This window comes from Passer montanus, unplaced genomic scaffold (assembly GCF_014805655.1).
Source record: "Passer montanus isolate IOZ18808 unplaced genomic scaffold, ASM1480565v1 scaffold32, whole genome shotgun sequence".
Taxonomy (NCBI): domain Eukaryota; kingdom Metazoa; phylum Chordata; class Aves; order Passeriformes; family Passeridae; genus Passer; species Passer montanus.
The window spans coordinates 5411904-5551942 of NW_024367930.1; the positions used below are offsets into that span (position 1 = coordinate 5411904).

The 140039-nt window shown below is 40.8% G+C and overlaps 3 protein-coding genes across 3 annotated transcripts; 1 reads left to right on the top strand and 2 right to left on the bottom strand.

Annotated features, from left to right (window-relative positions):
* Window positions 1-5438: 5438 nt before the first annotated feature.
* Window positions 5439-23934, bottom strand: PDIA4 (protein disulfide isomerase family A member 4). The gene is made up of 10 exons (XM_039715028.1): window positions 23761-23934; window positions 18382-18550; window positions 16304-16509; window positions 15473-15611; window positions 14761-14966; window positions 13419-13577; window positions 12364-12515; window positions 11826-11982; window positions 11498-11731; window positions 5439-11079 (listed from the first exon to the last, which is right to left on the bottom strand). The coding sequence occupies exons 1-10, from the start codon at window positions 23861-23863 to the stop codon at window positions 10664-10666; spliced, it is 1941 nt and encodes a 646-aa protein (XP_039570962.1). The 5' UTR covers window positions 23864-23934; the 3' UTR covers window positions 5439-10663.
* Window positions 23935-46792: 22858 nt separating this feature from the next.
* On the top strand, window positions 46793-67631 carry LOC120505049 (cartilage associated protein). Its single transcript, XM_039715214.1, has 7 exons — window positions 46793-47173; window positions 50650-50799; window positions 51397-51568; window positions 54074-54202; window positions 55114-55259; window positions 57266-57349; window positions 66926-67631. The coding sequence occupies exons 1-7, from the start codon at window positions 46793-46795 to the stop codon at window positions 66983-66985; spliced, it is 1122 nt and encodes a 373-aa protein (XP_039571148.1). The 3' UTR covers window positions 66986-67631.
* Window positions 67632-75744: 8113 nt separating this feature from the next.
* SUSD5 (sushi domain containing 5) lies at window positions 75745-113973 on the bottom strand. The gene is made up of 5 exons (XM_039715140.1): window positions 113880-113973; window positions 105694-105871; window positions 93704-93822; window positions 85320-85508; window positions 75745-77133 (listed from the first exon to the last, which is right to left on the bottom strand). Exons 1-5 carry the CDS (start codon window positions 113971-113973, stop codon window positions 75854-75856), a joined length of 1860 nt encoding a protein of 619 aa, XP_039571074.1. The 3' UTR covers window positions 75745-75853.
* Between the last annotated feature and the right edge of the window lie 26066 nt (window positions 113974-140039).

Genomic DNA, 140039 nt, shown 5'->3' on the forward strand with positions numbered 1-140039 from the left:
GGCACTGTGGCCTCCAAATACATTTCAATACTTCCTGCTGTTCTAGAATTCTCACCCTAAGCAGGAGGACTAGGCCACAAGTCTGATTGTATTTATGCTTCTGTAATTGATTCCAAAAGAGAAAGCTGGTCACGTAAAAATCTGAGTCCATGATCATCTAATGGAAAAATAGAAATAATAAAGAATAGAAAGAAGAAAGAATAAATTCACGTGCAGGAACTCAACATCTCAGTGATCATGTGTGACCATACATAATTGTTACCCATGCTCTGAAAATACAAGGTAAAGATCAGATAAGAAGGTTTTAAGTTTTGGATAACTAATTATGCTGCTGTTCCTGTGTCAAAAAAAAAATAAATTAAAAAAAAAGGTCAAAACCTTGCTACCAGCCATCCACTCAAATATTTAAACACCTATCCTTTGTTAATCCCCACCCTATCACTACTTCTCTTTACAGATGGGTATCTTCAGAGTTAAAAAAATGAACATTCAGGAGAAGATGCAGGGAACATCATATGATTCCATGCAAAATACAGCAAGTCCAGCCCTTGGAGGATTTCTCTCTGCTTTTACATATTCTGTATTTCAGGCTTTACTGCTGCTGAGATAGTTCATCCAGCTGATAACTCTTTATGTGACACAGAGCCGTCCTGAAAGATGTCTGTGTGACAGAGTAATGAATTTTCTTCCTGTTATAGCCAGTTTTACCTGCCTCAGGTTTCATAATCACATCACTCCAGATCCAAGGGAGCCACCAGTTTTGTTCACAACCTATTTCACCGCTGTCACTGGGGCTCCTCCCCATGGGTCACACTGTAGCAATTTCAGTGGCAGTTTGCAAGGCCACAGAAGGAAAAGAGCACTAGATGCCATATCTCTGGGAAGAGTTAAGGAGGAGACAAGATGGAAACACAGCAGTGGGTGAGAGACAGATAGTCTCCTGCACATGTATTGGAAACTAAAGAAGCAAATACTCCTGTCTTTTCTGTGGTGAGCATGAAAATCCCACACAGCTTGGGCATGTTACATTTCACTATACACTCACCAGAGCAGGACTGTGGGGATACAACTCTGTGTTCTTCTGCTAATTATTTGACCAGGACAGATTTTGCCCAGCATGTATGTTGCCACCAAGGAAATTTTCAAGAGTTTGAAGAGAGACTGAGCTGCAAAACATTCCTTGAAGTCAATTACATTGGAAACATTTCCAGTGAAGAATTACACCAACAGCCATGGAGACAAGTAGTCACAGGCCTTGAGAGAAAAACCAGGAATTCCTCCAAGTCCAGGAAAATCTAGCTTCCTTCAGTAATGACAAGACTTTGGGGAAGGAAAAAAGTAGCAATCAGAGAGATTAACTACCAGTTCCTTCTGCTAATTACCTAAGGAAAGAATGGCACTGTGCCTGGGTCAGGGTTCCACTAGGCAGAAGAGACTATGAATTCCATAACAGAAGCAACCCTCTTGAGGAAGGAGAGAGAATCCCAAAGGAAAATAAATCAGATTAATCAGTGCTTATTGATGTCTGCATTCATTACATGCAGAAGAAGCTGAAAAATAGGCTGAAGGGAAACTCTCAGACATGAAGTTCCTTTCCACAGCTGAGCTTGCTTCTGGCAGGTGAGGATGCTCTCATTTCCCAACTTATCCTAAACGTGCTGCCACTGCTCCCCTTGGGCCGCCTCTAGTGCTCATCAAGTTTCTTAGCGAGCTGATACAAACTTTCAGCATTGGCCCAAAGCACAAACACACTAAGCCACTGTGGCTTGTCCACAGGCCACCTCGGTGGGAAACTGCAGAGCTCCTCTCCATCGGAGTGCCTAGGAGCCCGTTCTCCCTTAATTGCTGGAAATGGTTAGTTTTGCCATTCCACCGATTAAAGCCATTAAAACAATCCGAGGGAGGGAGATGCAAACGAGCAGTAATTGTTTGTACCCAGTGGAAGCTCAGCTATCTTCGGAAAATACAGCAGAGAGATACAGGGGGAAAAAGCCAGCTCTTCGGAGGCTGACGGAGAAACTCTCCGGAGCGGCGCCGCTCGCAGGGAAGGGCGGTGGGAGGCGGCGCTGGGAGCAGGGGCGGGACTCGTGATTTCCATAGCGCGCTCCCAGAATGCGGCGGGGTCTCCCAGCGGCAAGAAAAGGAGATTTCCTGTTCCTAAAAGCGTGTCTTTGCAGCCGTGGCTTTCACCGCGCTGTCGGGAACAGAGACCCGAATGCCTGGGCAGTGGAAAAAGAGGGACAGTATTTCTTGAGTAGCCATAAGTTATGAGCTGTGATTCCAAGGGAGGTATAAATATCCCTGCGGTAGGCTGCAGTCTTCGGCTGGTCCGAAGGTAGTGGGGTATCTCAATTGATTGTTCACAGTCAGTTACAGATTGATCTCCTCGTTCTCTCTTTCCCCCCTTCCCACTACTGCACTTGACTGGTCTTTTGCTCCCCAAACAGAGCAGACCCTCCCGCAGCGTTTGGTCATCACTGCCACCAGTGATGTTCACTCAGTTCTAGTGCAAGGAAAAGCACAGCCTCACACCCCAGCCAAGAAAACCACCCTTTTATAAAATATTTATAACAGTGCCTGCTATCGAAACATCCACATTTCCAGCCAAATTCTAGGTGGATCAGCCTGCCAGGTGTTGCCTGCAGCCTCCAAAGCACTGAACATAACCTAGCTAATTTAGATTAACCTGGTGACATGCCAGAAGCACAGCAGGGTGCTCTGAGCAGAGGTGTCCCATAGGACTGGCTACAAGCATTTTTAAATACACACCACTTACCAGAGTTAAGTGTTGCCAAGCATTTTTGAGAAGCAGTACAGGAACCTCATTTTTGAAACTACATCTGGTCAGAGAGGTGCAGCAGAACAGAGATGGCAGAAGGGAGGCTAATTTAGATTAACCTGGTGCAGCAGAACAGAGATGGCAGAAGGGACAGCCTAGCTGTCTCTGATGGGTAGAGACCTAAGGTATTGTCTGAAAAGATGCACATGTGAGCATTTTTGGGGAGAGAGAGGCATCTCCTTGGCCTTGGGCAGAAGGTCTAACCACTGTTGTAAAAGCATGGAGGGTCACACCTGCTGCTCAATAATAAATTCTTTGATGAAGCATGTCAGGCACCTGCTTTCCAGGAAGGAGTTTTATGCTGAGGATCACAACAGACTACAAGCACAGTTCTGTGACCTCCAGAAATGTGCTTAGGTCTGAAAGAGGAGTGGCCTTCAGGCCCTTTTCTGCTGGCTGGAGCTTCACTGGGCTTTACTCACCCCCTGTTTGTTTTGGATTTTGTCTGATTCTCTCCCTCCAGAGAGATTTTTACCCCATAGGTGCATGCCAGATACCAAACTTCAGGCTTTACATTCCAGTGCAGGTGCCAGTCACCTAATCTTCTGATACTGAATCTTTTACTGGAATTAATGAATCATGGCTTGGGGCAAGGAAAATTTTGCTGGATCCATAGTGCTGGATGGATATTGTTTTTTTCTGAAATATTAACACTGGATTAAATTTAGTAGAAGGAAGAAAAATTGACCTAGAAAAAAGGAAATGTCATAGAGAGCAGAGAACCACATAGTAATGACTCCTTTCTTGTGGCAAACGAATATAGCAGGATACTTTTTAATGCATTTGATAGATTCTCTGAAGTCAAAGAGTCTGAACAAACTAAATTTTGCTTAGACTCTGTGGAGTCAGAAAATGTTCATTATTTAATCACTATTAAAGTGCATGGTCTAAATTAGTTATTGATTTCAGCCAGTCACCAGATGAAAGCAAGGAATGCTTCAAACCAAAAGAGTTTTGTGGCAATGTTATTTTCCCCCCTCCAAACAGTATCCCAAGATCTGCAATTCTCACTAGAACACTTTTGTACAGTTCTACTTATTTTCTATCTGAGCTGATGCATGTCTCAGGCTAAATGTTTTCTCTTGTTTTTTAGCTCTCATATAGTTATTGATCTGTAGTTACTAGTGGCAAATACATGTAATTGGCTGTATTGCCTGTGATTCATTTACATATGTGTAGTAATCTTCACACATTGTCCTAATTTCCTCTTTCCTTTCCAAGCAGTACGTTTTCCATCAGTGACTTAGGTTTGGCCTTTCAAAGTGCAGTGCTTCATGCACAAGAGGATGACTTGCTCCTTATGTATGCACAGTTCCTCTTCAGGCTGAAGTGTTCAAGTACTGGATGTCTTGTGACACTGAAGTTTGACCATTCCTATAATTTTCAGCAAAACAAGCTGCATTGTTAGGAAAATAACTCCAAACAAACACTGATTTTATCCTACCACTGAAACTGTTACCACAGCACTGTGATCAAAGGAGGACTTTTTGATTCTTTCCAGTTCTTTTGGCCATTTTTCTGCATGAGCAAGCACTACCCTTATACCCACTGTGTAGCCATGGCAAACAGCATGCTTCAAGGAGATCATTAACAATTATGGTGCACTTTGGAAGTGAAAGAATGAAAAAAAACAAACCCACCGTGACCCTTTTTTTATTTAAAATGTGATTTTTTTCTATTGAAAGATTGGCTGGTTTGTCCAAATTGAACATTAAGCGTGATCTCTGAGAAAAACAAAAAGGCAGGCAGATTATAGTAAGGCCACTAACATTTCCATGGACTCATTAGCACACCAGTAAAGAGCTCTCTCAATTTGCTTCTGCTGAAGTCAGGTGCTGCTCCTTCAGGCTCAGGGAAAGGAGCTTATACAAAGCTGAACCCTCTTGTCACTAGGCCCTCTGTGACAATCTGCTGGCTGGGAAAAGCTACAGCTCAATTAAACTAGTGGAGTTTTACTTGCTGTATGTTAGTAGGTATCTTGAGACTGAAAAAGACCAAAATCAGCTCAAAATCACCAAAGAAGTTCCAACCCCCACATGAAAATACATCATTAAAGTCCACTGTCCAAAGGCATCAGCAAAAGTTACATATGAAATATTTCACATGGCAAAGTGAATGTAAAACTGAATGCAAACTTCCTTACTCAAAGCAGTAGTACCAATTTCTAGTGGCACGCCCAGTTTCCTAAACGCATTCTGTGGTTCAGAAATGAGTGTTAGTGCAACAGGAGCAGTCAGCGGAGCTCTGGAGCCTAGTTTGTGTTGCATACTCTGCTTGGAATAGGCCCATAGGTTAAATGCAAGTTATTAGGTTGAATATGGAAAGCAAACAGCAGAGAACTTGTGGTCTGATGTGTAAACCAACAAGATTAGCTGAGTAAATGGCCCTGTCTAGCCTCAATTTCTCAAACTTCAGGGAAAATTTATAAATTACCTTTTTCTCCTCCCCTGAAACCACCTTCTGCTTTTTTTTTGTTTCTTTTTTTTTGTTTGTTTGGGGGGGGTTTTTTTGTTGGTTTTTTTTTTTTGGGTTTTGTTTTTTTTTTTTTTGTTTGGGGGGGGTTTTTTTGTTGGTTTTTTTTTTTTGGGTTTTGTTTTTTTTTTTTTTGTTTGGGGGGGGTTTTTTTGTTGGTTTTTTTTTTTGGTTGTTGTTTTTTTACTTTTTTATCATTCTGAGCGGCATTTTACCAGGCTGTATTGCAGAAGAATTCTCTCCTACTGTAAGGCAAAACATACCAGATTTCAGGAAGGCCACTATAACTTAGACAAAGGCAAGTAGAAGGGTATTAATGCAGGCCAGGCTGTCGAGTGTCAGCTTTCACTATGAAGAAACAACTAGCTGCTCAAAACCCCAGCCTGTGGAAATCCTTCAGAGGATTGGGTTACTGATTGTGATAAGGGTTTTATTTGCATGGTTGGATTAATACAGCTTATCTCTTTTATGTTTCTGTTAACCAAGTCATACACAGTTTGAGATGTGAACAGCATTTCTGAAACTGAAACTCACACCTTTCTAATGAAAGGATTTGGAGAAGTTCACAGACCAGACCCCTTTCTCTCTGAATGCAAAAATGAAACTGGAGAGTGGCCATGTCCTTCCAGACCCAAGCAGCCTCATCGAGCCTCTACAAAGATATTATCATTTAGTTTTCATGGTACATATAGAGCTTGTTCGGACATATTACAGCATAATGGCTTCACATAAAACCAGCTGCTCCTGACACAGAAAATCCAGCACTAACATTAACATGACATTAGTCTGTGGCCTGAGAGCAGGCAGAGCTCTGTCTAAAGGAACTGGCTTCAAGTGCAGAGCGACCTCCAAGGATGTTGAATAAAAACAATTGACCTGTGAGTGGGATTCTGGGCAGATATGAAGACAGGTCATGCATGGTAGAAGAACATTTCTTCTGCCCATGGTTGCATGGCTTCACACAACCTACCATGGGTCCAGGCAGGAAAAGAAGGGGAGCCCTTTGTAGTCAGCAACTCAGAGCCCTCCCCTGGCAAATGTGCTGCAGTGAATTGCAATGATTCCTGTGACACTTCAAGCTGTGCTGAAGTCTTGGAAATGCCTGGCAATTGCTACTGCACTGAGTTTTGCTAGGGTTGCTCATAGATCCCTGATCTGCATTGACAAACGGAGTTCTGCCACTCAAGCACAGTAAACCAAAGCCAAATTGCATAACAAATACGAGGGTCTATACCAGTTTGACAAGGCAGATTACAGAGTTTGCACAGGGCTTGACTTACTCACTACCCACATCAAGGGCTGAGCACAAAAACTGCAACACTCAGCCCTCTGACCGGTGTCCATTACCCATGCAGGCTGTCAGTAAAAAGCCTTTTGGAGCACAAACAGGTTGCACTGGCTTCTCTTGCCTACCAAGAAAGAAAGGACAGCAGTCTGATCACTACAGTAAATGCTACTTTCTGAGAAGCCTTTGACCTGTATCATTTATTCATGTTCTACTTTCCAGAAAGCTGTTTCCTCAGCACATAGCCTCACACACAAGAGGGCAGAGAAAACTTCACGGCACCAGCTCTGCAGTGCCTTTCTTGCTTGCCACCAGCCAAATCCTGGGCCATACCCAGGCACTACCATAATTAGTAGTCTGGACACAAAAAATTGCTGAGAGTAGAAACCAGGTAACAACCTTGACTGCAAACCCTGTGCTGTTAACAAATCTCTTCCTGTACTAAAAAAACCTATCTCTTAATGCAGTATTAAGATGCCAGGCCAGTATTTACTGTCACAGACACAGTACAGACAAATTCGTTCCTCAACGATCAGCAGCTGTGCTACAGTTGCTGCCTACCTTAGTTCTTAACCCTTCAGAGAAAGGAGTGGACCCTGAAGAAGTCCCAAGTCTGACTACTTTAAGATGCACTACAGTTTACAGAAATAAGTTTCTTTCCAAGAGGAGGCACGTGTGGGAGATACACCAGGCCAGGCTCCATGGATTTTAATACTACACAAATCAATCCTGTGCTGAAGCATAAACTGCAGGATCTCTTCCAACTGGAACCATAATCAGAAATGATGTCATATGCTCATGCAGCTGTGGCAAAGAGCAAGTGAGGAGAGCTCACTTATTCTCTAGCACTGTTCTTTTTTTTTTTCTTCTGTAAGAAGGGAACACCAAGGCTAATCAGCAGCATTTAGGTAACTGTTTAATAAAATAATTTAGGATGTTTAGGAAAGCATCCTAATGCCTCAGGAAGGAAAAAAGCAGGCATGCATAATGCATTTAACAAATTCCAAAAGATGGTATGACCTGTTCTCTTTAGAACGCATCAATCACATTACTATCACTTTCTGTACAGAGATAACAGACCTCATGGTGTATCCATCCCAGTGAGTTTCCCAGAGGGTTCATGTGATGTTGACAGTGCACACAGCAAAGGATAGGATACTTGAACTAAGGAAAGCAATTTGCTTTCCACTATGACTCTGCCCAAAGCTTAGAGGCAGCAGTATCCTCACCTTGCTGGGGAGTTAAAAATGCATTTATTATGACATGCAGAGCCAAGGTGAGTGGCACAGCTGAGGACTCACAGGAAACGTGGCCAAGCAACATCAGTGTAAGGATGGAACAAATCCTCATTCCTTCTAGCGCCTCATAACCTAAACCTATAACCTGCCTGGGGTAACACTGCCTGCTCTTGCAGTTCACTGTTGTCAAGAAACTGTAAGCAGTACTAATTACTGTATTCCTATGCAGCTCTGACTTCAGCACTGCTGCTCCTGAACAAGAGTCAGGTGTTTCAGCACCACACTGAAGGAGCTGTGTACCAGGCTTCCAGCACCTGTGGAGGCAAGGAAGAGAGAGAGGTGGCAGGAGCACTGAGCAAGCACATCTAGGACACTCCCCTGGGCCTTGTGTCTTCTATTGCCAGAAGGGCTCCCTGGAGGCTGCAGAGGTTTCAACCCAGAGAGGGGCTGGCTCCTGCTTCCTGAGAGGAAGCAGTTTAAAGGAACAGGACAGCATTGGCAATGACAATGTTAATAATTTAGCACCTGTCAGAAAAGAGGTGAGAAATGCTCATGCTCAACTTTAACCTTACTGTCCCAAGGAGAATGGTGCCTCAGCCCTAAAGTCCTTCACCACCAATAAGGAACCTTTCACCCTCCCTTCCACATGTTTGTATTTATCCATATTCCCCTGTAAATTAGACAGCAGCTGTTTTGGAATAAAACCCTTTAAGTCTGCAAACAACTAACAAGGAGAAATTTAGTTCCCTACAGCATTGTGTGAGGTATTTGCTTAGGCATAGAACCTGAACTAAGAACTGATTTTAAAAGCCTGTGCCTAGTTCTTTGAAGAACTGATTAATAACACTGGCAGATAAGCAGCAAGCTCAGTCCTGACTTGTATGTATATTTTCTAAAGCTGAAAAAAAATCACCTCTGTTATTCAGCTAAGTCTGATCTCACTCCTTTTGCCTGCACAACACATTTAGAATAGATTATAGCTTTTGAAAGCTCTACAGAAGAGCTGCAAAGAGAAATGACAGTAGATGGGAAGATAATGTACTTTATCTGGTAAGAGTCTTGTAGATGAAATACTGTCTAAGCTTAACAGCCATCTGTCCACTTAAGGACAGTGGAAAGAAAAGCCCTCTAATGTGAAAAGAGGAGATGGGCAATGCCAGGGCCTGAGGTAAATGATGACACTGCTTTAACACTTACTTGCTTAGCATTTCCCAGCTTTTGCTGATAAAGAGTAGGAGCTGAATAGCATTCAGGCACACCCCAGCACTCTCAGGAGATTTGATACTGTCCCTCTTACTCATAATCTGCTGGTGAGCTTTGTTCACTATCTTTGGCTAAGCCATTAACAAAGGGAAAGCCTTCCTGCAGTCCCATACACCTCTGCAAGAATAATTTGATAGTTATGCTTTGCTGTGTGTGTTGTCAACGGTGGGGGACAGTCCCCTGTTAAGGCAGAAGGGAAGGACACCCCTTCAACAGGGATGCCAAGTGCAGTAGGAAGGTATAAGGACTACGTACCCCCTTGCAGTCCCTTTTGGGTCCTCAGACTCTACCTGAACAGCCACCTCCTGGACATGGATTTATCCTTGCTGCACAGAAGAGTGCATCTCCCCAGAAGAAAAAAAAAAGATTGGGTACTGGTTTTAGATTTGCACACTCTCCAAAAAATCTAAAAACTAATACAACAAGCAATTACTGAAGGAAGACTGGTCATATTTTGCAAGACAGAAAACAGTGCTGCTAGGAGAACTACCTGTAAAATGAAATGTGAATCAAAACTGCCTCAGGGACACTCAAGTCACACACACCACAGCATCACAGCTCTGAGGCAAATAGTGCTTCTAGCGTGCATAAGTCTGCAACCTCAACATGGCCCATAAATTTATGGACACATCTAAACTGGGCCATTCAAGATAAAACCCCACTTTTAAATGTATATACTCCCAAGGGGAGCACAGAGAGGATGTGATTATTCTTTGCACCTGCAGTACCTGCTAGAGGAAAAAAGGCCATTAGAAGGTCTCAGTCTGCTTACCCAAAGAAGAATGACTATCAAACCTTCCTCTCTGCAAAAGGAAAGGAGACAGTAACACGTAGATCTGACACCAGAATCCCAGCATTGCCACCCACTAGATGCTCTTTTTGTGCCATACTCCAATTACTCCAAAATATATTCAGGAAGACAAAGATGCAAATGAACCAATAAGGACTAGTAAAGAGAGGTACATTAGAAAAGCTTGCTATTTTAGCATCACTCTCACTACAGAGAGGCTAAAACAGGTCTAGAGCACATTTAGTTAGCAAGTCCCTGTGTCTTATCTCAGTAGGACCAAATAATTCATCCACAATTTAGAAAACCTCCATTCTTATCCTCAGCTATGAATACAATGATAGAGTCACATGAATAGGTACAAAGACACAACAGAAAAGACTAGCTGAAAAGACTGCCCCCCCAGTAACCATAACAGCAAATAAGAGAAATCTGTTTGTCTGAGGGATCTGCTTCTCTCTTTTTGGTAGTATCTTTTAACTTAAAAACAGCTGCATTGGAGTCAAAGAACAAAGCTCGAGATAGTCACAAAAAATAAAGGATGTATTTTTCTCCAAAGATCAAAACCGTAACTAACATAAGACATTCATATTAGAGTATTAAGTTCAGTGTCCAGAAAAAAACTCATCTGCCATATAAAAAAAAAGATACTGAAATTGCTTTACTGCTCAAGAATCTCTTTGCTCAAAACTGCTTAATTCTTCTCTCACCAAGTTTTGTCAGTAACTTGATTTTAACTACATTGTACAAACAACTTTTCTTCTCCACCCTCAGCTTATCTAAAGCTCTTCTTTTGTTCTGGAGAGTTTTGTTGCATGCTCCTCTATAAATTTGCTCAAATGCTCTAAATCTCTGTCCCCGCCTTCAAATTTAATTGGGTTGTTCTTCTTGTCCTTTGGAGCAAAGTAGATGGTGGGGAATCCCTCCACTTTGTAGCGGTCATTCGTCACATCGTTGGCAGTGGCATCCATCTTGGCTATAATCAGATTTTTCTCATTCTTGTATTTTTTGCCTAGCTCATTATACACTGGTTCTAGTTTCTTGCAGTGTCCACACCATGGGGCATAGAACTCTATGAGAACATCATTCTTTGGATCCATCACTATGGTATCAAAAGTTTTACCCACTACCACTTTCACAGGCCCTTTGTTATTTTTTGGCACTGGCTGGGACTTCACAATTGGTTTCAGTTTTCCTAGAAGGAAGCAAAACACACACAACACGGTTAGAATGTGGTAAGAGCAGCCCTTACAATCTCCTCTAAGAAAGGGCAGAAGTACATCCTCCTGCCAGGGAAAAATCACTGCACCAGCAAATGAACTTGCCTCAGCATGAAACACAGGCTAGTTAACTGGTGACCCTGTGGCCCAATAACCTCGTGAAATATGGGCAAAAGATTTTTTTGCAATTCCCTAGAACCCTTCTCCTCTTTTTATGGCTGTCCATCCACAAAGTAAATCATCCACCCATGATTTAATATAGTAGTCCCAAATAGGATTGACCAGCTCACACTTTAAAACCACAGACTCTGCTTACTGGAGCCATTGCCTCAGGAAACAACTCATGGAAATGTAAACAAAATACCTTAGAGAATCCTACTTTAGAAACTGTACCTTTTTTGAAAGCCACCACAAACTGCCTGAGTACATCAGAGTCAAACTCTTCTGGCTCCATGGCATACTTCTTGCCACCTTCATCCAGAATGGCAGCGTTGACATCCTCTCCACTCTCAAGCAGACCCAAATCTTTTATTTCAGAAGAATAATCTTCCTCATCAGAAACAGCAAACACGTATTCAGGGAAGTCTTTAGCCACTTCCAGGACTTTGCTTCTCCAATACTGAGTAGCTGAAAAACCAGAACAGGACAGAATTGGTAATTTCTAGTTATTTAGTGCCTGCCTCCTCTCAAAGTGAAGGAAGGGTAATTGTAGCAAACCTACCAACACGGTAGTCAAAACTGAAGTCCACAGAGTAGTAGACAACCACCAGAGGACGCTTGGAGTATCTCTTGCCATCGTTGGAAGGCTTGCGATGACCAACTAGAGGCAAAGCATGTTTTAGCACATGCTCTTTAATCTCTGATCCATCTGTAGAGTCCTGTAAAGAAATAGTGGAAAAAGTTCAAGCAAACAGATTTAAGCAGCATTTCTGCTGCACACTACTAAAAAACCAATATTGGGACACACATGAATACAAAAGAGTAAAGGATGTGTTATAAAAACAAGGCTGCCACCACATTTTCTTCAAACATTTGAGCATCAAATATTGTATGGACAAATTATTATTTGAAAGCATAACATCTGGACTAATTTCATAAAGTCCTCTAGAAAAAAAAATACAGTCTCAGTGGACAAACAGGTTGACTCAACTATCTAGTGGTAGTACTTCCAACAGGAAGATGCCAACTGATCATAATTACAGAGAAAGAGAACCTTCAATCCCACACACAAACATTTTAGCTCTGGACCATTTACTCACTTTAAGATTCAGAACGTGCATCTTGGGCTCGTGCTTCGACTGAAATTTTTCGGGCTGCATGACAACCAGCTTCCCAGGAGAAACTTTCAATAATTTTGCAATCTCATTGCTGAAGGTGTGATGGAACTTATAATCTTCTCTCAAACCATTAGCTGAAAAATTAAGGTTGGGTGAAGGAAAAGTTATTAGAAAGGGAACCGACAGTCTGTAACTGAGATCTTGAGACTGTAACTGCAAGGAAACGCTCTTCCTTTTCTCCAAGTGACACAGAACAACCCAATCTTAGACAACAGGGGTGAGAAGCATGTGAATATACATCCAATTCCAGCAGCGCTATTTGAATGCTGTTCAACAAGTCATCCACTTGGTGAGTTATTCTACACACTCAAACACCTTGAACAGCTTCCAAAACATATAGAGCAAAACACTCATTCTTTTGTCAGTCTCTTACCTCTTGGCTTCCCCAAACTGGTCAGCTAACCAAACTATTTGCTTTGGGGCAGCCTGGGAAACAGTTCTGTATCTTGCCATGCTGAAGCAAACAAATGAGCTCCTAATCCAACTATGACAGCAGCCCCAGAATCAGACATAGACAGGTTGCCAGGAATGGTCTAGCTAAACTGACCCAGAAGTGGATGATGATCCTTTCTGCAGGCCTCTCATCCCAAATGAGTTTGGTGACAACTGACTCTGGGCTGCCAGATATGAAACTAGTGTAACAGACAGCAAACACATCTAGGCTTTAAGCCAAGAAATTGTGGTTTGCCCCTCAGGAAAGAATTTTTCCCTCCTCTCTAGTCCATATGTTTTTAGGGACACAATTACTAAGCAGAGGTATATTCTGTGACTGGCTGACACTTCAGTTACAGCCTCAAAATCTGATGTGAGCTTATTTTTTGTATACAAGTAGAAGATCACCCTTCCTCCTACTACTTCTCCTTTCCAACCCTCCCTACTATACTAGGAGCAGAAATAAATTATTTCTCCATGCCCAAAGTCCTAGGCAAAATTCCAACAAAACATATGTTCCATTAATATTTTAAAACATTCTTTACCTGCTTCCTGATACAGCTGATAGGTTTTGTCATTCTCTCCACTAAAGACACCAATGATGATGACATCATCCCCATCCCTCAGAAATTCTTGTACCTGCTTGGTAGCCTGAATCTGTTTGGATGGAGGACCAGCCTGCTCAATCATGTAGTCGACAATACCTGTGAGAGAAATCCGCCCCCGAAAAGTTGCTTAGAACATTTACTGAACTGAAAGATTTGGGCATTCCATCTAAAACATTTACTGTCACATTTCGCATGAACACCTTTCCTCCAGTGCAGCCTCCCACAATAACCTAAAGGCCAAATCAGCAAGATTTCAGTCCAAGTTTTTAAAGCTGCAGTTCTGAATGTTCCCTTTCAGGTTGGTTTCAGAAGAAGTTACCAAGCACACAATCCATGAATATCAGTTGAACTTGCAAGCAATGCTCTTTTCTGAAATTCCAGACCCTTCACTGTCTCCTGAACCTGTTATGAGCCAAACTGCTACTTGAATAGTCTTAAGTCTAATTAAAACTTAATATTGGGTATTTTTGCCAGCCCCCAAGGCACATTCCAATATAATTAAAACCTGCCCATTTACCCATACTGCCACTGCTTCACCATGTGTATTTAACTTACTTTGATATTGAAAGAGCTGATACTACCATCAAAAGATGTTATGAAGACTAGAGACAAATTTAAACATCCTGTGTATGTATGAGAGCAGAATTTTTTAGTTTCCCCCAGCTACTGCTGCTATGACATTAAAAAGTCTGCAAGTCCTACAGATACGTCAAAATATTTGAGGCCAAGCCTGTGGCATTCACATTGTCTGAAAAATACCCTTTGCTGAGGATCTTTCTCCTGGGAAGCTGAGAAGCCTGAGAGGAAAGGAAAACAATTCCTATCTCATTTGTTTCTCCTGTGTTGTGCTCACATGTGGAATGTGTTTGGAGATTGTTTACCCACAGGTGCTTGTGTCATTGGATTCTGGTGTAAGTTGTTCTGACTCATTGGCCAATCAGGGCCAAGCTGTGTCAGGACTCTTTCCAGAGTCACAAGTTTTCATTATTATCTTTTTAGCATTAAGTATCCTTTCTGTATTCTTTACTGAAGAATAGTATTCTTTAATATAATATGGTATAATAAAATAATAAATTAGCCTTCTGAGAATATGAAGTCCGATTCATCATTCCTCCCTGCCACAAGGGTCCCTGCCAAGGACACAAGAAAAAGCCTAAACTGCAGTACCGTATTTTTCCCGCGGACCACTGTAGTCGTAAGGTTTGCCCTTGCGGAAGATTTTGAGAGTTGGGTAGCCTACAAGCCCTCAGAACACAAGAAAAAGCCTAAATTGCAGTACCATATTTTTCCCGCGGACCACTGTAGTCGTAAGGTTTGCCCTTGCGGAAGATTTTGAGAGTTGGGTAGCCAGTAACATCAAACTTCTTTGCAAGCTCCGTCTCAGCCGTGGCGTCGACTTTAGCCAGGGGGATGGGAGGCGTGCGCTTGCTGAGCTCCTGGGCTGCCTTCTCATATTCTGGAGCAAGCCTCTTGCAGTGTCCACACCTAGGGAAGGAGAGCAGAGGGCACTGCTTACAAGCCTGCCTTGCACCTTCTGCCTCTGGAGTGGAAGAGTTAAGTCTTCCAGCATGCAGAAATGTGATCATTGAATCTACAGAGGACACTTCAGCCTTGGAAAATGTGTCTCTGCAACCTGAAGCTGGCCTCTGTGCCTAGCCTCACATTACTTTAGGTAGCTTCATTTTTAGAAGCCATTTCTAAGCAAAGGACCAATTCTCTTTGGTTTTCAGTATCTCAGTGCGTTGCCAAATCAGTAAATATTGTGAACCATCAGTGAAGATTTGGACACCACCCCTTGCTGAGACATAGATCCAGTCTAGTGTGCTAGTGATTTGCAACATGATCCCAGGTGCAGATTAGAAATCAGGTATACCAGAGCTTTGCACAAGACAAAGATGTGTAATGAGGCATTACAATGGAAGACAGGTTCACCAACTGAGTTCAGGCCATCTGTGCTGGACAAATACAGACCAAGACATGGTCTTGCTTACCATGGAGCATAGAACTCTACAAGGATTATGTCAGCGTCATTCACAACTTCGTCAAAATTATCCTGGGTCAATACCAGAGTAGCTTCGGGTGGAGGGGTCCAGTTGGGGTCAGAAACCTCCTTGACTTTGGCCACAATAGCTGAAACACAGTTCAATAACCCAATTAGTAAGCATGCATTTTATCATACCAGTAGCATGCCAAATGCATGAATTTGAAATCGGAGGGCAAGCACTGTGCTGGACCAATGATTACACATCAAGTTTCCATGAGAACACTTTCTTAATCAAGCTCCTTTATGCCTTATTTCCTTGTTGGCATTACCAAGAAGGTCTTCTCTTCACCCCATACAGTTTCTTATGCAGAGCACAGATCTGTACTTTGAAGCACTGAATTCCATCTCAGACAAAAAGGTAATTTTCCGCCTTCTGACTAGAGCTGGGCATATTAATTAAGCAAAATATAAGTGGGTTTCTGTATAGTCAATACAGAGACCAAATGTTTATTGGCTGATCCTTCAGCAAACATGAGACTGTCTTCTCTTCTAGTCAAGCCACGTATTAAGAAACAAGATTATAGGCTATTTTGTTTTCTTCCAGGGAAATCATATTTCTAGAAACCTTGTGTCAATAACAGCACTACCCACTACCTGCAAAATTGTCCCCTAGCAAGCATCCTGTTGAGAAAACAGGGAAAATTTCAGAATTTATAATATTACTTGTTTTAAGAGAAGTCAATTGAGATCAGAGTCCTTCAAAACAGCCACATATTAAGAAACAAGATTATAGGCTATTTTGTTTTCTTCCAGGGAAATGCAAAGGACTGGTGCTTACCATCTTCTGTCCGAGACCCATCATAGTCAACAGCTTGGCCTTTTTTCAGGATTTTGATGGTTGGGTAGCCACTGACATCAAAACGACTTGACAGTGAAGTGGCTGCAGTAGCATCTATTTTGGCTACTGGAATAGGAGGGTCATTTTCCTTCAGAGTTTTGGCTATCTTCTCATACTCAGGAGCAAACTGCTTGCAGTGCCCACACCTGTCAGAGAAAAACACAAGTAGATAAGGTAAATGCATGACAGACATGCAGAGGTGCTCTGCTGCTCTGCAATTCCAGGATGCCTTCTAACAGACATCCACATTATCAGCACAGAAATGTTTGTCTTGCTACATGTTTGGATCATGAAGAAATAGAGAGCAACTGTAGCTAATGTACTGTATGTTCACATCAAAACATTTATTTTTCTTAATTTTCATTCAATGTGGAATGTATTGCCATATGCTTTATAAAACCACTGTAAAAAAATTCAACAACTGCTAAAAGTTGTAAACGTTATAATACGCTCCTTCTTTTCTTCCTAACTTCAGCTTCTCCTTAACCAAGGTTTATCTTCTCTCCCTAGCACCCTAAATTGAAGGAAAGAGGAAATGAACCAGCAGTTAAGTTGGCCTAATGAAATCTCCCACCCACCATGGTAACACAGCATCTGCCCCCCTCTTTGGCCACACCAGAACTCTCTGGGAAGAACACAGGCTCCTGCTGCAAAAGCATGACAGAGGACACCAGCAAAAAAATGCTAAACAAGCATTTAGCATAATAAATGCTAAATGCTTGTTTAGCATTTATTTTGGAGGCTCCTGCTGCAAAAGCAGGCATGACAGAGGATACCAGCAAAATAAATGCTAAACAAGCATTTAGCATTTATTATGCTAAATGCTTTAGCCTGACAAGCTAAAGATGAAACCAGAAAAATGTAGGAAAACAGAAAGAAGTGTGTGGCAGACGGCCTGTGCTCCTTAGCATCTCAGCTGGCAGGAAGGAGAGTAGAAAAATAGGAGAAGTGTTTAGTCTATAATGATACACATCCTTCTGCTCAGATAAAGTGAACTTCATGTTTAGTTTTCATATAGGCAAACTACAGCTGCAGAATTAGTGCCTACAGCCAAGAAAGAATGGGATTTAGCCAAGAAAGAATGGCACAAGTTAAAATGCAGCTCCACCTCAAGCAAGATCATATTCCCCCTCTATTCAAAGGCTGGAGAAGGACCAATGAGTTTTTTGTGCCACCATTTTTGTATCACTGAGCCACAAATGAAAAGAGGTTCTGGCTGCAACACTAACTCAGCAACTCTACTGACAGTATCTCCCTACTCTTGTTTTCCCCCAGTAACCATCCCTAATGTTTCTGAACATAAGAATGCAAAAGACACATCCTGGGTTAATTCCTTTGTCTTGGTTATATGCAGGTAAATCCCTGTAGCTCCCTGAGCAGACCAGTGGTGCTGGATACCCTGGGATGCCAGCAGAACTGCCATTGTTAGGTAGATGTATGAGGCACTGCTTAAATTGATAATACAAACAAGCTGTGTCCCTAACCACACCACACCCTTCTGTCAAGGGCAGAAACGTGAATTTCGAAAGGAAAACCTGGCAATTCCCCTGCCAGGGAAGTCTTCATTACTCCATCTACTCCATTACTCTCATTGCAGATGAGCAAGTACACATATTCTCAGTGGTCCAGCACTGGCAGGATGATAGCAAGCTGCAAGACCCCACTGCATTACTTTTCTGGGCCTCACTGGGACTATTTCTTTTCCCTGACAGGCATAAAACAGGGATAGAATCAGGCCTGTTCTCCCCTTGGCATGGGATCCCTCAGTATGACCCACATCTGTGGAACAGGAAGCAGGCTGCTAGTTACTCCATGGTACAGGGGTGGGAAAAAAGTTTCTTCCCCACCACCACAATCATCTCTTTTTCTGGACTATAGCAGAGTCCCTGAGCATCTCCTGCAGACAAGTTACTCCTTTCTCATCTTTAAAATGGCAACCCAAGCTCACTTTTTAGGAGCTTGCCCTGGCAGAGAAGTGCTCTGATGCTGCACCCATGGAGGTGCTGCTGTGAACCCACCATGGTGCGTAGAACTCCAGCAGCACAGTGTCCTTGTCTGCAGTGAAGGTGTCAAAGTTTGCATCATTCAAGACTAATACACCATTTTCTTCTTTAACTACAGAATCATCGTCCTCTTCATCATCATCATCATCATCACCTTCATCATCAGCTTCTTTTGTAACAGATTCTGGAAAGGTAAGAATATGACACAGATTAGATTGTGTCAAGTTTAACATTAAAGTGACAGTACCAGAATGAAGATGGATTAGACAACTCCTGTGGTTAAGAAAAGTACCCACATTAATTAGTTTGTGCTCCACATATGGTGACAGCTATCTCAGTTTGCAAAGAGCCTGAACTCAGATGTTTGACCATTTCAATTTTGTCCACATTACACCAGGTAACACTATTAATATTTCCATAAAGTATCAACACGTATTGCACATTTCAGAGAGAACTAACAAAATGGACACAAGAAGTATTAAAGAATGCAAATCTATGCAACAGTTGCCACAAAGGTTTGATGGACATCTTGTTGAAACGTGGGCAGTGAGACATGTTTTGCTGGGCAAGGAGGGCACACAGATGATACCTGAACTTCAAACAGAACCCCTTCATCATGCAACAGAGTAGCTGTCCTTTAAGTGTAGCAAACTTGAAGTTGGAAAAAATTAGTGTCTTACACCAAAAAAGCATGTGGTATCTGTTTCCCAATGCTCCCCTTGTATCCCTACTCAGGAGGCCTGTAACACCACAATAGCCATGTGCTCCCTGTCTGCAAGGCACACTTGCTATAAACGCAAATGTTACAATTTCATTACTACCAAGGTGGTTTGGAGGCAGCACTTCAAAACTGTGCTTCTTTCCTGACTGCTCCATCCACCTCTGCCACTCTTGCTTTCAGTTACAGCAATGTTGCAGGTCTGCTATTCATTGAGGAGTCTTTCAACTCACAGGAGCATCAACCACTCTGCTCTGGATCAGCACCAGGCTGCAGTGAGTGTAAAATCAAGTAAATGACTGCAGGAGTCCCACGAAAACCCACTCCTATGCACCTGCAAATGCCAGGTACTCTTCTAAAAAAAAAAAAAAAAAAAAAAAGTAACCAAAAACTGAGTGAAAGCTTCTTCTTTCAAAGAACTTTTGGGGAGGCCTTTGAATTAAGACCAAAACCACTGGTCCAGAACAGTCCTTTAAAGACAAAAGCAGATTTGTTAAATTACCAAAGCAAAATTAGCATGTGAAAGCTGAAGCCAGCACATTTCTACTCATTCATTCTTTGTTGGCTTGGAATTTGAGATTTTTTTCAATATCTGACCTTTCACATGTTCCTTTAAACTTTTTTTTAAAAAACAAAACTGCTATCTTTCAAGGAAACCAGACCTTCCTGAAGGACTTTAAAAGAATTTCAGTTACAGAACAAGTAATGAAAATATCTCATCTCAAATGAAAACTGTAAAACAATGAACTTCAGTCCCTTTTAACCAGTGGGACTCCCAGGAATTGGAAAAAAAATCAAAAAAGAAAAAAGGGATGAGGGTTTCTTGTTTAAAATTATTTTCTATTTAACTTGCTTTTGACTAAGCTGAGAGGAGTTACTGCAGCAGTATTCTGAAAATATTCTGATTTCAGGAAGTTGAAAGTTAAGAATGATAAATATGTACTATCCAGATATGAAAAAGCTAACAAAACAAAACCCACTTTTGTGAGACTAACAGCAGACATTAGGAACAACCTCACCATGGATAAAATTATGACATTAAATTACAAGAGCTACTTTTATTTTAGAAGAAAGTATACAAAAATGAGCCTATATGCTCTCAGGAAACAGTACAGGCTCTTGGAGAAAATACGTTGATTTTAATTAGAGGCCAAATTTATGTAGCACTAAATACTAAAGCTTCTGATGAAGGGAGAGATCAGAGGAGATCATTTATCACACAACCATAGTCAGCTGGATTAGGTTTCTTTAACAAGTCCTAGTGTTTCACCTGATCTTCGAGGCAGCTAAAAGCACTGTTTGCAAGCAGACAATGCCTCCTGTGTTGCAGCACTTGCTCACCCTTGAGTGAATCCATGCCTCACATACCTGCAGGACTGCCCCGGTGAAACTGCTGGATTTCAGGGGTTCCAGCAGGCAAAACTTGTGCCTTACAGGGGTGCCCAGCCATTCTGAGGGCTGTGTTTCACCACAGGCTGTTCCTGGCTGGCCTGTGCCTGAATTCCCGGCCATTGCATTCCGGGCAAATTGCTTCAGATATGATTTTTCCTGACACAAAGGAATGCGAGCAAAACCAACTGGCCAGTTCTGCTCCTGCATCTCGAACTATCCACGGGGCTGTGACCCTTGTTCCTGCTCACTCGGGTCACCACCCACCCCTAAGAGAGACAAAGAACACAGCGGCTACAGTGGCACCTGTTTTTCAGAAAGAACAAGGTATCACCTGCAAAAACATCCAGCACTGGTGGAAAATGTAACCATCACATCCACCATCCCTCAGTGAAATAATTTTGTATCTTTCCCTACAAGCGGCCTTACAGCCTGCGGAGGTAGAACTTCCCTGACAGTGACACATTGTCCTGGGCACTGCACACACCCACTTCCTGCTCCCTGGAGATGGAGGCAGGACAATAGCACTGGAGCAGCAGGGCTCCACCTTTTCCCAAGCGGCTTAAGGAGGGCGTGCACTAAAAAGAAAGCTAAGCACACACAGATATCGGTCCTTAAGAGAGCAGACTTACTTTCTGTAGCTTCCAGCTTCACCAGCACCCAGGGCTATCATAGCCACCTCTGCCATCCCTTTACTGTTGGGACTGAAAGACCTGTTTCAGGGACCTAACCCCAGAAGAAACAAGCAGGACTTTTCTTCTTTCCCCATAAAGAGCAAGAAACTTTCCTCTGCATTGAAGATTTTCAATTTAAAGAGAACAGAATGAGTCTAACTGTGACACCTGAAGTGGCAGAAGTAGCTAATAAATACTTACATAAATCAGCTCATGAGAATAAAACAGCTGCCCCCAAACTGAAATATCTTTGTTTCTTAAAGTGATTTGTAAAGCCAGTGGACAAACCAACAGCTGTGGCTAAAACCTGTCCTCTGGTAAAATATGGCTAACCCCCTTATACTAAAAAACCAAAACACACACAAAAGATTTAAAAGACAAAACTAAACTCCCAAACCCCCCACAAAAGGAATCCACAAATTTCAACACATTACTACACGAGTCCATAAACACGATCAAGAAGGTACTTTTTTTGAGACTTGAAGTACACAATGCTGGCTAGCAGGCCTTCTTTAGGATGACAGCTACTCTAAAATTCATTCTTACAGTACCTCACTGAACACTAAGCATTTGTCAGAAGTATAGCCTAGTAACATTTTCTTAAACAAAGCAGATCCTGTACAAAAAAATCTGCATCCAATGACTTTGGGACACTGCCTGGAAGTTTCCTTTTGAGGAGCACACTGTTCCCTAATTGGATGAGCTCTGTTTTCAGAAACCCAGAACTTGGGACTCATCATGTGTTGCTAGGGTATTTGCAAGGTTTTCAACAGTATCAGCCCCCTTCAATCTTTTCTGTGGTGGATCCTCTACATGATCCCTCCTTTCCCATCACCAGGATGTTAAGGGTGTAGTGGTCAGGATTCAGGCTAACCTCACTTCCAGCATATTTGCCCCCCTGCCCTTCTGAAACCTCACTTCCCAAATCCTGCAGCGCAACAAGCTGGGTTCGCTCGGAGCTCTTCATCTCCCCAACAATCAGTGTGCATAAGATTATTTCCTTGTTGCAAAGTAAATTTATTTCACTTCACCCAAGTGTGCATTCCAAGGGCAAAAACTGAAACCCCCAACTATGTGCATTTTTAAGGCAAAGGCTAGCTCACAATCTACACACAAATTCAAGATAAGATACACAATAGAACCTGGAAAACTATTCAAAGCTGGGCAGTGGATTAGTGTTCAGCTCCACACAGCAGGAGATACTTCCATCACTGTGTACCTTTGATCCTGAGAACTCCTAAGATGAGAAGAGCAGCAAGCACAGGAAATACTGATGAGAGCCAGGCCCACAAGAAGCTGAGCCGCTGCTGCCAGCCACAGGTAACACTGTAACATCACAGGTGTTACTTCACCCTTTGAAGGTGGCAGGGGAAATCGGTACTAGGCTTTGTCACATGTTACAAAGAAACTATAGCCGTGAACCAAAGCAGAGAAAGAGGCATAAAAATTGTATTCTGGTTTGCAACAGAAACAAAGAAAAGAGCTCCACAGGAAGGTTCTGTATCTCCATCTCCTTACTGCAGATGCCATGTCATACAAAACAAATCTCTTTACCCGTATCCCACAAACCATACAGTTAGTTACACAAATAGGGTAACTGATCTAAGTGCACTTCTGCAAGTTTTAGTGCCTGTTAGGCCAGCAAGTTGGAAGACATGAGCTCAGAATCCATAATCCAGTCTCTCTAAAAGCCCTCTAGTATTTAAAATACAGCAGTGTTCATGCAGGAAATATGAACAATGCATAATTTACCAAAATCCACTTGAAAGAAACTTAAAACCAAAAAAAGAAACACCTTCAAATGCCTGCCTCCTACATACAAGCACTATACTCATTAAGCCTCAGCAGCTTTATTTCAGCTAATTTTGGAAAGGAGGAGACACACATCAGTGAAATCCAAAGAAGGTAGGAAGAAACACCAAGAAGATGGTAACAATGGGCCTTCCTTCTGTGAGGGGAAAAAAAAATTAGTTTGAAACACGAAGAATGCACAGAGTCCCTGAACAAAGGAGTAAGGAAACGAGTGCTCAGCCACAGAACCATAGAATGATAAGGGTTGGACGGGACCTTAAAGATCCCCCAGTCCCAGCTCCCCGGCCATGGGAAGGGACACCTCCCACTAGACCACTGCTTCTTGAGCACAGCTGGCACTGGGGTACCCCCACCTCTCTGGGCAACCTGTTCCAGTGTCTCACCACACCCAGAGTAAAGCATTTCTGCCTCATATCCAGCCTAAATTCCTCCTCTTTCAATTTGCACCCATTACTTCTCGTCTTACCACCACAGCTCCTGATGAAGAGTCCCTCTCCGCAAAATGAAATTGCAATCTGTCCGACAGGAGTCTGAATAAAGAAATCGCAAATTCCCTGGAGATTCAGAAGCCGGGGATTGCCAACACGGCTAATTGTGAGCTAGCTGTTAACTCCGCGCTTGGCAGAGGCGAGGCAGAGCCGCCCCACAGACCTCAGCGCCTTGGCGGGGCGGGCTCAGCGCCCTGCACAGAGGCCTGCGAGGAGCACCCCGGCCCCGGCGCGCCCGCCAGCCCGGGCTCCCCGCAGCGCCCAGCGCCGGGACCCGGCGTGCGCTGCCGGCCCGGCCCCTGCCCGCGCTCACCTCCGTCGCCATCCTCCTCCTGCGCCGCCGCGCTCCGCGCCAGGAGGGCGATCTGAGCCAGCCCCAGCAGGAGCAGCAGCACCCACAGCCCGCGCAGCCTCATCCTCCCGCCGCCGCTCCCGGCCCGGCCCGTCCGCTCCCTGCGCTGCGCTCCCGCCGCTCGCCCCGCCCCCCGCGGCACGCCGCGCCCGCTGATTGGCTGCCGCCTCAACACGTGCTTGGCGCGGCCGCCAATCAACAATCGTCACGAGGGCCGGCGGCGCAGGGTGCGCGGGTTTCGCGGCGCCCCCGGGGACCCCCGGCAGCAGCGGGCGCGGCGCCGGGGCGGGACACGGGCGCCAGGCGGGGGCGGCTGAGGGCGGGCTGAGGGCAGCGCCGGGGATTCTGGAATTCCGGGATTCTCACAGCGGGAGAGGGGCATTCGGTAATTTCGGGAAAGGTGGGATGCAGGCGCCGCCCTTGGGTGCTCCCGCAGGGACCAGGGAGAGTGCGGCGCCGCGAGCCCACGGTAGCGCCGTGATTGCCCGGGAAGGTGTCGCGGCACCATTTCTGTCCGTGGCTGTCCAGATGGTTTATCCGGTGGACATCTAAGATGCAACAAGACGGTGCTAAAACCTGGGCTTTTCAGTGTGCAGCGGTTACACTGTAAAAGAGTAGCAGTAGCTTGTGATAAATTAATATCTTCAAGGTTTTGAAGTGCAAGCTTTAAAATATAAACTCCTCAATTTCAGATGATGAAGACTCTGGAGTGCTCTGAAAGGCTGCTGTTGCATCAGTTGCCATTTGGCATTTGTAAGTGGTCTGTAGGTTGGGAAAAAAAAAAAACCAAAAACCCACATTAAAAGGCCTTCTGTGTTCAACATTCATAAGTTATGGCCTAGAAGACAGTGCCTTTCCTCAACTCAGATGGCACACCAGGTATCTTGAAAATACAGCAGCTGATACAGGAGCAGTTTTCTAACTTACTTGGCAAATCACTAGAATGGAGTGGGACCTGATCTGAACCAAGTTAAAGCTGTCTGGATCCTGCCAAAATTGTGAGCCTAATCCTGCCTGGTTTTGGTACTGATGCAAATATTAATTTGACTAATGTTGATATTCAGTAGTTTGATGATAGCACGTCATGAGATTGTACACTCCATATTCTCAGTGGGAAGAATGAAGAGTATGGAAGGTTTTTATTTAGAGTCTTGTTCACTGTTTAACACAACCTTCGATTTAAATTTCATCTTGGCGTGTGACATATTTACTGTCTTTATCCCCTGAGTTTGTAAGAGAGATATTGGCTGTTGTAATCAATTTTTTTCTGATTTATGTTGGAGGTTTTCCAACTGACAGTGACCTGTCAAGATAGAGAAGTACTAATACGTCATGACTGACATTGTCTAGGCCATTGCAAAACTGGTTAAAGTAGCTTGCAGAAAAAGTTAGCATGTAAAATGGGGAAGTAGTGTCAGTATTGCTTTTGTCTGCTGGATTGTGAAATACTGAATTAAATGCTTTTTCTTTCATGATGAGTTTTACGGTTATTGTGGTTTCTGTCGCCCCAGGTTAACCAACTGAAAAAGGAGATCAGTAAATTTGCTAGGCAGTCAAAGGTGCCACATACCAACATCCTGCCAGACAGTGAAAAGGAAATGCAAATAGTACAAATACAGGGGAGGTGGGTTTGTTACTACTTATTTGAGCTGCAGGAGGAAAGCCTGGAACGCAGAACCCCTGTGATCCCTGTTCAGCCAAGGACAGCCTGATTGAGAAATTTGCTGAATTGTCAGTTCACTGTGTGGGTGGTTACAACACTTGTAGCCCCATGGATCTTAGGCACGTCCCACTAGACAAACAGGACCTTGGCAAAGGACCTGGTCTGGTCTGTCTTCAAACCAGCAGGGCTGTGCCTGTCTTCCTAGATTAGGGCTGCACAGGATGGCACAGCAAATACAGAGCTGCAAATGACACACCAGGCAGACAAGTGATTCATCCCAGACCTGCTGGGGTGCCAGCTCCATGCATTTGTCAAATTTATTGGGCACCTGGAAATGTGCCAGCTGTGCAGCTCTTCCAGGGGATTCCTTCCTGCTCTCTAAAGGGCTGGCTACCTGTGGGACTGACCACATGAAGCTGAAAATCCTCTGGGCTAAGCACTACTGGTAAAAGGGCTGCTGCCTTTTGCTGAGTGCTCATTCCTTATGCAAGTTAATGACAGGAACACTCTCCTCTTTGCCAGGAGGATCTCTGGGCAGAAGGCAGGTGGAACACCTGCCCAGTATAGGGTCATCTATGGGTTAGATGCATAGAAAAGTGAATGGAACAGGTCTCCTGCAGCTTGTCTGATTGTGAGGAACTGGCCATACAAATCCCTAGCCATGGGACTCTGGAGAGTCCAGAAAGCATGAGGCCTCACAGAGCACCTATGGTGTAGTTTCTGGGTAAAAGGCATTTCTACCTGATAATATCTGCTGTGCTGCAGAAAAATGCAGGTATTAGTACACTCTGGTTATTTGAAAGTGGATTGCATTTTGTGCATACTGTGCTTTCATATCCTGATAAGGGGTCAGCATCACTGCTGGCAGACCTGCATCCCCAGGAACAAGCAGATTATTGTAGTTCTTAAATATGCCTCCCCTCAAGAACATTCAGTAAGTGTCTTTCCTGTTGGTTTAAGTTGCCAGTGGTTACTTTAAAGTCTTTGCAGATTGCACCTGTGTTCTCCAGCATCATTAAGTGGTGGACTGTGGAAATCTCTCCTTGTATCACACTGTACTTTTCTCCTTTAAAAGGTAGCCTAGACCCTATTAATCCTATACGTCATTTTGCACATTCTGTGGGGCACAGCTGTTAGTCTTAGAAGAGGCCTAATTAAGCAGTAAATATCAAAAAATAAAAAGCCAATGTTCTTCCACAAAAATAATGAAAATGGTAAGACTTGTCAAACTAAGCTATGTAGGGTTAACTTCTGCTGTTAAAATCTCAAAATTAAATGTGGACCTACTTGGCCTTTCATAGGCCGCAAATCGACACAGGCAGGCAGCTGGGACAATCACAAACTCACAGCAAGATATGTAGGGTTAACTTCTGCTGTTAAAATGTATTAAAATCTCAAAAGTAAATGTGGACCTACTTGGCCTTTCATAGACTGTAAATCGACACAGGCAGGCAGCTGGGACAATCACAAACTCACAGCAAGAACATAAAGAGTAAATTTGAGCTAAAAATGTAAGATTTAAAATGGCACAGTGTCACACAAGTGTTTTGAATGATTTTTCTGGTAGTTTTCTTGTCGACCTCGGTTATCTTGTTTGCATAATAGCTAAACTTTCACATGATGCTGAAATGCCTTGCACACAATCTTCATGTAAATCACTTCAGTGAACCTCAAAACAATGCTTAAAATATCCATCCTGATTGCATTTCACCTAAATGATTTGCATTTCACCTACATCTAAAAACAACTTAGAGCAAGAAAGACACTTCTAGAACTCGTCATTTTTTTGCTCAGTGGTTGATTCATCTATTATTATGCCTTTCAATAATTTTCAGTCATCATTGTAGAAAGATGGTTAAAAGTTTGATGTGAAAATGTTCCACTTCAATACTACTAAATTCTTGTAAGTTAATGAACGAAATATGGTGACAGTAATATAAATACTCTTGATTCCTGCATTGCTCTCTTGTTTTGCTGCAATGATTTTGTGTCTGTATGGATGACTTCTTTTTTTTTTTTTTCATTTTCTTTGTTATTTCAGGGACCTTCTTCTTAGTTCTTGCTTCTCTGTTACGCCTTGTTCTGTCACTACCAGCCTTGGTAAAAATTCTCTCTCCATCTTTCTTACAAGACCACTTCATCTGTTAAAAGGCTGCAATGAGTGACCCTGGAGATTTCTCCAGCCTGAGAAATTCCCAGTTTCTCAGCCTTTCCTCAAAAGAGAGATGTTTTACTCCTGTCATCATTCCTGTTGCCCTCCTCTGGAGTTGCTGTCACAGGTCCATGTCTTTCTTGTGCCCCAAGAAAGGAGCAGGATTCCAGAGCTGGACACAGTATTTCAGATGAAACCACCACAGCAAAGTAAGGAGATCCCTCTGGATAGCATCCTGTCCTGGCATATTAAGTATGCTTAGACACTCCATGCTGGGAGATTTGGGCAGCATTTTTGGCTGTAAGTTAACCAGGGCCCAGGCAAAGGAATGTGATTACTTATTGTCAGTAAACAGATGCTGGCTGGCACAATGCTGGCCTGTGCCAAGCAGAACACTTCCAAGAACTTCTGAACATTCTTCTGGAGCTGGCACTTTCTTGGAAGCTGTTTGTGTGCAGCCAGCCTGCTTGGACAATGAGAGAATTTATTAGCACAGGCACCTCCACACTGGTTGTCCTGGGTGCCTAGGAATATCCCAGACATGCCCATTTTACTGGTGTAGGTGTGGCAGTTCAGTGATGTGTAAGTTGGTGCCAAGAATAGCAGAGAGCACGCTGGAAAGCATGTAGTCACTGAGGTAAGTGGCCTAAATGCTGACCCTAAATGCTGACTGCATTTTTGTTAGAGTTCTATATTGTAAGAACCAGTGGATAATGAGATTACTTCAGTTGTCTGTGAAGTTACATCCTAAATTTGGATGACCACCTATCCAATACAGCTCTGTAAGAGTAGTTCATATCTAAACCGTGGTTTATATCTATCTTTTCTTTTCTTCAGGTTAAATATGTATCTATAGAACACTTCCATGGAGTTCATTGGTAAATGAACATGGAATAAACTTCAGAACTTTCAGCAAAGTCACATTCTAGTGTTTTCTGTGTGCAAACCCAGTCTTAACAGTGTCAATCCTCCATGGAGCTGATAGCTTTCATGTAACAGAGGGATGTAACAGAACCTTGACAGTGACTGCTAGACTACCTTACTTTTTCAAAACTCATTTTTTGCTTTTTGCATAGGTGGCAGAATGTCCTGCCTCTGGTAGAGGACAATTAAACATGGTGAAGATCAGTGCATTGCTGGCTCTAGTGGCTGGCTCTGAGAGGCAAGTATTGAAGGATACATCTTAAACAAGTGGCAGAGAAGAAGAGGAACTGTGTTTTTCTCAGTGAAGGTGTTGGTGAGGGACGTGTGGGGGAGCAGCTGTGCTAATGGTGCTGTGCACCAGTCACTGGAAACATCGGTGTCATTTTGGGGGGTTAGTGGAAACAGATGGAAATACAGATTTCTCAGCATAGTCTGTTTACACTTCAGTGCCTGAGTGGATCTGTCTCTGGTCTTAATTTATCTTTACTCTGGTCCTTTGGCCTGTGAAGAGATCCACTGATCCTACAGGAAAGAAAGAAGGGGATATAAAATGGGATGAGCAATCCCCTTGAAATGAGCGTCCCATCTCCATCAGAGTAAGTGAGTTGTCATATGCACAGTTGGTCACAAGATGTCAGTGTCAAAGAGCAAGTTGGAGTGAAAGGCCTGGGAAGCTGAGATCTCCCAGTTCCCATTGTGGGAATACTGCAGGGAACATTTGCTGTGTTGGCTCTTGGCATTGCAAAATACTGTAATACTGTTGGGGTTTGAGGCTATAGTGCAGGTGAAAAATCTTTCCAGCTCTTTGCAGGGTGGTTTTGGTTTGGTTTATGCATAAGGCTCAGTAGAAAACTGAGCTCTTTCTGAGGCAAGGTGAGAGAAGGAAGCAGATAGGATTAGGAGAAGGCACAGATTCTGGCTGGAGGAGGAGGCTGTTGCCCTTTGGACATCTATCCTGTGTGGTAGAGTACTCCACTAGGCAAAGGTAAGTATCCTGCATACAGCTTTCAGCTGACATGTGAAAGCACAGGCCTTCCAGGCTGTCACATGTAAAGAACCCATTTTTTTTAATCCAGGATCAGGATACTAGGGGTTTAAGACTGATCTGGCTTGCTATGGTCTGTTCCAGCTTCCATCAGAGGAAAAACTTCCTAACAAAAACTGCTGTGTGTAGCTGGCACAGCATGGCACAGTTTTTGCACCTCAGACTGCTGCATGGGATTCAAGAGCAGGGGCGCAGGGGGCCATGGGAAGCCCACTCTTATAATGCCTTCATTAAAACCATTATTTTGGCCCGTCCTCCCTGGGATTTCCAGGAGCTTCAGAAAGCAACTGTTTTCCAGAAAGAAAAACATGTCAGGATAAGTCATGGTTTCTACTGAAACATCATTTTCCAGAACTGTAGTTAGAATGTGGTCTCCTTGAGATTCAGTTAGATGCTCAGTACTTCCTTCATGAAAAACCTTCCAAATGGGTTATGGAGGAAGAGTAGAAGTCCCAATTCTCTCTCTTCCATTGCTGACTAAAGCTGTGTAATAAAACACATACTATTATAGATCAAAAATACCTTCTATTTATAGAAATTAGAACTAGACTTCTTTGAACTGTGAGATGTATTTGTTTTCTAATTAGCATTGCATTTTTTTCCAAGATGCTCTTGCTTTCTTATGCTCTAAAGGCTCAACCTAGTGTATTTTTCTCCAATTTCTGTTCCCAGGCACAGGCTTGCATTTGCAGTTTGTTGTGCATTATATATTTAAAAGCCATGTCATTCCCCTGTTGCCTCTAGCTTTTTTAGGAGTAAAAGCACCAAGAGCTGCTACTTACTATCCTGAAATTTTAAATTCTTAAATAATTACATTGGCTAGCTTACATCCATTTTCCTCATATATGTACAGATTGCCAAAATAAGAGTCACATTATTGCCTTGAGAATTCCCTCCTTGCTATCCAGAGCTGCTGTTCCAGCCCATATGGGCATAGCCAAGCTCACTGCTTTGGGTACCAACAGTGACAAATCTGTTGAGAAACTGCCAGAGTGGAAGCCTTGGCAAGGCTTCTACAATTTGTCCTGATCCAGATCCAACACCCTGCAGCTTAAAGCTACTGGAAGTACAAGCCAGGCTGAATTTTCCCCTGCAAGCCTGCAGAGCTGTACACTAGATTTGTGTGACTCAGTGCTGCTCAGTGATTTCCACTTCTCCCTTTTCAGAGCCTCTCACCAGAGCAGTACAGTAGGAGAGACCCTCTGTAATTCAACAGACTTCAGCCACACTTCGGCTGTATGTGAATACAGGTGGCAAAGCCATTTTTATGCTTATTTCCATAAGAAATCATACTGCTTTCTCACCTCGTTCTGTGAGTGGCAGCTGCTACCAATTTGTGATCAGTATTCTGAGGTGGATTGTGGGTGAGCATGGGTGAGGTGAGTGGGTGAGTCTAAAATCAGTCATATGTAGGCTTGGAAGTGTTAGGCACTTACACTTCAAAGAGAAAGTGTCCTGCAGTACATCTTCTCCTTTCTTTTGGTCTTCCAACTCTCTGACTATTATTGAAAGCAGTTATTTCTCCAAAATCCTGCCTGCCTCATGTTAGGATGCTCCAGCCTAACCTCACCTGGCATCTATGGGAAGAACCCACTGTTTTAGTGAATGAGCCAGAGTCAAACATCTGTGATAGTATTGGCATTGCATTACCTGCTGTTATATTGGCTTCGTGATTGTAAGGCAGCTTTTAACTGGTGGTTCACCAAATCTGAGTATTTGACATGTGCCTGCTTAAAGTCTGAGATGATCCAGCTTGGAAACAAATTTTATGTTATTCTTTGGCTGTTTGAGCAGGGCCTGTGTAGGAGGGGACTGTAGATGCCTGAAGGGACTGTGTGGAAATCCCATATTTTGAGCCTGCTGGTGATGCCATGAGGAAATAAGAACCACACATAGGACCATACAGATAAAGATGCAAATATAGTACCTGTGCCTAATTTGGCTTTATGTTGGGGCATCAAATTGCCTTGCATTTCTTAAAATTTTGTGTCTGTTTGTCAGTCCTACAATGCTGTACTTCACTAATACTTTTACTCCTTCAACTTTAAGTATCCTCTTTTTACAAATGAATATTTAAGTAGAACTTTCCACACATGGAAACTGATGAAAATGGGGAGACAAGGTTGTTCCATAAGGAAGGTTAATACTTTTTATTTCCAGTCCCCCCTTCTCATTTTATGGAAAGTCCTTCCTTGATCAAGCAACATCACTGGAAAGTGAGGCATTTTTAACCTAACTTGCTAGTTTGCGCTGAAACTGACTTCCCTGCACGAAAAATCAAGAAGAAAATACAGGTAGAGACACAGAGACAGCAACAAAGAATTGAACAATTACAGAGGTAAATTCCCGTTCACAGCTTTTGAAGTCATCTTTGCAATACTTCTGGATCACCAAAGGAGAGCAAAGCAGAGAGCACTGAGGAACAGAACGGCTTGGGAGAGGAGGGGATTCTTTCCAGACAGGAAGGAAAAGTGGGATGTCAGGCTGCAGTTTGCTAACACACTCCAGCTCGACCCTGCTCCGGCCGGGGCGCACCCAGGGGCGGGCGGGCACCAGGACCCCGCCGGGACCCCCGCGACCTCCGCCGCTGTCCGCGGTGCTGAAGCTTCCAGGGAAGGAGGTGAACGGGGAGCATCCGGCAAACGGAGAGGTTTAGTCTTTGTTATGCAGGCGAATGATGAGGAATTCCGCCCGCTGGCTTGTGCTGAGGTGGTGGCCGCGATAGGTCTGCGGGCTGCTGGTAAAGCCTTGGTAGTCGGAATGCCTCATTGGTTGCTTGTAGCTGGGATATCGGTTCAATGCACACAAGCCTAGATGAGGAGCTAGGGCATAAGTCCAGCTTTAAAATGTAAAGTGTTTGGACTGAAGTGTATAGAGTTTGGACTGAAGTGTATCCAAGGCTGCAACCTGTGTCCTGGAAGCGAGTCCAAGTAATGGCACTGTTGGGGGTCTCGCATATTACAACTTTTTATTTGCTGCAGCAATGAAACGGTCACATTCTCTGCTCACTCACCCTACCACACACACCCCTGCCTACCCTCCTCGCCCCCCTCTCCCCACAAAAAAAGAAAAAAAAATGAAGTAGACTTTGCTTGTTTGAGAATAGTGCTTTTTTACAATAAAAGTCAAGCTCTTTGTGCCCTGTTTCAAATCTGTTGCGTGGTGGTAACTGGAGCCATTGCAGCAGAAACATTACTTGGAATCAGCAAGGAGCTTAATGAGGCTGTTAGCTGGGTTTTGTAGGATAGACGGGAACAAGCTATGTGTGCGTTTTGCAAGGTGTAAAAGGTGTGAGAGCAGGAATGCTTTGCGTTTAAAAACCTCAGCTCTTTAGTCACTTGTAATGTGTACCCTTAGCCACGTGTAGTCACTGGAAAGCAGGAGTATACAGAGTTTATGGCCATGTTTAAGGTAATGACCCTTCCTGCTGGCCAAGGCACAGTAACCCCAGCCCCCTGTGCTGGGCTGAGCATTAATGTGCTCACCAGCCCAGTGCAGGTATGAGGTACTGACCGCTGTCTCTTGGAGTGGGTCAATCCTTGATCTTACCGGGTGTCAGTCTTCTGACCCTCTGCATTTCTCAGAGGAATGTGGTTATTTTTTGGTTGTTGTTAGTCAAGAATATTTACATGACTGTTTCTGACTTCACCGCTTCTTTCTTTTGGTTTTGTTGGGGCTTTTTCATTTGCTTACCTTGCTCGTTTTAGTGTGCTCCATTGACAGGAAATTTTTCTGACTAAACTTAAGCCAAGGGACCAGCCAAGCCTCAGGTCAGATTCAACTAAACCTTAAAAGAAATGGCTATGAATTCTAGTTCCACTCTTTGAGGGTTTGATCTCTTTTGATTATTGATGCCATTGTTTTGTTGATAATTAAGTCTAGCATCAAGCTGAGTATCCACGTACATCTCTGTCTAGTGGGCTGCACCAGGGTTTAGAGTCTTAATGGCAGCTCTCAAACCAAAATCTGGTACCACAGTGTATGCAAACACGAGTCTATTTAATACCCTGACTAACTGGGCCTCTAATATCATCACAGCCCACTTTCTGGAACATTTTTAGCTTCTTTAGCATGTTATTAACATTTGGTTTGGGGCAGTGATGGGGGTACAATACAGAGCTTGATATAGAACACAGAGTTCAGTGAACCTTTGTTCTGTCATGGTAGGGCTATGTTTTTGGTTTTAATATTCCAAGTCAGGTTGTCAGCTGATTTAGAGCACTGAGACTGTTCCAAAAAGACAATAATTCAAGATCCTAGTTTTGTTTATTGACAGGTTTTACAAAAGCATACAGGTGCCTGAAGTCTAAATTCATTGCTGCTTCTGTAAAATTTAATTGTGTTAGGAACTGAAACAACAAGAGCACATCTGTTTGTTACAGGTGCCTGTTTTTTCACAACTTCCATGTATGTTGGAGATTGGCAGACTGGGTGGGTATTTGGTGTAATTTGATTCAGTCTTTGATAAAAACAGGCTTCTTGAAAATATGCAAAGTCTTATACACACTGAAAAGTAAAGGGACAATATTAATACAACTGCTGGTCTAGGTGTCAACAGAGTGAATGTTACAATGGATACGTGTCCAGTCTGTTTACAGCAATAATAATAAAAATAAATATTTTCAATTCACACCCTGCTTTTCAACTCAAAGGATCCCCAGGTGGTTTACAAATGACATACAGGGTTTGCTCTACATGGCACTGAACTGCAGTCATAGGAACTGTCCAACAATCTTTTTTGGTGCTGTCTGGCAGTCCTGAGTGACTCTGTAGGATTTGTTTGGGAAAGCAGAATGTAAATGACAGAACTGAAATATAATCAACACCCAAGTGTTTGAAATGTTGTAGATAGTAGTTGTTATTATTTCACATGTCAGTCTTGAAAAGCTAAGAGACCTGGAAGACCAGGTCCTCTTTCCTATGAAAAACAAATGAAAAATACAACAAAACTCTCCCCTGACCAAAACAAATTAAAAAAAAAAAAAGGCAACACCAACCAACCAACCAAAAAAAAACAAAAAAAAAACCCCAAACCAAAAAACCCCAAAACAATGATGTTTAAAAAGAAAACATTTAAACAGAATGTATCAAGAAAAAAAAAAATAACAAACACAAGTGCCAGACTCTGTATCTGGAATGGGAAACCCTGGATGTACAAATGAATTGGGGGGATGAGAGGCTGGAAAGAAGTGCTGTGGAAAGGGACCTGGGGCTCCTGGTTGATGGCAAGTTGAATGTGAGGGCACAGCGTTGCCAGCTGGCAAGAGAGGGGATTATCTCCTTCTGCTCTGCACTGGGGCAACCTTACCTCGAGTCCTGGGGACAGTTTTGGGCACCACGATGTTAAAAAGATATTAAACAATTAGAGAGCATTTACCATTACATAAAGTAGGGGATGAGAGATATCACTAAGCATAGGCTGTCTGAGGTGCTCAAAGTCCTTTACAAATGACTCTTAAGGCAGTTTGGAAGTGGTTCACTACATAAAATAATGATTATAATATGATCTACTATGAAGACTTTCTTTCCTGAATTCAGGGAGAGCCCACAGTAGGAATCCTTAGTCCTGATATTTGTTTTTATAAAACTGAGCTCACTTCCTGTTCAAATAGACATTTTCCACTCACACTTCACAGCTGTAGTGAGGTGTTTGTGAGGGTCACAGGACGAGGGAAGAGATGAATCTGACTCCATATTCTTAGAAGGCTGATTTATTATCATATTATATTAAATTAAAGAAATTATATACCAAAACTATACTAAATTCTAGAGAAAAGGGTACATCAGAAGGCTAGAAAAGAATGAATAATAAAACCCGTGACTCCTCAGAGTCACTCACAGCTGGCTTTGATTGGTCATTAAATTAAAACAATTCACATGGAACCAATCAAACAAGCACCTGTTGGTAAATAATGTCCAGACCACATTCCAAAGCAGCAAAACAGGGAGAAGCAAATCAGATAATTATTATTTACATTTTTCTCTGAGGCTTCTCAACTTCCTAGAAGAAGAAATCCTGGTGAAGGGATTTTTCATAAAATATCACAGTGACACTATAGAGTAAGACACATGACTCGAAATCACAGCCACCTTCAAAATAATACAGTTATTCCAAAGAGCACAACAATTCCAAAGAAAGAGCACAATAATTCACAATGCTACAATTAATCAAGAATATCCACTGTGGAACGTCCACTCAAAGGGCTTCAGCAGCACTGGGATTCTGGACCCTGCTCTTTTAGTCCACTGAATTTTCAGGATAAAGGGCAAGTGACTCCACATCTTTGTATATCACAGGTAAGTTTGAAAGAATCCTAACTCTTTGAACTTCAGTGCCTGTAAAGTAGGAATCACCAAAGGGAGGATTCCGTTTCCCTTTACCTGCTGCTCCTGCTTTCTGCAGGGCCATTGCTTGCCCATGGAAACACTCGTGGCTCTCCAGCCAGTCTGGACATGAAGCAGATGACCAAAACATCTGCAAATCATCTTACAAGGTAGCATGGGATCTTGGTATTGATCTGTGAGGCTGCAGCTTTTAACTATTCTAAACCCTCTTTCTTTGAGCTTGACATCTGCAGGGCATTCTAGGGGCAGTGGGCCAGGCTGTTACAGAGCTCCAGCAGAACAAGACTGGAGCAGAATCTGGAAGTCTTGGATGCTCTCAAATGTTAAGATTCCAAAGGATGAGTTAGCAATCAGAAACATGGGGGCTTTATGTCAGGGGTTTCATCTTGCTGCAAAAAAGGGAGGACAGGCTCCATAGTTAGAGCAAAGTTCTACATCAAAGTGGGCAAGAAGTAACCTGAAACCATTCCATCTTGTGGAACACTCCTGAAATGAATTCTGTATCTCCTTCTGGCCCCTAAATGTGAGTGAAATGGTGACTTTTCTTTGTGGCTTGTTTTCAGAACTAACGGAGATGGGAGAAACATTCCTATTCTCAGTTGGAAGCATTAGTGATCAAAGGTTATGTTTACTTTTGTTCCTTCATGTCCTTGGTTCTTCTCAGAGTTCAGATTGGCATACAGGGCATACTTGTTTGGAGTGTTGTATTCTGGAGTCCTTTCAGAAATGGGTTTTTTTCATTAGCTTTCCAGAAGACTGCATAAATTTGCAAACTAAGAACGGCTGCTACTGTGATGTCAGCAGTAAGTTGCTACACCGTGCTGCTGCCAACAGAATGTTGCTGTGGTGCACAGAAAGCCTGACTGACCAGAGCACCCCTTTGATATTCTTGTTGCAAGAGGGTTCTCCTGACCCAAGGGCTCTCAGCTGATAGGCTGCCCCTTGGCCCTGGGGGACCCATACTTTCCTTTTTCAGTGCACAGTCTGCAAAACTGCTGCTCGGCATCACTAGAAATGTTCAAGCAAATCTTTGATGCAGTTAGTAATTTTTTTCCACTGGCCTATTGTTTCTATTTTTGCCCAGATAAAGTCTGGCTGGTGACTCACCTAGCAAGTAAGTAGAGGTTTTTTCCTAGGTGCATCTGATCTGGCTTTTTTATCAAAGCGTTGTTCATGCTATCCCTTAGTAACTGAGTTGATTTTGAAATGAAAATGCCATTAAGATACTAACACTTGGGTAAAACTCATGTCAACAGCTTCAGCCAAAAAAAGGAATGTCTGTTGGTCTCTCATGGTGTAAGGGAAGCTTTTGTGATTGAACCTGCAGGAGTTCTTTTCCCTGCATGGGTTGGCCTGTGGCAGTGGGATCTGTGATTTCTTCAGCTGCTGATTCAACAAAGACAACTTCCAAAAGGCAGGCTGGCAGAGCTTCTGAGAAGGCTGTCTAAAGACTCTGCAGTTATCTCCAGAACTGAGGGAAAGCAACTTATTTTCTAAATTCTGTGATTAAAAGATTTGATGGTCTGACTTTACAATGGTTGGAGATAAAGTACTGTCTAGTATATTGTTCTGCTTTCTTGCTTGCTATGTAAAAGAGTCCAGTATTGCTACTGGAGGGACATCCTGGAATTAAAATGCTCTTTATTTGGGTTGACTCATTCTGTGGGATTCTCCACAACAGGAAGTTTTCTAACAGCATCTCTGTTATTTTCCCTTGCCCATTACAGGTGAAGTTGCACATGAATACAGAAAAGCCCATGCTTCGGTGAGTGGCAAAGTAACCTCTGATGTTCCAAGCATTTCAGAATCATGGAGCAAGCCAAGAACTTTGCCTGCTGCAATAGGACCCAGCCTTGTAGCCTGAAAGAAAGTTTCAGTGTCTTTGAATCAGCAAAAAAAGGGGTCCCTGACTGTTTTGTAATTTTGTTTTGAAGCATTTTTAAGTAGGTTAAACCAAGGCCCATCTACCAAAAGGTGTCCTTGGGGCACATCAACATCTGGTGTAGCTTTGGCTGCTTCAATGGGAGAACCTCATAAGAGGAATGACATGTTCCACTTGAAAAATATCCCATTTTGACCTTCTGTGATGCTTTGAATTTCTCATGCACTTTTTGAACTCTTATTGAGCTGTGTCTCAGAATGACAAGAAATGTTCAGTGGCAAGTTTCTTGAACTGGGGAATTTGTATGAAAAACATTTCAACAGTGTCTGCAGGCACAGAACCCATTTCAGTCTTACATCAGTGCCAATTACTTACCTGAGCCTTTCAGAAAGTGCCTCTGCTTCTAGGAATGCCTTAATTATTCATTACCAAATCCTTTTCTAAAAGTATGTTTTAGCACAGGGATTAGCTTCAGTAATGCACTCACTTGAGGATCAAAATTAGCAGAGAGTTACCATAGGGATATTACCTAGAGAGTTACCATATTTTCTTTTTCTGATTAGACAATTAAAAGTTTTTCTTTGGCCATGGGAAGTGAAGCTGATTGAGAATTTGGAGCCTCATGAAAGACAGAGTTGCAGGTAGCTCCTGTCTGCCTGAGCAGCCATTTCTGTCAAAAAATATTTGTGGATGTAACTAAATCTGTCTGTGTTGAACTGAGGTTCCAAATATTTCTGTTCCTTTAAGCAAGGAATAAATTGATGGATTTATTGATAATTGATTTCCTTTTCAGCATTTGGTTATCATTTTTATGAGGAAGAGAGCAAAAAATTTCACCTTTTTTTAATGGAAGCTATGTTTTAGCACTGCAGAGATTAATTGTATGTAACAATGCTTGGAAATAACGTGGTTAGACCAAATTCACTCTTTAAAAGGGCCTGCAAAACCTGTAAGGTCAATCCTCAGGGCAGAAAAATGTGCTTTTGGCTGATGTAACTCCTAACTTGGTCAGCCCATGAAATCAGCTGTCAAGGCAAGATCATTTGCATGTTGGAATAGCTGTAGGTGCAATTTTGTGGGTCATTTTGTTGGTGCAGAAAAATCATCTCTAACCCTCTGCTGGGAAAGAAACAGCCACTGGAGGCTGGAGCTTAAAAAATGGGGTCTATGTGAGCAGTTAAGGGTATGAAAGGAACAGGTGGAGCCTGGTGCTTTCTTTTTCTCTAAGCCCTGGATGTCAGAGCTAGGAGAGGGATACGGAAGCTGGAGAGCACTGAGCATCTGCCTGCTGTGTTCCAGGACTTTGTGACCTGCTGCTTGCAGACCGATGAGCACACTTGATGGTCTGCTGAGCGGCTCCTGCAGGTACAGCCGAGGCAGCTGCAAGTGAAACAGCTGTCCAACGATTGGTTTTCTCATCAGCCAGACTCAAAGGCATCAGATGAACTTCCCCTCATATTAATGCCCAGTCTGGGTGGTTTTCAAGAGAACGCTGAGTAGAATAATGGAATAGTTTGTGTTGGAAGAGACCTTTAAAGGTCATGTAGTCCAGCTTCCCCACTATAAGTGGGGATATCTGGAAGTAGATTAAGTTGCTCAGAGCCCTGTCTGACCTGACCTTGAATGTTTCCAGGGATGCAGCACCTAGGACCTCTCTGGATTACCTGTTTCAGTGTTTCCCCACACTCCTCATAAACAGTTTCTTTCTCAGACCTAATCTGAATGGATCCTCTTTTGATCTGAAAGCATTTCCCCTTTTTCACAGGCCCTGATAAAAAACCCATCCCCATCTTTCTTAAGACCTTCTTGAAGCCAGTAAGACCTCCCCAGAGCCTTCTCCAGGCTGAACTTCCCCAGGCATTTGAACCTTTCCTCACAGGAGAAGTGTTCCATTCTTTGATCTTTTCTGTGGCCCCATTCTGTGTTTTGGTAGCATGTTCAGTTTTCCCTGGTGGCAAGTGAACTGCAGTAGGATGATCCCAGCTATGGAGGCCTGAAATGGTGCTGGTGGTAAAGGAGCCCACTGAAGCCATCCCAGCCAAGCAGTCCAAGACTTGGCTGTGGGAAGGAAGGGGTTGTTGGTGGGCTCCCTTTGAGCACCAGAAGGGCCTCAGCTTGTCCCTCCTACCCCACTCTTAGAGGTTTCTGACATCAAAACAGGGACAACTGAGCAGGACTTGTTTTTGCTGCCTGGCACAGTTGAGTAGATGAGAACAGCTACAGGGCTGCTGCCAGGTTTTGTGACAGATTGGGAGCTGCAGAATGTGCCACTTAGCTGTACCTGCTGTGAAGGTGCCAGCCAGCATAGGAGGTGCAGGGGATGCAAAGGTAGATGCTGCTCTCCCTGCAAGTCAGAACTGAGTCCTTCAGTGCTCCACCACTTGTCTCCCTGCTCTTGGTGCTGAAAATCTCAGTGGTCTTCAGATGAACGCATGGGCCCAGATCCTACTAGGATAAGCATTTTTTAGGTGTCTTCTAGTTTCTTGAAGAACAGCTTATGCTCCTCATCTCTTTTGACAACTAGAATAGCCCATGCCTGCAAGAAAGAGGATCTCTAAGTCAATATTTTGTGTTTCCTGAAAGTGGAAAATTCCTGGACTGCAAGCAGCATTCCCAGAGTCTTGGCAGGGAAAATATTGCATCAAGCTCAAGACATCTTGATAAATGGATTAATAGAATTATGGGCCAAGTGTTCCAGGTACTGGACATGTGTTAGCAAGGTGCATGAAGATGGAGGTGCAGATTGTTCCTTCCAATCTATTTCTGCATCCTTCTGGTATCTCTAGGAATAGTACTTGAGCCCATGAGAAAATGAGTTTGGAAAGTTGTGGTTCATTTATTTTCTTTTCCTTTGGGCAGCATCCATTTTTACTCTCAGCCAAGCCTCTCTCCAGCTCACCCCTCTGATCACTGTGGCAAGGCAGATGAGGGAGGACAGGAGATGCAACAGTGATGGAACTGCTTTGTCCAGTGCCAGCAATGAGTGGCTCTCAGTATGAAAACTGTTTAGAACCTAATTCACTTGGAAGATACCCTTCCTTCTCACCCTGTGATAAAGTGGTGCACTCACTTTTTAATTGTCACTTGTTTCTTAAAGATGCAAAGTCCCATTTATGGGGGGGGTTTGGTATGGCTTGAGATTGGAGAAGCTTCTCTTTCTTTCCTAAACTCAAGACTGCACTGTTTATGGAATACAGCCCACTGGATGTTTTTTTTTCCCCCCAGTCATGGTTCTCCTAGATAAGGAAGACAGCACATTTGCATTTCCTACCAGACACGAATGAACAGTGTGGCAGACAAAATATCATGTGGAGATGCAGGATTTCAGCTGTAGCTCTGGAGGGTTTCAGCTCTCAGCCACTGGATTTGTACAACTAATGTCAATCTTTTTGCCTGGATGAGGGTCTTATTCAAATGAAAAAGCAGTGAGATCAGTCAGTGTGCTCTGAAAGGGCCCATCTGATGCAAAGCTGTCAATGGAAATGTGAGATGAGAGTGAGCCCCAGCAGAGCCCTGGCAGAGCACAGAGCAGCCTCAGCACTGGCAGCCTGGAAGAAGGAGTCTGTAGCAGCAAGCAGCAGCAGACCAGCCCTGGATGCTTGCCTCTTCCTGGGACCAGATCATTCATCCTCTATCAGAACCAAACTGGCCGTGGGCTGCTCCCGAGGGGGATTGTAGCCATGCCATGGATGCACAGCCTGGTGGGACTGGCCACTTGAGTCTGTGCAGGTGTAGAGAAGTGCCAAAGAGAGGGGAGTGATGGTGCCACTGGTGACCAGTCTGCTCTCCTGGGAGACTTGCAGTTAAATATTAATTAATTGTCCCGGATTTCCTGGAAAGTACAACAGGCTTGATTTTTCAGCTGGCTGCTGAGGCGAGCTACTCTGGTTTCCTGAACAGGGGATCCCCAAGGGAAGCTGAGAGAGCTGCCAGGAGCCTGCAGCTGGCACAACAGTGGCTGACAGTGCTTGGGTGTTTCAGGAGCAATGGGAACCAAATGTCTGTTCCCTCAGCCCCATAAAATGTTCCTGGGGAGGTCCAGCATCCAAGGCAGGAAAACATCAGATCATGCAGAAGTGCACACAGCAAGGGCACTGAAGCTCTGCCAGCTTGACTAGGGAGCAGCAGTACCCAATGGGGAGAAAGCCACGGCCTCTCTAAGCTCTGCACCCACCACGACTGATGCAGCTGTCCAGGGAGAGCTCCAGGGGAATCCTGCTGCCACCCAGGTGTGAGCTGCAGGCTGTGCCTGCTCCCAGGGCAGTCCCAGATAGCAGCAGTGAGCACAGCTCTGAGAGCTGAGCCCAGGAACTCCTCCACCTAGTGCCAGAGCTGCACTCTGGGAGGAGGTGAGTAGTTATACACTATGTACAGGTGTATATCTATATCTTATCTATTTATCTGACCACTTATTGCAGTATAAATTAGAGGCGTATAAATTTTCTTCCAAGCTTGGTGTTCACAGCCCATCCTTGTGGCCAAATCCAAATTCTTTCTCAAATGTTCAGTGTTTGGACAGTTGGCATGGGCTGATCTGTGTTTGTGTTGGATGTTGTAATTGCCTGGGCTGTTGAGAGTTTTCAAGCTTATTTTCTTCCTTTAGTTCTTCCCCATTTCTGAACAGAAGGAAAAATAATTAAAGACTCCTTGATTTCCAGGTTGTTGTTGCCTAAAGAGGAGCTGCCATCCTCCAAGGAAGGAAAAGAGGGAGATAGAGAGGTCAAAGAATGCCCCTCGATTCTTTGCAGGATGTTTGAGACATATGAAAGTTGTTCCTCTTTCTGCTAGAAACTTGCTGCTTTTGACTTGAAACAGATTTAAATTTCCAAAGCCACCTGTGTGATGCTGAGGGCAGTAGGAAGATTATCCCTCACAGCCCAAAGGTCTTATTGAAACCTCAACCATCAGAAGGAAATTTTGGCAAACCCACAATGGGCAATATTTCATAAAGGTCAAAATAACACTTCTGGGTTTAACAGCATTTATGGAATTAAGGGAATTAAGAATGAAAGTTTGTTTTTTCTGATTTCCAGGGTGTTTGACACAACAAGAAGAAGGAACATGTACATAAGAAGCTATGGCCTGTGGGCGGAAGGGTCTCTCCCCAGGATTAAAACTTAATTTGAGGGTTTACTGGGGGTAGAAATAGTTTGATAGGGATACTTATGAGATTGCTTTTCTACTTAGTTTATTAGCAAGGGTCGTTGATTAGTAAATGTAAGAGTTTAGGGGTTGCTCTGTTTGGTCTTTTTGCCTCTATTAAATAATGGAATTAAAAAATTTCACACTCAAACCAGACAGAAATTCAGAAAAGTAGAACTGACCAATGGAATTAGAAATAAAGAAATGAAAATGCCTGGGTTGTTTTCTCAATTCCAGGATGACTGCCACAATGAGAGGAAGGAACAGTTCTGTGAGAAGCCATCACCTGCAGGACAAGGAAGAGCCTTTTGCCAAGACTTAAAGAAGATTTGTGGGGCTAACAGGACTTAAAGATGGAATAGGGAAATGAATGAGCTTTACTATCTGCTTTTGTCATAAATTTGTAGTCATGTGCCACATTCCAGATGTCACCTGCCCTGTTTTTTTAATGTTTGTTTTCTTTTTCTACTTAATTTATGTAATTGTGTTTTGAATAATGAATGTAAGAGGGTTTGGTTTGGTTATGTTTTATAATGTGTTTTTAGTTAAACCCAAATGTGTTCGCTTCCTTCATGTTCCAAACACAGCATTGATTTGGAAAAATCCCAGGCACTCACTTTCCTCCCTTTGGAAAGAAGCGAGTCCCTCACTTGGTGGGTGGGGAGTATGAAGACAGATCCTTCTTCCTCCAACCCGTGGGATTTTATAATTTATTCCTAAGAATTCTGAAGCATAAGATTGAAACTGCAAACCCTTCAAGCCTGGGGACTGACCCATGTTTAACTTGCTGTTGCATGGAAGCTCCTTTTCTTTCCAGTCCAAATGTAAACGTTTCCTTCATTTTGCTATTTCAAATCCTTTTGCCATGGGGTTCCCTGGGAGTGGATGCCAGGGTGTTGCCTTGTTTATTTTATCAGCCTGTGCTGCTCCCTGTACTCCCTGTGGTGCTGCAACCCATGCTTCTGTGGCTCCCCTCAGTCCTGGGAATCTGACTAGCAGCACATGGCACTCAGGTTTCAGGCTCCAAAGAAAAGCAGCAGGTTTTAGTCCAGTAAGACAGAATGAGTCAGCCCCAGATCCCACTGCACCATCCATGGTTCCCAGCCTGTACTTGTTGGAAATGAGATAACTTTCCTAATTGTTGGTTTTAATTAACTTATTGTTTTAAAAACTATAAGTAGTCTATTAGTCTTTAGCAGTGTAATTTCCCATTTTAGCCAACATGTATCTAAGTTTTTGTTTTTACTGACTATTATTGTTAGAGTGTGATGATTAGATCCACAAAAACTTTAAGCTATGAGGAACTAACCCTGATAAGCTTCAATGAAAAAAGTCCTTGGGAGTTAAAGGCTGGACACCTGGAATCCAGAATTAATAGCCCTCCAAGGACACGTTGAAGTAACCAGAAGATAAAGAAGAGACTAAAAAAGGTGATTCAACATACTCTGGAGGCTCTCTGTCTGGGAAAAAAGATAATAAGAAAACTAACAGATGTGGACTAATTAGCATCAGAATTGAGAAATCAATAACCAGTAGAAGACAAAATAAAAATTGATGGAAAAAAAATGTCATTTAGAACCAATGAACACTAACTTCTTTGCTAAAAATGTATAAATAAGTGAAAAGTTTTGGAAGTTGTGTGCATCTAGGTGGAGCACCCTGGCGTGGCATAAACTAATGCCTACTCCCTAATACTACAAAAACAGTGTCAGAGAGTTTCATTTATCTTCATGTTTTTGGCAACATACTGGCAAGGCTCTGGGAATCAGCTGGCAGAAAAACTCCAGAAACTGTCAGTGAGCAAGAGCAGGAGTGACTGTGGGAACAGGACAGCAGGCACTCAGCAGGAATATTGGCAAATTGAGCAACATCCACATGCACACACAAACCAGACTTTCAGGCTCTTCCTCCTCCTGGGGGTTCCTCCTGTGGTGTGCAAGCTCCCAGCTGCATCTTTGTTACCCAAGAAGGTTTAAAAATGGGATTCAGAGTGTTTACAGCCATGTGCCAGGAAAACCAGGAGAATCATCCCTATTCCATGCAAAGACAAAATGCAGAGTCCAGGCAGGCAGAGCTGACAGCAAAAGGCTGGCAGCAAGCCAAGGTTGAAAGCCTGGCTGGGAACACAGTGCTCAGCCCTCCTGTGGAAAGGAATCAAACCCCAGCAACCTTTGATGGTTTATTTTGGTTTGGTTTTGACTTTTGGTGTTTGTATTTCCACAGGAAAGAGGATCTGGGGTTCCAGGTTTCTCACCCATTCAAGTCTGAAGTGTGAAATAACAACAACTACTTAGATACAGCATTTCCAGCACTTGCAGGTGATTTTGGGCTCAGAAGGGCAGGTTCAGCTCAGTAACTGGTGAGAACTCCTGCTATAAGGGTAACCACTGCAATGAAGAATCCTTGAGCAGTTCATCAGCCTCCATCATGTGGCTGCCTCTGCTGAGAAATGTACGCAAACAGTCCAAGCATTAAGTGTTTCTAAGAAATAATTTTCTTCATGATTGGTCATTGAGGTCACATACCTACAAAAGCAATGGTACTCAGCCTGAGAAAGCAAAGAGATAGAGAACTGTTCTTACTAGGTCCAGAAAGCACAGTGTAAAATGTAATTTCAAGGAAAGGTAAGTACTGGAACTGTCAGGGGCTCGGGGTTTGTTGTTGTTGTTTGTTTTTTTTTTTAATGGGGTGTGGTTTTTTGCTTTATTTTTAATTACCTGTGACGTCTCAGTTTAAAAATAAAAAAGGACAAAGATCTGGGCCTTCACTATTTGTCTAGTTTGAAAGCCATGCTAGCATTTTAAATGGCTCTACACAAGTGTGTCCAAGCTGGAGGGTTCTCCAGCCCCAAGATCACCACTGATCAGTGGATGAGTCTCCAAGAGCAGCGGAGAGAGAGCAGCTGGTCCAACTCTGATTGTGCAATCTGGGAGGCTGCATGCCGTCATAATGCAAATAACCTGTATGTATCAGACTGAAAGAACAATTCTAAAGAACTTCTTGATTACATTAGGAACTTTCAAATTCTTTGGATCAACAGCCACAGTCACCTTTCCCAGTTACTAATGATTATTAATTAATGTAGCTGGACATCAGAAAATGTCTCAAAGCACTGTGTAGAACCAGTAGAGGATACACTGTTGGCATTCTATAGCTCTGTAGCTAACATTTGGAGTATACTTTTCTGGCAAGTATCCAAAAAATGCAAAACCTCTTCCCTTATAGGTCTTCCACATTATTTTTCCTCAGGAAACCAAACATCAAACAGGCAGAAATAGTGCTTACAATTCTTCAACGCCTTTTAACACCACATCTAAAAATGCAGTTTCAAGGGAAAAAATGCCCAGAATTCTAGGGCTTTTCCAACAATTGCTCACCATCACAACACGAATGCGTGAACCTATGTCACAGGTTTTGTAGAGAAACACACACCAAAAAAAAAAAAAATATATAATAAAAAAAATTAAAGGGTACAAGAGATTGATTTCGCTAATATATTTTCCAAACAAACCCCTTAAATAGTGGATGGCAAAAAAAGCTATTCTCATGGACACTGGGAAAGCACATTAAGGGAAAGTTTCCTTGCCGACGCCCCTGCCGCTGGCAGCAGCCCCGGCCGGGCGGCAGCCCCGAGGGAGGGCGGCCGGAGGAGCCGGCGCTCCGCCCGCCCCGCGCTCCCTGCCCGGGGCCGCCTCTCCCTCCGCCCCGGCCCCGGCCCCGCCTCTGCGCTGCCTTCGCCGCGGCCCGCCCGCTTTCCCTTCCCTCCTCCCGGCCCCGGGCCGCCTCTCCCGGCCCCGCCGGCGGCAGCGACGTGGTGCCGTGCCGTGCCGTGCCGTAGCCATGTGGGTGGCGGCGCTGGCGGCGCTGCTGGCGGCGGCGGGGGCGCAGTACGAGCGCTACAGCTTCCGCAGCTTCCCGCGGGACGAGCTGATGCCGCTGGAGTCGGCCTATCGCTACGGGCTGGACCAGTACAGCACCGAGAACTGGCCCGAGAGCGTCAGCTACCTGGAGGTCAGCATGCGGCTGTACCGCCTGCTGCGGGACAGCGAGGCGTTCTGCCACCGCAACTGCAGCGCGGCCGGGCAGCCGCCCCCCGCGCCCAGCCTGCGGCGCTGCAAGCAAGGGCTGCCCGCCTTCCGACAGGCGCAGCCCGGCCGCGAACTGCTCGAGGAGTTCCAGCGCCGCGAGCCCTACAAGTACCTGCAGTTCGCCTACTTCAAGGTGAGCCACCCCCCGCCCGCTTCTCCTTGAGCCCTCCTCCTTTCTCCTCCCATCTCCCTGCCCTGCCTCCGCGACCCCCGCCTCTGTAGGAGGCTCTTCTCCTCAAAGTCTCGCCTGGTGAGGTGCCGCCCTCCAGGCACGCCTGTCAGTGTCGTGGTGGAGTGGGACAGCGTGGTGTGTCCCAGGACAGCCTCGATAGACCCCAGATGCCTCGTGCACCCAATGCTAAAAAAACCTCCTGTTATGTCGACCTCTCTCACCTGGCCCTTGGAGCAGGTTACTCTGGGCCACAGCCTCATTCCCCATCATCTCATCCACACCACTTCTCATCTGGCTCACCTCCATTTCTTCCTTGCCCCCCTAGGCTGCCAACCGTACACTTTGTTTTCCTCTCCTTGACAAACCTTTCAGTTGTTTCCTCCTATTCCTGTAGCCCAAAGTGGGATTAGCATGTGCCTTGTCTTTGCCCCTGCTTACCCACATACCATCCAGCTTGTTCTTCACCCGTTTTTTACAATTCATGCAGCATGTCCCCTAGAATCAGCCCTTCCAGTTCTTCCTAGACGTCTAGGCACTGGATGCTGTCTCAGTGTCCAGTAGCTGTGTCATTCCTGCCCCTCTCATCTTTCCGTCTGCCTTACTTTCTAACCTTCTCTGGGACCTTTTTCAGACTCTTCATGTCACAGCTCTGCTATTGCAAACGATCTTCACTACTTCTCCTTCAGCGTGTCCACCTTCTTCACTTGCTCCTTTCTGGTCCAGTTCTTTCAAGCACAGCAGCCCCCAGCCTGTGACTTGCAGGTAGCCTCCTGCCTGGAAAACTCCAGTATCATTACAGCTGCAAGAAGGAATGAAGTGAAAATTGGCTGCTGAAGTGGGACACTGTAATGCTAGCCCTGGAATGGTATTTATCTTTTGCTCTTGGGTCAGCCAAGACTTGGGGACACACTTCTCTCTTAACAGATTTCATCCTGTTTTTCTACCTTCTTGTCATTCTTCTGTCCAGGATCTAATTGATTGTTTTCTCCCTTCTCATCTTCACCTTCTGTTCTCTATATCAAGGTCCATCCCTCCTGCCATCCCCTCAGATACTGCAGTTATTTGAGATTAAACAGGGCCTCTCTGTGGGGAGGAAAAAAGCTGAGCTCTTTGGTTAGATTTTCTCGTTTAGGGATTCACTCCCAACATATCCCAGTATACATTACATAGGGTTGTGTGCTTTTGCATTATTTTGAGAATGCTTCTTGAAAACACACATCTTCCAAACTTCTGCTGTTTTTAGGAGTGCTGTTTCCTCAGCAGTTTTTCCAAACACTCACAGGGAAATGTGTTCTCATGAAACCAGAACAGCATCCACATGCACAGTGTCGAGCTGGTTCTAATGCCTTCCCTAAGACCATACAAAAGAACTTGATACATTTTAGCCTCTGCCTTTTAACAGAGAGGGCAGGAATTCCTCGAATTCTCAAAGCCATATATGGATACCAAAATGACATCATTACAAATGTTTCCTCTTCTTATCTTAACTATTAATTCCCCCCATGTGACATGTACACAGTTTGCAATGTACAGATAACACCAAATATAATTTTTTCATATAGTTTCAAATACAGTCAAGTAACTGCCATGTAGGAGTGTGAGAGGGAAATTGGAGGAGTCCCTCCCCCTCCCCTTTAACTTTTTTTTCAATCACATTTGCATTAAGTTTGAGTAGTAGTTTGGTGGTTTTGCCTTTAGTCTCGGTTGTTTATATTGTGTTTCATACTGGATTTGTAGTTCAGCTCTGAGCCTTTATCTTTCTCGGGGAGTTCTAAATGAGCTTTTTAGAGCTACAAACTGCTGCATCCAAAGGGCTTTTTCCTGGCTGGTGGTTTCTGTGAAAGGAATGTCCTTTCCCCCACCCCTCCACCCCCTCCCCTCCCAACAATATTTATAGTAGAGGAAGAAGCAGGAGGGAAATGCTTTATGTGATTTTTTAGAGTGACGATGTGTGTATTCAGGTGGGCTCCACAGAGAAATTTGCCACGTTGTAAGATTCTGGGAGTAGCTATTCCTGCGCTGCTGCTAGCTCCTCTGGAGGGAGCTTTCTCAGAGCCACTGAGATCTCTTAGGAGTGTGTTTCTACAAAACCTTTTTTCATTTTTTTTTCCTAAGAGGTGAAAATTGAAACCAAGAGTGAATCATGGATCTAAGTAAAAATGAGACTTGTCAGCCTCCCAAAGAAGCAGGTTTACAGCTACAGCACTTCTGCCAGGCATTTGACGAAAGTGCAGCTGAGATTTTCCTTTGCATTTAGCACGGCTGGGGCGGACTGGAAACGCATAGTTTTGGGACAGCCAGGAAGGGCAGCTGGCAGAGCTCCAGTGCTGGGACACTCCCAGCAGCACAGCAGCAGTGGCTGGGTTGAAATTTTGCTCCTGTGCAGCCGTCTCTCAGGTTCCTTTCCAACATGAAAGGGCACCTTTTATGGGTGTGAGCAGAAGGGTGCGTGTGCACACTGTGATTCTTGCTCATGGTTTCAAACATCTGCTGCCAGAAGCTGTTTTACATGTCAGGTGGAGCTCTGTATTGCCTGTACATCAATGCACTGAACAGCCTAGAAAAAAGGTTTTAATTGTTTACAAATACCCCAGACTTTTGCTTTCTCTCTCACTCTTCCTAAATATGTGCATATATACTATATAATTTATAAAACTATGCATGTGTGTGTATATATACATAAAATTTTAAGAAATCATAAATGGCATGCACACAGAAGTACGTATGTGTTTGGTACATACAGTTGTAAATGAGAAATGCGCACTTCACAACGTATGTCTAACAGGGATTAAAGTTAGTTTAAAAATGGGCACAGAAAGTTGCTTTAGGACACAGTTTTTGACCAAGTCTCTGCAGTAGAATCCAACTTTGTAATGCCACCAGGAAAATATATTATTGTAATAATGTCCTCTGTGCTGCTAGGCAAATAAGTGACATAAACACATACAAACTCCTGGCTACTATCCATAGGTTAGCATCAGTATTTGCTGTGAGATTAAACCCTCCCAGGAGCCCTGGTATTTTGCTTTGTCAGCTCTGTGAACAGGGGAGGGGCAAGGGATAAAACCTAATCTTTTTGATTTACAGCAATCATCTATTCTATCTGCAAAAATGATAGACTTCTAAGTTAAATTGTTCTCAGTGATGCAGCTAGGAGTAAAAAAAGGAGTATAGGAATTATATCAGTTTTACTGTACAATTTATCTGCTGAGACTGTGCTCTCAGTAGAAGTAAATTTGTGAGTATAGAGAATGCAAGAAAAATTATTGAGGAAACTGTGAACCTTTGAACTGTTTTTTTTTTTTTTTTTTTTTTAAAACTGTGAACCTTTGAACTGGTTTTTTTTTTGTTTTGTTTTTTTTTGTTTTGTTTTGTTGGTTTTTTTCCTCCAGTTAATCTTTTTTTTTTAACACCTTCTTTCCTCTATCCCTGTTTAGGCTAATAATATTCCAAAAGCTATTGCAGCAGCTCACACATTTCTTCTGAAGCATCCAGATGATGAAATGATGCAAAGAAATATGGCCTACTATAAGAGCATACCTGACGCTGAGGAGCATATTAAAGACTTGGAGATAAAGCCTTATGAGGTATGCTTTTTATTCAGGAGAGTCTGCTCTTTTGGAACTGTTCTATTACTCTTCCTACTGGGTGAGATTCAGGATCTCATTTGCTTATGTGTTCTCAGTTCGTAATCTCCCTCTTTTTATCCTCTCAGTCATTTTTGTTCTGCCTTCTTGGTGCATTCAGTAATTCTCACCTCTCCTGCACTTCATTGTTCCATAAATGAGTCACAGCAAATCAGACAGTGGCGTACCTGAAAGCTGCTACACTGCTGGAGCTAAGCAGGTGCCTAGTTATCCAAATTCATGAGTGCTGTAGTGGCACAGCTGAAAATAGCTCAGACATTTGGCTTTAAGGTTCCGTTGAAAATCTCTGTCACAGCCTGTGCTTCAGAGTCACACTATTGCTTCTCTCCAGCAGGCTTTTCTTTTGAGTGGAAATGGAATGTCATACTCTGCTCTCTAGGAAATACCTGTTAAAATCCATTAGTCTCCTGTATTTGTTCTCACATCATCTGGAGAGCAGCTCGTACAGAAATGTGGAGCCGTCATTTACTGTATTTGAGTTTACACAACACTTCTCATGGGTCACTTACTGCTGATTCACTCCTGCCAATTTTTCAGAATCTCTTTGTCAGGGCAGTGAGAGCGTACAACGGTGACAATTGGCGGACATCCATCTCGGACATGGAACTGGCTCTTCCTGATTTCTTCAAAGCCTATGAAGACTGCATAGCAGCCTGCGAAGGCTCCCGAGAGATCACGGATTTTAAAGACTTCTATCTTTCCATCGCAGGTGAGTGGTTATGAAACATGAAGGAAAGATGTCCCCAAAGTGCATTTCAGTTTATTCATAGGATTGGTTCCCCAAGTCCTGTTCCTCAGTTTAGGCCAATAGGGGTTTATTAGAGTTACTGAAAACTGTTTGAATTCTGGTTTACTTTTTTGCTCTCGGCAGTGACATAAATGAGGTCTATCAGGAAATCAGAACAGAGATCTTACATTACATGGAAGTTCTGTGTCAGAGTAACATAGATGTGTGAATAACAACTGCTCCATCTGGGTAGCAGTGGTCATCCAGCCAGGTCTCTTGACCATAATTTCTGTATCAGTTTGGCCACCTTTGAGGTTCAGTGGTTAGTCAGCCTGCCTTTGAAATCAGCTTTGTGTAGGTCTAGTGATCTGCATCTCTTTTCTCATAAGTATGATGAGGTTCTGTTGGCTATTTTTAATCTTTCATGTGTTAGAGTTTTACTGGTAGGTAAAATCTGTATTTTGTGTGTATAGCAAAAAAAAAATGTCTTTCACGCATTAGAGTTTTACTAGTAGGTAAAATCTGTATTTTGTGTGTGTAGCAAAAAAAAAATAAATCCATTACTTTGCAAAGGAAAAGGGACACCAACTTTTTTGATTGTTGTCAAAATGGCACATACACATTTCCTATGCTCTTTGGCAGTGCAAGAAACAATTTCTCCAGTGCTCTGACAGCTCAGTGTTGTTGGCACTATTTTTGTGGAGAACACCTGCATGTTTTCTCAATAAACGTAGAAATTCTCTTGTGCTTTTTAAGTTGCCCTAAGGAAAAAGATTCCAACTTTCTATTCTAAAGCTATACCATGTCTTGGTGAGGGGAAGCTTCTGTGAAGTATGTTTATACATGAGCAGCTTCAGTTTCTCATGGTGTGCAGCTGGTATCCACCAGTACAGCTGACATGGAACAGCTATTGCAGGCTATTTCTCAGGCCTTGACTTGCTCTTGGGAAATACATGCAGGGGTCTAGGATAACAAAGACAGAGTGAAGCACAAATCACAGGAGGTAAAGCAAGAAACACAGGCTTTCCTAATGGGTCAGAGCTCTGATATCAGGACAATCCTCAAGCCACTGTAAGGAGTAGTGTCTATGCTTAGCTGTGATTGACACTTACTATCTCCCTCCCTCTTCCCCCTTGGAAGGGAAGGACAATTCCCAGTAGTAGTGATGGGAAGGAAAAGCAGGAATTCTGCATGATGTCACCATGGCCATGTTCATGCATTTCAAGTATTTCGCCCTTGAGATAAGAGAATATTCAAATTTATTTGCACTGCCTGGGCTGAATCGTGCTCGTGTTCCAGGGAGAGATATTCTGCCTCCAAGGGTCTGCAGGAAGCAGATGTAGCAGTAAGTGTTAACCAGACATATTTGGGTCTTGCACTAGGTATGTATTTATCTCTGAGCAGTGAGTTGTGTCAGGAAGCCAGCTATCCTCATTGCATGGGATCACTTCACTGGGGGACTTGCATCTCTGGCTGTAACTGCTGGCTGGAATTGAGCAATACTGTGCTTACAGAAATTCCACTGCTCTTGTAAAAATGGGACTGGAAATTTCATTTGGCCAGTTATTTACAGCTCATTTCAGCAGTTATATTTAGTTAACCTCAGTGATCTTCATGTTAGGAGTTTTCAGGGATGAAAAGTGTTCTTTTGTCTTGGTCAGAAATTTGCTGCACAAGCTTAGCTAACTTGCTTTCACCTGCCAAATGTGGCTAACAGGGAGACTAAGACTTTAAAATATTTCTTTTCCATTCTGTTGATGAATGTGATATATCCAGAAAATGCTTGAAGCTTTTTACTGAAAGGTTTTCTTGAAATGTATTTTCTTGAAGATAAAATCAGCTATAGTCCTATATTGCATTATATATAGCAATTTTTAGACTGGGTAAGCTTGTGAACTTACATGTTCCTGGCTGAAAGTTTTTCTGTGGTGAGCAGCATATTCTCCTCTTTCTTCTCCCTTAAAACACCCAAACTCTGGGCCCATAATGCAGCCATCTCTGGAGGTTTATTTTGCAGTCACCTGCTGTATCTGTCTGTGACACAGCTGTACTCAGCAGCATGAGGACCTTATTTGTGCAATAATGTAATTGCACAAATTGCATGTAATTGCATGGTTTGCAAAATTTAGAAAAGGAAAGAAAGCACAGTGAAGTTTACAGCTAGGACATAATGCAATATTCTGTAAAACCCACCAACCACATGCTGCCTCTAGGTGTCAGTGAAACCTAAGTCTCAGTTCTCTGGAATTCCAGCTCCGATGCCTTAAAAGTCAGCCACACAGATTTTTACAGAAGGGCCTAGTACCAACACTTGATTCATACTTCAGATGAAGTTGTAGGTTCTCAGTACTTCCAAGCAGCAAGAGCCAGATGCACAGGACCAGGAGAGCATTATAAGGCCAAATTTTAATGGGTGACTAGTGGGAGTGATTATAACAATTTGCTCTGTGCTATCCATATCCTCTGTTGCTGTTTTCTTCCTTCCAGACCATTATATTGAAGTCCTTGCATGCAAAGTGCAGTGTGAGAGCAATCTGACACCCATTATAGGAGGCTTTGTCGTTGAAAAATTTGTGGCCACCATGTACCATTACTTGCAGTTTGCATATTATAAATGTAAGTAGTAAATTTTTGTGCTTAAATAACACTGATGTTGGATGATGTGGGACAGAATCCATTCATAATCTTTTCACTCTCATTTTATGCTTTTGAATGTAAGCAGTACCCTCCAGAATCTGCATTTTAAACTGTTCTTGGACAGAAAATCCAAGTTTCCTGATGTCTTTTGTTCCCTGTTGTCGCTGTAGTTAACAGAAGTGGGGCAGAATTTCTTCCACAGTCAAATGTACAGAGTATTTGGGTTTTTTTGCTTTTTCCTAGTGGATTCTTATAGTCTTATTAGAATGCGGCTAAATAGATTTTGCAGAAAGAGGGGACTACTTAAAAGAAATTGTAGTATTCAGTGCTCAGTGATGACATGTTTGATAGGTAAATTAATCGGTGAAAGCTGTGGTTTCTTGAGGAGCTTGAACACCCTTTCAGCTGTTCCTGCAGGCTCCAATATCAAAGGGAAGACACATCAGCCATGTAGCATCAAGCCATTAATGACTCTTGCTTGTGTTGTTTGACTACACACTTTACACCCTGACTCTTCCCTCTTTATCAGTCCTAGTACAAAGAAGTAGGAAGGGGTTTAATATATTTTATTTTGTTTTTTAAATAAATGCACCAGTGCGTATTACCAAGCTGTGGGCTGATACTGGGATACCTGTGAGGAATATTTGGTTAGGATTTTGATAGAAAACCATCAGAGGTTGATGATAAGTTGATATTTGAATCATGGCCTTATGTGTTTCAGAGCAAAAATAACATACAGTTTCTGGGGAGCAATTTATTTTCCTCTATGCAGCTGGTGAGGAGGTAGAGTACGGGCTGTGTTTTGAGTTTTCCAGGGCTTCGATAATAGCAGGAATTTGTTCATTTACCCTTACTTGTTTTTTTTTTTTGTGTGTGTGTTTATTAATTAGTGAATGACATGAAGAATGCAGCTTCTTGTGCTGCCAGTTACCTTCTGTTTGATGAGAAAGATGAAGTAATGAAACAGAACATGGTCTATTACCAGTACCACAAAGACAAATGGGGACTTAAAGAGGAGGATTTTCAGCCCAGATCGGTAGGTGGATTACCTAAAATGCCTTCTAGACACATTCAGATATTTCTCTGAAATTCAGTGGGAAAATGTGAGATATCTTCTGGTTTGGGAGTTTAACACGTCCTGTTTTATTAAAGTCATATAGAAAGTTGTACACAGAGGTGTAGTCTGTCATGTGAACAGTGAATGTCATTGTAACTCTTCCCTTTCCTTTGAAATATACTAAGATAGCATATAATATACGATGAGAAGTAAACTCATGCTTGTACTTCTCTGACACTTAGGCATGTTTATGTCTTTATGTACCTTTATAAATAAAGCAGCTGGCCCCTGAAATCTCTCATGATGAAATCTGTGAGTGACATTCAGGCTTTTGTGAATCATTATTTGCCAACACATAGTTGCCCACTCGCTTGTTATTTCAGGTTCTGTGGGCATTGGAATGTGTCTGAATATGGTAACTCCAGCTAAACTGACTTTCCACTTACTCCATTTAGAACACAGTTGGGTGGATGAGGATGGAAAGATGCTCAGGACTGTATTTCATCTAATTATCTAAATTAAAATGCTTGCTGCAAAGAAGACACCAGTCCATCCAGCAATAGTTGTCATCTGGCTTTGGAAAACTATTTTAAAAATGGGCTTCTATGCTGTTCTTAAATTTCCATGTCCAAAGAAATTTTACAGCCTGGACTGTGACATCAAATTGGATTTTCTAATGTTTCTTGTTACCAAGATTTATGTCATGCAGCTAAATTGTGACACTGACTGCTTAGGCATCAGTCATATGGGCTGTACCACTGGTTAGTCATTAGCAATACATGTTCCACAAATTCAATTTAGTGCCTTCTAGTCATGCCTCTTAGAACACACACTTTATTGGCACAGTGGGAACCCAGGCCTGCCCTGCAGGGCTAACTGAGACAAAAGGCAACAAAAATGCATTTGGTTCTTTCAGGCAGCAGCAGCAAGTCTGAGCTCACTAGGGAAGGGGACTGCTCCTTTGTCACTGCTTTTGGGAACAGAATGGTGCTTTGTAACCATATTGGAGACAATGTTTGGTGGTGGTGGGAGTGAGGGGTAGCAACAGTGTGAAACTGCAAACCGCAGACACTTTTGGCATACTAGTGCAGAGCGGGCAGAACAAGGGCCCTACACATGCACTCTGAATGTTTCATTGATAACTTCTGGGGCTGGGGACTGCAGATAATTTGATTTTAAAATACAAAATATTAAATGCACACAGCTGTATTTTCTTGTACTTTAATCTGTGTAGCTATAAACAGAAGTTGCTTGCTGTCCTAGTAACTTGCCTCGAAAACCATAATGCCTCTGGTTTATTTTCAAAAAGTGGTAATGGGGCGACAGCAACATTTGGCTCTGGCACTAACCTTTAGATGCTCTTGTGAAAGAGGGAGTCTGCTGTTTTCTTCCCCAAGAGGAGTTAAATGGAATAATCAAAGTAGGTGGCAGTTGGTACTCACAAATGTGAGAGTATGAGACTGAGCTACCCTGTGCTGTCCGGGCACACAGTGGGGAAGTGAGGAGGGACAGGTGAGTGACCTTTCAGAGTTTCCCTAGCCCAGGCTCAGGCTGGGTGGTGAGTCATTATCATCCAAAACAGCTCAGTGTGTCTCTTTCCCAGAACTGCCTGCTGCCATAGCCAGCACAGGGAGACAGAGGCTTTCTCCTGTCCAAAGCCCACTGGAATGCAGGCACAGGCTGCTGCTCAGCCCTGGCAGTCTCATTCCTTATTCTCAGGCTCGCCAGTGCTTTGAAACATGAGAAAGAGGAGAGTGCTTTGTTCTTGCAGTGAGGAAGCCTGTGCTTAGGAAGATCCACAGAAGAGTTTGGAATATGCTGTTTGCTGTTTTGCTGCTTCCTTTCTTAAACACCGTGAGCCCTGCCTGGGATCTGCTTTTGCTAGGTCTGGGTGTGACCTCACTGGGATGGTTTCAGGAGGCATGTGATGACACTCACCTGTCTTGCTACCCTAAAGTAACAGAAATTTGGGGTTTTTTTGGTAGGAGGCAGTTCGATACCACAACATTACCACACTCCAGCTGGAAATGTATGAATTTGCGAAGGAACATCTGATGGATGATGATGAGGTGAGTTTGCCAGAAATGAAATCAGAGTCAAAAAAGCAGCAATCACGTTTAAAGTGAAGATGATACATAGTTATAGTTCCAGGATTTCACTAATATGGAAAAATCTTCTTGTAACCACCACCAATTTATAATAAATTTTTGTTTGGTAAGTGGAATATAAGAATAAACCCAAAGAACATCATGTACCATTTAAAAAAAAAACATGGACAGAATTAACACAAAGGTAAAAATATAATGCACTGAGCCCACAGAAAAGAAAGGAAACCCAGTTTTCGAGTTGTAACACCAGGGGGCAGAGAAATGGTGCATATATATTTAAACCAAATGTTTTTCTGGGTTTGGTATTTTGGGGGGGGGTGGGAGGGGTGTGGATTTTTCTTCTTCTGAAATGTTATTTAAATTGGATTTAAAGGTCCTTATGATTTTGTCCAGAAGTAACCACCTAAATTGTAGTTTTTGTCCAAAGGAAGTCTTGTTATCTGTTATTTTTTTCTGCTCAGTGGCATTTTGGTCACCCAGTAATGCTTTTTAGATGGTTGGAATTCATGGTCAAATAACATATAATGACTACTATTTACACTGGAAAATATGTAAGAGGGATTTTTTTATTTTGGTGCAAGAAAAGTAGTTTAATTGTTGAAAGGGCATTTCCTTCCGCAACTGAAATTAAAGTATAATTCATGGGAGGTTTTGGATTGCCTTTTGCTTTGTTTTTGGGTCCTTTCATTTAGAGGTTCAGAAAAATCTTCAAACGATGAAATGTTGCTGGCATTGACAAAAAAAGAGCTGTGCTCAGTTGTGGCATGAGGCAAAGGTATCTGTAATGAGCACTGCTGAGGTCTTTTCTAGTTAGAAAAGACGAAGATGGTTTATGTTAAAAAATGAAAACACCTTTGCAATCTTTGTTATCCAACACATAGGGAGTGATAATCTTTTACAGCAGAGAAGTAATGTCTGTTCTGCCTTCAGTATTCTTGTTATCTGAAAACAACTCTATGTAAAATCCATTGTGAGGTTACCAGACTTCAGGAGGACTTTCCATTGTGATAAAACCCCCTGAAAGACAGTTTAATAAGCTTGTTTTAAGGTTAAGCTTAGATGAGGACTAGTCTATATGGATTTTCATCAAGGTGTGAAATACTTTAGCATTTTTTATATTCCCTTGTTGGTTAGTGCTTTGTCCATGATGTTTTCTTAAGTTAGACATCAACTTAATTTGTACTTTTTTCCTTCTTATATCAGATATGATATCTGCTGCTTCAAAACACAGGGATGAGTAATTAAGGAGGGGGGTGAAGAAGTCCTTCGTGAGGGTTTTCCCCGTGTGTTGTTAGGAGTTGTAGAACAATCTTCAGTCTCCAGCACTGTGCGTGGAATGAACAAGCACTCAGTTGCTGGTGTTCATTCCTGTAGCCCCTGTCACCAGGGCAATTACAAATGACCCTGCAATCTGCAGGAGGGTGGTGCAGTGTAAACCTCAGTTAAACTTTTGGGCTGACAAGGAACTCACATTACACTGGGTTATATGTTTGCATTAAATAACCAAAATTACTGGGCCTGCTTATGCCACAGATACCCCTACCTCACACTCTCTTTGTTTAGGAAAGTTACTATTCTTCTTCTCAGGGGAAAAGCTGAAGGGCTTTTGTGCCCTCCCTTGCTAGGGCCCAAAAACCTGTGGGGTTGGAGGCTGTCCATGCCTCCAGCTTGGCTCTGGCTTTTGGTAGTGAACTCATAAATCCCTGGCTACCAGAACTTGTCTTTGGCTGCAGAAGACTTCCAGGGAGTGCAGACAGAGCAGGAATAGCACAAAGGTAAAACCACTACCTTGCAGTTTCTGCTCTATGGGCAGGACTGGTAGTATAAGTGGATTTTTTTTATTTTGTTTAATATTTCTCCTGGCATGGATAGAAAAGTTTGTTCCATAGGAATGTTGAAAACAGATGAAAACCCCAGATAAGGCATTACAGTAAAAACTTTATTAAAAATTGTTAAGGATGGAGGCAAGCTCTCTTCTATGTGCACTCTGTTTATTTAAACCATGTGCTCCTTGGGCCATAAGCCACACTTTCTGTGAGTTTCTGTGGTCCATGTTTGCTGTTTGTGGAGTTTCTTGTGGGCCAGTAAGATAGCCTGCAAGATAATCTGCAGAAAAAAAACACAAACCTCTTTTTCCCTTGATGGAAGTGAAAGGATTGATGTGGCAAGAGGATCACTTCCTATGCGAGTGTCATTATTTTCAAGTGGAGAATCTCATTTTATCCAGACTTCTCAGTGCTCGTGTATCCCAGATCATCCATGTGTCTTTCTAAATCCCCTTAGCAAAGCGAGTGAAAACATTTGGCTTCTTCAGGAATACATAGTAGTAATTGCAGAGGCTGGAACAGGCAGTAATGATTTTTGCATATGTTTCTACAAGAAATACTGTCCTGCTTGTGTTACTCCATTAATGTTTTTCCACAAGGAAATGAAAAACTCTTAATTTAAACATTTAACACAGTAGAGGTGACAGAATATTAGTGCCAGCTAGCTACAAATTACTTTTAAGAAAAAGTAATTATTCTTAAATATCCTTGCAGTTTTCCACAGGGAAGTTAAAAGAACATTACAGTGTTGTCATCTTGGTTGGCCATGGGTAGACAGGCTTCTCGATTTCTGTTCAGATGTGTAATGCATCAAGGCAATCATGGATACAGCTCCTGGTACTGCACAGATTTAAGTGACAAACTGAAATGCTGTTAAGAGCCAGGCACTCAGCTAGTGTAGATGTAACTCCAGCACCACACTAATTGTATGAGACAGGTTTTTGGCCCATAAAATCAGTGTTCTTATGGAATTTTTTTGGGGGAGATAGCTACTTAGCTGTTCTAAATTACATAAGAACCACAAATATTTGGCGGGGGTGAGCCTACAATGTGATTTTTTTTTCAGTACTTAATCAGTAGGTGAAAAGCTGTTGGCAGCATTGACCCACTTTTGTTCTGACATCTTTATTTGTATATAGTGTGTGTTCCATTTGTGTAGTGGCTGAAATTAAAACGCTCTGTGTTTCATCACATCCATGTAATGGAAAGAAAAGTACTGAACTAATGTGACTGGTGGAAAGAGGACATATGGAATAGCATCAAAACACAAGGGCCCCAGTGGGGTACTGATAGCAAATAGTAATCTGAATTCAGCCTATTTTTCGGTTTGGGAATTGCTAACAACATACTTTGAGCCTTATTACCTCACTTCTTGCATATGTTCAAATGATTTACACGAGTGTGCTTGTAACAGCAAGTTTTAAGTGCTGTAAACCCTGCCCTGCCTGTGACCTCAGACCAGCACAGCTCCAGCAGCGCTGCTGCCCTGAGAAGAGCTGGTGGCAGCTGTTTCAGAGAGAGTTGCCAGCTAATGGGCAGTGTTATGGTCCCTGTTCAACACACACTTTTTTAAAGAAAAAAGAAGATGAGGTTGGTTTTATTTTTTCCATCATCATTTTCTAGTGGAGATTGTTTCTGTATGGCTGGGTCTTTCTGCTTTCTCCTCTTGCTTCTGCACTGTTGGATGTGTGTCTTGGTCAAAGGGGTTCCTCCTCCCATTTAAGTCACTTTGCATGGGAAGCTGCTGGCGTGGTTGGGTTCAAATGCCAGGATGGCTCCAAGCTGCAGGTACTGGCACTGGGAGGAACTTCTACTGCCCAGATTCTCTTACACTTCTGCATGCAACATAAAGCAGGCAAGAGAGCATAAGTAGAGCTTAGAAACAAAGCTGCTGGAAGGGTTCTGCTTTCAGTGCAATTGGAGCAATGTTGAAGTCCCTCTGAAATTGGGTTGACTCATGTTTTATAGGCACTATAAATAAGTTAAAAGGAAAGCACATTTACTGGTTAACTGTAAAATGCTACTGTAATAACTGCAATGTACTGTAATCTCCCATAGTGTATGGGAAAAAATAATTAAAGGTTCAGAATATATCGTTGAAATGAAATGGAAAAATATTTGAAAAAATAGTTAATATTCATGTAAAAAACAACTAAGCTCTCTTAATATTGAAAAAAAAGCCCTATAAGCATGTGGCAGTTGGTCACACTGTGGACTAAGTATCTGAAAAAGAAATAAGGGTCAAATAATTTTTCTGCACAAAGAATTGAGAGATTTTCTTATTTTTTCCCCAGCTAGAATGTGAAGAATGTCCAGCCTGGACTGTACAGCTCATGGAAGTTCTGGCAGGGCTTTGAGGTGGTTGCAGTTAACTCTCAGATTTTAACTGAAGGTTAGGTCAAGAAACTTTCTCTTGGTCGAAGGTTGAATAAACCTTTCAGGCTGAGCCACTCATTGACACATGCCTTACTCTTACTCTGAAATAATGTTTTCCTTCTCCAAAATATTGCTGGCTAGTGGGCTTTGTGGTGTGTGTATGTGCAGGCTCTGTCAGGTCCATGGAGCAAATGTCCTCCACAGTCATCCATAACAAACCTTTGTCTTCACTCTTGCAAGGTGATTATTTGTTCTTGAACAAAATCTGCTGGTTTTCATAATCTGATCATTGTGACTACTCCCATTACTTACTAGGGCAATTACAGGACAATGATTAATTACAGGGCAGCTAGCTTCTCATCTAGAGGCCACCCTTCTCACTACCACAACCTGATCGCCTACACCCAGTACATGAGGGAATCAAATCTGTGGCTGTCACTATTGAACAAGTTTCCAATCATTGAGGTCTTTGAACTTTAGCAAAATTTGAATTTTTGCTCTGAAGGGCAACTGAGGGACATTTTGTGAGATAAATATTTTCCTTCTAGGTCATAGATTATAAGGAAACAAAGTTCCAGCCAATTCTTCTTGCTCTGTGTTGTCTCTTAAGGCTGTTTATTGGACAAATTAGAATAAAAGCTGTTTCCTATTCATTCACTGGTAATCACACGTAAAAGCATGTCCAGAATTACAATTTTCTGTGGATCATAATTCATTCTAGAGCACTATCTTTTATTGTCTTCTCTGTTGCTTCCCTGAAGAATGGGATGTCCCACTCCAGTACATACGACATCCCTATAGGACAGGCCATCAGCAGATCTACATTGGAAAGTGTGGGTTGTCACAAGGAAGCTAATTATGTCCCATAACTTTTTCTGTCCACATTGAGAAAGGTCAGAACATACTATAGGTGGAGGCAAGAACCCATGAAGGATTAATGTTTCCATTTGCAGAAGGCAATCATTGCAAGCAGTGGCAAAATGTCTGGGTCTGTCAGTGGCGCTGACAGACAGTGCAACTGCTGCTTGCTACTGTTTTTAAATGATGCTGTTGAAAGAAAAGTCGGTGCTGGACCATCAGCCTCAACTGTGCCATAGAAGAGCCAGGTACTTGCAGCTCTTCCTTTTTGCTGTTTTATTTTAATAGTTGACTAGGAGTCTCCAAAGTACAGATGTTTCTCAAAAAAAGCTGTGTTTTCAGAGTGTGAATATGACATTTAATGTTGCATAAGGAAGAGCCTGGCCCAATGTATATCATGGTCTTTGACATTCAGTACACTGAGGTGCTAAGTGAGGAGTTTTGCAGTCTTCTCCTTTTTAGGTCTTTTTTTTTTTTCCAGTGCTCTAGCTTCTCGTAAGATGGTGCTCCAATCTCACTAGCCTGGCTTAGCTTATTCAGAATTGACCAAGAACTCTGTTTTAAAATTATTTTTTTATTATAATCCACCTACTCACATACCCTCTGTAAGACCTTCTTGAATTAATTACTGTGGCACAAAACTTGTTCTTTCTGTCTGTGCCTCTGTTCCATTGTTAATCTATGCCAAGAGTGCTCACTTTGCATATCTAACAGATAATTTCAGGTTCCAGTTGGACAGATCAGCTTCTCTGATTCCTCCTGCCACTCACACCAGTCTGGGAACATTCCCCTTTTTCTGCTTGATATCACACCTCTCATATTTCAGGCTATACCTGCTCCATCTTGTCCAATACATCCTTGGTCTGTCAGTCCCACTTTCCACTGACCATCCCTGGATTAGGAGAGGGAAGAGGTTGGAAGCACAGGGAGGGAGGTTGTGGGGTGCCACAGAGCTGCTCAACCCGTACCTGGCCAACCTGGAGGACACGACTGTGGCTCAAGGACTGGGTAGGGAGGAGATGCTTCCCTGCAGCTGGCCAAGCAGCCCATTTGTGTGTACTTCCCACTTGTGGGCTGCCTAACTATCACTCCTGTACTGGTCTGGCAGCAAACCCTTCTCTTCCTGAGCTAGGCAGACTTCACCTGTGATGTCCTACCTAGCAGACAGAGGTCTGCATTGCCCTTTGGGCTGTGGATTGCTCAGCACCACTGACATCAGCACTGGGCTGGAGTGGTGTGCTTGTATTACCTGCCCTGCAGCTGGTGCCCCTTGTGCCCTCGGGTAGCTGGCGGTGGAAAGAATTATGGGTTTGCTGTGGTAGTTTTGGTAGTTTTCTATGGAAATTATGGGTTTGCTGTGGAAGTTTTCCTCCTTCCAGATGGAAGAGGAAGGAATGAATCTGACTCCATGTTCTTAGAAGGCTAATTTATTATTTTATGATCTATATAATATTAAAGAATGCTATACCTAAAACTGTACTAAAGAATAGAGAAAGGATACAGACAGAAAGCTACAAAGAATGATAATGAAAACCCATTACTCCTTCCGGAGTCCCGACACAGCCTGACCGTGACTGGTCATTCAGTAAAAACAATTCATATGAAATCAATCAAACATGCACCTGTTGGTAAACATCTCCAGATCCCATTCCAAAGCAGCAAAACTCAGGAGAAGAAAAAGGAGATAATTATTGTTTTCATTTTTCTCTGAGGCTTCTCAGCTTTCCAGGAGAAGAATCCTAGGCAAAGAGATTTTTCAGAAAATATGACAGCTTGCAGCTGACTTTGCATGGAAAATTGGATGTTCTTCCTGTAAAGATAGGGAGGAGCCAAAGAGCACAAGCAGGTGAGAGGAGGGACTCTGTCTCACTGAGGGAGTAAATGGTATCAAAGACTCATTTCAGATTCCAGGTCTGCAGGCATAGATCAGCACAGAGTTACTAGATATGAGCAGACAGAAGGCTTCTTTCCCTGGAATGAGCATCTGTGGAATATGTACTGAGCTCAGCCGTGCTAGATGTCTGGTGCAGTGTGAAGTGAGTGCTGATGGGACAAGGACAGTGCTGGCCTGCTCACAGCTGCCAGTGTGACAATGCAATTGCCTCCTCTGAGGCAGAGTTCTCACCTTTTCATTGGGCTGCCAACCTCTCCAGTGACAGCTTGCAGATGTTTTACATTTTGATTGTGAAGGCACAAGCAAAAATGTTTTAACTGGAGTTTTGTTTCTCTTTAATCTGGAGGTTTTGCCTTTTCAAAAATAACCAACACCCAGGCAATTAGTCAGTTGTATTGCAGCATATTTTATGTATATTGTTTCAGCAACAGTTTTTATATTTTTGCCATATTTCAACCTCTCTTATTCCTCAGTACATCTAATTAGACCACAATAGCTTCTGCAATGTTTTCCTTTAGAGCTCAGTTTCAGACACCAGAGATTTCAGATTTCAGGTTTGTGTGGGGATTTTTTTCCCTAATATTGTTGCATTTAAATATCCTTTTTCATTTCTTACATGTTTCTGGATTTGAAAACATACCAGAAATCAAAAACTTGAATTATGTCTGTATGTTGTGTGTCTTCTGAAAAAAAAATCTTTTTGATGAGTATGGCAATAATATGTTGGATACTTAAATCTTTTGAACAAATTCAAAGCACAACAAATTGCCATCTTGCAAGACTTGCTAAAATCACTTCTTAGTTTCAAAGTCTCAGTGATCTTTGAGATGGGACTGTGAAGCAGGGAGCAAGAACAGCAGTAATTTCAGCCAGCTTTTCTCCTGCTTTTATTTTTGTTTGCTTAGTTTCATTATTTCTCTCCTGACTAGTCATAGTTCCTAAAAGTGTGATGTTGATACTTTTTAATCACAATATCCATAATACCATTATTGTATTAAAAATAGAAAAAATTTCTCTATTTCCTCTTATTGTTTTCATTGACAAAGTTTTAATGCCCTTTCTCACCAGAATAGAAAACAGTAAAAGTTTGAGTCTCAGAATGTGTCTAGAAGATGCTGTCTTTTGAAGGAATGCCTATTTAGACAAAAAAGTGCTAAAAATGTCATTTGGATTGTAGACATCAATTGAGCAGACTCAGAAGCCCAGTACAGTTCTGGGAATGGATAGTAAAGCAAAGGGGAAATGAGCATCCAAACAAGGATGACTTGCTTTTAACAGAATTGGTAGAAGTTCTCATTAATTTAAATATGAGAATGAGTACAAGCTGTTCAGGTTTTCCAGCAGAAAATGACAATTTATTTTGGAAAAAAAACTAAATGATATCTTAAGACTTTTTTAGATCACAGGTGCCTGCCAAGAAAGAAAGGACAGAAAGGCTTAAAGAAAACAGAGTTTATCAGAACATTGTAGTTACTAGAGTAAAAGGTTGGAAATGTAGCATTGAGCATCTGCATCCCTCTGCTTTAAGTTGTATCAAAAAGTGAGATGGGCACAGGTATTCCCACAGGGTCTCCCCTCTCAGGCAGTGCTTCTGAACTGTGCATGGAAGGCAAATCAGAAAATATTTGTGTTTCGAGGGTGCCAGCAGATGGGCTGCTACAGGCAGTTTTGAGTAGTTTGGGATGCTGCTGCACAGTTGCTGTTGACCACCTGCTTTCCACCACTGAAGGTGTTACCTTGGGCTGGAAGTGATCACAGAAGGTTTTAGCTCATTTGCTGCAGTTTAGTTGACAAGACAGTGAGTTCCAGCCAGTGGAGCTGTATCATCTCTGGGTACTCGGGCTGGACTGCAGGAAGACATTTTACTAAGGTATAGGATATAGAACTACGTTAGGACTGGTTTAAATAAAGTTGGATTGCTGCATTGTGTTGGTGCCCTCTGTTAGCAGAGTGGAGCTTGTAAATTTTCTGGTCTCAATCTAAATCCAGTGTATTTGTTTCCAGTGTGGAAAACTGTAGCAGGCCCTGCAAAACATTCTAGTATCTCTGGTTCTTCACATTTTTGCTGCATTGAAGCATGGCTTGTGAAGATCCGTGGTTGAAAATGGAGAAGGTGTGTGTTGAAGGGTGTGACAAGGGACATAAACTATTAGAGCAGATGTACAAAGTCAAAGTTATGGTTCTACACAACTCTTTGGCTTCGAGTTTTGAAGCTTTCTATATATTTTTAATGTTTTATGGTATTCTAACAACTTCCTAATTTAACAGGTGGTTTAAACATTTATGCGTCTCTAAGTTTGAGGATTTCATTGTCTATTTAAGTACCTGTAAAAGTATGAGAGGATTTACTGTGAAGTATTTAACATTTTCTCCTTTTAAGGTCTGTGTCACTGCAAGTCTTGTGCTACACTGGTATGGGCCATTTACCTGCATTTTATAGGTTTGTTGTATTAGTGTCTGCATGGAGGGTGATAAAAATATTTGCATACCTATTATTACAGTTTATTTTTTAAATTAAAATAGCAGAAATTTCCCACCAATTTTGGGGATTAATTTCTTTCTGTTAAATTTAATCATTTCTAGGGTGAAGTTGTGGAATTCCTTGATGACCTGTTAGAAGTGGAGGAAAAGAAAGAATCCTGATGCATGAAACCAACACGAAGTATTTTACAGAAGTGAAGACTCACCATTGCTCCTTACTATTATTTTTGACCACCTGTAGTTCCAGTTAGATATACCTCAGAGGTGCTTCTTTAAGCTGCACCTTTTGTCCCAAGATCCACTCCTGAAAGGTCACTTCCGTGCTGCACTGACTCTTCTGTGAGCATGGCTTTTCACTGTGCAGAAATGGTGCACATGAGTTTCCCCCTTGAGCTTTCTCTCCCTTACACAAACACAACAGAACAGAGTATTTCTGTTTTCTGGGATGACACTAAGGTTCCTCATTTCAGTGCTGTTCTGCTAAGTTGTAGCAGTATATGGCTAAATTCTCAAGAACTTTCATCAGATTATGAACTGTGGAAGACATAACAGTTCCTCTTTCTGAGCTATGAATTGTATTATTTATATATGTCTTTTTATGTGATGGTGAATAAAGTGATAATGAATCCCAGTGCACCTGAAAGATATTAAGGTACATTTAAATACCTGAAATAAGGTGTTTAACAAAGTACAACTAATGATCTTGTAAACATTGCTCAAAGAATTCTGAAATCAGTGTTGATCTTTCTTGAAAGCTAAATTAAATTCCACAATGTGAAACTGAGAATAAAAATATTTTTTTCTTCTATCTGTTCTTACTCTTTCTGTAAAAACAGCCTGTGGTCCCTGTTGAGGTGGGGCCACTCTTGTATGAAATACTGATGGTTGATGAATTTAGTATTCTTTTCTGTAAAAAAAATAGTTTGTGTGTTTTTTTTCAGCCTGGTGGGGCTATGTGCATAGTTTTCATCCAAAGGTAAATACAGGTGGAAACTGAAGTGATTTTCAGTAGAATAATGAAAAATATTTACATGTGAATTCCTGTCCTTTTTGTTAACTGTACAGCAGAGTTCAATACAGAAATATTGGTACAGACCAAAATGTGGTATGATAGAGAAGAGTAATGAATTGGTGCCTAAGTCTACTGAAGAACAAAAATCCCCTTGAACTCAGAGAAGGATACAGGATTTCATCCTGTGCTTTCCTCTTTTGCTTTCAAGGATCAAGCCCTGCAAGTGGTTTCCTCCTGCTTGCATCAAGGGGAGATGAGCAGTCGGTGCATATGAGCATCCATTGAGCATTCACCTCCTATGATGGAACTGTAATTCAGCTAAAAGAAATTCAGCTGAATCTACTCTGAGTTTTTGAAAAGGCAAAGCATGATCTACATTAACTTGCCAAGTAGTTGCTCCTATACTTTATACAAGCTGTAGTAGTCTACACTATTGAGTGTCTATAAGGAATAAGAAGGAGAATCCATAGGATGAGGTTTCAGTGTCCTTCAGCATATGGCAGCAATGAAACATTTGAATTTGAGTGTGAAAGAGGTTTGGAAGATCAGATTGCTTTTTTAACTGCTTTAGTATAAATCACAACTAATCCACCAAAGTTGATGGGCAGACTGTTTTAATCTCAAAATAAAAATCCATCCAGAGCCTTTTAACTTTAGGAGATTTGCCCAGCTTGGCTTGTGGTAAGGAGACCAGAATCTGGCTTGCTGTGTGCCTTGAACTGACAGAGGGTTGTATGTATCACATTTCCTCACGGTTTTGTTCTACACAATATTAGCACTCCGCTCATTGTAATTTTATCTAAGAATTGAAATTTGCTTTTAAAAGTTCTTTACAAGCAGTTGATTGTAAACCATCACTTCATGCCATGAAAGACATGTAATATCCTACTGGGGTAGCTTCTCCAATTTATCTTTAGTTTTCTCTTGTTGGAGATATGTGTATGCTCAAAGGAGAGGTTACTGCTCTGGAGTCCTCTTTTGTCCTTCTGCCTTCCAGCCTGCTTGGACAACTCCAGATTTTGTCCTCAGAAGCTCAGCCAGTGGTGAGGGGAGACCTCATTGCAGTCTACAACTTCCTTGTGAGGGGAACAGGAGGGACAGGCGCTGATCTCTGTGGTGACCAGTGACAGGACCCGAGGGAACAGCCTGAAGATGTGTCAGGGAAGATTAAGGTTGGATATTAGAAAAAAGATTCTTCACCCAGAGGGTGGTTGGGTACTGGAACAGGCTCCCCAGGGAAGTGGTCACAGCACCAAGCCTGACAGAGCCCAAGAGGTGTTTGGACAATGCTCTCAGGCACATGGTGTGACTCTTGTCACATGGGCCTCTGACCCTCTTGGTGTCCTGTGCAGGGACATGGAGTTGAACTCCATGGTCCTTGTGGTCCCTTTCACCTCATAATATTGTGTGATCCTGTCATTCTGTGACAGCCAATAGCTTAGTCTTCGATACTCTAGCATTCAAATTCAGAAATGTCACCATTAAAAGGTGTGGAGCTGGTTATTATTTCTCTCTTGTTAAAGAACTCCATTCCCCTTTCTAGCACTAATTATCTGAGATTCCTATTATGTTTTTTAAAGAGCAAAGGACATGGTAAAATACTGCCATTTTTTCACTCCACCAGTAAAAACTAAGCACCAGAGTTACCTGCTTTGTGATTCATTTGACTTCAACTGATTACAGTGGGAATACATTTGGTGCCTATGAACCCTGATTTTTCCTCTTCACTGAACAGTGTTCAATGGTTATTGCAAGTCTCAAGTATTATCAGTTTTCTCGCAAGCTTGTCATTTGGTCTTCAAGGCCTCCTTAGCTAATCCTTTCTCACGTTCACTCATTTCCTCAGCTCTTGATCTTGCAGCTAAACTCCCCTCCCATTGTGTCTTCTCAGGTGGGGATTTCATGATTTACTAAGATGTCCATTAACCAATTATTTATTTTTCTTAAGCCTACTTAAAGTAAGTCTGAGGTCCTTTACATTTGACTTAACTTGAGGAGGCAACTGATGCTCTTGAAGCCTTGTGAGATGGCACCGTGATCCCTTTTTCATTTTGTTCAAGTGTCTGTGGATTTTTTTCTGGCTTTCTTAATTTCCACTATGTATAGTCTGAAGCCAGTTCCATCTTAATAAGTACAAGTAGTTCTCAAACCCTTGTTCTTTTCTGATGAGAAATAGCTCCTCTTCCAGTTCTTCAGTATTTATTGTGGCTTTTTTCAGCATTCTCAGGTTCTTTTAACTGATTTTTCTTTTCCTCCTGCTATTGTTAATGCCAACATTTACATGTGACTGTAATAACTTAGTGTCTCCTTCCACTTCTCTGATCCTGCCAACTCTTCTTGGGAGGCAGTGGGAATATTCCTGCCTCCCATCTGCCACCCCAAATTCCTGCAGTTGTGAGTTGTCTGCCTCAGATGTTAGCAGCTTCTGCCTAACCTGATGGGATATTTAGATTTGTCTCCACTTTTGGCAGGGTTTACAGTGTGATGCTGATGCTCATGGGACCATCACCTGCTGAACACACTGTGTTCATGTGACAGGTTTGAATGCAGCATTGGTCCTGGGTCTCTGTCCACCTTGGCGGTAGTATTGCCTGTTGCAGAGCTGTACAGCAACACTTTTTAATAATTACTCTCATTTCTAATAACAAAGCTGGCTATCCTGGTTGGAGCTGCTGTTGGCCTCTGATGCTCTGTCAGTGCTCACAAGCAAGTCTGCAATAATTCCATCTGCATGTTGTTCCGTCACCCTTTAGAGGTTAATGGTGGGTGAAGTCCATTCCTGGCAGATTCCTAGCACAGGGGTCTGCATGCATGGGAGTTCTGAGCTTGTTTTCATGTTGAATGGGGTCCTGCATGATCTGGAACTGCTTGGAAGCTGAAGATTAAACTGAGTCAGAAACAATGTCACACTGAGGTGGATATTTGTTTAGGTGAAAAATACAACACTGGCTTTCAGGACAGTGTTTCTTATGTAAGCACTAAAGCTTGGGTAAGGGAAGACATGCACAGGATGGAAATCAGCGCATTTCAAAGACTCTGCTAAGAGTCCTTGTCAAATTAATGCCTACTCTTGCTGATAGCAATTCTTTTTATTACTGGCTCCTTGCAAATTCATCCTCACAAATGGCAACATCCATTAAAAAAAGGAAGAAGGATGGTAGTGATTTTTCTCCTCAAAGCTTAATTTTGCTCCAATAAAAGAGCATTTGAGGCTCCATATTTCTGTGCCTCGGCAATTCCTATTGCCAACAAAATCAACTATGAAAAACAAATACTTTTAGAATGATCAGTTCTGGCAAATTCAAAGGGAATACAAATGTCCTGCTGGGCCCTTTCATTTACCGTAGCAATCCTGCAAGCAGACCTTCATTACTTCTGTTGACAAGGCATGAGCCAAAAGCAAATTCAAATTGCTCCATTTTCCAGAGCTTTACTGCTTTGGAATGCTAGAATATAAACCCAAAAGTCAGCCAGTTGCTGTTCTTAATTCACCCAAAGAGCCCATCCAACCAACGAGGTGTCATTTCTCCATACTTTCCAGGCAAACTATCCCCCTGAAAATCTGATAGCATGTCCTGCTTTACAAAGGTCTTTCTCAGTAAACCATTAGCATCAATATCCACCATTTATCTTCACATCCTTTACAGTGAATTATTGATCTGTATTGATAATGGAGGCACACTTAGAAAATCTTTCCATTTCAAGAGAGTCTTTATGAAAAATAGTTTAAATAGCATGCAAATTTTACAGCTCTGAAAACAGAATTGTGATTAGACAAAGATTTGTTGGATTATAAAAGTACAAGTGTTTATTATGGCTGGTACTGAGAATAAACAGTTGCCTGCATATGCCAGGTTCTATGGAAATATGTTTTTAAGTTCTAATGTGAGCTGTAAACCAAAGCTACTTCAGTTAAAAAAATTCAATACTTAAACTGTGGGGAGGAGTAGTCAGTGCCAGAGAAAACATTCCCATTTAATAATGTTTGAACATAGAGCTGTGATGCAGTTTGTAGCAAGGCAGTGAGAAAAACCCACAACTAATCCTTCATTGCAGCTGTCTGAACTTTTGGTCGTCTGCCATACTTTAAACAGCGACTTCTTTTTCCCAGTGACTCAAGACTTGAATGACCTAGTGTGGAGAGTTTAAGCTCTATACAAAAAAGGAGTTAAGTAAGAAATAGCCAAAGTAAGTTGGGTTGCACACCCCAGCAAATCAGGGGTTTGTATCTTAAGTCCTCTTCAGTGCCTAGGAAAAAATATTAAAATAAATAGATACATTTTTATTTATTTATTTTTGGCAAGGAAATATTCAGTGGTTTAGCCATCCATCTCTTCTCCTTCCCCTCTTCTCTCTCCTTAAAGTACTGATGTTATATGGAAATGAAATTCTGTAGAGAGTTTGAATTTTGAAGTTTATAAATGCTAACCTTTCCTGCAGAAAAACTTTCTAAGCTTTCTTTGATTATTTTTAACTTCTTCTTCCCATTGATATATCTCATAAGTAGGTATTTTCAGCATCCTGAAGTAACAAATGTGTTTTTTTCCTGATTCATTTGCAAAGCAATGGAACTTTCTTACTTTCAAGTGGAAATATGGGAGTCAGAGAAGTAATTTTATATGACTGTTAACTTTAAAGGAAAATTTTAAAAAAGGGGCTTTCTGCCTTTGCCCCATTCTCACTATTGCTTATCTGAAAAAGGATTAAACAATTAAGTGTTATCCTGAGCTGGTGGAAACCCTGTATTTTGACAAGTCTAATGATAGTGTAATAATTTCTTATTAAGGGTAATTTTTACAAGGTCATTCAAATTGGTCATCACATATTATGATCTTTCACAGATATGTATTATGTTTTATCTTTGCATTGCAAATTATTTGATATAAAAAAAAGGTAAATCATTAAAGAAAATAATCAATCTATGCTGTGTCCAATGCCCATGGCAACAAATCTCCAGCACAATAGCTTTTGAGGTACAGTAAGCAATAAGGCAGTACAACACAATAACCATGTATAAGCACAGAAATTGAGGGGATTTCAGCCCAAGAACTTAGCAAACACCTAAAATGCATGAAACCCAGTGTTTCTGTACAAAGGGGAGCAATCTCCTTTTGGTTGTGTGGGTTTGAACATGCAAACACTGCCAGTAGCTGTGATATCACACCCCATAGTGTCGCTTTTCAGCCTGCTGAAGAGAATTTGTACAGTCTGTCCAGACACCGTAGCACAAGGTCTGTATGAAATGGGGGCCAAGTTAATAGATTAACAAAGGAAAGGAGAGGAAAGTGAGATGATATCCCAGTCTTGACCCCAGTGGGAAAATTCTGACCAGCCTGTTGTAACATGTGGTTTCCCTAGAAGAGAATGATATGTAACGTTTGTCACAGAGTAACAGATCAATGGCTGGATGTCACCATCACAAAAGCACTTCTGGTATTCCCCCCCTTTTTTTCCTCTCCTAATTTCAGCTTTGATTTCTAATTAATTCATCTCCTACTCTATTTTGACCTTATCATGTTAAGATTTGTATTCATTGTATAATGTGTATGTTGCTTGCCATTTCCATTATCTGTGATTAGCCAAGTTTCACACACAGAAGGAAGTCTAAGTCAAATGTATAATTGAAGAGCTGTTTATCCCCATCTGTTTATTGGTTTTCCCAAACTTCCTGGTAAACTGAATACTGTGGATACAAACTGATGATGCTGCAATGTTTGTGGATACAAACAGATGAAGGAGGATAAATGTTCTAAAGAAGAACTGGGCTGCCAGTCTAAGCTAAACACATTTTAGCTAATATTTTTAATATCAAGGTGTCTTCTACAAGAATTGTGAAAGTAACAAGGCCTATCTTTTCTCCATAAACTTGTGGGCAAACTGGATAACTTACACAAAAACACATGCACACACTTCCTTTCCTGGTGTTTTTGTAACTTGAGTTTTATTTAAATACCTCCAAAGCATTATGTTAATGTACACTTTCTTCTGGTTCATGAATAACAGGTGTTTCTAAGTCTCAAATAAGATCTTACAACTTGTGTTTGTAATTATATTTTGAATCTCATCTTTACACATTTGGTTCTTGGGACAAATAGAATTGGCTTTTCATTTAGAATGATGCTACACAGAACTGTAACACCTACTTGTACCTTTCAGTTAAGCAATATTTTGAATGGATGTTCCTGTGTTTATTTTTCAGCATATTTCCATGGGATTACAGATGATATGTTTTAGTTGAGTTAACAGTCTCCATAAAGTTACTTGGTGTGAAATCCATTGTTGGGTTTTTCTTTTTTAACTGCTTTTGAAAAATAGTTTACAACAGAAATTTTGAGTTATTTCATAGTGTAGAATGCATTAAAAGCATAAAGTCGTGCATAGGTCAGAGACATATTTACAAATCTGTACAGTTTCTGTCATTTTTATTTACTGTGGCTCTTGCCAGGCAACATGATTCAACTCTTACCCCTCTGAGGTGAAAATCTCCAAGATAACCCATAGCCATTGTCTAAAAATGCTTTTTTTTTTGCTTACGAGCTCTGAGATTGATGGCTGCATGTAAGATGGGCCCAGTTCTGCACTCCATTTCATAAAGCCTACCTTCCATGGAGTTAGAGACGATTACCACCCAGGCACCTTTTCCTACTCTTTGACTAAGGCTGAATGGCAGATGAATTTATTTCTGACCTGCAGATTATTCACAGTTGCCAGACTTCCTCTTGTTCATTCAGAAATGTAAGGAAGAACTCATACTAAACTCCCATGAACTATGCTAAGGGATTCCAGAAAACATGTTCCCCTCTCTTCCTGTTTATTTTAAGAACTGTTGGAGATGGAATGTGCTGTTGGAAAAGCCTCAGTGCTTTTACACCAACACCCAGTCTAAAAGCTGAATGCATTTTATCAATTAGATGCAATTTATTTCTTTCCCAGGTCTGCTTTATCTTTCAAACCATGATAAGCCCATCTCCCAAAGCCAATGTCCACCCCTCCAGCCAATGCAAGAGCAGAATGGTGAAAAATCAGTCCTTCCACAGAGTTCACATGGCAAAAGTATTACACATGGCTTCAGTTGCCAGAGGTACTAGTGGCTGTGAATTAAAGTTCAGTATCTTGGTCAGTCAACATCGTGTTCAGAAAGCAGCCGATTTTCTATAGCATTCCCCTGGAAAGTGCTTTATCAGTATTTGGCTCTGTAATGAGAGGCAACTCATCATAACACCTGCATTCAAAGGTGCTCTGACTCCTCTCCTGCTCATGCTCAAGGAAGAATGGCACTTACAGTATTCTCTGAATTCCAAGGAAACATCATCATTTCTACAGGAAGATTAGTTATGAGAATGGCATTTCTTCACTAAGGCTAAAAGAACACCTTCCAGAAAAATAGCATAACAACCCAACATTTGTGGCTTGTTAAATTCACAACATTGAAGAAAATGACCTTAGTAATCATTGCAATAGTATCCATTAAAGTCTGGTAGCAAATAGTTTTTCTTTTTAAGACACATCAGGTAATAATTTGTTATGGTGGTTTATCCTGACCAGTTTGGGCAGGTTCTAAAAAAGGAACAAACACCAAGTGTGTAGTTGCTCCAAAAAATCCTTTTTCCATTCTTCCCTCCTTCTTTTTCTCTTCCACAGAGAACAGACCAAAGTGGCCTGACCAGCCCTACCATTACATTATAACCAGGTAACACAGAAATTAATCAATTAATTTATTATTAATAGGAGCAAAATGTAAAAGCGGAACAAATTGAAGATGTACTACTGAGCACACTGTGTCCTGCTGGTGTCTCCAAATGACCCTTGTGATAAAAATGTACAGATTCTTTAGCTCTGAAAAGTCGAATATGCTAGACTGCAATTTCAAAAGGATGAAATCTTTTCTGTCTTCTATGTTCTTCTCGCATTTTTTTTTCTTCTGCTTTCTGCACTGCTGGATTTTAGCATCCATGAGTCAAGTGATTCTTCTAGCATCAGTATGTTTTTTCTTCTGATCTCTGCCAAAAGGCCCCTGGTTAGACTTTCTGCATTTCGATGTGCTGGTGGTGGTAGTGGTGGTAACAGTGATGTCTGGGCTGACACCTCCCATTTAGTTTATAAACAGAATTCTTCTGCTGCCTTTTTTTGAAAAACCACACTGCCAGAACAGCTGCAACCAGTAACAAGCAGAGGAGAATCACTATTACTGCTATAATAGCACCTTTACTGGACTTGGGACAATCCTCTCCTTCGCATGGCTCAGAAGTGGGGACGGGCTTTTCTCCAAGGCCCTGGGTGAGATTTTCTTGCTCAGCTAATTCCTGGGACGCTGTGTCAGTAATGATGTCTGGAGCTGGTGCAGTGGTTGCTACTTGTTCTGGGTAGGTGGTTGTGTCTCTTGGTTCTGTGTATGGAGTGTGATCAGAGGGGCTGGTGGTCACAGAGGTTTCTGACATGGATGTTTTTAAGCTGCTGATGTCAAACAGCATCGTTGTAGTGGGCTCCTGAGTCACAGTTTCCAGAGATGTAGCCAGATGTTCCCACACAGCATCACCATAACCCCTGCTGACACTGAAGTTCTCCAGACCACTCACTGATGTAAGTGGCACCGCTGTCTCTTCAGCCCCTTCCTCATCTACTGCTGTTGTTGCTGCCACAATCTGTGTCTGACCTTCCTCTGGAGCTGGGCTGCCATTTCCCAGTTTTCTTACTTCCACGTGATTTGGCTGGTCAGTCGTGAGGATGATGTCATCTTCTGTTCCCATTGAACCATCGACTTTATCACCCTCTTCATCATCCTCTACCACTTCTTGTGTTACTGGATATCCATCTAACCACGACTCGTCAGTGATGGCGACTGCATCCATCACTGTCTTTGTATCATTAGTTGTGAGAATTGGTCCAATGGGGAAATCCTCACTGTCATAAAACATTTTGGCACCAGGTTCATCATAGACTGTCTTCACACCAATGTGGTTATCACCTTCAGAAAACTGTGCTTTAGTGGAATCATCTGTCTCTTTCTCTGGTTTGGGCTCACTGAAAGTTTCTGATGGAAACCAAAACAAGTTTTTTTGGCTGAGGAGAGACACGGGGGACTCAGTTGGTGCCTTGCTTCCTTTTTCAGAAATGTCTGTGTGCTGAGTAACCCCATTGGTACTTCCAGTTCTTCCTTCCTCTGAAGTTTTACTGAAGGAAAGCTGTATTTGCTCCTGCTCAATTTCCTCTTTGCCCTTGCCATGGTCATTCTCGGCAACATGTATTGATCTGTCATCAGGAAAGTTATCTTCATAGTCAATGTGTGCCTCGGTTTCATCTAGAAAAATTAAAAAAAAACCTCATAAGCCAACATTTCATTCTCTGTCAAAGCACTGAGCTAATTTATTACAAGAATCCAAGAAGACAGGTGCAATGCAAAGTGTCTTCTAGGCAGTATTTTTCATTCTGTGTAATTGTTTATTTGGAAAGAGCATGGTCCTTGAGCTGATACTCAGTTTCAAGGGTTTTTTTAAAAATCACAATAGGTGTCAATGCTAACTGCTCCAGTCTTACCTTTCCAGATTTAAAAATTAATATAAATAACTCACTGTCTGCAGTTAGAGGACTTCTTTTGCTTATTGTTTTCTCAAACCATTTGTTTCCCTAGTATAACTCTTTGTAAGATTTGAGGAAAAAATTTCATCCTATTCAAGCAAGAAATTTGTGGAGAGAAAGATATAGCAAAAAAATTAATCAATTACTAATTGGTAATTTAAAAAAAATACCCCAGACAAAACTAGAAGTTTTAGAGTGACTTCATCCCTTTTGAGCCAGATGACTTTAAAGAATTATGTTCAGTATCTTATGCTCAAGACATCAAGGCATGTTCTTATCAGTATACTGCTTTTCTTCAAGCACATTGGTGTTACAGTGGTACAATGTCTGGGGCCAGAACAATATTTCTTATTCCATAAGAGCTCTTCAGAGCTGACTGAGGCAGACTCCACCACCAAGGCTGACACTGAGTTCTGCTTGTTTTTATCTGAAGAAAGCAAGATGCACCCTGAAAGGCTAGAAAACTCTGTCTCAAACACTTGAAGCTCAACTCCTAGTTAACAAGATAATCCTATCTGTCAGTAATCAACTCTCAGGCTTCCAATTTTAAGGAATTCAATGTTGCCACGGAGAAAAGAGAAAAAAAAGAACACAGAACAAAATTGGTAAAAAGCCCTGAGTGCAGCAGAGCAGTAGATTAATTACAAAGCTTGAGTTTGATTTAGAAATACTCAACAGACCTACCACTGATAGCAAAATAGACTTGACTCAAAGCACAAAGCTAAATGTTCTGGAATTTGAATAGAATAGTGCATTGTACTTAATCTTTCTTCCACTATTCTAAAGCCTTAGCTCAGTGAAAAAATTTCCAAACTAGACAGGGTGGTTGATTTTCAGTTCACACAAGTTTTATTCCATAGAAAGTTGATGTAATTTCTGAGATTTATGCTGGCATTAAAAGTCATAAAAAATAGTGCCTTGGGATATGGAAAATAAACTGAATCATGGTGAGAATTTTTCTTTTTAAGAGGGTGTTTAGTCTTTTATGAAGACAGTGAAGCAATAGACCTGGCATGACATGGGAAACAAGAGATTAATAGGAGAACCTGTTTTACAGATCACTGCATTTGTAAATCCTTATCTTTTTTGCCTTTTTACAGTCAACCAATTTTGAATTATATTTTCATCTGGGGCCCACCTCAATTTCCGCCTGAGTCACATTCTCCTTGGAGACTGCTTCCCAGACTTCTGGCAGAGCCATATTTGGTCTACTCTTAAGAAAGATTAGAAATATTGTCAAACCAGTCTGACCAAAACCACTTAGCAGTGATACAGCTCACACCAGCTCACTTTTTGCCAGAACAGCTTAAGCCAGGTGCCAAAACAGAATGAGCATTAGCAAAAGGTATTTTCCTTGGAATAGCATCTGGGTCTACCAGAAACCAAAGCAGTTATGCTAAGGAAACCCAAATGTGTGTCCCAAATAGCCTGCAGAGAGTTAATGCCTCTGTGAAAGCTATCATGCTGGAGAGCTGGATGTTCCTAGCAGGTCCTCTCCTCTCACAAGAAGTGCCAACAATAGACCTCTCTGCTTCCTGGTCCCAGTGTTGTCATCTGCTTGTGTAATCCTCTAGATCCTCCCCATCCTCTCCAAAGCAAGAAAAAACTTCTGTCTCGTTCGAGGATGATTTAACAGTCAGAGGAATAAAACTCTTAGAGTGGAAATCTTCCTGGTAGGACTCTCACTTTTCTAATTAATCCTAAAATCTTTTCCAATAGTATTTCAGACTTTTGCAAATGTATGGAGGATAACTCTGAATTCCAAAGCACTTTAGCAACGTATTCATGAAGCTCTGCATGGCACTCTCCATCACAATGCAGCACTTCTACTGTCAAACATTAGCTTCACTTCGTCCCTTCTCTTGCTTTCACTTTAGAATTTTTCTGCCTGGCTGGCACTCTCTTTGCATGGAAATGGTGCCTCAAACTGTTTTATCCTCTGATCATCCAGACTCCTGCTAGAAGCTGATATCTGGCATGCCTGCTTCACTAAAGTTCAACGTGTCTGAGGAGAGCCTATAGGTGTCTGTGGCATGTACATGAATGGAACATTACAATGTGAGAAGTTACTGTTTACCAACAGTTATGATCATGGTTTTATTTTTTTAATTGAATCATCACAACAGTCTGTCTTCACCTCTGTGTCTCTTGTAACCTCTATTTTTGCCACTCATTCACTTTCCACACTACGGTGATAGAGCTGAGGTTCAAACAGTAATTTTTATGTTGTGGTGAGCAGGCACACACTTCTGCAAACAAAAATTACATCCACATGCTTGTGTTTTTTCCTCCAGACCTATTTTTTAGTTAGCAGTATGAATGGGCAACTAGTATTCATCTCATGGACCAGTACCTTATGTGTGAGTGGATCATTGGTGAATGCTTAACAACTGTAGTAACAAGCTTTTTAGAGATTTTGAAGCTCTTTCCCTTCAGTGTTTCTCCTGCCATGTGGTTTCAGCCCTCTAGGAGAAGGTCCTATGGAAGCACATCAGGAAAAAACAAGAAAGTGCAAGCCCCCAGTCTATCAGAACATATTAAAGGTTTGTTGAGCCATCAATCGAGTCTCCATCAAACATGCTGCCTTTGGGCATGATCCTGACTGTAGAGAAATGAATTGGTGTTTTCTTAATGCAGAACTGGGGGAAGAAAAAGCCCATTGTAGTCTAAAGAGATCCTGAGATTGGACCTCATTATGCACTGCTCGTCACCACATAAGGGAGTCTTGTTCCCTCTCACAATCAGATTGTGGCCCAAGTTGTAAAGCTGCTCAAACATATTTTCATATTCAATCTCCCCTATTTGTAGAGTTTATAGCAGAGACTATCAACATAACTAATGTTAGCTTATGGGATGCCAAAATGAAAGCAACTATTGAGCTCTCTAACCATCAAAGGAAATACAGACGCCCTTACTCTGGAGCTTTGATTTATACGATCCTGGATTGACTTACACAGTAATAATACTCTATTCTTTCTTTCTGGGCCTCAGACATTCAAATGGGGCTTGGACTCAGTATTTGGTGACTCTGTGTTACCATGACAATCTTTTAAGTCCACCATGATTTTCTGGGGATAGACTGCATAATTTCTGCACTCCTTTTTGCTCACCTCCTCAGCACTTTCCCGAAATTTCCAGTTCCCTGAATTTTAGTGTTGGTACTGAAGAGCAACAACCAAACTAGATTCAGCTCACCTCTTATCCAAGAAGTTGTAACCATTATTTATACATATTTTTAAAACTGCTAGCAATTGATTTGAAAGTGATTGCATCTTTCTTTGTACCTAGGCAGGTCTGGTTTTATGAAGAGCCAGCCCTGAAATTAATTTATCCAAGATCAGAATTTTTCTATATTTGGTCATTGTTATATCTTCTGGCAGACTTAAGGATCAGTGAGTTTTAATTCGCTGTCTGAGTCTGAAATGAACACTTTACAGCAAGAGATGCTGAAATGACACACTACCAAAGATGTGAAGCTCAGTTAAAAGGTAAAATCCTTTTAATTATTAATTAATCCTTTTTGGGAAGACTCCAGTACTATAGAGCTTTCATCTCCTTCAGTTTTTGTTCCTAATGTGAAAACAGTAACCAAACATAAAGACAGGCAAAAACAAAGAGCCTGGTCTTCCACACTCTGGGATCAGTTTAATTTTTCTTCTAGATAGTATATTGGCATCCAAGCTCTATTTTGAGTGTTGCTATTTTAGGCAACCATAAAACGCAGTGCATATTTTATGGGTGTATTTTTGGAGTACAGGAAATTGAAACCTGATTCTATATAGACCATCATTATAAATATTTGTACTGTATAAAAACATCTTTAGCCTTAGAATCTCAAAGTAGCTACAGCAAACATTAACAAGACAGCATCTGTCTTTAAGGATGGGAAGGAAAAGGGCATGTTGACTGATTTGCTTAAGATAAGTCATATTTGTGAACTACAGCATCTCAAAGAATTATCCATTTAATTTGGATCAGGCACACAAATTTCTCTGTAGCCGACCACAGTATGTTGTACCTTTTGTCTTTTGCAACAGCTATAAGAAAGAGGATATTTTTTATTCCAGCAGAAAGCCTGCTAATATGAATAAATAACCCATCAATTTTTTTTCAACTTATTCCATTTGGCAGAATCCATTCATGCCAGATCAATACTTTACATTAATCTAATACAACCCCTCAGTGACCTGCCTGAAAAGGGAACCAAAGTTTATCATAACAATTGTTTTGACAGGCCATGGACATATTTGCTGCTGATTATATTTGTGTGTCAAAACTCTCCCTTTGCACTCACAGAATGAACGAAAAAAAGCATTCTCAAATAAGATCAAAAGCCGGAGACATTTTGTTTGATTCCCCACATTAAAAATAAAAAACAAAAAGAAATGGTGCTAGCTAGGCGTGCTTACAGAATGTGCACACATGAATGTGAACTAATATAATTTTTGAAAACTCTGGAAGTAATGTTTGAAGTAATGAGAATTGTTGAGCCATGCAGCAAGCCTGGTAGCTGCAGATTAAGTGGTCACAGTCAGCCAAGTCCTCCTTACACTGACATCTGAAGGGTGGTCCTCACCGTGGAACACAGTAGTTGTGCATCCAAGTGCTGTCATTGGAGAGCTTCCTTAGATGTGTAGAACATATGGACTCTACTGCCACAAGCATATAGCTGGAAAAACCCAAATAATCCAGGGAAGAGAAAAGACATGACATTCTTCTGAGCCAGTTTAGGGCAGAGATGGAACATGATTTCCCAGCCATCTCATCTGCCCTCTCTTTGAGGGAGCAAACTGTAGAGAATGCAGCCTAATGCAGTCCAGCCCTGACCCCTGCCACTGAAGTGTTGGTATTAATGCTTCTGATATTGAGCTCATAGTTTATTTTGGGAAAAATACCCCAAAATGTCATTTAGTAATTGTCAGTTTAGTCTCTGTGCTTGCAGGACAGCCACAGCATGGAACATATGCAACTGCTTTCAGACCTTACTACAATGTCCTTCTGAACATATTTTGTGAAGCAAATGCATTCTCTCCACAGAAATAAAAAAATAATAAATTGCAAAATCCATGTATTTCCCTGTTCTCTCCTTAAGGTTGCTTTGTTGGGCTAAATATCCCTGTGCTTTCAACTAGAACACAGTGCCTTTTCATGACAAGGAATTACAGGAAACAGAGTCACTTTTTTTATTTAAAAGCATATTAATTAAAAATTACTGTCTATTACCTGATGTGCACAATGTAGATTGCAGCCATTTGTAATGTACTGCTTCCCTAATTTCCATCATACTTTACTGTGTCCAGAATCCACTTGAATTTCCATCATACTCTACTGCATCTGAAATCCGCTTAATATAAGTCCAAAATTATTTTGTTCAGTTATGCCTATAACCAGGTTTTGCCATATATTTTGCATTGTGTGCCTATTTGATTATATACGTATTTTTTAAATTTCAATTTTCAAATCTACTGACTGTATGGCTGTACATTTATATCTCAGGTGCACTTATATTCCAGGTGCCAGAATGGACTGTATCTCTTCTTACTGGATCAAAACAGAGAGGAAAGATGATCACAAAGAGACTTCAAAGAACATTTAACTGCTATATTTAGACACTGCTATGATGATAGCTCTGTGACTCCATTCTTGCTCTGCGTGAGCAACTGGGAATGTAAAGCCAGTCTGATGCTTTTCCACAACAAGAAAAGCATGCAATTATTGCTGTTCAGTCTGATATTCTGCCTGGACAGCTGAGTATTATAATGGGGCAGTTACCAAGTAGAACAATGGTACTCAAGGTGCAACATCCTCAAATCCCAGCAAGCTTTATGAAATTGGATAGATGTCATCACTCTTCCACAGATGAGGTGGAGTAAGCAGCAAAGAGCAGTGCAGTGACTTGTTCCTAGGCTCAGAGACAGGAACAGGCCTTATAGCTCTCAATGCTCTGACAAGGGCTTTGTCCCCATGGCCCCCTTTTGTTGGAGTAAGAGCACTGGGACCATTTCCCAGTTGCTCACCCAGCGCAGATGCAGAGCAAGGGCACTGTATCATCTTACCAGGCTCTAAACATAGCGCTTAAATGTTCACTGAAGTGGCTGCACAAACATCTTTCCATTGATGTCAGCCAGTTAAGACAGAAGTGCTCCAGTCTGCCAACTGGAATATAAATTCTCCCATCATTATGTCCCGTCATTAACCTTCATAATAGGGAAGGTGTTCTCTTGCCTCAAAGCACTTAAAAATCAGTCTGTGTGCTGACTTCTGGAGTACTTAATAATTGTTCTCCTGTCTCCTATGACCCCAAAATATCAGTCAACTCTAAATCATGTTCCTTTTAATTAAATTATCTTTTTTTTTGGTTTTCTTTTTCACTGGATTCTTACTTTTAAAAAAATAATGAAACCTAGTATCACACATTTTAATCATCCTGTAAAGTCTTCTTTCTTAAAGAATTATGATCAGGAGGATTAAATACAAAATTATTAATTGAACGATTATTGTATTTTCTGTCCCATTTCTTAAAGCATTTGAAAAACAGTAATCAGAGGAAGCCACCCAGCATGAAGTCTACATTTAAATAATTTAAAAAATTATAATCCACAATATAACATCTGCTGCCAAGTTTCAGTGTTGATGTTTGTGATTTTACAGCCATGTTTTCCTATTTTTTGAAAAAATATTTTCCTCTCCCCTGCAGCTGTGTGAAAGGCTTGGGCAAAACAGAAGACTTAGACTATTTATCCAGAGAAAACAGTGAAACACAGACAACTTAAATGGCCTGATTCTTTTCCTTCCTTATTTTGGTGTAATACAGCCTTATGTATGTGTGTGATGAAGATAGCATTTCCACTAACCTCAGTAAAGGAAAAAGAATTATCAATTTAGTGCAAATTATAGGAGATTCAGACCCATTGGGTAAGTTGAAGATGTCCCTGCTTATTGTAGGGGGGTTGGATCAGATGACCTTAAAGGTTCTTTCCAACCCAAACTGTTCTATGATCAGATGCAGATACTTGTTTTTCTCCTTTTTCCCTCCACGTTGTTCCTCTATGCTCTGCACTGTTTTGAATAATCATCTGAACTGCTGTTTGTAAAACAGTTTTAGGAGCTGAAACAGTTCAGAAAAACGTGGGTGCTTTCATTCTTTGGTTTTTTTTACCAGTTGGATGGGTTTGAGAACCTCATTCCCTGGTGAGCAGACATGACCTATTTCTGCTAAGAACAAGTTTGACCTTTTCTCATCCACTGCCTGATGGTATATTCACAAGTAAAAATAACTCCTTGCAAGCCTCCAGACATTAAGGAAGATATAGGTTCTGAAATGGATATACTAACTCCAGCCCATATAGATAGATAGCTCAGATACCCAACAGCTGCTCATTCCTTTGCTTAAAATTTATCTGTTTTATCAGAAACATTACTTTAAAGATGAGATAGCCTTCTCGAAAAAATACTAAAATTTTCTGATTACCATTCTTAAATACTGGGGAAAATGGTGGGTTTATGCATTGAACAAAGTAACATGAGAAAGCAGAATTCAGATTGCATCCACATCTGAACTCATGGTACTGTTTAGCCTATGTTTAAGCAAGGGGAAAGTTAAAAGACTGCTGTAGAATTTAACTAACATATAAAGGTGTTTTTTATTGAGGGTTTAAATTAAGGAAATGTCATTTTACAATTTGCTTGGGGGTTTTGTGGTTTGGGGTTTTTTTTTGAAAAATCTTTTTTGAGTCAAGTCATTTGGTAAGAAAATCCACTTTCACTTTTTTTAATGGAGTAAATATCTGGGCAACTACTCTCGTGTTTGCAGACAAAAATCCTGAAGGCACGGTGCAAGATATAAAGTGTTTGGCTATTTATTGGAGCAAATTTTAAAAAATCATAGAGTTTTTTGGCTGAGCTCACCTTTGACACAGGCCTGGACCTGGCCGTACCACTCCCCGCAGCTGTCGCAGAGCAGCGTGAACGCCGTCTCCTTGTTGCCCATGACGAAGCCCGGGGCACAGACATACAGCAGCTCGTCCCCCATTTCAAAGCCAGTGTGGCCGTGCAGGATGGTGTGGGGGAAGGACGGCGGGTCCCCACAGGGCTTGTCTGGGAGGAAAAAAGAGATGACATTGTAAAGACTTCACAACAGTCTTTTAGGACAATGCTAAGAGCAGTGCTAGGAATTTTCCTGGGGATAAACTTATACACAGAAGCTGTACATCTCATCTGTTTCATGCCCTTATGTCCTTTCACAATTATTTCCAGCTGTAATTGCCCATTACAGCTGAAAAGTATAAATTGGGCTACAACTGTGATGCCACTGCAGTGATGTTATTGACGTCTGACAGTCATGCATCTAGAAGGGCTTTGTTTCAAACAAGGCAGGATGCCAAATCACAGCTGTGTTTCCTGCCTGATTCTGCAAAAGCTAACAAGAGCTTGGGCAGGTTGGGACTGGAATCCAACAACTTGGACACAGTCATTTTTCTTAACTCCAGAAATGCTTGTGGAATTGTTTAAGACTAGCACTTTGAACTCTTCTACACTGTAGGGAGCCAGCAGAGGCTGAGCAATGGTCCAGTCCACACATGCAGAAAGAAGAGGTCCAGGTGAACACCAATCAGTTTTCAGACTATCTCTAATCTTCTAATCTTTCTCAAATCAGGGGTGTCCCCAGATGCTCAAATCTCCCTTTTCAGGGTAAAGACACCCTAAAATAAATAGTGACTTGGGCTCATCAGCTTAAGAATACCCATGGGCAACACATAGCTCTGCTGTCTATGAGAATCTGAAGAGCTAAATTTGTAGCAGGGTATAAAATTCAAAAAGATGTTTGATAGTATTTTTTCTGACAGCATTAGAAGCCAGGAAGAAAAATTATTATGAACGAGATCAAAACTGGTTTTTGTTGCATTAAAGAAGTGTGGAGAGGAGGCAGGCTGACAGCTGACGGCTGCCACCACCAGCTTAAACTGAATTTTAACTTTCTTTTTCATGTTTGAATGATCTTGGCCATTGTTAACAAGGTAGATCAAGATTTTCTAGAGAACTTTCAAGCATTGTGGATTCTCTTTCCTCAAACACCTTCCTCTCTGAAAAGAGCTCTTCACAAGGTTTGCTGTGTCCCTTTTTCCTCCATGTTTTTTGCAGTCCTTTTTGGAATAGGTGTCTCTTGGTTACAGAAAAACAAAACAAATGAAAAAATAGAATGGAAGAAGATGGATTTTACCAAGAAACCCAAGGGCAAAGACTGCACTGTTGGTACAAATTATCACTTCTCTATTCTTTCTCAAATCTGTGACTTTTTCCAGTGGTTCTAGAACCATTATTGACTGTGTTAGAAAAAAACAGCTGTTTCTCTTGCCAAGGTAACTGAAGATTCAAAACCTTCTTTTGTATAGATACAGAACAACCAAAATTAAAAGGCTCATGAGTTCTGGTAATTATATCAGATTAGGGAAACATGGGCCTAGGTCTATGTTCTCGTATGGATCTCTCCTGCTCAAATAATTTGCTTTGGTACAAAAACTTGATTGCTTAGCTGGTAAGCAAAGATGATGTCCCTTGAAAAGACTTTTGTTTGGAAGCTGAAAAGACTCCAAGACTATGTTTCTAGACATGCAGAAGGAGAAACATCTTCAAAGAGCACCCTTGCTATTTTGCTAGAGTCTACTTGTCATCATCACCACAAAGTCTAGCAAGCAACATTTTCATTAACACTAGTTCATGTCTGGGTTTTTCAATGGGCAACAGGCTTGACAGAAAAGCCTTTTCAATCTTCCTTCTGCAAAAACTCAGGCTTTCCTGCTTTTGCCCAGGGACATTCTGCAAAACACTTGTGAGTCTCAGGCTGCAGCTTTTCCCATCATCTACCCACTTCTGACTCAGGCATAGGTAAACACATGCTTATTTAGAAATATTATGTATTTATTTTGCCAGTCATTTACCTTCTAGTGAAATGAAAATCCTACGATAAACATCCACACTCTGTGAAAGTTCAGGCTTTTGGAAATTGTCTGATAGACCTGACTAACCACTTCTCAACCGGGTATGCTGAAAAATATCTGCCACTAATGTATGGGATATGCTACTGAAGTCAAACTTTGAAGCCTGTTCTCTGTACTGTAGACATACAGAGACATATATATATATATATATATATACTGTCTAACACCTTCAGAAGTTAGTGGGAGTTATGCACACACACACTGACAGAAAAAACAAGCTTTTGAGGCTACACAAAGCTCAGTTTATATAGAATCTTATGGAGGTTTGACATCCGAGGAAGTGAGGAGCAGTTAGCAGCTAATGCTTTTCCTGTGAACTGGCCGGATAAATGGAGATTGATGTGGACGAAAGGTAAAAAAAATTATTTTATTGCCTCATAGGAAGGCTACAGAGCCTTGCATTTCATGTACTTTATTTATGTAGCTACTTCCATCCATAAAATGGGAGCTGTGTATCTGTTCTGAGGGAAGTATTGATCCCAAGGCTGTATGGAACAATCATGCATCAGAGAGCATTCTTATCTACAAAGCCTTGCTTCTTAATCCTGTTGCCAGAGGAAGCAGAAAAACAACACATTAGTTGACTATGGCAAATGCATTCAAAAAGCACATTATAACCTTCCAGGAAAGAAGAAAGCTGAAGGGATTTTTACAGTAAAATTTGACAACAGCCTCGGTAACAGAATTATGAACCCCTGAAAGAGTGATCTGGCTGATGCACGAGCAAAAAGAAAAGCAGAGATTTTAAAGATGTACATTGACTGGCACTGTATGGGGAACTCTTGACCCTCTCACATGAGATTTTGTAAGGTCATGCCTTTGCTGCAGAACATACTGAGTGACAGCATGGACAAGCGTAAGTGAAAGAAAATACACTGCAAAGAAAAACTCAAGATCTTACATCCATTTTGTTGATGTCCTCTCCTGCAAAAAATGTACAGGAATATTTCAGGTTACAGCATCTTATGGCTCCTCGTCCTGCTGCAGTCTCAGTTGCTATGACAATTCCTGCTCAGCCTTTTGCCAAACCTGTTCTTTCTGGCACACGTACAGAAGTGACACTGGCACAGCAACTCATCAAACTGAGCCACTTCTGGGGACAGGCTTCATGTTTTTGTGTGCAGCCTTTGTACCAGGAGCTGGAGGAGCATGGGCTTATTTGGAACAACAGTCTGTGCTCAGTGCTGGCATTCAGGCCATTTTCTTGCTGGAAGAGAGGAGGCAGATCTGGGCCACGGAGCGTGACAGAGGGTGTGTTGGCAGCAGCATGTCATGTGGAGGAACAGTAGTGCTCTTTGTTAAGGTGACCACAGGGGTTGCCTGCAGTGGTGCTGTTGGGTAGATGAGGGCTGGACTCCTCCATCCATCTGGAGCACTGATTTTTCCCTCATCTATCCTCCCATAAACCTGCATATCTTCTTGCTACTGGTTGAAAAATTAGCGCAACTCATGGTTCCCAGTACAAAAGCTGGATCTGCTTGATACTAAAGAGCCATCCAGCAGAACATCAAGCAGGTCCCATGCTCTGCCTGCTTATGTCCAAGTTCATATCTTAAACCTGAACACTTGGAATTGGTTTCTGGACATCATGACCCTTCCAGAATTTTCTACATGTTGACACTGAGGTCAAACACATAACAGGCCTCCATATGTTGATAATTGACCTCCAGTAAGAGAGGATGGATTGAGTTTCAGATCAAGACAGCATAGCACAGATATAAGAAAGTTTGTTAAAGTTCACAGGACATTCTCATGTCAGTAATTTGGCACATATTGTGTCCTGGAGTGAAAGTCACCAATACAGTCAAGATCTCAATATGAACGTGCAGAAATCAGAACAGAGTCAACATCTGGTAAATGCATGGGAATAAGTCGCACAGCAAAGATATGTATGGGTGTTGAACATATGTTAGGGCTAGTGACAGCTGTGGTTACAGACCTCTTAGAGACACAGTAACTATTTTTTACATGGGACTAAAGAGATGTCCTGTTAATTGAGTTAGCACATTCAGTCATGTTTGGCTTTTAGGAAAAATATCTCCTCAGAATAGTAACTTTAACCCCAGAACACATGTGGAAAGGATTTTGTGACAGGTGATTTCTGGGAAAGAGTTGGCACATGTCATTTTAAGAACACAGCAATTCTCGTCCCCAGTCCAGATTACACCAGAAGCATCTCCTTTATCTGAACTATAAGCATCCCACTAGTCTGTAAAGATTTTTTTGAGATGTCTTGATAAAACACTGTCTACAGAAAGGATAGCCTAAGATCAATGAAAAAAAATCAACATGAAGGAGATGCAGACTTCAGCTTCCACACCACCTGAATTTACTGAATTTACTGAAATCTGATTATCTACAACTTCTGCTTTAACTATGCACCACACTCTGAAAGCTGACATGAGACATTCACTTTGACATAAAACCTCTCTAATTACAACAGTCCAGTTCAGTGGTGTTTTTCCAGAGAGGCCACTGGAATTTTTAGGGTGTCATATTGTCATTAAGAAATTAGAAAATGCAACTCTTAACGGCCAGGTCTGTGAATGAGATGAGTGAGGATGTTTATTTTGCTTCTTGATTGCAGAGACCATAAAGTAGATGGAATTTTTCTGTTTGGATAGAAGTACTGAGTACGAAGAATCAAAACTCAACTACAGCCAATGTGAATGTTGCTTGTAAGCTACCAATGCTAGGATGCCAATGCGTCTTTCATCAGACAAGGCTCATGGGACTTTATTAGTTTAATTGACATCACCAGAGAAGTGGAAATTAACTGTCAGCTATATGCAAAGCCATGAAAAATAAAGCTGTAGCACTAAAAAAATTATATCTACAACAAAGCATGACAAATACAAAGAAATAGTTCAAATATTACAAAAAGCAAACTGCAGTTTGATTGCTCTTGTAAAGTACACTCAGTAAATTTGCTGTAAAGAATACACTGATTTATTTTTTTCTTACTGCTTAAAAAGACTAACTAAAATATGTACATAAGCCATCAAGCTTTGATGGATATCTGGAGCCAGCAGTCATGTTTAAAAAAGTTTGATTTGCATTTATGCTGTACTCTACTACAAGTTGCTGCCTGTTTAGTTTTCCTGTGGTGGCAGCAAATCAAAGCCTTATGGAACAGATCTTATTTGTTGCCTGTAAATAACAGTGGGTCACTGAAAGAAAGAAACAGGAAAACCTGGGGGTTATTAATAAAGAGATCTTTCCTTTGCTGCAATAAAAAAAAATAAGAAAGAAAGCCAAGAGGATTTTATATATATATATATATATATGGAATTGAATAGTACAGGCTATTACAAAAAATAAGGCAGGAAAAATTCCAGCTTTCTGGTTTGCTTGCTTTACCTACTTTATACTTTTAAGGTATTTTCTTATGAACTCTGATAGAGATACACACCCTGTGTGCCAGACCTAACTTATGTGTGATACTGCATTTTCAGAATTGGCAGAATCGAATGTATTTTTAGATATTTTTGGCACTCAGGGCCTAAAAGGGAAACGTTCTGATCTCAGCAGATCCTGAGCTGGTACAGAGTTGTCTTGCTGACTCTAATGGCTGCATAAAACATGTGTTTATGAGAAGCTGAGAAGACACATTTCTCTGTACTGTGAAAACTGCAGCTATACTCAGAGCATTCATAAACATTACAGCTACATCTTTCCTTGTCAAACAGAGCCCTTAGAACCAATTTCCCGTAAAAGACAACTCTAAGTCTCAACAATTACTGTGATCCTTCTGTGTGTACATATCAAAATCCATTTCAGAAACAGACCAAAAAACTGTCTCTCTCTTCAGGACTTCTGTTTGCAAAAGCCTGATGCTGTAAGCACACCCAGAGCTCTTGCTAGCGTCTGACTTCTGCTCTGGTGTAGTGGCATGCTGAGATGTGTGCTTCAGGAATTTGATTCCACTCATTTGCATGGTAAAGGTTAATTGAGTGAAGAATAGTTATAAATCAAGGGATAAGAAGTCAATTTGGTTTGTACTCGAACTTTCATGGTGTTTCGAGATGCATTCTGCACAGTCCTAGGAACTGAAGGTAGAGTTGCAAGGAGTTACTAATGTCAGCTTGGTTTCTCAGTAGAGGTTGATGTGACTGTTCCCTCTGTCTGTTTTCAGCCTACCAGTCTGTCTGAGCCTTTGGCTCTTCTAAGCCAAGTCTGACAAAGAAGGAAAGCTGCTGTCTGGTCATTATTATTTGGATGGATATTAAAGAAATGAAAGGGCTTGAAGAAATGAATATATCTCTCAGTGTAAGAAACCTGGAATTTATCACTTCCAGCAGGGCAAAAAACTTGCCTTTTGCACTTAACTATAATGTATTACTAAATAATAATTGCAAATGTATAGATTAAAAGCAATGTCCACTTTCCTAAGACTAAAAAAATATTCATGAAGGTTTAAGAAGAAACAACTTATTAATCTAAACTTAGATGTGTAGTTATTAGCCACATGTACATAAGATCAGAACAGATGTGCTGTGTGTGAGGTTGTGGTGCAGGGTTTACTCTTGCTGCTTCTTACTGGATATTTGCTAAAACTGGAAGTGGCATCCCTGAGGATGTTCTTTCATTAGTCAACAGCTCTGGGCTGGCTTGTGTGTTACTGTTGTAATGTTAAGGCCATTTCCTTTCCGGACTTTGCTCTTCTCGTACCAGCTACAAACCAGGCTCTGCCACACAACTTCACTTATGTCTTTTTGTTCAAACATCAGCTCTGCATCCCAATTTTTTAATATATTTAAGGAAGAGGGAACCTTAGAGTCATCCAGAAATGTTTCTGTGTGTAAGGGCTACTTGAGAGCATTGGGATGATTATCCCTTTCTGTCATCAGAAAATTCCCTGCCTTGTATAAAACAAATTCTTCATAACTTGTGCATTCTTTGCAAATGATCTGAATTCCCCCAGAGTTTAAAGCAGTTTCTGAGTCCCGTGTAGTAGTCTTTTCCAGCATAGCCTTGTCTGATTACGTTCTTGCCTGCCCCTTTGCCGTGAGCAGTAGCCAAACCCAAAAGGTTTGGCGCCTTTTCCAAGATGCAGCATCTCGGGTGGAGAGCAGGTGGGGACACACAGGGGAGCACAAGGGCACAATGGAACAATAGTGACCAGAGCAATGATTTCAGCATCTCACAGCTGTCCCAACCCACTGCAAGATTTTTCTGGGCAGGGGGGGGATGATGACAAAAGAGATTTGAAGGAAGACAATGAGAGAGTTTTGCAGATGTTTACAGGGAACTGGTCCTGTGTGAGGAGCAGCATGGAGAAAGCACAAAGGTGCTTGTGTGACCACATTAGCAACTGGGTGACAGAGCTGGCATCGCTCACAGCAGCACGGAGCCTGGAGTTGATATGACATGAGTTACTTGAGAAGATGGTCAAACTCTGCTAAAATCATTCTTTCTAAGAACAATTTGGTATACGTCAAATCAAAATGCATCACTTCTGCCACATTTTGCTTCAACCATATTTTCATCCCCACTCCTGCCACTGACAGTTGATCAGAATGACCCCCATGCTGTGAACTTACTGTTTCTCAGTAAATGCCATCACCTTACCCTCACTTTTCTTGGAAATCAGATACAAAAACTCACTGTGGATATCAACATCTGTTTCAGGGGTTCCCAAATTTCTTTATGCAATCCTGCCTATCAATAGCAATTTACTTTTTATTAAAAGTTATTTACTTTTATAACTTAAATATTGAAAAATTTAAGCACTAATCTACATTGGAAATAATTTTATTTTCAGAATCATTTGGGATATATCAGTGTCCCTAGCAGCCTTGTCTACACTTGTTAAAAAAGCACCAAAACCAAATAAAATTTAAACTAAAATGGAGGCAATGAAGTTATTTGCATACAAATGTTGTATACTGATAGATATACAACAGGGTGGTGTGTTGCAGCTGGAAATCAGCTTGCTGAGTTACAGTCAGCTATAGTGCTGAGTAAGGGACATGCTTCAGCCATCTCCATTAGATTGGTGCCAGATATATTCCTTTCCATAAAGTATGCTCTGTGAGCACCAAAATGGGTTCTGCCAGATCAGTAGTGCTGTTTGAACTCACTAAACTGCAGCAAAGACAAAAGAAAATACAATTTATTTGCTGCAACCAATGTCTTTGCAGCAGTTGGCTCTTGTAGTGGGCAATTTCTACAAAGATTTATCCTTTAATGTTCCCCCTTTCTCTCTTAGCAGCAGAAAAATTGAAGGCAAAACTTTTAATGTTGCAAGACAGTGATAACTCTGTGTTATTTCAGAAGTATATCAGTGCTGACCTTCATCCTTTACACAAAAAGCATCATATTGGTCATTCACAAAGGGATCGGTTTCAATTTTAACATCAATGGCTTTCACGCTCTGCTGTTTGCTGCCCGTCTTTCTGCATATAATTGTCCTAAAATAAAGAAGAAGAAGAAAACAATAATCAGAAATCTTCTGGAGTTGTACATGCAGGTGAAATTTGGAGATTTTTTTATCAGAGTAGTCAGACTTTAGCCTTAGCTGCTTCAGCATTGGCACGTAAAGTAGTAGTGTAGGAAGATCTATGAAAAAAAGCCAAGGGAGAAATAGAAGTAATTAGAAAAATGTTTGCTGTAGATCAGTTCAAGGCATAGGGAGCAATAAAGGATGTTTATCTTATTATGTTCTGTAATACCTCTAAATATCAGACCTATACCCAGAGTATTTAAGTCAATATTTTGCTCTCACAGTTCAGCAATATGTATTCCCAGCAATGGCACCTGGATAGAAATGAATACGAAACTCAAGACTGGATCTGAAATTTTAAAAATAATTAGCATTTACATTAAAGGACCATTAAGGTTGTATATTTAACTGCTCAAAAGCTAACACAGGCAAACTTAGAAAATTCAGCTTGCGTTCTTGGAAGAAAAACAGCTTTTCTTTTTTCTTTTTTTTTTAATAGCAATTTCACACTTTTGAGTAAACTCAAAAGTTTGATACTGAGCAGTACCTAATCCATCCTGTTGCCCCAATAGGCTTAAGAAAGGTGTTAGATCTGTATTGGGTTTTACAACCCTGTAGATAGTGATGATGAAAAGTTTACTAGCTATCTCTTTTCTCAGCTGTACTGGTTGCTTAAAACTAGCAAATGGAAGAGAGTTTGTTGTAGAAAACATTGGTTTTACTGTTAGACTGAAAGTTACAAAGGCTGGGAAAGTCACTTCAGTGCAAATTTTTACACCTGGATATTAATGGTGTGGGTTTTTATTTTTGTGGACAGAAAGTGTTATATGGTCAGCTATTCTAGTGAAAGGTAGACAAAAACACTTTCCACAGAAAGAATTCTTCCAGTGCAGGAAATGTATCATTTTGTATTGTGCAATGGTTGAACTAATGTGACATCAGTCCTCCACTAAATTTAAGGAATAAAATAATATAAAATCCAATAATACAAAAACCCCCAAAATAAAGTAAATAAAATTTCCATTCATTGATGGTGAAAAAGATCAAGTGGAAACTCAGTGCACTTAAATGCTATATAACGATTTACAGAAATAGGCTGAATTATAGTTGTACAGACTATTTTCATTTGGGCATGTGTTAGGCTTTGAGTAGTTACATATTTAATTTTAATGTTCTTTTAATATAAACAAACACAAACAACATGAAACGAGCCATATGGGGGTGGTCACGCATATGCAACATAATGGTTCCTGCCACACTTCTCCTCTGGAAAACAACATGATGTCATTCCCTGCTGAAAGCCCCTTTACGATTTAAAACCAAATTTGTTTCCTTTGTAAAGAAAGTTCCACTAGATTTTTTGAGGGGATAAAAAAAAATCCCTTCAAAAAAGTTTCTTTTTAAGGACAATATTGTCCCCACAAGTTTTAAATCCAGTTCTGTCAGAATTTAATGGATTTAAATTCTGAGACTTCTAAGTCAGTAATTAAGCACTTAGACCAAAGCAACTTGATCTGCCAAAATGAGTTCAGATGACTGGGAGGATCAGGACATCAATTAGAAATTTTCTATATGTATATAATATTCATATTGTTCCACTGGGTCTTACAAGGTCTAAGAGAATGAGACACTTATGCTTCCCTTCACAAATTAACTCATCACCCTTAATCTTTCCAATAATTACTCAGTTGCTTAGATATCTGGATTAGTTGTGTCTTGCAACACTAAGTAGACAGATAATGATACGACTGCAAAAAATGTGCTTTTCATCTGTAATTTTGTACTTTAGGCTTCAGGCTCTCTCTGTCTCAAAAAAAAAAAAAAATCAGTTTCTTCATCAGGCTACAAAGTAGTCTGTGGGTGCCACATCCTTGTTACAATGGGGTCATCACCAAAACAGGCTACCTGGCTCATGAGTAATGTCTGATATTTAAAGTGCTAGTTTTCTCACCTTGTTTTCAAATATTGTACAATAAATTACAAGTTTGTAATTGATAGATTTTAGCAATTAGCTAATTCATTTTAAGAACCTGTCTCAGGTGCTATCCAGTGTGACAAACTTACAAAGGTGTACCTTGCATACAGTTTCTACATTATACATAAAGAAAAGCTTTAAATTAAGATCTTTTACATGCATTTACAAGTATCTGCTACTTAGGACTTTAATTTGGATTTTTGTAATATTAAAATTTATCTGATTAAAACTGTAAGCATCCTAATGCGATTCTTCTGAAATGAAAGAAATCTTGCCTTGTACATAAGACACAGTGCTGGGTCAATGATTGGACTTGATTATCTCAGATGTGTTTTCACACCTTAATGATTCTGTGATTCTAAAATACTGAAGGAAGAAAATATCTATTTAATGTCTTTCATTTCTTCTCCTCTGACAGTGGTTTCCCACCTCAAGCTCAGTCCTGCAAACTTTAAACACCTTCAGTAAGCTGTTATTGCTGCTGATGACTAGAACTTCAAGAGTGCTCAGCACTTCTCAGTAGCGAGTCAATCAGACCTGCAATGCCCATGGCACAGAAATAGTCTCTTTGCAGTCAGTAGGATTTCAGGTATGACTAAAAATGCACATTAATAGTCTATTTTCTGAGTTCTTGAGGATTGCCCTAAATCCTAAAATGCTAGCTTTTAATCTATAATTAGAGCTTAAATACACAGGTACACTTTTGTCACAGTTCTAAAAGGTAGAGGGTGAAGCTTTTAAGTTTGTTACAATTTTCATGACTGAAAAATGGCTACCAATTCAGAATTCATCATATCAAAAATTTCTTCAGCAGCAGCACAGCTGTGTCAAAATAAGAGACCAAAAAATTGTACAGCAGTTCTAATCTTCCCACCACCCTGCTGAGAGGTGTTGCTGCCTGGTTTGTTTCTTGACTGTTTTCACCTATTACCCTGGGACATGTATCATGGCTGAGAGAATGTCACAAACTTTGTACTTTTTAAGGGATACATCCACCTACACAGCCATTCAGAAGAATGTAGTCATGTACGTTTAGTTCTATTTATGGATAATTTCATGCATTAATTGAACTTAAGCTCATTTCTCAGCATACAATGTCATCTGATGCTCAGAGCAGTGTAATGCTTGATTTTGTGCCTTTTAGTTAAGAAGCAGATTTGATTTCGTTTTCCTTCTGTGGAGATTTCTGATTAAGGCAGACGTGCTCAGAAGAAACATACTGACAGTATATCATCCATAACAATTGTCTGTGGTCCACATCTGTCTGAAACATCTGTGCATCCCTGAAAATTACTCTTACATGGCCGTGAACCCACAATATCAGCACAAAAATCAATCAGAAACACTATCACCATAGACCATGAAAGTACCACATATCATCCAGTAAGATAAAGGTGTGGTTGGTGGTGTTGACAGCAGCCCCTGCTCTCTGATGAAAAATTGGAAGGTGCCTAAAGGTGTCTCCTTTGTTTCCTTGACAAGCTACTGAGAATCTTAGTCTACTGCTACCCAGCTTGGAAGAACAAACTGCTTCATGATGCCTCTTCTCCCTCAAAAGAGAAAACAGGAAACCAGGGATTCTGCACTGTGTCGAACCTGAGCTTAACTCCTGCTGTGCAACACGATGCATCCAACTAAGAATGATTAACAGTCCTTCTTCTGTACCCACCTTGGAGAAAGATCAGAGCTTGGCCAATCTGATCATTGCTTTCCTGTGCCGTGCTTCAGATATTGCAGATATCATGTGCACACACACGGAGAAATTCTGATATGTGGCACAGTAAGGTATGAACCAGACTTCCCAGAAGCCTTCTGCTTTCTCTTGTGCTGCTTAAATCTTTTTCTGATGCATTATGTAATGGATGAGTAACTGATATATTTTGCTCCACTCTCAAAGATGGAAATAGCAGAAAAGCTGGCATGAATAGTACTTATTTTACAATATGTCATAATATGCCACAATACAATACATATTAATAAATATATGATAATTGTAGGCCTGAACTGTTGTAATTATAGTTAATGTAATAAATTTTATGTATTTATGTATGCATGTATAATAAATTAATTTTTAATAAAGACATACTATTTTAATATAAATTATAATTTTTTAAATAGTAGTATCCATTGATAATTTTGCTTTGTAAGAAAATTACAAGGCAATTTTGTAATATTGAAAATGTTTCAGTGAGCCCAAGTTAAAACATATGGATTTGACAGCTGAGTTTATATGATAAAATGTGATCCATCAGCACAGAAAACAGTAGGTGGGACATTTTTTGTAGTTGCTACTTTATCCACCAGTTGATTTTAGGTTTTGTAGTCTTAGTCAATAAATTCACTGAACTGAGTCAGAATGGTCTTATGACATTGATTCATAGTAGTATGAGCTTGCAATATATTCAGCTCAGAAGAACATCAGGAACAATGTGTTTGTTGAGGCACTGTGAAAGTGTGGTTGATAACACACTATAAGAAACCTTCCCCTCATCAGAAAGTTAAAAGCTTCATCATTTTCTTAGTCAAGATAAAAATCTTTTAACATGTTGTTCTAATTTTTTTTTAATGGGTCAGCTTTACTGTTTGTGTTTCAGTAACCAGGTAAGAGGAAAAAACCAACAGTAGTCTGGGAGCCAAATGAGGGATTTTTATTCTTAGTCTTTCCCCTCTGTATTTTGGGAAACTGTAAATTACAAAGCTGGCTCTGATGAGGAATAAAATATAAATGACATGTTCATGATTACCAAAGGGAAGAAAATTTCCTTGAAAAGTCATGAAGGAGAGCACAGGTGGGCTTTGGAAAGTCCATTGCCCGGGAACTATAGAGGCTAATTTTGGCTGGATGTGTCCCAAAGAAAGCAGCTGCTAAGTGTGACATGAAGACATTCCAACAGCAATACTGCCACTGGAAATGTCAAAAAGGAGGTCTCACCAAGGCAGAACCAATATCCTTTAGATTCTTAAAAATATACACCAAAATGCAGCCTTTTGTGCTTAAAATTGTACATATGACTACTGAAATAGTAAGGCCTCTGTTCATTAAATAAATATGGCCCATTCATGCAGGCTTTCATACTGTAGCCTAGTATGAAAGATTTTATGTAGCCATTTTACTCTAATATCACTAGGTACATATAATTTGAGCATTCTGAGTGCATGCAAAGGAGAATCATGTTGCTTCCTGGCCTGGATCAGGTGTTAGTTGGGTGCTCAATGACATGTCAAGCATCACTAGAAAGGTGGTTTTACACAATTTCGCTTTACAGGCTCCTGTTTCATCCATGGCTTTCATAACAGTGGTTACTGATTAGCTACCAAAGGGTTAAAAAATATTTTATGAATGCTATTAATTTACAAAACAGCTCCATTCTCACAGCTTTCAGATACAACAAAGCATTACAGTGATTCTAAAAAAAAAGGCAAAATATGTGAACTTCTTTTGAAAAGTATAAAATCAACCTCATTAGAACTGCCTGATAAGTTACAATCCTGGTATTAGCACCTCTTGCAAAGAATAAGTATATCCCATTTCTGTCCATTTGTTCAGAGAAATAAATGATCACTTTTAATTGCTTTTTGATAAGAGAGGTGCTTTCTTTGTCTAATGCTAGTCTAAGCCCAGACCTCCTGAGCTTGGATGCAAAGAATTTCATTGGTTCAGAGAAATGAATGATCACTTTTAATTGCTTTTGGTAAGAGAGGTGCTTTCTTTGTCTAATGCTAGTCTAAGCCCAGACCTCCTGAGCTTGGATGCAAAGAATTACATTAGACTATTGCAGGTGGGGTCTCACTGGTGCCTCATTCAAGCTCTTCAGTACTGCCCTCTCTCCTCTGGAACTGCTGCTGGATGTCTTTTAGGATTATCACATTTATTTTTCTCACAAATTTTACGTGAGTTATTTCACTTTACAACAAGCCCACTGCTGTCCTGTGCTCCGTGACCCAGCTCATTCTCCTGCTGTGCCTTTCTAGCTGGTTTAAGACAGAAATTCCTATTAGCCTTCATCAAATACTGTTGCATTGCACCCCATTTCTGTTACTCCATCTCTAACGTCAGGCTTGCCTTCCTGTTCAATATTCTGATTTTCCTTGGTCTTAGGAAAGATTTCTAACCTTCTGGCATTCATTAATTTCACTAGCAAACCCATGCCTTTTGTGCCAAAGCTTGCTAAAGTTTTGCTAAATCCCTTAGAGTTCATTACAAAACACCTTCCAGTAAAAATACAATTTAAAAGTGAGAGTCATATCTCACTTAGTAAATGGCAACTTTGAGGACTGTGATGTTAACAGTTCAGCAGATGGTGCTTTGGATGCTTGTCCTAGAAAATACATTAAAAAATACGCATTCTCTTTTGTGCAGTACTTTTCCTAAAAAATACATTTTTTAGAAAAGTTATGCAATTATTGGGCTGTCTCTTTCACAAGAAACATAGCTGTCATACTTTGTCCATGCTGCTGTCCCAAGTTGTGCTAAGAAAAGATTTGCTTCTCCTCCCAAAGCTGATGGAAAGTGGTTCATGGCTACATTTCTCAGTGATATTATCCCTTGGACTAAACTGGCCATGCCCTGTTTTCTAAATTCAAGTTTCCTGACTGAGCTTTATGTCGAAATCCCTATTCCTGAAACACAATTACTTTGTTTTGACCTTGCATGAGACTTACTGAGAAGATTGACAAGAAGCAGCAAGAAGACAAAGTCATGACACGAGCCGTGAGCTGTGGGACAGGAGTTTGTGACATGAAGGCATTCTGTAGTCCAAGACCTCCTCAGACAATTTCATAAGCAACTTCAGCATTTTGAATTGGACCATGTCCTGTCAGTTATGTCTGGATTTTTCTCTTGAAGGGAATTACTTGACCTGCCTCAAATACATATCTGGGAGCAAATTCATGAGCATTATCACCAATCAGCAGAGCACAGCCTTGAAATAAAACCAAGATCTTGCCAAAGTGACGTATCACCAGAGCTGCCTCTCTGCAAAGAGCTAGTGGGCCTGTTTTAGCATGCACACCTGGATGAATTTCAAGAGACCCACAAGCCCAAGGCTTTACCAATACAGATGAGAGGACTGGCAAGGATTAGCAACTGACCCTTTATTTCATTCCTTGGATGTTGCTTTTTTTCTTTCCCAGGAAATGTACTTTAATTGCCATACTGTCAGGTACTGGGCAAGTCCCACGCAGTAGGCAGAAAAAGAAGTAGGTAGTATTGTGAAATGTCATATTTGAGGCCTATTATTACATTTCCCACTGGTGTCATTTGCAGGGAGGGCCCTGTTATGTTTGACACTGTAGAAACATTCAAAAGCAGCCAGTGCAAAACCCAAAGAGCTAACAAAAGGAAGAAAAAATAGAGACAAAATAATTTTCCTAGTAACAAACACCTGGTCTGTGGTCAGGCAAGAAAAGAAACCCTGTCTTCTGACTCTCACAGCAGAGCTTATTCTAGCTGACTCTGCTTGCTCACTCCAGACTTATCCCCTCTGGAATAAATTCTCCAGGGGCTGGGTAGGAACCAGCCCAGGGCAATTTCACATAAAGGAGCAGGTTGACAGCCCTGCAGGAAGTCTGTCATAGAAGAAAAATTCTATGCAGACCTTCAAAGCTGTTACAGAAGAGATACATGGCTCCATGTCTTTGCAGGTAAATGAGGAACAGGATAGGGAATAGGACAGCTTCAGCTTTTCCATCCTACAAAAGCACTGGAAATGAGTAAATTTGCTATGGGGATATTAATACAAGGTGTTGAGGATGTTTAACAATTTCTAAAATAAATAGCTGTTTGCACAGGGTTGATATGAATACCAATTGTGTCATGTTCACTTCCTAAATTTCAAAAACCTCAGAAGAGAAGACAAGACACTACAGGACATGCTGCCCAGTGTTGGAAGACTCAACATAAAGTCTTCCAGCATGACATCTGAATTCAAAAGATAGCAGTGAGAGCCTTTCAGAGAACTCTGCCACCTTTTTTTCATTTATATTCTGGCAGATCACTTGATGGTTTTACTGACTCACTTGTCTGACATGCAAGTAAGTCATAAGAGTGTCATTTTTAGTATAAATAGCTATTAGGGCTCATCTGACAAATGAGACTTGCCTAACGACGTTTCATTTCCTGAAATGCAACAATGTGTAATGTTTTATAAGTTACACATGTCAGGTCTGACTTGTAAACGGCTTACTTCTGGCTTGCTGGGAGAAGTTATCCCTACCTACTTGTCAGTGGCTCTTCCCAAAAAGTTCCCAAGGCCCTGGACTGCCAGGGACATGTCTGTGTGAAGAGCCCTGAACCCTGAATTGGGTTGGCCTGAACAACTGCAAGGGAAAGACAAGAACATCCCCTTATTCCTGTGAAAGAAGTTCTGTTTCAGGCCTCTCAAACCACAAAACCACCCAGTTTATTGTGCCTTTGGATTTACTGGCAGGGATCTATTTGTTTAAGCAATTTCCATTCTGCATCAGTTGAAATGATTCATATTCATCAAGACCTGCTGCTTGGGCTAGCCCAGTTTGCAGGGACTGAAGTGGGCATGTTTAAATATGGATGACATGCATTTGCATGAGACTCATCAGAAATTTGACAGTCACCCAGACTGGGCTGGCTCTTTAGTCCAAATGCTCCTCTTTGCCCGTAGAAGAGGTATAGACCAGAGAGCAGGCAGTATAAACATGCTCACACTGACTCAGTGACGTGCTTCTGCCACAACAGGAGAAACTCCCACAGGTTTCCAGGCTATGATTTGGCTGTAAAAATAACAATAAGGACAAAATAATCAACAGTGATGGATATATTTACCAGGAGTGGAATTGTAATTACTCACTAAAACCATAAATAGCTAGCAGAAGTGAACAAATCACAGACTTGTGCAAAACCTGGAGAATGGATCTAGCAGTGAAAAAGTCCTTACATGTCTGCTAGAGCTCCTGTTCAGTTTTAAATCTAAGTGGTGAAAGGAAGGCTGAAGCATGTCAGAAAATCTGCAACACTGTAATGACTTCAATCACATCATTTGTTTGTGTTTACTTCTACTGCCAATGCCTAATCCATTTTTCTTCAGGGGAAAGATTGGGATAACTTCCAGGCACCTAATAAATAAACCAAACCTCATTCTTCCTGAAATTAGGAACTTTTATTATGCTTCCTCCTATCTGTCTCCTTTCTGATGTACATAGTCCAAGAGGATAAGGGAGAGTTTTTGACTAAAGCTCTGTGATCTGCATTGGATGCCAGTTAGCTGCTGGGAGGATTCCAAGGTTTTATATCCAACTTACAAAGTCCTGAACAGTTCTGGACCTGGCAGATGTGGGGAGGTCACCTATCATTCAAAAATGTGGAGCTTCATCAAGACAAATACACAAGATGTGCCCAGCAAAGAGTCCTTTCTTTTGGAAATAATTTTCCATATTTCTCTAACTAGTGGACATGCTGTGAAGCCTGATTTCTCTTCCCTGGATTATAAAAACTGATGTGGAGAGGTTTTTCTGTGTACCAGCTATCCTTTATCCCCGCTGTCATGTTTCCAGTTATCAAGTAAATGCCCAAAGTTTTGAATCGGAAAATTTTTAAAAAGAAATAACTAATTTAGTAAAATAATTGAAGTCCCTTGTTAATAGATTTTCTATTACTTTAATAATTCTTGAGTCCTTTTTGGAGACATTTTTACTACCTTTCCCAAGATGCAGTAACAGGACAGATATATTCCAAAGGAGGTTATTACACTGACATACACATATATTCTTTTTCATATTCTTCATCCCATTCCATGAACACTCTAGCAACTTCTTTGTTTGCTTGAACGTTTGTTTGCTTGTTTGTTTGTTTGTCTGTTTTTATTACAGCTGCAGTCTGACAAAGGTTTTCTTTGTGCTGTCCATAGCTACATCCTCATATCTTTCCTGGCCTGAGGGAGGTAAATCAGACCCTGAAAAGATATTTTCAAGTAGATTGCATGTTCCTCCTGCATGTATTATCATTGAACTCCTTTTGGCATCATTTTACCCTTTCATCTAAATTTCTCTGTAAATCTCTATATTGGAGCTGAACTTGCTCAACTTAAACAACTTTGTCTTATTTGCACACTTTGCACTCAAGAGCTCAGTTCTTTCTTCAGAGCTGCATTAACTTACAGTTAAAACAGATTAGCCTTTTTAGGCAGTATACAATTCCTATTTTTCCCCAGAGCCACAAATACCCAGTTCAATGAAACAAGCAACATACTTCCTGGTGCTTGCCCAGCCATGGGTAAAATAGCCCCAGGGTATAAAATTCCATCTCTGAAGAACTTTTCTCTCTGATAAATCTTTCCAGTGAAGGTCAGATCTGGTGACTGCACAGCAATGGTGTGCTGATATGCCCCCACAAAGTTCTTTCTGAGAAATAGTTTAGAGACTTCCATACTAAGGACAGGTTTGTTGGAGGAAAGGAGTACATCAGGTTAGAAGGGATGTAAAGTTTTCATTTTTTTCCCGTGCTTACATGTTTTTATCACACTGTTTTTATCACAATTTTGATATTGAAGATATTCAGTCCACAGCTGATCTATTAATAGTAACAGCTCCAGTGCCCATAGCAATTAATTGAGGATGTCCCTGGACTAACTAGTGGTATTGCTTAGATAAAACGAGCTATGATTTTTTTCTCCTGCACATCATGATTCCTCCCTTCCAGAATATAGAGATTGTATAAAAGACCCTGTAGAACAACTTTGCCATGGACTTCTTACAATTATATAGTTTTCCTGGCTCATCAGCCTGCAAGACATCTCAGCAACTGCCTTAGGAAAAAGATTTTTGGGATTTTAATCATCATCTTTTATCCTGAGTCATTTCTGGATTTTTTTTTTGTACATACAAATAAATTTTCAAACAATTTTTTTCACCTATAAAAGAATATAATCAGAGAAAATGTTTTTATTTTCCTTGAAATACTTTAAATATAATATTTCATTAATAGTAGTAATTTTCTGTCCTTTGGAAATTTTATTACTAAAAATACAGAAACACCAATGCTTACCTAAAAAACTGGCAACTGTCCCAAAATCTAATAATATGCTGAAGTTTGGAAACATTTTTTTCATAAAACAAAACTTTATCCCCATTGAGCATTGAAAATAGATTTTGTGTACTCCTTCTGGGCAATTCCTGTATGGTCCCAGCTTCAGTGACATCAGACATTCCCTCAATACCTCCATTTACAATCCTGCTTTAAATTATTCTCTACAGAGGCAACATTGCTTTGTGCAAAGAAAAGCTCTGCCTAGTACCACGTCAAGTCACCTGACTACCTCAAACACATTGAGGGACAATGCCAGTTCCCTGGTGGGCCTTCCCAACAAACTCTCTAGCACATGTGGGTTATCATATCTAAGTGCACCTGTGCCCTTTTGAACATGCCTATTTTCTGCTCAGCCATGCATTGATATCCTAGACAGACACGTGGTTCCCATGAGAAGTTTTGTTTGCTGAGCTTCTGAAGGGCTGGAGAACAGGGTCAGTGGGAGCAATGACACCAACTACAGCACTGTGTCCTCAGCAAGGACGTGTGTCCTGCAAGGCTCTTTAGGGCTCAGCACCCCACTATAGGCCAGGGGAACAGGAGCCACAATGATGTAATTCAGCAGGAAAGAAGAAGAGGAAATTGCATCAAATCTGTGAAATCATAATGTGAGATTGATGAATAATTGTGTACCTGCAATATTAGCTGTAAAAAAACTAATTATTGAGGGAGAGTGGCCAATTTAGCTGTATGTCATGGTGATTGAATTGTGGCCAGTGTTTTTCAGCAAACCTTAGTCAAGGTGGAAAACTTGCTTGACAACCATCATTCATACTTCCCAGAAAGTGTTATGCTGTTGTCCTTACCCAGCAGAGCCGCTGGCGAGCCATCCTGTGGTGCAGCCAGCAAAAGAACAGTCCAGAACAGCCCTTTTCAGTTCTTCTGCAGTTGCTAAGCGAGCACTCAGGTCAACACAAGCTTTCTCAGCTTCGGCTAAATCCAGGCCCTGAGAGTTGTTCTTGGACTCGAGTGCAAACACTTTCCCTGCAACACCAAGAAAGGACATGTCATCCATCATGGGACTGTACTCAATACATATTCAACAGAAATATTGCAAATGATCACCAAATAAAGCCTTCATGCTTTTACTAAGTTTATTTTATTGGGCCACCTTTTTTTTTTTTTTTGGACAGCCTCATTTAATCAGGACTGTAAGTATCCTTGTGTTAGCTTTTCTTTTAATTTTGTCCACCACAGGAAAAGCAAGAATGGCTAAGCCACTAGTCATTCCTAACTCAGAGGGGAACCTTGTCTTACCTCTGTAGGTCTGTGCTTCAGATCTGGAGAGATAAAACATGATACTCTCTCATATGCATGCATAAAGTCAAAATCTCAAAGAACAGCTCCTGTAGGCTACTAATGCTGGAATCCATTAGTAAACATTTTATAGTTACTCTATAACAGCTACATCCATAATGTAAGCCCATAACTGAAAGCCAGTATTGCAGCCCTGCCTTCCATGCCAGAAATAGATTTCTACTTACTCTCTAAAATCCAAATTATGTCATTCCATGACATCTGGTGTCTAAATGCAGACTGCTTCATTATCATGTCTTTTTGGAAAGAAAGACAGAATTTTTTATTAATGGAAGGCTTTTTTTTTTTTTTTTTGAATGAGCATGAGAACATATTTAGCATAACTTTTTTTGGTTTTATTTTTATTTTCAGTTCAGTTTATTTTACTTTAATTTATCTAATACCAGGAAAGCCGAAAGGGTGAAAGTTAGAGGTTTTGGCAACTGGGAACAGGTCAGTTGGGGTTTTGGCAATGAAGTTTGAGAAGTTACTGGGCTATGGAATAAACATATTAGCTGAGTGCTCCAGTAAAAGAAATAAACAAAGAGACACTTTGCAGCTGACATTTAAGTTGACATAACAATCTTTTTTTCTGATGATAACATCCCTCAGAATAACTTCTAGATTTCAAAGGTACAGGCTGAGATTGCATGCAGTTGCAGGAAGAAAATTTTTAAACACCACTCATTCATTAAATGCCTGGAAACTCTTATTTATCTCTTATTTCCAAAGGGGATTTGTGGTAGTGGTTATATGAATGCATAACTTCCAGCACATACCAAGTGTTTGCTATGTAGCCAGCTTCTCACTCATAGGAGATATTGACCAGTATTGGGAATTCTTCAGACTGATTCAGCCTGGTTCTGTACCAAGTGTCACTTTCACCACATACTCTTTCAACAAATTGGTAAATCTGATTCTAATCCTAAATGAAGGGAATATATAGAGGGTAGGTCTGCTCCCGACAGCTTTCTAACAAGGGTAGACAGGTCCTAATGAAGACTCCTACCTTGGTGGGAATTCTACATGTGCACAGCAGGAAGCCAACCTGACTTGGGAAAATGGCAATTTAAATAGGCAGGACAAGCAGCTATGAGAAGGAACAGAAATTCAGAGTACCCAGAGCAATTTTCCTAAGGCATTTAACAGTAGCTGACCAAGGAATACAACCAGAAACACTAGTCAGTGTGATAACCACTAGGTTACATTATCTTTGGATTCTCCACTGTAATCAAAAACATTAACTGTAATTAGAATGGGGGGTTTTACACAAAGTAGTGAATGCAGCAAGACCCTATATCCCTGAGTACACAAACATCAGGATTGTTTGCAATATGTCCCAAATAATGCACGTGACACTAATTAAGCTCCTTTTTCCAAAGCCTCAACAGACAGAGTGAAGCGTGCATGGCCTAGGGAGGGAGACAGTATAAATAGAGAGACAATGATTTTGAACAGCCATTCTTAAGTGGCAAAACAACTTTTGCACCTAAAGGAAAACAGGGATTAAGTGTAATGATTTACAAGGCTTTGTCCCAACTAAAAGCTTGTCCACATTCTACATTTCACCATTAGACTGTTAGGATTGAGGTGCATCATCAAAGACATATAGGGCACGTTTGCATAACATCTAATAAATTGTGACTGCTACTTTGACATGGTATAACCCTTATTTTCTAGCTAATAGTATTTCAGTTAGAAGCCTTAAAAAAATGAAAATGGTCAAGCTTTGAGTTCCATCTAGATACAATTAGTTAACGATTTAGTTGTTTTACCATTATGTAAGAGTTACATGTTTAAAGAGTTACATTTTTAGCCTATCCAAGACAGAGGCTGAGACAGCTTCCCTTGACTACTGTTATGTTGTTTGCTAGTACTTAAGATACACTAACTTTTTACTAGAAACTATGAAGATGCTGTCAACACAGAGTCTTGTCGTTTGAAAAGGTATCTGGGATGATCAAATTGTATAAACAAGTGAATTATAAGGTGAGCTAGGAAAGACTTACTGGTTGGGAAGTTACAGTGAACTATTTTATAGGAAATTCTGGTTAGCCAGAATTTAATTAGAAGTGGGTAAAGAAGGCCAATCTGTTTACCAGACCAACCTGTGAATTTTCTTCAAAGTTTCAGAAGCTCTGTGGCTATCTGCCTAGTTTTCAAGATGTGCTGTCTGATTTTGTCCAATTTCTTACTTTGAAAATATAATAGCAAGAAAAGTTCACTTATCAGATGCTTGAGCAATGGAACAGCTGAATCTTCAATATCCTGAGATGTGTCCCATTACTGAGGGACATTGACAGGTCAAAAATACAGGACACAGGATAGCACAGCAACAGGAAAAACACAAACCCACATGAAAACAGGAAATCCCCTTAAACAAAAAGACAGCAACATTAAATTCTGCACCTTACAGCATCATGGCTAACATACTCAGCTCAAGATATGGATATATTTTTCTCACTTTGAGTCTCAAAAGTGATATCATTTTCAGTCTAGGGGAAGCTAAGGGTCCTGGCGAATTATTTGTGACATTTTTATTGGTCCTACTTGTAATGAAATGTTTCTTAAAAAAGGAATGTCTCTCATACTTGATGACATAGCAGTCATTTTTTATATTGGAGTGGTTGAAATCACTCATCTCTGAGAGAATATTAAGAGATTGTCATTCTGTTTTAAATGTGAGACTGTTCTGTATTTCCATAAGACACAGGATGAAGGATCATGTCTACATGAAGAATGTAGAATGCCTTTGGTTGTGGTACCTTTGAGCAGCCACCATGTCTCAGCTCCCTCTCAACTCTGTCACTTCCTTTCTGCCCTGTAACATTTGTTTCCCATAATGCTTCCACCTCCACAGGAGTGTGGAAATTTGTTACCAAAACTCTACACAGTTTGCTGAAGCTTTTCTAAAGAAAGCAAGTCCCTTTGATTCAAAGATCAAGCTAAAAATCCATGAAAAGTAGTATTTCTCAGGACGCTTACTGAACATGTTGAGTTTAACATGTTCAGAATGAAAACGATCCTTATCACAGTAAGATTCTTTTAGATTCCCATTTGAAAAAAGTGATAAAGCTTTTAACTTCAATGATGAGGCATAAATAATAAGACATCATTCTTCCAACCTCTATTTGTCAGTGGGATTCACAGCTCACATGAAAAATTCATGCTTGAAACAAAAAAGATTTCCTCTTTGATAACTAGCCTATATTAGATTGCTAGCCTCTGCCATTATCTGATCACTATTATTACAAAATATTGATTATATTTTGATTTATTGAGAATGTTTTAGTTATCTTTTTGCAATAGATTAATATAGTTTTTACTTAAGAGTAGCCCACTGTATTCTAATAAAAAACATTCCCACAGAGATGTAGATCTCAGGGCTTGTAGGAATAATTTTTATTACCTTGTTCAATTCCTGCCTTACTAGACTGTAGATTTCCCCTTGTAATTCCACCATCAAGTCCAAAAATTCATGGTTGAACTAGAGCATGTCTTTTCAACACGCATCCAGTCATGATTTGATGCCTCCAAGTAATGGAGAATTTACAGCACAGTTTATAGTAAACTGTTCCAATGGTTCATTACTCTTACTCCACCTTATTTCCAGCTCAAATTTTTGCTAAACTCAGCTTCTAACAACTGATCCTCATAATGCTTTCAGGACTTAAGAGACATCTACAATCATATATATGGAAGTGCAAAAAAGATGTTCTTCAAAAATAAAACCATTCCAAAAGCTGTTTCTTCATATTTTAGAGAAAATCAATGGGTTTAACAGAATTCTATTGGTTATCAAGAAAAGAGTTGGGCTGATGTATTTTTTTACAGTAACAGGAACAACAAGAAGTTCTTCTGAGGTGCATAGGCACAGTTCAAAGCCCACTGAAATGAGTTCAAATTTCTCCATGTCTTCATCAGGATTTGCATCATGCTTGAAGAAGGAACATAAAACTACATAGTCAAATATACCTTTAAGTAAGAATGTCTCTCAAAAATAATGTAAAATGAAAGCACTTTAAAAGGCATGCCCACTGTGCTGACCTCACGACATTTCAAAGAATAAAACTTAATCAGTTTCAACAGAACAAATTTGGTGAAAAATGTGCAAATGTGGAGTCCAATACATTTTTTCTTTAATATTAAAAATTTCAAATTGAGGTAAAAGAGAGCAGAGGAAAGAAAGGTCTCTTCCATACTTCAAGAGAAATTTAATTTTCATTTCTATGGATATGTGTAACGATGTATCTTGATTGTGAGTGTAAAGACGGAAGATCCAGTAACTCTACAACTGCAGGCTGAGATTTGGCTAATTACCTGTTCTACTTAGTGTTCAAAAATGTGGAATTTATTTCTGTGAGAAACAATAGTGAATGATGTCTTATTCAATTAATAAAAATATTGCATCATCAGAAAAATAGCAAAATAAAGATGTCATCTTTGAGCTCCCCACCGGCTAAACCCAGCTTGAGCCTAAATTTTGATTTTACTGGACACTTTAGGATCAAATAGTTGGAATTGTTCACACATGAATGTGTGTTATTTTGCAAGCAGGAGAATGAAATGTGTAGACACCTGCTACAGAAATGTGAGCGTCGAGAGAGAGCAGAAAAGAACATACATTTTTTCCTTTACTTACCAAAAAAAATAAAAAATATGCAAAACAAGCAAAATGAAATACTTTATGAGGAGGGTTTTCCCACTTTGGACGTCATCAGTTTCTAGTTAGAGGCATGTCTCTCAGATCCTATCTGTGCCCAGCTTTGTGGACTCTGGATCCTTTCACCTGCAACCTCTGCAGACTATACATGAGCATTCCTGATGACTGGCTTGACCAACAGGGCTTCATGTGATCCACGTTTAGCCAACAGGCCAGCTCCAATTTGGCACAATTTGTGCCAAAAATTAGTAATGCTTTGAAATTAGCACATTTTTCATTTCAGGGGTGTCGGTACAGTAGATTAATCGCCATCACCCTCTCCTGACATGCTCTGTCTCAGAGCAAGTACTCTGCAGAAAACTACGGTTCATATGTGTGGATATTTTAGGAGTCTTGGAAAAACAAAACAAGGAGGCAAAAAAAGTGGAGACAACTCCTGTGCAGGATTCAGAAAGTCACGTCCTTGTTCTCCTATTCCAGTGCAAATGGGAAACAATTTAAACCCCCCGAATTTGCACTGATACAATTAAGAACTGCCACAATAACACATATTATTCTCCAGTAACTGCACTGGCAGTGGCACACCGTGGTACCTCAGAGCATGAATAAGCCCTTGGAGAGTCTTCTGTCCATCTGACCTGGACCTGAACAGCTTTGAGCAAGCACATTTCAACTGGGAAAAAAAGCTGCAAAGCAAAATGGAGCTATATTTTATTTCTGCATTTGCCTGGGTATTTCTGCAGCCTATTTGTGCTACAGCAATATGTGCCATGGTAAATAATGGTCAAAAGAGATGAATTAAGCTCCAAAGTTTTACACCTCCACCAGACCTCAACGGCCATCATTTTATTGCCTACTCTCTGTCATTGTTTTTCTGTGAGATAATACAGTGAAACTCTTCCTTAGGGAAATACTTTGCAACCAGTTTCTGAGGTTTGACTGTAACAGGGGCCAGTCTGAATTTCACAGATTTTTTACAAGACATATTTGAAATCCCTTTACAAGTCTGCAAGACAGTCAGATACCTTCAGTTAAAAATGACAGATACACAAACATGTATGTGTCACTACAAATGGTCCACTGGCACTTAAGTGACATTTACATGTACTAGAAACTAGCACCGTTACATTTTGACCCACACCTTAAAAAATGAGAAGGTGGTTTCTGACTGGATCAGACAAGAATTTGCTCTAAAAGAAAGTATTAATCCTGTTTCATACTCTCAGGTCTTCTTAAATACATAGCAGTAAATTTTAAAGCTGACATACAGTGTTTTTTCTGTTTTAACCCAGATGGCTTATAGGACAGAGTTACAGTTGTGTGCTCAAATATTAATATTAGGAGAACCCACTGAAGGTCAAGTTAATAGCAGACTTACACATCTTTCACAATGCTACCTAGAATTTAAATAAAATTGCAAACCACATTTTTATAATAATTCTTGACAATTGTAAAGTACTTCAGACATTTTGCCCTTTCATTCTATAAATGTTTTACCACATGTGAAGTAAATTGACGAACTGTTGAATGACAATTAAAATCTGTCATGACCTCTGCCTTAAAATGATCTCCGACATTTTTTCCCTTTCTCTTTTAGAAGATGCCTGTTTAGGAATCAAAAAGTTAGTTTTGTTAATTTGATGAAAATAATAAAAATTGGAATGTGCCCCTGAAAAAAAAGGGGATCTTCAGGTGAAGCATTCTTAGCAAGGAAAATTATTATTCCTGCCCTCTGTCCTTAAGTTCTGTGAAGAGTCCTTTTTCATGGATATGCTTCTCCCCCTCCCCTTCTCATTTTGAAAGCATTTTGCTAAGGAAGGAGTATATCCTACAAATAGAATCACAGTTTTGCCTACTGCAACATAGTGTAGTCGTCTGACATATTTCTTTTCCTTTATGCTTAATGAAATGTAACTCTCCTTAAACTTTACAAGAAAGGATTCTGTTGTATAAGTGGTATACATTTATACATTCTGCTCAAAGCTGTAGAAACATACAGGCAAGACTCATTTTCTCCCTTTCCTTTGCCATACTTTGTCATCAACTGAAAAAAATTTAAGTTATACAGGAAAAATACTGTGAGAATAAACAAGAAGAGATTTTTATTGCCTTATAATGTTTAAGTTCTGTTCTCTGGAATAATGCAGCAAACATCAATGGTAAAGGATTAGGATTTGGAATTAAAAAATCCTGAGATTGGGCATAAATCTATCGCAGCTGTGAAAGTGGAAAAATGTGACCATTCAGCATTGCTCTCCCAGGCAAACATACAGTTTTTTCAAAAGTAAGTGCTTTGGTTTAGACAAGTTGGTCATCATTATCACAAGCTGAATCATTAAAAGGGTGTTAGGCTACTGGAAACTCTCAAGTGATGCAGCTTTTCAGGATCACCATCAGTGAGTAAAAAATCCCATTTCAGAGTAACTGGTAGCTGGTGCTTCAGCCAAATCCAGGTCCTGATCACATCCCTCAGCAGTGAAGTGCAGATGAAGCTCACGTGCAGAAAGGTGAGCAGTCATTTTCAGCATGTGTGGCACTGAACAGAAGAGATTCTCAAAGTCTTTCACTTCTTGGATTCCCTTCCTCAAGTACCTGCCCGTATAAAGTGGCACATTTGAAGTGGGGAGATGGGAAAGTTCTTTGGAGAAAAGGTACTTTGAATTATAAGGAGAGGTCTCCTAAAATATAGCTGAGTCTTCTTAGTTGTGCTCTGGCTTTGTTTCATTATTCTTATTTCCTCTGGAAAAGTTCACTATCCTGTCATTCTGTTGTAATAAAATAATCTTAGCCTTCTGGGATCTTATTTCCTTTCTCTGCTTAACCTCAGGATATTTGTAAAGTCTCAAAAAGCTCTGAATCAGAGATTTCCTAATGCAAACTGGGGTGTGTATTTAAGCCTCTTATTAAAAAAAAAAAAAAAAAAAAAAAAAAAAAAGTTGGTTTGGGTTTTTTTCCTTTTTCCAATAACACATTTCAACATACAGCCCTCATTCCAGCCATAGCAACCCAGCCCAAACTGAATGGGAGACTCACCATCAGCCTGAACAGAGATGATCTGAAGTAAGAAGAACACAGATCCCACACCCTGGAGAAAGGTGAGAGAGAATCTCTGAGAGCCTGGAGCCATTGCCCTGCTTCCAAAGCCCTCAGCTGCAGGAGGTTGGCTGCCGAGGCTTTTTCTTTCTCCTCCTCTGCACTTTCGTAGCGGGGTCTGCGGTGATGATTTCAAGGAGCACTTTCCCTCGGCAGGATCCTGCGTCTTGGGTTTGCACTGAAGGCGGGAGGGGTGGAAAAAGAAAGAGGGAGGGAGAGAGGAATCCTTGGCTTGGCTAGTGTGAAGGGGAGGGGAAGGTGGGGGGAGATGTCCAGCCAGCTGGGGTTGGGGAGAGGCTTTATCCAGCCCAGTCTGCAGGGCAGCGCACACAGAGAACCGGTGTGAAAAGTCACATTATCCTGCCGGTAAATACCTAATGGATCACGGTGGAGGAAATGCAAAAGCCGGGAGGGAGAGAGAAGGGGGGAAAGGACGAGCGACGGGCAGCAGCAATCCCTGTCTGAGAGGAGCCGGGCAGCTCCACGGCTGGAGCTGGCACACGGTGAGTTCTGTGCATCTCCAGAGGGATGGTGCAGGCGTGCGGAGCGTTTTCCTCTCAGCACAAAATCAGCCAGCAGTGCCTTGCTGAACTGAGGTCAGTGGCTGCTACATGGTGCTTCGGTGAGGGCTGAGGAGAAATGGCAAAAGCATAGGACCCCAGCGACCAAGCCTCCCTAAAGAGAAGCACTGGGATGGATTAACCCTCCTATTTCAGATTCCAGCTTTGGAATGGCCACAAGGAGCTACAGGTTGAAGCTGGGGTCCTTCAGCTGGTCTCTGTCAGAGCTCCTGCTCCAGCTAAATGGTCTTGGTCAGGTTTGAACACTCTGAAAGCAGCTGATGAAAGGAGTTTCCAGTTCCCACTGGCACTTACAGAACTGACATCTGTCCCTCATTCTCATTCGTCTTGTATTTGTCCCAACACAAGTCAAAAGAAACCCCCACAATGAGAGGAAACATACTAGTGGTGATGCCAGGATTGATTTAGCTAAATATATAAACGGAATAGTTTTGTGTTGCTGTTGGAACTCAGCGGGGCTCAGAAATGTTGTTTTCGTATTCCCATCCTATTTTGCTTTTATTTCAGCTTCTTAAAATTTTTTCCCTTAGAAATTTGAATCTGGGCAGAAATGTTTCAGTCTGGCAAGAAACTATGAGCTACCAGAAGCAGAAATAAGGAGCTGACCCTTCTCACTGCCAGAAGCCCTGGTGTCCTCCAAGGCAAGGTGCTGGTAGGCATGGTCTGAGAAGGATGAACTTGTGCAGGGTTGGTTTTGGTCTCACATAAATGACTCAAGCTCAGGAACTCCTGTATGAGATATTCAAGGAAGCAAGTAACACCATAGCAGTAGAAGTTTTTAAAACACCTACATTTGATGAATTTGGGAAGATGATGCTCTGATCCTGTTGACCTTAAAAGAATTGTAGCCTTCTTCCTCTCCTGTATACCCATAACTGGCATATGGATCTACATGCTGAAAACTTGCAGATAGGTTTTAGGTAGCTTTGAATTTTCTGTTTATCCAGAGAATAGGAAGGGTAACAGGGTTTGGTTTTTTTTCATTGCATTGCCAGTCTAACTTGTAAGGCTCCCCTCCAAAACTGGAAGGATGAGAAGTTTCTTTCTCACTTCATCCTTAACATAGGATGGTTGGCATAACACAACTACAAAAAAGCATTTCATTTCAACTAAAACTCCATGCTCTGTGTAACAGGAATGAACATACAACATAACAGAAAGGGAAACAGAAAATTGTAACATGCATTGAATTTATATTTCTTTTTCTAGCAATGTAGCTAATGGCAGTTTTAACCCTCTGATACACCAATTGTTCTGTCCACCATTTTAAAAAGTGGTGGACACTTTTAGAGAGACAGCAAAGAGATTCCATGAAATTGAGTAAGTAATTACAGCAAGACTCACAGACATTAGCAGAGACCTACCATGACCACAGCAATAGCTCCAGGTTTCCCTGACAGTTGTCATAGGGATGATGACTTTGCTGGCCCTTTGCTGTCCTCATGAGTTTGGCCAAAGCAGGTGGAGGAAACAGCAGTATCTTCCGGATTTCCATCTAAAATTCCTAAGGTCTATTGGGTTAGTTTTGCTAAAATTGGCTCATTTCCTTGTGTTGATATAAGTAAAGGCATGTTGCCACTCTGGCTTCTGTCTTGGAAAATCTCAGCTTGTATTCTTGAGTAGAACATCTTACTGATTTTAAAGAATTACCACAAGACCACAAGATCTGCTCCTTTTTGAAGACATGAGCAGTTTGCAGAATGATCTGGCTTCTTCCTGCCATCCCACCTCAACTGTAAAGGAAGTCTGTAAGTGTGGAAAGGTAAGGATATTTACCAGTTATGAATTCCTGGAAGGTAAGTATTTCACTGCCAAAGAGTTGTCCTTCCAGTCTTATATTCCAGCAAAAAATTCCTGGCCTTAGTGTATTTTGGAAGATTTTTTTATAGCTCAGCAGAGTAGGTTTTATACTTAGAAGATATGCATGGTTTTGCATTGAAATCAACATTAATCAAGGAAAAAAATCCTGCTTTTAGAATCAAATCCTTCTTGGAACCAAAATCTCAGAATGAGATCTGGAAGTTAAGATGCTTAAAAACAGATATAACCTTTTGCTCAGAACCTCTGGCATTCATGGCACTATAGTAACACGTCAATCAGACTGTTCAGTGTATCAAACACAATGTATTATGACAGATTACAAAAGATTAATTGTGCCTGCAGCTTTACACCACTGATAGATCGTGCCTGCCTTGGCAGCAGTGAAGGTGCCAGTGGGGATATTTTATAAAACAGTGTTTCATTGTGTGCAAACTTTTACGCAGTGAGTAAGACACGGGAAGGCACTGGGCTATAAAGCATGTACACACACGCATTAGTGCACACACACAAGACACTGGTGTGCTGTGCAGCACACAATAAAGGTTTGGACATCTACAACCTGAACAGCATCTGTGCACATTTACATCTGGAATATGTCATACAAGTTAGAGTGGATTGTTGAGATTAAATAAAACACCTAAAAAAAAAGGAAAGTGAATAAAGACACATTTGCAAACAGCAACACATTTATTTACAGTAGATATTATTGTATTTGGTCTCTTCATATCTACTACTAGGAATATTTTCCTTCTGACACTGAGAATTTATATACTGTAAACATTGCTCCAATTCTGCAGATTCTAACACTGATCTTGAGCCTCTTCAAGAAAAGGACTAGGGTCCTGAAGTCTTGAACACATAGACATTCTGAAACATTTGCTATCTCAAGCCAAGCTGGGCAGATGCTGGGAGATGTATTAAAGTGCTGCAACTGGCCAATAAACTGGTCTTTGAAGAAAGAATGCTGGAAAGCCATTGGAATGGTCACTTTTCACAATAGAAATAAAGTTTATGTTCAGAAAACGATACCTCTCTCTTCCATCACTAAAGCATGTGATTCTGTTTCACTTGATTCTCTGCATAATGCAATAGCTTCAATAGATGCTGACACTCTGCACAATTTATCGTGAAAAACTGAATTTAAATATACGCTTCAGGTTTACTTATCATCCTAAATTTTCACTACTTTCTTTTTAAGAAAGAGATCCAGAAAGACAGCAAGATGGCAACTAAATTGCTCTAACCAGCATGGTTACTAGAATTTATAATACAGTCTGGAAGTTCTGAAGTCTTGTCTTGAGCTGAAGTTGAAAGGAGCTAAGTGCACAAATAACTGAGGCATAAAGTTTTCTCAGTGCCCTACACTCAGCTGCAGCATCTACACGGAATTATGGCACTATAGGATAACTCTATAACTATTTGCAGTGATACCATGCCTAGGTATGAGTTCCCATTTTCCAGCTTTCAGATACCAGTTGATCCATATATAAATGCAACCAAATAACTGGTTTCCTATGGGCCAGACATGTTGACAATGGCTCTCTGTAGATAATGGGGGACTGTGGAAACCAAGAGGATTTGGGTTCTGCAGTTTAGTAGCACATCAACTCCTAAGCCTGCACAGCCTCTCCAGACTCTCTCTCTTCACACACAAACAGAGATGACCAACTTTACACACTGTTATGATATGCTCTTAGTGAATCAACATAAGTTCTTTGTTGATACTTCCATAGTACCATATCATTGTAATAGGGGAAGTCTATGCCTTGTGCCCCTGCTAGAAAAAGGACATAAAGAATTATGACTTGGCTTCCCAAGGACCACGTAAAGGGATCTGAAATACCTAACAGATTATATAGCATTTACATACAAGCACTGCAATGACATCTCCTAAAGGATATGGAGTCTGTGTGACTGAAAGGCAGGCAGGGAACCTTGGTAGTACTGTACACCTATTGTTTCCATGGATAGTACACCTACTGTATACTGGGATCCAAACTTATTCTGCAGCTGGATCCAAGCTTCTAACCCCCAAAAGCTAACTGGAAGTGTGAGAGAAAAAAAGTGGGAGAGAAAGAATTCTTTGTTTATAAAATGTGAATTATTAGGCAATGGCAACACAGACAAACATTTTTCAGTGTCTGGCAGTCTGCAACAGTCTACTAGCTGCAGAGAACTTTTTATTTTATTTATACAGAGTGTTTGCACCTAATTAAATGAAAAAGTAGAAATGTGCAGAACTACCTGAAAGTAATTCAGGGAGCTGACAAAAAAGGAGAAAATTTTTTTGAAAAGGAAAAGACATATTTCCCCCACTTTGTGGGTGGTGGGTTGAACACAGGGATCTGTGTCATGGAGCTGCTGACCCTAAGAAAGAGTGTGATTCTTACACTTACATCATACTGTGTGGGGTCAGGTGTTGTCATGTGACGGCCATGACCCTCATATAAATCATTGCCATGTAAACTGTAAAAATCACACTTCATTTCTTGGAGACTGAGCAGTCTCAAGAAAAGAATGATGGTATCTGGTCATAAAATAGCAGCTGCAATATTAGTGATATACAAAATTAATTCAATTATTTTTTCTGACAAACAAAGGTAAGCCAAACTTTTGGCTGCTCTTGGTTGGTGTTATTTGGCTGGGGGAGTGTGGTAGCTTTTACTTTCTTCTTTTTTTAAGGCCTTGCATCAGTTCAAATGTAGCAGTGTAGCAAATGATGTAATTTTACCCAAATGGTTTATCTTTGTTCTCTGTAGGTATCTGTAAAAGTCTAGGTGGATAAGAACCTAATACCTTGCCTAGATTTCGATGCCTGCAGACAAAACACTCCCATTTTACTATTTTATCCAGTTATTCTCACACTCTCCAACCTTCACTAGCCACAACCTGAAGTTAGATGAGAGAGAGCAATTAAATTCAAGGCTGCCTGCATCTACGCAGTCTATAGCTGCTGAATGCCTCACACTGTGGATATATGGCATGGCATGAGCAAGTATGGAATGTGGCTCATCTTCTCACAGTCCCAGGGCAATAACCAGGTAAAAGACAGTCCCTTCCTGAGCTCTCACTGGTGCTGTGTCTGACACAGGGTGGTGTGTCACAGACCATGGCTGGTGTTCAAAAGCTGGCTGGTCAAACGCTAAACTTCCAGAAACTTACAAGCTGGCTAAACTGACTTGACATTTTTTTGTGCCTCCTGGGAGTGGGTCACTAGTCTATTTCTAATCATTTAAACAGAAAACCTCTTAAACACAGCCTGCCTAAACCCCAGCATTTTACAGCACCAACCGGTTCAACTAAAATCTATTTATTGCACATTTAAGTGGATCAACCTGTGGCTCTGATCCACCCCACAGGTTCTTGGCTGCCAGGGGTGTGACCAAGTGCTGTGTTGAGCAAAGGCAACTGAGAAAGTTCTTCACTTCAGTACCTAGAATTAAAGGTCCCAGTGAAAGGAACAGCTGAGCCAAAGGGAGTACAGGGTTCTGCTGAAGCAGAGGGTTCTTATGGCAGACTGTCACAGTAACCAGCCATGGTACAGTCAGGAAATATAAGTGAGTTTTGGCCTGGATGCTTCGCAGTTTGCAAACCTTATGCAAGAACCTGTGACAGTGCTTTGCACTAAGCCAGCAGTATTTTAAGTAGAGTTTTATGCAGACTCTAAAGTGCTGTGTTTTCCTAATTCCACTTGGGGAAAATGACATTGCTTAAATGCCCTGTAGCAGTTAGGATAAAACTGTCATGTTTCCTAACTCTGCAGAACTGAGTACAGAGATTTGAAAGCAAGGCTGTTGATATCAATATTTGAAATGCCTTCCCTCTTGCACAAGCCAAGCATGTCATTACTAAGGTCACTATAATTTTTGGTAAGACAAAAAAGAATAGGAAAATGGGAAATGCTGAAGAAGCTTTAAGTCTTTCCTGTCATAGCTGCTCATTTCTACTTGGGGAGAAAATAACCTTCCACTGTCCCCATCTTCCCTTTTTCCACACAGCATGCACAGGTACTTGAGAAGCACACAAATGAGCATTTGGGAGCATCAGGCTTCTGAGTGATATGTAAGATCATTGGAAGAATTAGCATAACAGAGAGTAGATTAGAAAAGCTCATGCAGATGCAGATGTTTTCAAGCTATTGTGAGAGTCTGGAGAATTGAAGCATGGAGAAGAGGCTAGAAGGAAAATTATCAAGCTCTTTTCCTCTTAGGCTAGGGAAGCCTAATTTCTGTTTTCTCAATTTCCCCACCTCCATCTTTTCAGAAAATACATTCATCAGGTTCCTCTCAATCTCTTCTCCAGCATCTTTTTTGCATCTTTCCTCCAACATTTCAGTTTCTGGGTCTCATGGTGACACTCAGCTCTTCTGGTGGGATGTGTGGGTGTGGGGTGTGTCAAACACCCAGGCACTTATATCAGCAGACCCACCTGCCATCAGTTTTACAATAGTTAGGGGTCGTTTTGGAAGCATCACCTTGCATCTTCTCCCTTTCAAAGCACCCTTCAGTTTGTCTCAGGAAAATGGGTACTCTACATTAAAACCGTGTTCATACTACATGACAAACGCCATCCAAAACACCTGAAGTTCACTACACTTCCATCCTTGCAGTTAGGCCAGTCATCAGGAGCAGACTAACAATGGAATAGCTAAGGCAAACCCCACAATCCCCTAATGGTGATGGGGGTTGGGCAATAACATAACTTGTGTACCAAAATATGGTCTTAAAAGTCTATGAGTTACTGTCAGCCCCTGGAATTAGCCAGCTCTTGCAAATGGATTTGAGTTGAATAATGTAAGGAACTGTAACTGGTGTGCCCACAAATGCCAGGCTACTAACACTGCAACCATTGATTTTTATTACCCACTACAAAAATAGTAGTGGATTATTATTAGCTAAAAAACCCCATGAAAATATAAATATGTTGTTACATGAAATTTAAATGGACACCAAAACATGCTCTTTTAGCAGTGGAAGTAGCCAGGATATTTTTTGATATTAAAATATTTATTTAGAAAAAAAGACCTATTATCCCTCTTTTGGTTAAAAAAAAAAAGAAGAAAAGTCAACACTGTGTGTCCTCAAAGAATTGATCACTTTAACTCCATAAGTAGAAGGAAATTTTTTAATAAATCTCTATTCCTAGGCCAGTTCAAGGGTTGAATATTCCTATTAAGGAGATGAGCATATTTTTTTTGACATATTAGTCATATATTTGATTTGCAAACAAAACTGAGCCCTGCCCTGAAGTTTGGAACATCTGCAGTTTGTAATTGTACAAAGAGGCTGGGAGAAGGGAATTGAAACAGAAGCTTTTTGTGTGTACGTGCATGCATGCACACACACCCACACGTGTGGGTGGGTGTGCTCGTGTGGGTGTTGGAGAAGGAGGGAGGGAGGGAGGGAGGGAGGGAGGGAGAGAAAAAAGGAGAAATATTTTCCTTGGTTCTTTATTTTTGCAGCTCAGAAACTGGCAACAGGTGATTTCCAGGATCTAATGGTGCAGACTTCATTATATGCTGATAATGCCTAAATTACATATGTGGTTAAGGCTTCCCACTCTGTATTTTGTATTTTGTATTTTGTAATTTTTGTATTTTTCCTGTGTGCCTCATGAGCACGTAATATGTTTCATTAAATGTATGAAAAAGTGCTGTAAAGGATCAAATTAAGTTAGATTTAAAGTTCAATAATCACAAAAGAAAAAAGGTCTATGGGATAGGAAGGTTAAATAGCAAGCTATTTAATAAATACCCATTTTGATAAATAAACCAGTATTTAATTATACAATAAATATGATCTAGTTTCAGTAGCTGAGGTATTGCCGACCAAGTTACTTTACTAAAAGTCAATTTTAAACCAGCAAAGAATTATTGACCAACACATAAAGCCTGAAATAAGTCCTGTCTCAATGTTGTTTGGTTTTTAGTAATAGCATATTTATCAATCCATCTTTTCTTTTTATTTGCCTGATCTTTTTTGGTCTCTTTCAGTCTATTTGTTGCCTTTGCAGAGCACAACCAGTACTTACTACTAAGCCAGGCAGTCTTAAGGGAGGAGAGATGAATGAGAGCTTTGCATGTGAATGACAAGGGCAAATATTCAGCGCCTCTGTGTGCAATAGAGAGAAGTTAATTAAAATTCAAGTTTTTTTTTTTTGTTTCAACCTTTTACTGGTCAAAGTTATATCACAATATCCATCTTAGCTTTTTATCCAAGTCACAGAATCAGTGCTTCTCTGGTTATGTATTCATCACTCAGTGAGAACACCTCCTTCCAGGTAGACTGTATACAAGGAACCTTATTCTAATTTTGGCTTTGCATTTGAAATCTGGGAGAAGGGTAAAGTCCTGACATTTACCAAGATTAAATATGGCTCACCAACTACAACAAAGCTAAATCCAACCTCCCTAACTAGATACCATGTTAATTACTCTTCATTCTATAGGGACACTCCACATATGGAGTGGCTAAGCAGGTACTAAATGTGACACACCTATTTCACAAGCTCTAAGAGTAGATGGTAGCAAAGAGAACATGTTATAACTCATGTTACAGAAATCTTGCAAACTCCCTGACATATTTAAAAGAAGATGGGAGGCAGCTCAATGTACATTAAGTAGGACGGCTCTGATTTTTGGGCAAGAGAGAGGAACATAAAAAAGTTAGAGCAACGGAAAGACAATTCGACATCACATGAAAGGGATAAGAATGCTATGGGAGACACAGTAGCAAAAACATACAGAAGAGTAAAATGGGAAGCTTCTTCTAAAATAGAGAAGAAGCTTTTCATTTGAAGAAATATCCAGACTTCTGTGTTTTGCTGAATTGTTCCTTCAAATCATCTGCAAGTCATGTATCACATATACTCAGGCTATCAAAAATCAGAGTGCGATAGCCCTCACCAGAGTTACCTGCTAAAGAAAGAAAATTTTGCAGGTTTAATTTCAGACCTAAGAATTTTAAAACTAGCCCTCCAACCCAACTCTCTAAAGATCTCTGAATTTCAAGTTAACTTGGCCCTGTAGAAGACACATAAATGCAGAACTACACAAGTATGCAGCATTTAGAAGTTTGAAAATAGCTGGTCTCCAAAAGTCCACCTGCTGTTGCCCATTTGCTTTGGCAGCAAATTCCTAGTTAAATATTGGCACAACTTGAAAAAATTAATTACAGCCCTAATAGAATCCAGAGCTCTAAAGCTGCTGTCATACTAAAGGACAGGTATGGGCAGAATTATCTTTGCTCTTTGTTAGCTTTGCTTTCTCCTCCTAAATCTTTCCCATGGCAAATATTTCCATCCTCCTGCTTCATCTTGGTTTCTATCCTTGCCCTCCTTTCTCTTTTTTGTTTCCTTAAGTTGCTGCCTCTCCTTCCCTAGCTCTCTGTTCTCATGTTTTTATTCATACTAACTTGTCCACTTTCTTCTTCTTCTGCCCTAGACTACAGCAAACAAAACAAAACATGAGGTGAACCAAATGGATGATTTTACCTGCAATGAGTTTATTGCACATCTTATGCTATTTGGTACATGAAACCTTAGCATAGGGCTAGGGCTGGACTTGAGAAATAGTAATTTTTATTTGGAAAAGAGAAAGCAGCTTTCTAGCACACATGGTTTCTGAGAAAACATTATCTGAACTTACCCTGAAGGCTAAGAAACCAAAGGCAAATAAAAGGAACCTCAAATTGATTATTTTTAAGCCAGAAGGCAAATAAAAAGTAACTCCAAATTGATTATTTTTAAGCCACCCTCATCACGTATGATTTTGGAACACTTAGAGCTGGCAAGAGTGCAGCACGGATCAAGCAGAGGATTTGCCAAAAATCAGTCTGAGCTTTCTCCATATATTTGCTTCCTCTTCTGCTCTTACCTAAAATCTTAGTGCAGGATTTTTTAGGACTGACTGTTAAAATCTGTTGCCTGCAAAACAGCAGTGTGTACCCTGAAAATCTGTGAAAACAAGTGGTGATTGAAATAAGGAATAGAGGAATTTTGTGACTGTCGTGCTTCCTCCTTTCTCGATTCCCAAGTGTGGATGGGCTCTGAGTCTGGCTCTGAAAACAACATACTCTTCTGCCTCATTTCTGTGGCTGGTCCCCCAGGCCACCTGTCATCTTGTGGTCACAAAGACCAAATAATGGCAAAAAAGAGTGGCAGTGTGACACCACTGGCAAGTAGTGAGTGTGATTTGAGCTCAGGAATGAAAAGGGAACATGCTAAGCCACAGCATCATTTATCTTCACCTTGGGTGTGAGGGGTATTGCTTAGCTTTGTTTTTAACAGCCTCAAAGATGTCTCGGTAACAGCTTAGCTTACATAAAAAACTTCCCCAAACTTGACAATATCTTTGTGACGGGTGTTTAACTCTCATCAACCTTTGTATTTTCTATTTTGTTTTATTGTGAGAGGGAGAAGAAAGATTACAAGCCTGTGATGATGTTTCCAGTTCTCAGTTTTCCTACTGTTTGTGTAGACAAGGTGTCTGGCACCCTGGTCATACTGAAAATACCCCTGACATGTGCCTCTCTGTGCAGCTGCTATCTTATTTTTAATCCCTTCTAGGCATGAATTTATCTCTTCCATTCTGAGCCGATCTAAAGCTCAGAAATCAGAAATTGTGGAATCCATAAGGGAAATAGCACACAAAGAAGAAAAACAGCTATTTACAATTATAGCGACTGGGGTTTTTCCAAGAAATTCTAATTTTGTGTATTCCTCTGCCCACAGTGTTTCAGTTTCTGCGGCGGACAGTTTGATGGATCTGAATTGGAATGACGTGCAACACCGTCAGGGCAGAAACAAATGCAGAAAGCTTGGCAGCTCTGCTGTGGGCTCCTGCTGCGGTCGAGCATATGGAGGCTAGCGGGTGAGTTAGGGCCCGGCTGCTGAGATCCAGCCATGGAAGGGGTTCAGCAATTCCTGTCCAAGCAGACCAGAGCATGAGGGTTTTGTGGGTGCACTGCAGAGGTGCGTGCCTGCCATGGCTGCATACATGGCGTGAGGAAGATTGATGTCTCTAAAACCTCAGAGATGCTAGGAGATCACAGATTCAGGTTCACTTTTGCTGAAGTGGACCAAGATGTTTCTGCATGTTAATGTCACCCCGTTCCTCTTCTGTGTGCAGGCACACCTGTCTCCTTCCTAAACATTCTTGTCATTTCTATGTTTTCATGTTACTGAGTAAATGGGAATAAAACTGGCTCTAAACTCACCCTGTTCCTTTCCTGAGCTGCACAGGAAGATAAGGTGCTTAAAATCTACAGTAATACCCAAGGCTGAATGGTGCATTTAAAAGCTGGCAGAAAGTAGCCTTTGAAGCAGCACCTTTTCGAGAGTCAAAGGGTCTCTCAGAGATAGAGCCAAGCTGTTAGAAAAATTCCTGACTGTAACACTCATTTGTCCAGATCATAAATCTGCCTCCCTATTCTTCAAAGTGCCAAAAGTTATCTAGCCAGACATCCAGCTTTTATAAGACAGTCTAACAAGCTGTCTGGCTCAATTAGTTGAACTCTGATGGTGCTCCAGATTTTCAGTCAGCAGACCACTTTGTAAGGAAAATATCTACTTGCAGACCCAGTTCCCTTCCAGTGCTGGTAGCTTAACCTACAATGTTATAGTTCTTAAATGTTTTTTTCAATGAACCACAAAAAAAAAAAAAAAAAAAAACTCAGCAGTCCATCCACACACCACAGTTTCAGCTCCTCAGTTCCTCAGCCTCTTTTTTTTCTTGGCCTTCTTCACTGTAAATGGTGGAAGCAATATTTTCTATGGTCTGGCTGTGCAGAACATATTGTGGAAAAAAAAAAAGCTACATGTTTCCTTATGACTGAGAAATTCAGAGTACAGAAGTATTATTTGGGGTTTCTTCAGCCTGAGCTCTGATCTGTTCTTGGATAATCCCTTAACAGATTGCTCCATATGGCCATGGATGTAAATGGCCCCACAGAAGCTGGACTCTATTACCAGGTTAGGCTGTATAGCCAAGTTAGATCTAATTTCTGTTTCCATTATAACTTCTAGTACACAGCTGATATGGCTCAGTTAAACACAATCAGTCCTTATAAAAGCACAGTTAGGACTTTTGATCAACAAAGAGTAAAATAACTATTAGAATTACAGTCTTGATGTGATGCCTCTTTCTAAAAAATGACACACTTAAGAAAGTAACTTTTTTTATTGGGTACCAAATTAACCTAATCTTTCAAGTTTTACCTTTGTCACTCAGCATATATACTGAGAGATTCACTTTCTCTCCAGGCAGACAAGGGGCAGGGATGTTTTCACCTTCCTGTGTTTCTACTGTTCATCACTAATGACTTCAGGAACCTTCCCACCAGCGGTCCCAAGAACCCATCTGCTCTGGTGATCCCTCACTAGTGACGTAGGCATAAATAAGGCAGGCACAGAGGCAAAATTTTAGGATACAAAATCCAACCAGAAACCTGAAAATTGGAGTTTCGTAATGAATTGTTTCCCATAATTTCATGCACGGTTTCTTTTTTTTTTAATATAGGCCATGCAAAACTTATTCAAATGTGTTCTATCCTCTGACTGAAAGTTGACAGCGATAAAATTCTGTCATGCAAAACACAAAGGAAAAAAGTAAATACACAGTGGGAATGCAGTGTTATTAGAACACTTATGTGTTCAAGATTTACTACGTTTTAGCAAGCAAATTCAGCAAAACCATGTGGATTAATTTTTGTTGGTGTTTAGTTTTTGGATTTTGAACAACCTTTAGCAATACAAAGTGGATTGAAGATACAACTTCTGTATAGCATGTCATTAACTTAATTCTGTACAAATCTTTCAAATAAAGGCTTAAAGTATGACATCAATTTATCATCCTGTATGAAGAAAATATCATAGAAGAAAAGCTAAACTGGTTGCATGGACTTCAACACATTCTAGAGCAGACCTTATTTTCATAAACTTCACAAGTTAATATGCTATTTATATAAGAGATAATCAGCAGGATTATGCGGAAATATGTTGGCACTGTAACACATACAGTAAAACAATTCTCAAAATACTAGTCATTATTTTCAATTATGTTTTTTGTTTGATTGTTAGAAGCCAATCTTGTTGATCCAGCAATATACACTTGGCTTTGCAGCCACTGTTGCTGCTTAGTGATGTCTTGGGAAATCCTATGCCTTTGAAACCCCATGCAAATAACCTAAAAGGAGCCAACATTAACACTCAGGCTGAATTAGAAAATAGAAAAATACACGAAGAAAGTTGTTTAAGGACAAAGTTGTCTCCAGCTAAAATTAAGCACTGATTCACAGTGACATTATGAAAACACTGAACTGTACATTAAAATTCCTAAACATCGCTGCTATTCACAACAGGCCAATGCAAACATTTGTTACTTCTCTGTCTGAGAGGGAATTTGTAAGTTAGGAAAATGATGTCAGTACAAAAGAATTCAAAACTAATTTTATCTGATTGGCAAGTGAGTTAAAGTACTGAGATACTAAATAAATATTTGACAGCACCATTCCATAGTATAATTTATTTCACATATGCACTAAATTAAAAGGAAAGCTTTCCTAAACTGCAAGCAATTTCCAGGCAAACCACTAAGCAGGATGGTGGTGATCGCTGCCATTGTGTCATGGCACAGCAACTTCCTACCCTTGCAAAGGTCACCAGAGTTTTGAGCAAATAATCAAAACCACAAGGCAGAGAATGGTAGAGTAGGTCCAGTTTTGTCACACTTGTGACAAGGAATTTAATTTTATACCACTGAGCATTTCTGCTTATGAGGATGAGGAAACAATGCTGAATACCTGGCCTTGTACTTGTGTCAATAGGGCTATCACTACAGATAAGGAGTTCAGAGTTTTGCCTAGCAATTGACATTGCAGGGAAAATTCATTCCAGCATGATAGACCTGTTGTTAAGATGCTATTTTAAATTTTTGGTGTGTCTCAGTAAGTGAGTGCATGGAAATGTGCTATTCCTGACCAGTTCTCATGGGCACACAATGGCACAGCGGAGATACAAGAGGTGGGCAAGAACCTATTAGGTGGCTGTACAAACAGACATACTTGGTATACTCTCCGAAATACTTTCAAAGAGTATACCAAGACACAGTGTATGCCATTTCTTGTTGTGTGGTGAAATTGAAGTTGCAGAGGTGCTACATATTTAGGTCCCCACAGTTTTGGCAAGGTTGGTCTGTTCAGTGGTTTCTTCCAAAGTAGATTTTCTATGAAAAGTTCGGAGATCTCAAATACAAGCAAAGGAGAAAGAGTCTCACGTCATGACAAGGGCATAGAGCTGCATTTGTAATACTGTAACTATGGAGATAGATATTCAGCCTGGTTTAGACCTTGCTGAAACACTAGGGTCAAAGTTAGAACTGAAATTCCCTGAAATTGAGAGGCTTTTATGCAAGATTTTTATTAAATCCCCTGTAGAGACAATAAAGAGCTGCAAAGTTCAGCTTGTTTATATCCCAGAGGACTTACCAACAGCAAGGTTTATGAGTAATTATGGGGAAATATAGGTAACACTCAAAAAATGCAAGTCTTAGCTATATGTAATATCATGTTTTGTAATATCATATGGTTTGTAATATCATATCCTTTTAAAATTGCTGTACACCTTACAACAATGTTTTGGACACTAAATACAAAACAAAAAGTATTCAATTCTAATTTCGCTTACAAAACAATCATCATAAAATCTGTGCTTCTTTGCCCTTTCCAGAAAAAGGAGAGTTGTAGACATCTATTGTCAAAAAAAAAAACGAAAGAAGAAAAAGGCAAATGAAAACCCAATTTATATGGTGAGATACAGAAAAAGGAAAGTTGTAGACATCTATTGTCAAAAAAAACAAAAGAAGAAAAAGGCAAATGAAAACCCAATTTATATGGTGAGATTAAATTCAAAATGACAATTTTCTCTTTTTTTTTTTAATAGTACATTTTATGGCTTTTACTTCATTTTCTCCCTTGATTTAGAGAAGCCAGGAATATCCTACAAATCATGAAACCTTAACTAACATGTCTTTAACACACTTGAACCATTAAAAGGAAAATGAATACAGACAGCATTGGAGGTTGTACATTAATCTTCACTCTTGATATAACACTTTATATCACACATGAATATACATGCTCTCCTCTTCTTGACATACTTTCTGTCACGTGTGCAGGGTCCTTTTTCTAGAGAGTGCTAATACGGAAACATGCATTTGTTGTGAAGCTTTTCTAATACAATGCTGGGTCTGTATGGCACTTTGGCATTATTCTGGATGAAAAGCATAAAATGCTGTGCCATTTAAAAAAAAACAAGTTTGAGATTTGAAAGTGTGAAAGCAAGAAAGAAATTGGTGGTTCTGAAAGAAAATAGTGATGCTAGGAAGTCAATGTTTTATCTTCCTAGACTTGCAGTGCAATATAATTACCAGTCTGAAGTAGCTGTTCACTTTGTTTATCATTGTAAAATAAACTCTCTTTGTGTGCATGTAGGTTCTGCTGCACTTTGGAACTGACTACAAAATCATGTCTATGGAAACACCAGCAACAAACAACAAACCATTTTCTAACAATGAGCAGGAGGAGTCAGAAGGTTGACTCATAAGTCAGCACCTACTCAGTTACCTACTACTGATTTCCAAACTTCAGAGGTCTCAATATCTTTGTAATTTTTCCTGTTTTAAAACTTCAGCCTAAATGTCCATGCATAGCTGCTGTACATGCAATCTTATGAGCAAGTACACCTGTCCTCAAACTGGACACAGACTGGATACAACTGTTTGGTTTGTAGAAGTTGAAAGAGTTATTTGAATGACAGGTTTAGGTAATTTGATGTATAATTTGTAGCAGATGTTTGGACTGTCTGTATTACTTTTAACTACAGGGAAAATAATAACTGTTAAATTTAATAGCACCTCTGAGGATTGAATGCATGGTGTAAAGTTGTGGCATACCAAATGAGAGTAGTTTTAATAACATTTTAATTAAACAACTACTGTGAATGCCAAGTCATGTGCTCCTAAATTGGTGAAAGTCAATGAAAAAATATTACAGCTACATCTACCTGTGACCACACCTAGTGTGAGCTGAAGTATGATGTATTCTGGTATCTGAGTAGGCTAAGTGCTACACAAGAGCTGATTCATTCTTTGGTTACTATAAAATTATCAGAAAACACCTTGGTTTTGACAGGAAATAACTTTTAATAAAGGATACTGTCACCATAATACCTCACTGTTTTCAATGTAATATTACTGAGAAATACATTTTTGGTAGGTGAAAAATTTTACCATGGGATCTAAAGGCAATTGCTCTGCTCTTCTTTCTCTGATCTTTAAGTACATTGACTTCCAGCTTTTCCTTTGCTCATTCCTGTCATGACCCCAGTGCAGTGCTGGGTAGTCCATCAAAATGAACTAGTTTCACTTCTGGCCTTTTTCTGAGCATAGGCTTCACTTCCTGCTGATCTACATGGTGTCTGGAGAATTGGTTCCTTTTGAAATGAGGTTGGTTTACCACCCTGTGTTGTAATTGTCACTCTAAACAGTACAAACACAAACACATACACTGGTTTGGCTTATCTGTGTCTTTCAAATCCTCCATGTTATGCTCCAGTAAATTCTACCACAGAACATTTGCAATAGGCACATTCCACCCACCCAAAGCCTAGTTCTCTACAAATATGCTTACGCAAACGCCTTGCCTCTCAGTATTATTTCCTAGCTCATTTCTGTAGCTTGGCCATTCTTGCTGCCAAGTGTCATTTTCATCCGAAAAGGGTAAAAAGACAAGCAAAGAAAAATAAATATGTCCACAAAATTAAAAAATTGATAAGGCAAGTGGAACTGATGTTTGTTTGTTAGCAATCTCAGATTTGCAACAAGGGTGTGAAATTAAGATTCTCGGACTTTTGATCAGCTGAGGAAAATCAAATGGTAGGAGCAAAGGGGTTGCTAAGGAAAATTAAGACAGTCAGTGCCTCACTCCTGCCTTACTGAACAAGGACCCTGTCTGTCTCCATTCATTACAAAGGGGGAACACAGACACTGTGTGTGTAGAGCTAGCACATGCAACACGTACTTCTGTGATGTCCATTACACAAAGGCTGCAGCTCATCTGGCAATATCTGCAGCCCTAGACTATTCTTTCATTTTCTGAGAAGAAACACCTTTTGATTCAACCATCTGCAGGACAGCTGGAACCTTCAGGCTCCAGGACTGTGCAATCAAAAGAGGTAGGTTTGAGAAGTAAAGCCAGAACAAAGTAACATCCTCTCATATGGGTCACAGCTCTCTTGTCCTGGTGGTCAGCAAGGCAAATCAACAAAGAAGTCCAACTGCATCAGGGGCTGTATTAACAGGAACACATCCAGTAATTTCAGAGAAGTTATTATCTCCCTCTGCTCAGCACTTATTGGACCAGATCTGGAGTACTGCATAAAGTTTTCAATTCCCAGTACAAGATAAATTGGAGTAAGCTCAAGGAAAAGCCACCAAAATTCTTAGAGAGGGTTGGAGTGCTTGTCCTGTGGGAAAAGGCTTAGGGATCACAACTTGTTAAGCCTAGAGGATAGCATAATTTGGAACTAATAGAAGACTACAAATACTTCTTGTGAGGCTGTTGAGAAGGTAGAGACAGGCTCTTCACACAGTGGTACAGGATGGAAGCACAAGAGACAGCAGTTACAAGATAAAAGCAGGCTTTCACCAGATATTAGGAAATCCTTTTTCTTGATTAGGGTAATCAGGGAGTGGAATATGTTACCTAGAAAGACTGTGTCATCTCCGTCATTGGAGGTTTTAAAGACCAAACTGGCTAAATTTCTGAGCCACCTGCTCTGATCTTAGAGCCAATCCTACTCTGAGCAGCAAGTCAGACAGGATGACTGCCTGAGATCCCCTCCAAACTGAATTACTCTGTGATTCTGTAATACTAAATCATTATGTGTGCTGTTCAGAAAAACAGCTGCTGGAAAAGGACACTTTAGTTACCTCCTATGTGTTGATTTTACCCTGTCTGACATTCTGCACTCAGAAGAATGCTGGGTTGCACTCTGAAAAATTTTAAGGCTAGTCCAAAGCCATGCCTTTCTCCCCAATTAATAACCTCTATAGAGCTGACTCTTGGGAAATGTAGAGATTTCTGGCATTTCCATTTGATTTTCTTTCTTCCAACATCCTACCTCCCTAATCCACACCTCAACCCTGTTCTGCTGCTGTAGTCTGTAAATGCCAGGAATACAGCAGAAGGATGACCATGGATAATTCCAGTGGATAATAAAACCACATAAAATCAGAGGGAAAACATCAGGAAGAAATAATAACGCTGCAGAATGTTATAAAATAAGTGTTTCCAAGCCAAGTAATTTAATTGGTATGTAAAAAGTTTTTTTTCTACCTTCCTTTGCATAAGATGACCTTGTTCACTGCCACTTTAGGATTGATACTTTTTCTCAGAACAGAAGATTGCACTACACAAAGTCACACTATACATTATTGCTATTAATCTCCTAGCATCAAACTCACACTTTTACCAATGATAACTATTTCTGTCTGAAATCTGCTATTGCTTCACCCCGCTGCCACCACTCCTCTGTAAAACATCTGGTTTTCATCCATCCTCACTCTCCTTCAAACTCTGACTCTTCTCCCCACAGTTTCAGAGATCCCAAGCCTGCTCATTTTCTGGCTGCTTCCTGACTTCCTTTTTAGCCAGACTGTGACTGGCAGGAAGTGGAAGCATGTAAGGTCAATCAGTCTGCTGCAGAAAACCTACGCAACAGATGCAACAAATGCACAGGCTTTGCAATAATCCTACAGATGAACAACACAGGAGGTAAGGCACGCTCCAGCAAGTGACCTTAAATAACACACTAATTGGCATAAGAAAGGAGACATTGTAGTTGAATGGCACCCAACATCTGTGTTGTCTGCAGATGTCACTTACATTTTCTGTAGAGGCAGGTGATGTTCAGATGCTACAAGGAACAACTGAGGGAACTGTTTGCCTCCTCCCATGGAGTCATGGGACATCACACCTATGTCAGATGGGACCAACAGCAATTGTTGAAGGGATCAGGATCCCTCCAGGCATGAGTAAATGCTTTTCTATCACTTAGCGCTGCATGTAAAATGTTCATGGACTTCCAAGGAAATCTTAAATCATGCCAAGCCTTGACCCACTGATGTCTGCCATTTTTTCAATGAACTTATTGAAATAGGGATCTTTTTCCCCAGAGCAATTAATTGTTCCACTCTGTATCTCTGAAATGTTTTCTCTATATGAGGTACACTGTGGCTGTTACTTGATGTTATTCTGGAAAATCTCTATTCCTGCAAAGCGCTTGTCCTCCAGAAAACTAAAACAGCACCATACTTTTCTATTTTCCAAATAAAGTACAACCAAAAGAAAAAAAAATGAATTGCAGAATATGAATTCCTGAACTATCTTCATACATGCCAGTAGAATTAGAATGCAGATTAATTTATTTCTGTGACTGTTGAGGAAAGAAAACTGATACATTTTGTATTATTTTGGTGTGCCTTTATTTTTCTGGCAGTGAAGGGATCAAAAATATATACTGTATAGATCCCTAAATTGTCTAAATAACATATTCAATATGAAGTGTGATTCACCCTTCACAATTTATTATTCTTTCATGAATGTGCTTATTACAACAGATAGTTGCAGCATTGCTGTTAAGATTTTGTCACCATTTCATGTAAATCAAACTGAAAGCTATTTCTACCTCTTATGTATCCAATATTTAAGAGATATTTCCTACATAAAAATGTAGAAATTATGGAAATTATTTAGAAATATGGTCTTGGCCTTGATTTTGCATGTTCTTCTACATTATTGCACACTTTTTGGGATATGTTACAACATTTCCAATCAACCATTAGTAATAGGTTTAGCAGTTGTTTCAACCTCCCTCAAAACCCTTGTTCTCATTTTTATTCCACAGAAGGCAATTTAGGGATCCATCTGCAAACACTTGCTATCCAAAGTAGTGCTTGCTGCCATTGATAGTCCCTGCGAAATCAAAGTACAAGTACTTTACCTAGTAATGGGAGTCTGGAGGGCTGGAGATGAGGTTGCAAATGTTCATTTAATTTTGGGAAGACTTTCAAGCAGGTCATGTTTCACACTAGAAGTGTACACACCATGTTTAGTAATGCCTTCCTTCTAGTTCTAACCCTGCCTCTGCCCAGCTGTATGACATTGAACAGGGGTCACACTGGGCCATGCTGCAGTTTATCTTGATTTAGAACAGAAACAAAAACTATTCCTGGGAATTTGGGAACAAAATGCTCCATCAGATAATTTGAGAACTAACAGTGCCAATGACAGAAGTACACTGAAATTTTCAGTGGAAATGTACTCTTCTGAAAACCCATGAAAAGAAAAAAACTCAAAAAATCTTACCCTATCCATCATTTCTATATGGACGTCTAAATGGGCATCCCATTTGTGATTCCCACTGTTTCTGTATACAGCGGTCCCACCCAGGGGTCCATTACCCTATACACTAAACATCCTGACAGCATTAATATTTATGCTTCACTTTGTACATATATTTGTGTTTGCATCTTGAGGTATGTAATTCCAGCCTCCCTATACAGTCAATGGGGAGGCACATGGATTCTTTACTTTTCAGAGGTCATTATAAAGACAGTATGTTCTTCTAGCCTAAGCAGCTAATTTAGATGCTTAAAACTCAGCTGTGTCCAAAACTGTGCATTGAAACAACTGAATGCCAAGAAAAGAAAAACCTCAGGCATGAAGTTCAAACTGGTAATTTGGGAAAGCCTCATTACCAAAAGGAGCAATGACTATATAAACTAGGTATCTTTGCTTCCTCTTCATCTGTGCTCTTTGCTGTGCTCCAACCTTTTACTGGTGAGCCAGATGAGAAGGACCTCTCTGCATTCAAGTCTAATCCAAGGAGTCCAGGGTTTCACAATGTTTGATTTTTCAAAGAACCGAGCACATTCTTCAAATTTAAGAAATCTCAAATAAGAAATATACGATAATAGAAATGCTAGAGGCATGAAATATCTCTTCTGTTAAAGCAACAGAATGTTTTCAAAGTTTAGAGAAAATAGATACCCTGCCTAGGCATTTGACCACAATAATTTTCATTCTTTGTTTAAAAGTCTAGCATTTTTCTTCTTCTTTGCTTTTATCCAATAAAACTCCATTCAGGTATCTACCTCCCAAGACAAAACAGACATTTTAGTTTAGTTAACCAACCATATTAAAAGGCTTTTATTTCACAGTTGCAAACTAACATGATTGGAAAATTCCAAGATACAATTTACAGCCTAGAATGGGTTTATCAAACATAATTTTCAAACAGCTGAATTGTTGGAAGCCATGACACACATAACCTAAATTCGAATGTTAGGTCTGCTAAATTTTATGAATAATTTGAGTGCAACAAGCTGAGAGTTTTTTTCTGGTACTTTTATGCAAATAAATATACATGTGTTCCCCCAAAATACAAAGTCAAGAAAGAAAGCAAAGCATCTTTAAGAGTTCACATTTGTATCCTTTAGTGAGTGGCTTACAAATGTCTTTAAATTAAAAAGATAAAAAACCCAAAAAGCACTGCAGCACAGTGTATAAACAAAGGGTTTTATTGTACTTTGCAAAGGGTGTCCCATTCCATCACTGCTCCTGCCACCCTAATATAATCACATGACTACAACAAGTGGGAACTAATTCAAAGGAGTATTAAACAGTAAGTTTTATTGGTATTTATTATGACATAGACAGAACATTAGGATATGCAATAAAATACCACTCTGCTTGTGAACCTAAGTATTATTTTTATTTGCAACCACACAAATCTTACAACAATGACTTTTTATACCTCTAATTTTGCTTCATTTATTTAAACATAGCTCCAAGCCAGCTACGCTAGGCTACTGGGGAAACCATACATGGTCACACTGCTACCAAATGTCTGTACTCTCTGTACTGTTGATAGACATATGCAACAGCAGCTAAACGTATGTACTATGCCCTTCTCTGGAACCCAGGTTACCTTTCTAAACTTTTATCAGACTAGTTCTCCGAAACAAATATTTTCTAAGGGCAAATGTGATAGAAATTTCAACACCTCTTACTTAAACTGGAAATTAAATTAAAAACACCCAAGCAGAGATTCTTCTGCATGGCAAATGAAAGTGTGCTCTGAAATGCAATCTGAATATACCATATTAGAAGAAGTACATAGTGAGAAAATTCTGGAGCTGGATATGGGGGAACCTCCATAGACGCCCTCTGGTTTTGTCCTTACTGAACTATATCAGTAGGTAAGGGTAACCAATCACACAGACATTTACAGGACTGATGCCATGGCTTATCAAAGTCTCTCACACAGATGACAACTGTCAAACTTTGGCAACTCATTATTATTATTATTATTATTATTTGAGTGACTGTACTAAAGTTCAAAGAATTTGGTTGAATTTTTGTTCTTTTTTTGCATGAAGTAATTTTCTGCTGCAAAGATTCACTAACACAAAACTGAGTCTAAAGACACCACTCTGAATTTTTCTAGAATAATGAGAACACAAAAGGACCACCCTTGGCCTATCAAATCTAGGAAAAATGGGTGTTATGGAAATGTCTTAAACACAAAGCTTTCACACATCATCTATCTGTGCATGAAAATACTGTCTGGTTGACAATCTGACATTCAGAAGGCTTCCTGTAAGTCCTGTAAGAAAGTGCAGGTTACTCATGTCCTTGTCCAGCCACGTGCTGAAGATCTCCAACAACAACCACTGTCTCTGTGATCCCTGTTCTAGCACACAGCCACTCTTATTGCCACAAACCTTCTTATATCCAGTTGGAATTTCCCTTTTTGCAACATGTGACCGTTATTTCTCAGTCTTTCACAGGATATCTTCAAGGACAGTCTGGCTTCATCTTCTCTGTAACCCCCATTTTAGGTAGTAGAAGCTTGCAATTAGGTCCCACCTGGATGTCTTGTCTAGATTAAATGAGCACTAGGTCTCCCCTTGCTCGGCATAGTCTGCAGCCCTCAAACACTGTAGTGCTCTTACACCTGATTCTGCCCATTCTGTCAACCTCTCTCTGATGATGAGGACCCGGACCTGCTCACAGCACTTCAGACACAGTCTCATGGGTGTTGAATAGATGGATACAATCACTTCTCTCAGCCTCCAAGCTACTCCCTTGCTAATGCAATTTTTTAATGCAGAGCTCGTTTCTGACTCATGTCCAGCTCATTGCCCACCAGAGATGGACAGAACTGCCCCAGCCTGTGCTCTTGCAGAGGGATACCTCATCATAGATGCAGGATTTGGATTTGCCTTTGTTTAGTGTCCTGAGATTCCCACCAGCACTTGAGGTTACATTTTTGTAACTTTTGTAACTTGCAGCTTTGTAACTTTGCAGCTTGCAAAGGCCCCTCTGAATGGTTGCCCTGCCTGGCAGCAAGTGACACACTTCTCACCATCTAGGGGTGAGGTGGCTGAGGATGCACCGTGCCATTTTGTCAGTGTTGGGAGGAATGGGTTAAATGCAGAAAAACATCAAAGATGACTGTAAATTGCTGTTGCAGCTGGGAATAACCCTTGATGAGCCTGAGTGAGCAGCAGCCAAGTGATCCTCTAGCATGGATCGAGTTTAACAGTGTCTGTGTCTCTGCTTGGGTGCCTCTGCCCAGGTGTTGCATTGGGGATCTCCTAGATAGTGAGGTAATGGAAATAAATTTACTCTTAAATTTAAAACTCTTATAAAAATTACTTTCTAGCTATGAGATTGTGGTTGTCCCAGCTGATGGACTTTTTCCACTCGCAGGGGTCTTCTGATTAATTTTTTTTTTAATTTTCAGGTGATACCACAATATGGACAAAATGGAGTAAAAAAAGTCAGCAGTGTGGTGCTATAACACCACTAGTTGGTCCAGACCCAAAAGACCGGATTTCTGTCTCTCACATCCTAAGTATATACATAGGTGGCAAATGTATGGCTGTCTTTTCCTTCTTGTGGGATTAAACAAGAAATCTTTTTTCCTATAGTATTTTTATACATAAAATATGGATTTAAATCTATTTTGCAACAATTTGCTCCTTCTGACAGCTTTCAATCAAATGAGAAGTGATATTAGGCAATGGAGAGCCTGCTCACACATTTGCCTCCTGTCTTACGTCTCTTGCAAAAACACATCCAAATTTAGATAATTACACTGGATTCCTCAGTAATGCCCCTTCTTTTTGCAAAATAAGATTTTTTTTTCCCTTCAGGTTCTGCAACTATAACTGATTCTAATTCCCTAGATTTCTTTATTTTTACTGTAGTGATAGGGAAATTTGTCACTATCCTTACAGTACAGTCCAGACATTTGCCATACAAAATAAATTTTTTTAAAAAAGTATCAGGGGGTAGTAATATTTTCCCTTTTCTAAATGTGAACCAATATAATTTAGAAACTGCTAATCTGGGCCTTCTGAACATGCCTAAATTGTTTATACATATTTCACATTTCTGAGGCTTTCTTCCCTACTATACAAACCAGATCAGCTGTATCAACCAGGTCATTCTCCAAAATCTGGAGAGTAGAAGACAGCAGATTCAAAGGTGTGCCAACAAATGATATGTGCATGTACCAACTATTTCCGTGCGGGTTCTGAGAAAGGACACTTTCATAAGAAACTATTTTTTACTGTTAATCAAACCAGAATGTTTCATTCCTTAAAGGAATGAACACAGCCCGTTCCAAATAGCAAACTCCTGTTCCTCTGCAACGACCACTTATGATTCTCAGAAACCTGAAGGACTGAATCAACAGAAAACAATACCTGCTGGGGCAATTTTTCCCTCACCATTTTTCCCATCTCCTCACTTTTGCATGGGGTATTGTGACTGCTGAACAGATGTGACCCGTAAGTGCGCTACTAACAATGTTGTATTTGGCTTTGACAGTGGTTTTACGCAGAGAGTGTTTGCAAAAGCAAGCCGTGCTCTTATGACAGCACGCATTGCCTGAAAACTCTTGGCTGGCTGACAGACCGGCTTTTGTGGATTTTTCCGTAGCGATTTAGGATGTTATGGTCCCCCGGCCATCTACAGCCGTGGTTGCAAGTTGCAGCCCCCGCGGTGGCCACGGCGGCATCTCGGGCCGAGCTTTACATCGCTCTCCACAACTACCTGAGGGGAGGCTGTACCCAGGTGGGAGCTGGCCTCTTCTACCTCCTTGCAGGGAGACAACCAGATGTCATGGCCTAAAGCTGAGACCAGGGAGATTTAGACTAGATACTAGAAAATAAAAGATCACTGTCAGTGTGGTCAGGCATTGGAACAGGCTGCACAGGGAGGTGGTGGAGTCCCCATCCCTGGAGGTGTCTAAGAGGTGTCTGGATCTGGCTCTCGCTGATGTGGTTTAGCGGTCTAGGGGTTCCAGTGGTAGCGCTGGGTTGATGGCTGGACCTGATGATCCTTAAGGTCCTAGCCAGCCCTGACGATTCCATGATTCTGCGTCTCCAGTGTGTCTCCAGGAGGTGACTGCACCCAGTACAAATCCAACGCCAGGCTGCAGACGGGAGGCGCAGGGCGCAGCCACACCTGCGCTGGCCCGGTGCTGCCAGAGCCCCGGCAGGGCCGGCAGAGCCCCGGCAGGGAGGGCAGCCGCCCCGACCCCCGGCCCCCCGCCCGCCCTCAGGGCC

Excerpts from the sequence above, each read along its gene's own strand:
- PDIA4 (XM_039715028.1), bottom strand. The coding sequence starts at position 23,863 with ATGAGGCTGCGCGGGCTGTGGGTGCTGCTGCTCCTGCTGGGGCTGGCT. Across the intron at positions 11,732-11,825 it reads CAGTTTTGACTACCGTGTTG|CTACTCAGTATTGGAGAAGC; the intron begins GTAGGTTTGCTA and ends CTGGTTTTTCAG. Across the intron at positions 11,080-11,497 it reads TGTGGTGGCTTTCAAAAAAG|GAAAACTGAAACCAATTGTG; the intron begins GTACAGTTTCTA and ends GCTTCCTTCTAG.
- LOC120505049 (XM_039715214.1), top strand. The coding sequence starts at position 46,793 with ATGTGGGTGGCGGCGCTGGCGGCGCTGCTGGCGGCGGCGGGGGCGCAG. Across the intron at positions 54,203-55,113 it reads GCAGTTTGCATATTATAAAT|TGAATGACATGAAGAATGCA; the intron begins GTAAGTAGTAAA and ends TTTATTAATTAG. Across the intron at positions 55,260-57,265 it reads AGGATTTTCAGCCCAGATCG|GAGGCAGTTCGATACCACAA; the intron begins GTAGGTGGATTA and ends TTTTTTTGGTAG.
- SUSD5 (XM_039715140.1), bottom strand. The coding sequence starts at position 113,973 with ATGGCTCCAGGCTCTCAGAGATTCTCTCTCACCTTTCTCCAGGGTGTG. Across the intron at positions 105,872-113,879 it reads CATCTCTGTTCAGGCTGATG|GGAAAGTGTTTGCACTCGAG; the intron begins GTGAGTCTCCCA and ends TTGGTGTTGCAG. Across the intron at positions 85,509-93,703 it reads TTTTTGTGTAAAGGATGAAG|ACAAGCCCTGTGGGGACCCG; the intron begins GTCAGCACTGAT and ends TTTTCCTCCCAG.